This window comes from Schistocerca gregaria, chromosome 11 (assembly GCF_023897955.1).
Source record: "Schistocerca gregaria isolate iqSchGreg1 chromosome 11, iqSchGreg1.2, whole genome shotgun sequence".
NCBI classification, from domain to species: Eukaryota; Metazoa; Arthropoda; class Insecta; order Orthoptera; family Acrididae; genus Schistocerca; species Schistocerca gregaria.
The window spans coordinates 104,962,492-105,083,279 of record NC_064930.1 but is presented as its reverse complement, the minus strand read 5'-3'; the positions used below and the strand labels follow the sequence as shown (position 1 = coordinate 105,083,279).

The following is a 120,788-nucleotide window of genomic DNA, read 5'->3' as shown; positions in this document are numbered from 1 at the left end:
GCAGCATCTTGATAGTCTAACATTTCAAACTAGAGTAAATATCGGACAATATTACTGCACATTTCACTGAACTGTTTAGGAAGAACTTCAGTAACTTCCTACAAAAACTACACAATAACATTGACTATGTTAGAGGCAGCTTATGCGGTCAATGATGTCAAAATTATTGCGCAATATTTATAGATGTGCAGTAATATTGAACGTGTATGGATTATATTGACAACTTGCGCAAAATTGTTGATCATATGAAAAGTTCTGAAATATATTGCGTTTCCTGGAAACATTGTGCATGTTGGGTGTGTCTGGCACTAGTAAAACGTCTAGCTCCATTGACATTTTAAACTGGAAAGTGGAACCGCATGACTAACCACTGTACTCACAGCTGACACGAAATTCTACAATGAAGTGGAAAATGATTTTATATCTGCAGCTATAAAATTCGTGTACTTTCCCTCATTTTGATCCCTCATTTATTCATATGCGCTAAAAATATTAGTGAGTGTGCTAAAATGGCTGACTGCTATTAAGAGAAAAATATGGTGCTAATTATATTTCATTTGTGCTTAAGAACTTTTACCTGATTGAAAGAAAGCGTGGAATTGCTATTTCTGGAACACATGTGTCTGACCGCATTGTAAAACGACTCAAGATTAAACTGTAGTCAACATTTGTTGTCATGTATGTGGTCACATTAATTATGATTGTGCAATAAATATTGAGAAATATACTAAGATATTTAAGCTTTTCTGAGAAAATTAATACAGGACCATACCATACTTTAACATTGGTTATTGCTTTAAATACATTTGTATTTTAAATGTAATTATTACTCTATGCCTGTAAATTGATGTAACATTGTATAACTATTTGTCCAGACCAAGTAAACAACCTTCAAATTTCATAAACACTTCTCTTTTAGTGCTTGGTGTATGACAGAGAACTCTCATATTTTTCTAGGCACCTGTATCACTGGTAAGTCTGACTCATTGACATCTTTATCCCAGAAAAGTTGAAACTACTAAGATTTATTAAGTCTGAAACCGAAAACTAGATCACTATCATATGTAAGGTCACATCTACGAACATGACGTCTTTGTGATAATGACTCATCCAACTATTCTTTTTCTTTTGGAATAAGGTACTTTTTTTAAGTGTATTACAGTAATACATTTAATATTGTAAGTCACTGAGAAGGATGGCCTATAAGAAGCAGTGATCTATTCAATATTAGTTATACAGGGATACTGTTAGCGTACAGTATAGCCTCCACAGCGACTCGTATACAGAAGAAAGTGTAGTTTGCAAGCAGCTGTTTTCCGCTTACAATATGTCCTAATTTATGAATGCTAAAACAACTTTCAATAGCTTACTTGTGCCTACCATCGCAAATTGAGATCTAGCACTTGACTGAGCTACTTATTAACTCTTTCACTGAGTTCGTGATGGTAAATATAAATAGCTTCAGCTTCAGTGCTATTTGAAATGAGAATGTTGTGTAAAAACACAGTTACAGGTATCTATTATGCATTTCTTCCCCACCTTAAATAGGGGGTCATAATCTGGAATAATTTGGAGACAGCTAAGCGAGCTTTCAGAATACAGAAAGAGGCCATTAAAATCATAAAGTATATAAACCTAGAAACTCCTACAAGTCCTTGTTTAAGAGTACAGGTATTCTATCTTTACTATGTATTTATGTTCTGGAGACTCTCGTTTTTAAAACAAAAGGCATGAGCAAAAGGTAGCAGATTATTTAAACAGTGCCGATCATCACCATAATAATGTTTTTGTTGTGATCTTATCTGAATACTGGTTTGCTGCAGCTCTTCACACTACTCTATTCCATGCAAGCGTCTTCATCTCCGAATAAGTACTGCTACCTACATACTTCTGAGCCTGATTACTGTATTCACCTCTTCCATTGAATAAATTATATAAAAAATAACTAAATTCCAGCAGCAAATACAAAGCAACAGACGAAACATAACAAAGAAAGCAAGCGAAATCAGAACAAGCAACTTATACAGTGGTAGGCTAGTATAGCTATTTTCGCAACGGTAAAACACTCGCAGCCAAGTATTCTCTGAAGCCGAATCAAATGAACCGAATGTTTGTCAGTGGCTGTTTCCCTTCATCATTAAAAACGGCAGTCGTTACTCCACTGCACAAAAAAGGTGACAAGTCTTGTCCTAATAATTACCGTCCAATCTCCCTTGTACCCAACATATCAAAAGTAGTGGAATATTACGTACAGCTCCAAATCAGTATTCATCTGTCTGCGAGTAATATTCTTAGTGTCTCTCATGTGGCTTCAGGTTCGGCCTGTCAACGGCAAAAGCAGTTGAAGATGTTGTTTCATGTATATTGTCATCATTCGAATCAGGATTATCAGTTAATGCCACTCTTGTGGACCTCAGCAAGGCATTTGACTCTGTCAGTCACAGGTAGGATACTACTAGAAAAACTGCACTGCTATGGTATTAGAGGCTCAGAACTATCTCTGATCAGATCCTACCCGAGCGACAGAAAACAAATTGTGCATTTTAACAATATGAGGTCAAATGTCTTGGGTATCATGCAGGGTGTACCACAAGGCTCTATGTTTGAACCTTTACTTTTTATAATGTATGTAAATGACTTGCTTAGCACCTTGTTATGTAAATCCACACTCTATGCAGATGATACAACTTTTGTTACAGCAGGGAAAGATTTAGGAAAATTAAACGAGGAAAGTGAGGCTCATCTCAGAGCAGCAATCAAGTGGTTCCAACTCAATAACATGCATATAAATCATGATAAAACTGTAAATATTCTTTTTAGTTTGTGTGTTAAGAGTGATAAGATTGATTGTGTCTCAGCTAACCTACTTTGGATCCATTTTAACTCAAAATTAAGGTGGAAAAGTGATACCGATTATATTTGTACTAAGTTAGCACGTGTGACATATTTGTTAAGTAAACTAAGGTCATGTGTTAGTGGTAAGTTATTACTCAATGCATACTATGCCTTTTTCCACACCCTTTCAACATATGCCACTTTGTTGTGGGGAAACTCACCCGGAGCAAAACAAGTTTTCATTTGGCAAAAGAAGGCAGTCAGATCCATCAATGGAGTCAGAAATAACGACTCTTGTAGACCATATTTCAAAAATCTAAAAATACTAACAGTTGCAGCCCTCTTTATACTAAGTTGTCTCATATACACTAAAGAAAACCAACACAGTCACAAACTACAGCAATTTATCCATCACCATCAAACACGTATAAAACAGCAAATTGACATCCCAGTTGCTAGACTAAAGAAAACTCAAGATGGTTACAGGTACAAGGGAGTAAAGCTATTTAACATATTGCCAACAGAGGCACATAATGTGTCACTGATTGAGTTTAAAAGTGTCACAAAGAAAGGGCTTACAGAAAAAGCTTTTTATACAATAGAAGAGTTTATAATGTGTACTGAAGATGATCTTAAGTACCGGTACTAATATAGTTTCATTTAGATTAAACTTATATATGTAAATATAATGCAAATACCTTGTGCAGCATGAAGGACAAATTTTTGTATCTTATTAGACAATAATGATCTACAATATATTACACAATTTCTGTTAGTTATGTAAACTGTATATGTACACAAATGACCACATCAATTGCATTTTTAATGCCTAAAGATGGCTTATAAAATAACTAAATAAATAAATGATCGCGTCACACCGATTTCCATTCGCGGTATTTCAGCGCAGACATTCGCTGCGCGTCTGTGCTGTGTCGACAATATCCTTGCCACTCTACTTTCGTTGTAGACTCTGAGCATATTTGTATTCGCGGTTTGTTGTTTTGAAAATGGTTTCAGAAGTAAGTGGAATGTGGAGTGCACTGAAATATATAAATCACTGCCAGCGTTGTGAAATGTTAGAGCAGATTATACTTAAACAGAAATATTAACAACGATTTGTTGCTGAACCATCATGGCATGAAAGTAGTTTTTTTTTTTTTTTAATGTTGTTCAACCTTCATTCTGTCAACAAGTTTTCGTGAGGGAATCTTTGAAGTTCCTTTACACCAATTTTCATCCATATTTTTTTTTTTTTTTCCTGCTTTCCAGAAAGTGGAACTGTTGATACAGCAGCAGCGTCTTGCTAAATAATAATAATAATAATAATACACTAACCAGAATCAGTATTGCAGAATATTATTGCACGTTTCGCTTGAGCTATCGAGGGAGAACTTAAGCAGTATTGCACAACATTATTGAAGTACTGTCTACACATAAGTGTTTCCTGGTAGCATACTATTGATATTTTAGTCAACTGATACATCTGGTGCCCTTTTACGTAATCCGACACAGATAAGACTTAAGGAGCTGTTATCTGCAAATGCACTGTCTAGGTTCTGTATTTAAGAGGCTTCTGGTACTCACAGTTCATTAGCTAATGGTGTTCGTAGCGAGTGGCAGGAATTTTTGAAGAAAAATTGTAAGGTTAGTTTTCAATTTTATTCATTATTGTACAGCAGCCACCACAGAGGCGGAAAACGTTCAGGGATGTGCAGTGAATCAGTTTATATGTAAGACATGGAAACTGGGTGATAGTTGCATATAGATCACCCTCGCATTTTTAGTACCTTGTGTGCCATATCCGTATACCAATGAACTAATGATTCCTTAAAGACTCGACCTCCTAAACATAAAACAGCTTCAAACTCTTGAAGCAATAAATGAAAAAAAATAAACTTCCCGGCAAAAAGCAAAAACTGGTTCGAAAAATTTCACTACATCAGTATAAAAACTAACCCATTTTGAGATATTGGCAAAATTAGGTATCGAAATGTACACTGTTATTATCAATGCAGAAAACTATAAGGGTCAGTGCACGTTAAGTGGCCAAAATTTAGGTGAGCTCTTCACTTGACCATATTCAGTTTTGATGATATTTTTGCAAGATGTACACAAAGTAATTTCATTAGCCCTTTCCAAATTATAGCTTCATAAGTACTATGGTTGGGCCACTAGCCACCTTTTTGTGAAGCATAAATTTTTGATATTGTAACTTAAATGAATAAATCATCAACTTTGTTTTATCATTGCCCATGATTTAAGGAACGCCAATTTTTTTTAGTCATGTGCAGCTTGTCAGCGTATCAAGAAACCCAGCAACAAGTGACACCTTGATTGTTCAAATAATAATTTAGTTAACTAAGCTCAAAGTCTACTCAAATGTTTGATTATTCAATTTTAGCTCATCAACAGGCCATACCTCAAAGGGGGGTCACTCTGATTTTTGGCACCATTAAAAAGAGTATATTTTGTTTGATCAGAAAAAGTTGTTTTTATTTTGGAGACCTTGCATTTAAGAATAAATAAACTTATGTTTTCATTAGTTTTAGACCAAATGCATTTGCACAATTTTCTGTTGGTCAGTAGTGGCTTTGCCACTAACAGTCATACTGTTTATGGTTGCCAGGCCATAATGTTTCAGTTATCATTTATTCAGTTGCTGAAATGTGCTGATAACAGCAATTACAGTTGACTCTGGCAAGCTGTACTGTCAGCCCATGCTTGTTGATGATGGAGCTGAAATGACAGAAATAATGAATTTGTCTGGAATCCAACAAACATACTGCTGTCTGGCAAGTAGAATGAATGTGCAGGTCCATTGGGATGCATGAAACTGATTAACACATCATGTTCTTCATCTCAAATGTCAGAGACATTACCAATTCACCATTTTCCAACATAAATTCAGGCATGTATAGGCCTGGTTGTGAGAAACTATTCACTGCCTTTGGCCAATGTTAACCACAAAACAATTTATATAATTGAATACTCTTACTATGCATATTTGGTTTTCATTCAGTGGCACAAACTGATGATTCTCTCATGTTTCTGACCACGCGGTCTAGGGTGCCATGTCACGGTCCACCCGACTCCTGAGTGTGTGTGTGTGTGTGTGTGTGTGTGTGTGTGTGTGTGTGTGTGTGTGTGTGTTCTCCATAGTGTAAGTTAGTTTAAGTTAGATTAAGTAGTATGTAAGCTTAGGGACCAATAGCCTAAGCAGTTTGGTCCTGTAAGATATTACCACAAATCTCATGTTCCTGATAGTGAGCAGTCATTTTTGAACCTTTCTTCTTTCTCAGTTTTTAATGCTTCAGTTTCTTCTTTTGAAACAAAATTAATTGTATTGCACTGATATTCTTTCTGCAGTGTTTAAACAAATCAGTTGGTATCAAAATCTGGTCCTTGCTTGGTCTTTGGAGGCTTGTTCTTGATGTGGAGTACTTTACGGTTCCTCCTACTCAATCATAAGGAGATTTTCCATCATGATTTGTATCAATAAAGTCCCATTCGGCTGAGATTCCAAAGTCATTTTGATGGTTGATGATGTCAGAGATTCAGGATTTTTTTGAAGTTTTTATACTGTGCTGCCGACCCATCACTGAAGTAGATTTTTTTCAAGGTGACACTTTAGATCTTGCATGAACTTCATGAAAAAAGCATGTACAATGATTTTGTCATGCCACAGGCTGTCACTTATGACACAGTAACTAAGGCTATTAATGGCTAAGTTATTTCTGAAGTACACAACACATGGCTGCTTGGCTGTTATCCCAGTGATAACAATGAGCTGAATCTTGGACCAGCCATGTCAGCTGGTTAAAATCCCATGAGCTTTTGACCGAGCTGTTCTTTGCCATTGTCAAGTGATACACTACTGTCGTGTCGCCATGGTCTCGCTGTTATATAGACACACTGCTGGCTGTCACGTCACCGGTTTGCTATTCCTTACTGACTGCTGTAATGTTTTTATCCTGCGTCCGTCATGCTTGCTTGAAACACGCAATAGCCGGATCTCAGGCTTTTCAGATATTTTTATTTCTGCAGCTTCTTTTACAACTCATCCCAAAATCCCTTTGTCCTCATGATTACTGATGTTTTCTCGAATAGAATTAGGTGTCGCTTTTGTGAAGTGTGTTCTGCTGTGGCTGATTTCTCAGGATAGCATAGGCTATCGTGTTCCATCTGGAATTGCTCCACAGTGTGTACTGTTTGCCTGACGCAGCTGACATGGTATTTTACACACTCCGGGTGTTCTAAGCCCTAGTCCCACCACATCTGCATGTGGGTTACTGTAAGCATCACATCAAGAACACAGACAATTTTATCAACCGAATTAAACATCTGCATCGTAGGCGGGGTTATATGATGGTCAATTTTGATGTGATCTCCTTATTTAAGTGTGTTCCTGTCAAAAACTGCATAGATCTCTCCCAGGTATTTGACAATATGATGGCAGGATTGTTTAAGTACACATTGGCATCATCATATTTCCTATGCTGTGGCCAGTATTTCGACCAATTGGACAGTGTTGCAATGGGAAGTCCATTAGCACCATCCACAGCCAACCTTTTTATAGAAAAATTTGAGGACATCGCTTTGGGCATGGCTTCAGATAACCCAAGTTGCTTTTATCCGTACATCTATGATACGTGCATCATCTGGCCCCACGGATGTGAAAAGCTGGGAGAATTCTGGAAACACCTGAATGACATTCATGACCCTATTAGGTGTACGATGGAAGTAGAGATAGATGGTGCATCGTCTTTCCGTGACATCCTCGTTCACCGGATGACCCGATGGACACCTCAACCACAGTGTGTACAGGAAACTTATACACGCAGGGATTCATGTCAGCATGCTATTGGCCACCGCCATCCGGCACAAAAATATGGTGTTCTGAACACTTTCATCCACTGTGCTAAAGTTGTCTCAGCTGCTGAATATCTGTCAACAGAACTAAGCCACCTACAAAAAAATTTTCTGGGAAAATGGATTCGGTTAAGAATGATTTTGAAGTAATAGGTTTAACATCAGAAGAGGCACCATTGTTAGCACTGAATAGGGGATCATGGAGGAATTTTATAAGGGGGGCTATGCCCCAGACTGAACGCTGAAAGGCATAATCAGTCTTAAATGATGATGATGATGAAGGGCTCCAATCATCGCCAGATATCACATGCTATTTCTGGTGGGACAGGAAAAACAGCACTGAAGAAGAAAACAAGAGACTTGTGTTTTTGCCTCTCTGTGGCACAGTGTTGAGGAAGATTGGCCAGCTCCCAATGAGAATCCTGCATGTATTGCTCACATAGGAAGTGTAAGAATAAGATTAGAATAATTACAGCATACATGGAGGGATTCAGTCATTCATCCCACACTCCATATAAGAATAGCACGAGAATAAATCCTAATAACTGGTACAGTGGGATGTATCCTCTGCTATGTGCCTTGTGGTAGTTTGCAGAGTATAGATGTAGATAAATAGACACGACATCTTATCAGTCTTCAGGCCAGCAGCGAAAATACAGCAGCTAATGAGGCCAGTGAAAGATGATCTAGGGCTTGGAATACCTGGAGTGTACAAGATACCTTGTCATTGTGACCACTGTTATGTCGGCAAAACAGTATGCACTGTGGAGCAATGCCAGATGGAACAGGAATGGTGCTTATACCTACGCTATCCTGAATAATTAGCCTTGGCAGAACATGCATAGAAAATTGATACCAAATTCTATTCGACAAAAGATCTGTGATTATGAGGATGAAGAGATTTTGGGATAGGATCATAAAAGAAGCTGTAGAACTAAAAATATGTGAAAACACCATCAACAAGGATGGCAATTTGCAGCTCAGCACAGCCTGGTACCCGGCCATTGCGAGGTTCAACCGGGGGGCAATGGACACGGGACATAAACATTATTACAATCGGCAAGGAAGAGCGCACCAATGATGTCACAGCTAGTAGCATGGCTATATAACAGTGCGGCCATGGTGACACGGCAGTCGTGTACCACTTGACAATGGTTGGGGAGACTGCGGTTAAAAGCTTGTGGGATTTTAACCATCTGCTGCCGCTGGAATCCTGAGAAGATTTCATTAATTTATATGACTATAAGACTGTGCATTGATATGAATGAATAACTTTCAGCAATATCCATCAGTATAATCAGTTCATTTGGGTTGAGGCTTTCCCTTACGCATTTTCGGTGCTTACTTTGATGCTTCACAATATGATGATGAGTGGAAAGCTTGTCATTTTGGAATCAGATTTTCAATAAAATCTTCAGTGATCATCTACTTGGTTTCTAATGTACCATTATCAGTGTGCACCCACTGTTTGAACTCAAGAGTATCAACTGGATCACTGTCTTCAAAACTGATTTCTTAAAACTGTTTCATCAGTTCTTTCCCTGGAAAAATTTCATACTGACAATGCATGCAGTCTTCGGATTCCAAATCGTTCACTGTTAAAGAGATCAGACTCTTGCAATCTTCTTTATTTAGACAGCTTGCAAGCATAGTTTTACATTTTAGTGTATAAACCAAACACAGACTGAAAGGGTTCCTGCAACACCTGCAGTGATGCACCAATTTCACCTCAATTTGGAAAATCCAGTTTCAGGCCCATGCTGATTCTTTTCTCCCTCCAGAGGAAGGTATTTTTCCATCAAAACTTTCTTACAACCTTTTATAATATAGTATACGTACTATGGATCAGAGCGCAGAATGTCAGATCCCTTAATCGAGCAGTTAGTTTAGAAAATTTAAAAAGGGAAATGGATAGGTCAAAGTTAGATATAGTAGGAATTAATGAAGTTCGCTGGCAGGAGGAACAAGACTTTTGGGCAGGCGAATACAGGGTTATAAATACAAAATCAAATAGAGGTAATGCAGGAGTCGGTTTAATAATGAATAAAAAATAGGAGTGCGTATAAGCTACTACAAACAGCATAGTGTACACATTATTGTGGCCAAGATAGACAAAAAAGCCCACACCTACTAGAGTAGTACAGGTTTATATGCCAACTAGCTCTGCAGATGACGAAGTAATTGAAGAAATGTATGATGAAATAAAAGAAATTATTCAGATAGTGAAGGGAGACGAAAGTTTAATAGTCATGGGTGACTGGAATTCAGTAGTAGGAAAAGGGAGAGAAGGAAATGTAGTAGGTGAATATGGATTGAGGCTAAGAAATGAAAGTGGAAGCCGCCTGATAGAATTTTGCACAGAGCACAACTTAATCATAGCTAACACTTGGTTCAAGGATCATAAAAGAAGGTTGTATACATGGAAGAAGCCTGGAGATACTGACAGGTTTAAGATAGATTACGTAATGGTAAGACAGAGATTTAGGAACCAGGTTTTAAATTGTAAGACATTTCCAAGGGCAGATATGGACTCTGATCACAATCTATTGGTTATGAACTGTAGATTAAAATTGAAGAAACAGGAAAAAGGTGGGAATTTAAGGAGATGGGACCTGGATAAACTGAAAGCACCAGAGGTTGTACAGAATTTCAGGCAGAGCATAAGGGAACAATTGGCAGAAATGGGGGAAAGAAATACAGTAGAAGAAGAATGGGTAGCTTTGAGAGATTAAGTAGTGAAGGCAGTAGAGGACCTAGTAGGTAAAAAGACGAGGGATAGCAGAAATCCTAGGGTAAAAGGAGAAATACTGAATTTAATTGATTAAAGGAGAAAATATAAAAATGCACTAAATGAAGCAGGCAAAAAGGAATACAAATGTCTCAAAAATGAGATTGACAGGAAGTGCAAAATGGCTAAGCAGGGATGGCTAGAGGACAAATGTAAGGATGTAGAGACTTATCTCACTAGGGGTAAGATAGATACTGCCTACAGGAAAATTAAAGATACCTTTGGAGAACAGAGAACCACTTGTATGAATATCAAGAGCTCAGATGGAAACCCAGTTCAAAGCAAAGATGAGAAAGCAGGAAGGTGGAGGGAGTATATAGAGGGCCTATACAAGGGCGATGTACTTGAGGACAATATTATGGAAATGGAAGAGGATGTAGGTGAAGATGAAATGAGAGATAAGATACTGCGTGAAGAGTTTGACAGAGCACTGAAAGACCTGAGTCGAAACAAGGCCCCCGGAGTAGACAACATTCCATTAGAACTACTGACGGCCTTGGGAGAGCCAGTCCTGACAAAACTCTACCATCTGGTGAGCAAGATGTATCAGACAGGCGAAATACCCTCAGACTTCAAGAAGAATATAATAATGCCAATCCCAAAGAAAGCAGGTGCTGACAGATGTGAAAATTAACGAACTATCACTTTAATAAGTCACGGATTCAAAATACTAACGCGAATTCTCCACAGACGAATTGAAAAACTGGTAGAAGCTGACCTCGGGGAAGATCAGTTTGGATTCCGTAGAAATGTTGGAACACGTGAGGCAATACTGACCCTACGACTTACCTTAGAAGCTAGATTAAGGGAAGGCAAACCTACATTTCTAGCATTTGTAGACTTAGAGAAAGCTTTTGACAATGTTGACTGGAATACTCTCTTTCAAATTCTCCAGGTGGCAGGGGTAAAGTACAGGGAGCGAGAGGCTATTTACAATTTTTACAGAAAGCAGATGGCAGTTATAAGAGTCGAGGGGCACGGAAGGGAAGCAGTGGTTGGAAAGGGAGTGAGACTGGGGTGTAGCCTCTCCCCGATGTTATTCAATCTGTATATTGAGCAAGCAGTGAAGGAAACAAAAGAAAAATTTGTGGTATGTATTGAAATCCATGGAGAAGAAATACAAACTTTGAGGTTCGCCAATGACATTATAATTCTGGCAGAGACAGCAAAGGACTTGGAAGAGCAGTTGAATGGAATGGACAGTGTCATGAAAGGAGGGTATAAGATGAACATCAACAAAAGCAAAATGAGGATAATGGAATGTAGTCGAATTAAGTCAGGTGATGCTGAGGGAATTAGATTAGGAAATGAGGCACTTAAAGTAGTAAAGGAGTTTTCCTATTTGGGGAGCGAAATAACTGATGATGATCAAAGTAGAGAGGATATCAAATGTAGACTGGTAATGGCAAGGAAAGTGTTTCTGAAGAAGAGAGATTTGTTAACATTGAGTATTGATTTAAGCATCAGGAAGTCGTTTCTGAAAGTATTTGTATGGAGTGTAGCCATGTATGGAAGTGAAACATGGATGATAAATAGTTTGGAGAAGAAGAGAATAGAAGCTTACGAAATGTAGTGCTACAGAAGAATGCTGAAGATTAGATGGGTAGATCATATAACTAATGAGGAGGTATCGAATAGGATTGGGGAGAAGAGAAGTTTGTGGCACAACTTGACTAGAAGAAGGGACGGTTGATAGGACACACTCTGAGGCATCTAGAGATCGCCAATTAAGTATAGGAGTAAGTGTGGAGGGTAAAAATCGTAGAGGGAGACCAAGAGATGAATACACTAAGCAGATTCAGAAGGATGTAGGCTGCAGTAGGTACCGGGAGATGAAGAAGTTTGCACAGGATAGAGTAGCATGGAGAGCTGCATCAAACCAGTCTCAGGACTGAAGACAACAACAACAACAATGATATAATTTATAGGTACATTCAGCGATATACGTGGATATTGTCTGCAAGATATCTTGCGAATAGAATTTGTAAGAAAGAAGTAATGAATTAAAATGTCAGCAGTTTTACTGCATGAACAGCAAAAGTGTAGGAAACGATAAATTTTCCCCTTCACATTTTGTGGGAAGTGTCTGTGAGAAAAAGTTTCATAGAAGTTTGAAATAACATGTGAAACTCATTGGAAGTCACTAAATGTTCTCATTTTCACATGCTAACTGAATATAATCTTGGGTGTTTGGGGAAGGTGAGTTATGGTGCCTCAAAATATATACACAATTGACTTGTGTTCTGGTGCTAAACATTTAACATACAATTATACTTCTTAATAAATGGATTATGATAGCATTTTAAATTTGGAGAGTAATGATATCAAATACAGAAAATTAAATGTTTGTTGCCCAAAATAGCTGTTAGGGCATATCTCCACGTGCAGGTAACTCCCGCAAGTACTTGGTGAGGTCAAACGCAAGTGGAAGTTTGCAGTGTCGTACTTAAGAACCATGGCAGCTGCCATCATTGTTGCATTATTATTGAAGAAAAATCACAACAAGAAGTTAAGAAACAATAAATGTTTCACTGGATAAATTGAACTGATGAGTTGGAAACGGTCATATCCATTTTTCTTTCAGATTACATTTACCAGAGATAACTGATCTTCATATCAGTTTGCATCATTTGGTATAACAGGAGGTTATGTCCAATCAATGGAAGAGCTCATTTGAATGGTATTGGTTTAGAGAAGAGGCCACATCTGTATAAACGGGCATATACAGGGTGTTACAAAAAGGTATGGCCAAACTTTCAGGAAACATTCCTCACACACAAATGAAGAAAATATGTTATGTGGACATGTGTCCAGAAATGCTTAATTTCCATGTTAGAGCTCATTTTAGTTTCGTCAGTTTGTACTGTACTTCCTCGATTCACCACCAGTTGGCCCAATTGAAGGAAGGTAATGTTGACTTTGGTGCCTGTGTTGGCATGCAACTCATTGCTCTACAGTACTAGCATCAAGCACATCAGTACGTAGCATCAACAGGTTAGTGTTCATCACGAATGTGGTTTTGCAGTCAGTGCAGTGTTTACAAAAGGGGAGTTGTCAGATGCCCATTTGATGTATGGATTAGCACGGGGCAATAGCCATGGCGTGGTACGTTTGTATCGAGACAGATTTCCAGAACGGAGGTGTCCTGATAGGAAGACGTTCGAAGCAATTGATCGGCATCTTGGGGAGCACGGAACATTCCAGCCTACGACTCGCGACTGGGGTAGACCTAGAACGACGAGGACACCTGCAATGGATAAGGCAATTCTTCATGCAGTTGACGATAACCCTAATGTCAGCGTCAGAGAAGTTGCTGCTGTACAAGATAACGTTGACCACGTCACTGTATGGAGAGTGCTACGGGAGAACCAGTTGTTTCCGTACCATGTACAGCGTGTGCAGGCACTGTCAGCAGCTGATTGGCCTCCATGGGTACACTTCTGCAAACGGTCTATCCGACAATGTGTCAATCCTCATTTCAGAGCAAATGTTCTCTTTACAGATGAGGCTTCATTCCGACGTGATCAAATTGTAAATTTTCACAATCCACATGTGTGGGCTGATGGGAATCCGCACGCAATTGTGCAATCACGTCATCAACACAGATTTTCTGTGAACGTTTGGGCAGGCATTGTCGGTGATGTCTCGATTAGGCCCCATGTTCTTCCACCTACGCTCAATGGAGCACGTTATCACAATTTCATACAGGATACTCTACCTGTGCTGCTAAAACATGCCTTTACAAGTACGACACAACATGTGGTTCATGCACGATGGAACTTCTGTACACAGTTCAGTCGAAGTGTTCGTACGCTTCTCAACAACAGATTCGGTGACCGATGGATTGGTAGAGACGGACCAATTCCGAGGCCTCCACGCTTTCCTGTGTTTGAAGTCACACTGGTACGTTCTGTTGCTGTGTGTTTCCATTCCATGATTAATGTGATTTGAAGAGAAGTAATAAAATGAGTTCTAACATGGAAAGTAAGTGTTTCCAGACACATGTTCACATAATATATTTTCTTTCTTTGTATGTGAGGAATGTTTCCTGACAGTTTGGCCGTACCTTTTTGTAACACCCTGTATAGGACCTGTTCCAATTAAAAAGAAGACGTTAGACAACATAAACAAAATTCTGCAATAAATACATGACAAGTGGAAACCATTTTATAACATTACCTGCCAGTGGCCAGCGAAGGATGGACAAGATGGAGATAAAGCATACAACGCTTTGCTGTACTTTTTGAATGTGGTTGTATTTTGGGTACATTATGAATAAACTTGTATGTTCATAACACACTCTTTAATTGCTACAATGAATATGAATAATTTAAACTTGCCTAACACAATCCTTTTGCTGCAAGTAGAATGCTAATTGCCTCATAGACATCATCAAGTTCGGAAAGGGGTCATCCCCAGTACATTCAGACTCGATTACTGACTATAGTCTGTGGCTGAAGTGTGTTGTAACTGTGTATATTGTTTCATCCAGGGGCCACTTGCCACGTGGGAACTCGTAAGTCACCGTGCTTAAATCCATTTTGTAGTCACATAGTTTTTTGTCTCTCCTGACAAATTTACTTCCTGGGACATGACCCCTTTTCCTACTCACCAATTCATTTGATACAGAGGTGTACAATTTAAATTCTCAAGAAACACTATTGAATTAACTAAAATCAGAGGACTTCACTCAGTTAAAAACTTTCTGAGAATGTCGTACGTGTCAGTTTCGAGCTACTCTTACCTATTGTACAATCAAATAATCGAAAACAGAATTAAAAGAATATTGAATTAACTAAAATCAGAGGACTTCACTCAGTTAAAAACTTTCTGAGAATGTCGTACGTGTCAGTTTCGAGCTACTCTTACCTATTGTACAATCAAATAATCGAAAACAGAATTAAAAGAATGTGACAAGCTATATCACCAAGAGAGTGCCGTGTTATCATTCTTAGATTTTTTGCAAACCATATTTATTACCTTTGTTATAAATGTAATGCACATCATCAACAATCTGTCTTTCATAACTGAAAGTTAGTGACCCATCACACAATCCTCTTAACAGCCTGTCTCCATTTTCCCCAATCTCAGAGTAGCCTACCCATGTTTCGTGACTCTTGTCCTTTATCTGGTCTTTGCGTCATCTCAGTGGTCTTCCCTACAATCTCTCCTGTTTGACTTTGCCTCAGAAGATCATATTTTCCAAGTTATCCTCCTGTCGTCAAATTAAGTGACCAAAGAACTGTAGGATTCACTGGAAGCAAATACTGGACAGCCTCTTCTCCGCCCAGAGTTCTTGGAAGATTGAGTTGTTGGTCCATTTGTCAATCCATGATATTCTCAGCAACCTCCTATACGCCCACATCTCAAAAGCGTCAGTTCTTTTGCAGTCCACTTCAGTTATTGTTCATGTTTCAGTGCCATAAAGGGAAACTGAAAACACCAGAGATTTCAGCACTCTCAATTTATTACGAATGGTTAGGGTGCAACCTTTCAAAGTCACTGTCAGCTTCAATGTAGCATCCCTACTCATAACAATGCAACTGGTAGTTACATCTGTCAATTATCATGATCTTGGTCTTTCTCTTATTAATTGACAATCCACATTTCTCGCTTTCTCTCTTAACCCGAACCAATAGTTCCATCATTTCCACTTGTGGTTCTGTGAACAGTGTGGCGTCATCAGCAAATCTTAAATTACTGATTTGTCGTCCTCCAGTTTGGATCCCACCAATACAACAATGATGACTTTTTCTCATAACATATTCTCTGTAGATTTTAAATGGTATTTGTGATAGAACACACACCTTCTAACTACTTTATGTGGTTCAAAAGGACTTGAAACAGTTTTATCTAGTCTGATTATTGATTAGATTAGATTAGATTAATACTTGTTCCATAGATCATGAATACGACGCTTCGTAATGATGTGGAACGTGTGAGGTTAATGAAAGATGTCTGTTCAAGATATTACATTACACAAAGTACTGCATGACACTAATGTTTAAGTTAGTTTTTTTTCCCTTCCTTAATTTATATCTAAAAATTCAGCCAATGAGTAGAAGGAGTTGTCATCTAGAATTTCTTTTAATTTATTTTTAAAGGTTGGTTGACTATCTGTCAGGCTTTTGATGCTGTTTGGTAGGTGACCAAAGACTTGTGTGGCAGCATAATTTACCTCTTTCTGTGCCAAAGTCAGATTTAACCCTGCATAGTGAAGGTCATCCTTTCTGCTGGTGTTATAGCTATGCACACTGCTATTACTTTTGAACTGGGTTGGATTATTAACAACAGATTTCGTAAGTGAATATATATACTGTGAGGTTACCGTGATGATCCCTAGATCCTTAAATAGATGTCTGCAGGATGACCGTGGGTGGGCTCCAGCAATTATTCTGATTACACGTTTTTGAGCAATAAATAATTTTCTACTCAACGATGAATTACCCCAGAATATGATACCATACAAAAGCAGTGAATGAAAGTAGGCATAGTAAGCTAATTTACTGAGATTCTTATCACCAAAATTTGAAATAATCCTAATACCATACGTAGCTGAACTCAGACGTTTCAGCATACCATCAATGTGTTGCTTCCAGTTTAACCTCTCATCAATGGACACACCTAAAAGTTTTGAAAATTCTACCTTAGCTACAGGCTTCTGTGCAAAGTCTATATTTATTACTGGAGTTGTGCCATTTACTGTACGGAACTGTACATACTGTGTTTTATCAAAATTTAAATAGAGTCCGTTTGCTGAGAACTACTTAATAATTTTGTGAAAGACATCTTTTACAATTACATCACTTAGTTCTTGGTTTTTGGATGTTATTACTATACTTGTATCATCAGCAAAAAGAACTAACTTTGCATCTTCATCAATGGGGAATGGTAAGTCATTAATGTATATCAAGAACAGTAAAGGACCTAAGACCGAACCCTGTGGGACCCCGTACTTGATAGGCCCCCCCCCCCCCCCCCCCAGTTTGAGGAATCAGCTGTTGTTTTAACATTACATGAACCACTTATTTCAACTTTCTGCATTCTTCCAGTTAAGTATGAATTAAACCATTTGTGCACTGCCCCCCTCAAACCATAATGATTTAGCTTATCTAAAAGAATTCCATACATTTCTATAAGAGTAGAGATTTCTGCTAGTGCACTCCCTAGTTTTTCCATCAAATAGAGACGATAGCCCTGCTGTAGTCCAAGAAACAGAGAACTATTGAGGTACTGAAAAAAAAAAAAATACGAGCTAAACTTTACAGACGTCATTACTGCCTTTCTACTGTCCCTTTTTCTGAAACAAACCAATTGGGACATTCGACAGTAACCAATTACAGTTGCTTTGTCAGAGAAGGTTCAAGGCAGGTTTTTTAAAAACAGAAAGTGGCACTTACCAAGTAATCACCGTAGCTCCCATCAAAATAGTCCTCTTGACTATCTATTCATACTTGCAAACATTTCTGGAGGTCTTGAAAGCAAGCAGCTAAATTTTCAAGTGCGATGCTTGTAAACTCATTTGTACTGACACATTGGATGTCCACAATATCTTCATGAAGCTTTCCGTTCAGTTGCCTTTTTCACTCGCGGAAACAAGAAAAAACTGCAAGGTGAGAGGCCAGGCAAATATAGCACATGTGGGAATGGTAATAACAGAATGTCTGGCCAGATACTAGGTAAGAGATAAAGCAGTATGATGTCTTCTATTGTCATACAGTGAGAACCAGTCCTGAGAATGTCACAAATAATGGCAGCGACGTCAAATTGCTTGCCACAAATGTTTCAAGATTTTGATGTAAAGAGTTCGGTTCACTGTCTGATCTGGAGGATCTTACTGATGGTGAAATAATCTTTTACTATCAAAGAATGCTATCAACATTGTCTATGTTCTCGAAGGAATTTGTTTGAATTTTTTTGAGGCTAGTGATCTGGATCTCGACCATTCAGCACTTTGACGCTTGGTGTGAGGTCTCAGTGGTAGCATGAACCTTGATTGTTGAGAGAAATGAGGGATCATGCCTGGCTCTCTCCAGTAGATCAGCAGAAATTCTGCGTCTTTCCTCTTTCTGTTCGTCTGAGTGTGTGAGGGGTGAGTTTTGCATTAAGTTTCCATTTCCATAAATCTTTGTATAAAATCTTATGACACACATCCCAATTCAAATTAAGTGCTTTTGATATTGCATGCACTGTTATGTGATAGTCTTCATGCAATACCTGCCTTACAGTCTCCACATTTAATTGGTATGTGCTGTAGAACTGAATCTCTGCCTTTTTGTGCCATTCAAAAACATGACTTCTTGAAAGTGCCTCACCTGAATATGCTTGCTCAATCATTGTCCATGTTTCAGTATTGGTTTTCCCAAAGCTTAATGCAGAACTTAATGTTCACTCTTTGCTCACAATTGGCATTCACTGTATCACCATAACTAATTCACCAAGAACCCAAACAGTGTGTTGCTAAGCACGGCCCTACCAGATAGTGAGTTTGCGGAAACATGGTTGAGGTCATTTCAAAAATGCACACGTACCAGGCAACATAAAAACATTTGTTCCATTTCAGTACTCCAAACTCAGAAGAAAAAAGAAAAAAAAAAAAAACTGTTGTGAAATTTTTCTGACATAGGGAGTATATCTATAGTGGTTCTAATGGTATGTTTGTTTCAGTCTAGCTGTCTTTATTCTATTCTTCTTGTTGACACTGACAGTTTTGTAATAGTATTGAACACACAAAATGTTTGCAAGTTTGAGAAAAACTTCCAGCGACTGTCAATTTTGGCAAGTACTAACTTGTGGAAGCTATTTCTGGATGTTGACGGAAGTTGTTAAAGCCATCTTGCCAGGAGTGTTTCCACATTGAAGAACTATAGTTTGATTAAAATTTCTTGATATTTGACACTTCGCATGTTGTAGCTGGTTTCCTCATTGTCACACCTGAGCCATTCGCCTTTGCCAAACTGCCGCAATAAACAGTCAATTCACTTCCAGTTGCTTGTTCGATATTCTTTCTTGATGTGTCTTGATCCCGTATCACAGGTTTGGCACTTTAATTTCGTATTTTATCATATATGATACTGGATACTTCCGCACAAGAAATGGTTCAATGTCACATATGTGGTTATCATAATCACAGAGATCACCTTATATCAGATAAGCTTTGCACGACATTGCTTGAAACCAAGTTTTTGAAGGCTGCAATTCATCATTGCAACTGGGTAATCATGGTCAAAAACAACAACTTGAGTGGTTGGTGGATTAACCCAAGTTGAAGGCTGCAGGTTCAAATCTTGTCAAATGCCGTGAATTTTTTCTTTTTTTAATATTTCTAAATCTAATCAAAACAGTTTGACATTTTTATTCAAATAATTGGTTTCAATGTAATTTATTTATTACTAATTCTTTACCATATCATTTTCATCATCGTATTGACTTTTTTACTTGCTCTCACTTTTCTACCTATCATTATTTTTTCATGTGAAATCTTCCTGTGCAGTCTATAATGTGCAAACAAGTGTCAACAAGGACTGCTCACCGATTAGTAATATGGCAGCTCATGTAGCCAGTGAAAGGATAGTTTTAGGTAACCAATGATAGCACTTTTTTTTTCCACATCACGAAGCTGTGGTTAGGTTAGGACATGAGTTTAAATTCAGGGCTACAAAATGCGTTGTTGCCACACTTCGGTCACTGGTTACTTAAAATTAGCTGTTGACAGAGCATCTCGAATATCTGACATACCTTGAGGTGGCCACTTCTACCACTGCTCTGCATTACACATTCACAGCATTTGAGAAATGGCTTGCCGTCAGATATGACAACGTCATAGAGGCAAGTGACAGATGTCAGCTATGAAGTATTTTTAAACAGATTATAGTAGCTTCTGCAAGGCACTTGTGGAAGTTTACTTGCTATGAACACACATCTGCAACTGTGATTGTGCACCATGAACCGTGAGCTGTGATTGTGCACCATGAACCGTGAGCTGAGTTAACTGGTTAAAAACAGTGTAAGGAAGAAACAGATTGCTATTTACCATAAAGATGACATCTTAGGTTCCAGACAGGCACAGTTGTAAGATACTTACACTTTAGCTTCACCAGAATAAGGGAGAGTAACACACGCTGGCCATTAACACAAACAAGCACACTGAAGTGGTCTTCTACTAGGGAATAGGGAAACAATAGGAAGGACTGGACCCCTTTTGTTATCACTCATTTTATTTAACAATCATATCAACAAATCCTTTTAGAACAACAATATCTTAATCCTGATTACTTTAGGTAATAAGAATAGTTAGTCACAAGAATTTAATGAATCTGTTACCAATGTCTGTTTATGAAACAAAGTCTAAGAAAATATTAAAACCATTGACAATTAATTTGCCTGGTGGCTTAAATTAAGACACACAATATTTCTCACTAGTCTTCGGACACTGAGAACTGATGTTCTCAAAAACATTTTCATAAATAACAACCTGCCAGAGATGCCCCCAATAAATAGCAGGATGAAGTCAATACAAAGGCACTTGTTTCACACTCAAGAGTCAATCAATATTACCAAGGCTTACTAAGGTTTCAAACTTCGGCTCCAAGGCCCAGTAACACAATTAGTCAGTGCAAAGTCTTAGTAAGAGTAGCACAGCAACAACCTTTCACCATTGTATGTTGCTCTTGAGACAAGGTTTAATAAAAATAATAATGATAATAAATACCCTAATAAACATAATTAGCACCAGAATTAATTAGCAAGGATTGACACCAGCTCGCTTGAAGGCAGAACGAAAACTTAACTTGGAGAAGGAAGGCGGCAGTTCGTACAAGACCCACTTCTCGAGCTATGACCTGAAGTCACCTTCTGCTATTCAGGATTTCACAGCCCTGGTACCCATAGGTGGAAAGGTAGCACTTACTCCAAAACACCAGCCAGCTAGCTATAACATTCAACAAGTGCACAGAACAGGTCCACAGGGACAATGTGAACAACCACCAAAAGATATTAAATAACAGGTTAAATTATTCACTAATAAAAGGGCACATTGCCTTTACCCCACTACAAATGAACTACACAGGCAAGGTACAACCAACAGCGCAAATCTTATCAATAACCTTAAGAAGAATTGGCCTCTGTTAGGATATTAAAAAAAACTTACTATTACTAGCAAGGTCAGCGGGCAGTCCAATCTTAGTCACAATTAAATTACTTGAACTCTTATGCGCCACTCTTAAGTGAAAGCCATAATGAGCACATTTCTGAAAATTTCATTATAAGCTTTAATGGGGCTCGCTGCGCTAAGGCTACCAAACACTCAAATGCAGTATATTAGATAAACAGATTAAGGCCTTGCAGCTCATTACGTATTACATCAAATAACAGTTTCCCACGAGCTGGAAGAGGCACGCTCGTGCATTATATTAATATTTAACACCTGTCTTAAACACCATGAACTCTTCATAGGCACACCTTTACTTCCACGGTAACACCTGTGCACTTACAGTTACCATAAGGGAGGTAGCAGCCCTCAACACCTTCACACACATACCCTAAGTACAATCTCACTTAACTTTTCTCTGGACGTCCGATACAGCTCGCGTCAGGTACAGCAAGCGGCAATAAGGCAGCGGACGACCGTTGACAGCCGTGTCCGGAACTATCAGCACACAACCCAAGGCAGCAACAAGCCCCCTCACAGGCGACAGGAAAGGCTCTCCACCAAGCTGCCCCAGACACGTGGTTGGTTCCCGCTCAATTACAAGCACACTCCAGCCTCAGGTAACATCGAACACCAACTGTCACATCCTTGGCGAGAGCCTTCATTTAACTCCTCCGGCCAGGATAAGGCAGCCAAGACTCAGTACACGCCACAAGCAAAGATAAGAGTGCAAAAGCAAGGTACTTGCAAATGCACAGGTGCACCAGCAAAACGCCACGGCTCACGCACCTCACGTGCATAGGACCACCAACTATTGCAGCTCGGACCAGAATGCAGCTCGACATGGAATGGAACCAGCAATCTGAAGGGGCGAGGGAAAGTACGAGGGTTGGTCAAAAAGTAATGCCTTCCATTTTTTTCTACTTAAAAAAATTAAGTTAAGTGAAAAATTTGAATTTGGCGCCATTCCTCAAACCTTCTTCTGCAATCCACTGCAGCAGTAACTTTCTGTGTCAACAGGTGGCAGCACAGCAGAAGTTTGTAAGATGGCCGACATCGATGTTCGTTTGAGACAGCGTTGTGTGATTGAATTCTTGAATGCAGAAGGTGAAACGCCCATACGCATTCATGAAAGACTGAAGAAGGTGTATGGTGTTGTGACAGTGGATGTCAGCACTGTTAGACGATGGGTTCGTCGTTGTAAGGAAGCTGAAGGGCAAACACCGTTGACTGACGAAAAGCGGAGCGGCAGGCCGGTGAGTGCAGTGACTCCACACAACATTCAGCAAGTTGATGACATCATTCGTGGTGACCGTCGGGTGACTGCAGATGAAGTGTGTCGCATTATTTCTCTTAGTAAAGGCAGTGTGATCACGATTATTAAACAATTGGGGTACTCAAAAGTTTGTGCACGGTGGGTTCCAAGAATGTTAACCGATCAGAATAAAGAGGCAAGGAAAACAATAGCCTCCCAACACTTGCAGCGCTTCCATTTGGAGGGAGATGAGTTTCTGAAAAAAAATGTGACTGGGGACGAAACATGGGTGCATTTTTTTGAACCCGAATCAAAGAGGCAGTCAATGGAGTGGCGTCACACAAGCTCGCCGAGGAAGAAAAAATTCAAAACTGTGCGATCGGCAGGGAAAGTTATGGCAACAGTTTTCTGGGATACAGAGGGTGTGATTCTGGTTGATTTTTTGGAGCAGGGATGCACAATAAATTCTGTTCAATACGTCACAACCCTCAAAAAACTTAAAGCACGTCTTCAGCGAGTTCGCCCAACAAAATCAATGGCAGATGTTCTTCTTTTGCATGACAATGCAAGACCACACACCAGTCGTCACACCTCTGACGAGATTGTCAAAATTGGATGGGAAGTTTTGCCTCATCGCCCATACAGCCCTGACCTGGCACCATCAGACTTCCATCTGTTCGGGCCACTAAAAGAAGCTCATCGTGGGATTCATTTTCAAGATGAGGAGGCCGTCAAAACATCCGTGCGTCAATGGCTTAGGAAGCAGAGCTGTGATTTTTACCGTGCTGGGATACATGCCCTTGTTCAAAGATGGACCAAAACTGTAGAGATGGGCGGAGATTACATTGAAAAATGACAAAATGATCCTCAATGTTGTGGTTTTCAACCTATGTAATTGCATTTAAATTTCCTGACAATTAAACGTAGAAAAAAAAATAGGAGGCATTACTTTTTGACTGACCCTCGTAAAAGGGAAGGAACAGCAGTGTACGGTTGGTGGAGGGGGGAGGTGAGAGGGGGAAAGGAGTGCTGTCTGGCAAAGTATGGGGGTACTGGACTGCCAACAGGCGCTGTTCAGGGAGGCTGTGGGGCAGGGAGGTGGAAAAAATGGAATGAAAAAGGAGAGGATCAGGGAAAGACGGGCAGCTACATTGACAGAGGACCGCACTCAAGAATGAGGGAGGAGGTGACAGGACAGAGGCTGTGGTGGCAGTATGCTACTGTAGGTTGAGGCCAGGATAATTTCAGGAGCAGAGAATGTGTTATAAGGATAACTCGCATCTGCACAGTTCAGAAAAGCTGGTAGTGGAGTGGAGGATCCAGATGGCTGAGGTAGCAAAGCGGCCATTGCATTCGAGCATGTTACGTTCAGATGCACAGGATGGTCAACTTGTCTCCTGCCCACAGTTTGGTGTGGCCGTTCATCTGGGTGGACAGCTGGTTCGTAATCATACCGACATAAAAAGTTGTGTAGTGATTGTAGCAGAGCTGGTATACGACGTGGCTGCTTTCATTGGTGGCACGGCCTCTGATGGATCCTGTGGTCCAAGCATTCTGGACCGCCAGTGATAGTCAACTGTCCAGCATCTTATCCTTCAGGGTGCTCTGTGTACTGACTCATTAGTCCTTGCAGAACACATTGGAACAGCACTGGCATCCTCTTCCTATCCTCCTACAATATGTGATCAAAAATATCCAGACACCTGGCTGAAAATGACTTACAAGTTCGTGGTGCACTCCATCAGTAATGCTGGAATTCAGTATGGTGTTAGCCCACCATTAACCTTGATGACAGCTTCCACTCTCACAGTCATATGTTCAATTAGGTGCTGGAAGGTTTCTTGGGGAATAGCAGCCCATTCTTCAAGGAGTGCCTGGCATGAAGTTGGCATTCCAAAATATCCCGAAGGTGTTCTATAGGATTCAAGTCAGGCCTCTGTGCAGGCCAGTCCATTGCAGGGATGTTATTGTTGTGTAACCACTCTGCCACAGGCCGTGCATTATTAACAGGTGCTCAGTCATGTTGAAAGATGCACTCGCCATCCCCAGATTGCTCTTCAACAGTGGGAAGCAAGAAGGTGCTTAAAAGTCAATGTTGGCATGCGCTGTGGCACTGCCATGCAAAATATCAAGGGGTGAAAGCCTCCTCCTTGAAAAACATGACCACATCATAACACCACTGCTTCTGAATTTTACTGTTGGCACTACACATGCTGATAGATGACATTCACTGGACATTTGCTACACCCACACCGTGCCCTCGGATCGTTATATTGTGTACCATGATTCGTTACTCCACACAACATTTTTCCACTATTCAATCGTCCAATGTTTATGCTCCTTACAACAAGTGAGGTGTTGTTTGCATTTACCGGCATGACGTGTGGCCGCTCAACCATGAAATCCAAGTTTTCCCACCTCCCACCTAATTGTCATAGTACTTGCAGTGGATCCTGATGTAGTTTGGAATTCGTGTGTGATGGTCTAGATTGAAGTCTGCCTGTTACACTTTACGACCCTCTTCAACTGTTGGCGGTCTCTGTCAGTCGACAGAGGAGGTCGGCCTATAAACTTTTGTGCTGTATGTGTCCCTTCACGTTTCCACTTCACTATCACATCAGAAACAGTGGACTTAGGGATGTTTAGGAGTGTGGAAATCTCACTTAGAGATGTATGACACAAGTGACACCCTGTCACCTGACCACATTCGTAGTCCGTAGGTTCTGCAGGGCCCCCATTCTGCTCTCTCACGATGTCTAATGGCTACTGAGATCACTGATATGGAGTACGTGGCAGTAGGTGGCAGCACAATTCACCTAATATGAAAAAAGTATGTTTTTGGGGATGTCCGGATACTTTTGATCACATAGTGTATCTTTCTCCGGCAGAAACAACAAGTTGAAGAAACCCCTTTTCAACCCCTTCCAAGCTAAAGCCTAACATGAAACTTCACTGAAAGGGAATTCTTGCAGGCCCTTATATCTTCATATGACTTGGTTTCAGGCCCAGAGTCCATCCATTATCAAATGATCTGTCACTTAGGCACTACCCAGAGACATTTGCTGAGGGTCTTCAACCACATTTGGCTCACGTGTGTCTTCCCCTTGCAGTGGCAAGACAGCATAGTCATCCCCATACTAAGCCCAGGAAGAACCCAACATCTCTCGACAGCTGCCAACACATTAGCCTGGCCAACTTCCTTTGTAAGCTGCTAGAGAGGATGGTTAGCTTCCAATTATGCTCCATGCTCAAATCGCGGGACCTTTTGGCCCCGTATCAGTGTGGTTTCTGGCAAGGTTGATCTACAACTGACCATTTACTCTGATTGGAAACAACAATTCAACAGGCTTTTGCTAACCGCTGACTGCTTGTTGTGGTGTTCTTTGACCTACACGAGACATACCACGCGTCTTGGTGCCGTCACATTTTAGTTACCGTCCATGGCTGGGGCTTTTGCGACGCACTTATGATTTTTTGCACGAGTTTTTATCCGACCAGCTCCATTAGAATTGGCAATTCACTCAGCACCCTTCGGATCCAGAAGAACAATATCCCACAGGGTTCTGTGTGAAGTGTTGCACTCTTCCTCATTGCCATCAGTGGGCTGTGTTGGGCCTCTCGTTACCCCAGTGTTGTTTGTCGACAATTTTTGCATCTGGTGCAGCTCCCCCTCATTGCTCTGCTGAACACCAGCTTCAAGGCACCATACCGTAGTCCAATGCATGGGCCCTTTCCCATGGCTTCCAGTTTTCTCCCTTCAAGATGTTGGTTATGCATTTTTGCGATCGACCCACAGTAAGCCCCTATCCAGAACTTTATTTAGGCAATCAGGACCTAGATGTTGTAGCACAGTCCCTTTTCTTGGGCCTTCTTTTTGCTAAAAAGCTGACATGGCTGCCCCATATTTGCCCCCTGAAGACTACCTTCATGCAGAAGCTCAATGCTCACGGCCTCCTGGCCCACACATCTTGGGGTGCAGATCGGGCTACTCTTCACCATCTTTAGCATGCTCTGGTTTTGTGCTCACTAGATTATGGTTGTCAGGCTTACGGCTCAGTTGCTCCTTCCACTCTGAAAATACCTGATCCTGTTCACCACTGTTGGGTGCATCTGGCTATCAGTGCATTTCGCACCAGTCCTGTCGATTGTCTCCTCACAGAAGTAGGGGTTCCCCCTCTACAAATACGGAGGAGCCAACTCCTGATTTCTTACACAATCGCTGTTTGATGATTCCCTGGCCATCCTGTGTACGCCACCCTCTTTGCAAATGAGGGACATCTACCTCCAGACACCCACCCTTGGTTGTGATTGCAGGTTGGAGTGCATCTCACTCCCCCCTGTCGGGATCTCCATCCCCTTTCACTGGAATGTGCCTCCATGTATTTCCTCTCACATTCCCCTTGGATGGTGCCTAGACCACAGATTGGGACCAACCATTCCAGAATCACAAGGCCTCTGTTGCCTCTATGATCTTCTAGTGTCTGTCTTTCAGATAGGACAATGGAAAAATGACTACATGACTCCATACGAGCCCTAATTCCTCGTATCTTATTTTTGTGGTCCTTAACACACAATGTATATTGGAGGCAACAGGATCGTTCTGCAGTCAGCTTCAAGTGCCAGTTTTCTAAATTTTCTCAATAGTGTCCCTCAAAAAGAACATTGCCTTCCCTCCAGAGAGTCCCATTTCAGTTCCAAAAGTGTCTCTGTAACACTTGCATGTTGTTTGAAGCTAACAGTAACATATACACTTCTGGCCATTAAAATTGCAAACACCACGAAGATAATGTGCTACAGACGTGAAATTTAACTGACTGGAAGAAGATGCTGTGATATGCAAATGATTAGCTTTTCAGAGCATTCACACAAGGTTGGCGCCGGTGGCAACACCTACAACGTGCTGACATGAGGAAAGTTTCCAACCGACTTCTCATACACAAACAGCAGTTGACCGGCGTTGCCTGGTGAAAAATTGTTGTGATGCCTCGTGTAAGGAGGAGAAATGTGTACCATCACGTTTCTGACTTTGAAAAAGGTCAGATTGTAGCCTATCGCGATTGCGGTTTATGCCTATCGCAACATTGCTGCTCGCGTTAGTCGAGATCCAATGACTGTTAGCAGAATATGGAATCGATGGGTTCAGGAGGGTAATACAGAACGCCATGCTGGATCCCAACGGCCTCGTATCACTAGCAGTCGAGATGATAGGCATCTTATCCCCATGGCTGTAACGGATCGTGCAGCCACGTCTCGATCCCTGAGTCAACAGATGGGGACGTTTGCAAGACAACAACCATCTGCACGAACAGTTCGACAACGTTTGCAGCAGCATGGACTATCAGCTCGGAGACCGTGGCTGCGGTTACCCTTGATGCTGCATCACATACAGGAGTGCCTGCAATGGTGTACTCAATGACGAACCTGGGTGCACAAATGGCAAAATGTCATTTTTTCGGATGAATCCAGGTTCTGCTTACAGCATCTTGATGAGCGTATCCATGTTTGGCGAGATTGCGGTGAACGCACATTGGAATTCGTCATCGCCATACTGGCGTATCACTCAGCATGATGGTATGGGTTACACGTCTCAGTCACATCTTGGTCGCATTGACGGCACTTTGAACAGTATCAAGGCCATTATTATGGCCAGAGGTGGTTGTTCTGGGTACTGATTTCTCAGGAACAATGTACCCAAATTGCGTGAAAATGTTATCATGTGTCAGTTCTAGTATAATATATTTGTCCAATGAATACCCGTTTATCATCTGCATTTCTTCTTGGTGTTGCAATTTTAAAGGCCAGTAGTGTATAATAGCCCACCTCTGAATTGCTTTGATGTCTTTCTTTAATCTGACCTTTACAGATCACAAGACTTGAGCAGTACTTAAGCCTTTGTCTCACTAATGTCCTATATGTGGTCTCCTTTGCAGATAAACCACACTTTCTGGAATTCTCCAAATGAACCAAAGTCTACCATTCGTCTTTCCACTCACGAACCTCACATGCCCATTCCATTTCGTACCGATTACATTATACACATATATTTAAACTGTGTACCCTATACATTCAGATAATTTATAGAAAGAGTGGAAACTGGTATGTGTTATTTACTTTCCTCTTACAGTACTATATATCCCCAATTTCTTGGTTTATGTTAGATGGGAGCTTGTTGAAGTCTTCCCACTAGAGTACACAATTCCAGTTTGAACTCTGGATAAAAAGGCAAATTCTAAATGAAAATTATTTTTGTATCTTGTATTCTAACAGTGGATATTGCAGTGCAGTTGAAAGAGACTTTTATTATCAGCAACAAAATGTATTAAATACCTCTGCAAGATGTACGGATATCTGCTTCACACAATGTCCTTAATGCTCACTTGTGCTGAATAAAGTTTTTATTTACTTTTGCGTACTGTCCCAGGAGATAATTCCATAGAACAGCAAGTGAAAATATACAAAAACACTGAAACATTTATTTTTTATTTTGAACCGAGAAGCCAAATACAGATTTTCTTAGCGTTAGCTTTAAAAATGCTTTCATAATGAAATATTTTCATTAAAATTTTCATCTCCCGAAACACTGAGACTCATATCTTTTTATTTCCAGCTGAGAAGACAAATACGAATTTTCAATGATGTAGCATTAAAAATGCTTGAGTAGCTCTTTGATAATGATTTATTCAAAAAAAATTGTTCATCCATTATTTAACCCCCTCTGTGGTTGAATTTCCAAAAATGCTGAAGCACACATTTTTATTTTTGACTGCGAAACCAAATACCAATTCCTGTAGTTCTAGTTTCAAAGTTGCCTTCATGCTCTATTTCACCCCCTTAGGGGTGGAATTTTGAACTACCCTGTACTAAATAATGCCTGTAGTAAAATTTCAGGTTTCCATTCATAGTGGTTTATGCTGGGTGATGATCGCCCCCTTAGGAATGAATTCCCAGAAACCCTGAAACACTTGTTTTTTTCTTTCAAACTGAGAATTCAAATACCAATATTCATAAATGTAGCTTTAAAATGCTTTAGTAGTTCTTTAATAATGGTTTTTTGTTTCAAAAATACTTTCACCCATTATTTCATCACCAAGAGGGTTAAATTTCCAAAAATGCTGAAACATATTTCATTATTTCAGATGAGATACCAAATACCAATTTTTGTATTTCTAGCTTCAAAATTTCATTAATAACAAGCTATTTTTAAAAAACCTTTTATCTGCATTTTATGCTATTAGGGATGGAATTAAAAAAATCCCTTCTTAAATGAGATGTACAGTATAAGTTTAACACTGTCTCCAGATTTCAAGTTTCTACCCTTAGCGTTTTGGGCTGGATGGTGATGAGTCAAACAGTCCAGACGTTGTCTTTTATATAAAAGAGGCAAGACTACACTCTTGTCTTTAGGTAAACACATTGGGAGATGCTTCTAATGGAGTAACATGCTGAATTGAGCTTCATGTTTAGTTTATCCATATGTTTACTCCATGTTAATCTGTTATTCAGTGGGGCCTTAAGGAAATTCAGACTCTGCACTTCATTCAGTATATGACCATTAATATCTGCTTCTATTACCTACAGGTCATTATTACTGGTTTGAAATAATACAATATGAGTCTCTGTGAGACTTAGACTTGACCCTTAAACTCGAAAGGTGACTTTTCTGTAAAATATACTACATAGCGTGGTCAACGGGACTCCTATGCTTAAACTGAAATTTAAGTTGCAAATCACTTGAACATTTTCACAATTATTTAAGTGTTTTTCAATACTCCTTGTTGATTTTATTGCGCTAAATAAAGCCTGCAGAATTTTGCTTTTTATCACACAAAATCACATACTTTTGTATAGATATTTAAATAGTACACAACAACAAACTATCAGAGAACTGAGTTTTACATTCTGAAAAAATATTTTACATCCTGAAAATACATATAATATCTCTGTAGCCAGTAAATTTTCATTCAGAACTAGAATTCCAGGGTTTGTTGCTCAATGCTGGGATCTACATTTTTCTTTACCACCACTCATAACACATTTGATTCTAACTATCACTTTTGTAAATAAAACAGAAATAAACTTCCACATGGGAAGTCTGCTTGTGTCTGTGTATGTGCGGATGGATATGTGTGTGTGTGTGTGTGTGTGTGTGTGCGAGTGTACACCTGTCCTTTTTTTCCCCTAAGGGAAGTCTTTCCGCTCCCGGGATTGGAATGACTCCTTACCCTCTCCCTTAAAACCCACATCCTTTCATTTTTCCCTCTCCCTCCCTCTTTCCTGACGAAGCAACTGCCAGTTGCGAAAGCTCGTAGTTCTGTGTGTGTGTTTGTGTGTTTTGTTCATGTGCCTGTCTGCCGGCGCTTTCCCGCTTGGTAAGTCTTGGAATCTTTGTTTTTAATATAACTATCACTTTTTTTTTTATTTTTTTTTGGAGGGGGGGTCGGCAGAAAGTCGTCTATCACCACTATCCTGAAGTTCTTCTGAATGATCCTCTTGTTTGCTAGCAGAACTGGGTATTGCGAAATTGTCGTCTCTTTTACCTCTTTTTTAATTTATACCACCTACATTTTCCTCTATTCACCACCTAACAGTTTCAACAAGCTTAACATCATTAAAGTAGACACATTCTTTGACTGCATTTTGTACTATTCTGCAGAAAACAGGTATTTAGCTCACGAGGTGCAGTCTAGGAGACACCGACGTGTGTAAACAACAAAAAAATAAGACTGTAATGCAATTGACAGTTCAGAATTGTACATTTGGCAGTTTAAGGAGGATGGAGTGGGTATTGAAACATTCCGCCAGAATTGACCTCAGAGAGTGAGTTTGAAAACTCTCTTGCAGTCTGAGAGACCACACCTTGTGAGTTACGAGTCACAATGTTAGCTGTGAAAAAAATGTAGACCTGTTCAGTTACCATGTGAGCTGTGTCTGCTGAGATTCAGCTTGGACCCTTGATTAGTATTCTTACGTCATCAGTAGACACTGCAAGTTCTGAACGGTGCTTTAAAGTCAAGCAAAAGTATAGTACATCAGCTCAGCAATTGCATTTCACCAAGTTGAACAGAATATCAGAAACTGTTGGTCACTTTAATCATGTTGTGGTAATTGTACATTACTGATGTGAATGAACCAGTCCATTTAAAAAGTGCACATACTTAGTTACCTTTACCATGAGTCCTGATTTTGGTTTTGCAAACCATTCCACTCAAATGACCTCCTGAGTCCAGAATTCTAAAAACGTCCCCTAGGCTGTGGCTAAGCCATGTCTCCGCAATATCCTTTCTTCCAGGAGTGCTAGTTCTGCCAGCTAAGCAGGAGAGCTTCTGTTAAGTTTGGAAGGTAGGAGACGAGGTACTGGTGGAATTAAAGCTGTGAGGATGGGTCGTGAGTTGTGCTTTGGTAGCTCAGTTGGTACAGCACTTGCCTGCAAAAGGCAAAGGTCCCGAGTTCGAGTCTCAGTCTGGCACACAGTTTTAATCTGCCAGATAGTTTTAGACCTCCTGAGTGTTTGTACTTGTTCTCTTCTCTGTGGTATTTGTCGTTCAATGTTATTTATCATTTTGAAGGAGGTATTTATAGCATTGTTTAAAAAAAAAATCTTCATTTTTGTTAGACATCCTACCTACGTATGTTGTGGCAGTAAACTTTATTTTCTCTGTGGATCTGGAGGGTATTAAGTGTTGTACCTTTTCATAATTTTATTGTATTCAGAGTCAACTATTTTTGGATCATACTCATTGTTAAAGGCAACATCTGATAAGAGTGCAAAGTTTCTTCATTATCTCTGACTTCTCTTTAGAAACAATAGTTCTTTAAGTTCAGTGACCAATAGACAAGGAGTTATTTCTTCTGCCTCCATGACGAGTTCAGAACACGAGAAGGCATATTACAGGAATACTAAAAGAGTGAATTTCTGCTTGTGAATCTTCTCTTTGTACTCTACTGAAAAGCTTCCAGACTCTCAAGAATCTGCACCCGTATCTATACCCTGCAGTGAAGTGCATAATGATGGGTACTTCTGACAGTACAACTTAAGACTTTTTCCCGTTCCAGTCATGTATGGATTGTGGAAAGAATGACTCCTTCAGAGCCACGGTGCATGCTGTAATGAATCTAATCTTGTCCTCACAGTCCCTACCAGAGTAATATGTAGAGGGCTGAAATATATTTGTAGCTTCACCATTTATAGCTGGTTCACAGAATTTACTAAGCACACTTTCACAGTAAATTTTACATCTACGTTCATATGTCTGTCTTTTCACATTTTTCAACATTCTGGTGATGGTGGTCTTGGGTGTTGAACAAAACTGTGACTATTTGTGCTGCCCTTCTTTGTTGTTTAGTCATATTTGATATGGATCACATGCACTTGAGTAAAATTCTAAGGTGGCAAACACAAGCAATTTGTGAACAATCTGTTTCATAGAATGTGTCCAATTCCCCTGTTTCTTGCCAATGAGCCAAAGTCTGGTATCTGCCTCACCTACAACTGAACTTGTGTATGTGTTCCATGTTATATCACTGTGAACTACTACACCCAGGTGCTTGTATGAGTTGCTGATTCCAGATATGACTCACTGATGTTATAATCAAAGAATACTATATTTTTCACATTATTTAGTGAACAGCTTGATATTTCTGAGAGTTTAAAGCAAGTTTCCAATGTTTGCACCAGTTTGAAATCCTGCCAATATCTGGATGAATATTTGTACATCTTTCATAAAACAGTAGTTCCTTATGGATAGCTGTATCATGTGTGAAACTCTGAGGTTACTATTAATATTGTGTGCAGGGGCATTAATATAGAACACAAACAGCAAGGGTCCCAACACACTTTCCTGGGGCACATTTGAAGTTACTTTTACATCTGCAATACTCTCCATCTGAGATAACACGCTGTGCCCTCACTGCCAATAAAGCCTCGATCCAGTCACAAATTTCATTCGATATCCCCCCCTTTTTTTTTGGGGGGGTGGGGGGGTGGGGCGGGGGGTGGTCATCAGTCTTCTGACTGGTTTGATGCGGCCTGCCACAAATTCCACTCCTGTGCTAACCTTTTCATCTCAGAGTAGCTCAGAGTAGCATTTGCAACCTACATCCTCAATTATTTGCTGGATGTATTCCAATTTCTGTCTTCCTCTACAGTTTTTGCCCTCAACAGCTCCCTCTAGTACCCTGGAAGTCATTCCCTCATGTCTTAACAGATGTCCTATCATCCTGTCCCTTCTCCTTATCAGTGTTTTCCACATGTTCCTTTCTTCCCCAGTTCTGCACAGAACCTCCTCATTCCTTACCTTATCAGTCCACCTAATTTTCAACATTCGTTTGTAGCACCACATCTCAAATGCTTCGATTCTCTTCTGTTCCGGTTTTCCCACAGTCCATGTTTCACTACCATACAATGCTGTACCCCAGACGTACATTCTCACAAATTTCTTCCTCAAATTAAGGCTGGTATTTGATATTAGTAGACTTCTCATGGCCAGGAGTGCCCTTTTTACCATTGCTAGTCTGCTTTTGATGTCCTCCTTGCTCCATCCATCGCTCATTATTTTACTGCCTAAGTAGCAGAATTCCTTAACTTCATCTACTTTTTGACCACCGATCTTGATATTAAGTTTCTCACTGTTTTCATTTCTGTTACTTATCATTGCCTTCATCTTTCTTTGATTTACTCTCAGTCTGTGCTCATTAAATTGTTCATTCCATTCAGCAGATCAAGTAATTCTTCTTCACTTTCACTCAGGATAGCAATGTCATAAGCAAATCATATCATTGATATCCTTTCATCTTGAGTTTTAATTCCACTCCTGAACCTTTCTTTTATTTCCATCATTGCTTCCTTGATGTACAGATTGAACAGTAGGGGCAAAAGACTGCATTCTTGCCTTACACCTTTTTCAATAAGAGCACTTTGTTCTTGGTCATCCACTCTTATTATTACCTTTTGGGTGTTGTACATATTGTATATGACCCATCTCTTCCTATAGCTTACCCCTATTTTTCTCAGAATTTCAAATATCTTGCATCATTTTACACTGTTGAACACTTTTTCCAGGTCGACAAATCCTATGAATATTTCTTGATTTTTCTTTAGTCTTCTGTCCTTTATTAACCACAATGTCAGAATTGCCTTTACCATTCCTAAAGCCAAACTGACCATCATCTAGTGCATTTCCATTTTTTCTGTATTATGCTTGTCACCAGCTTGGATGATGAGCTGTGAAGGTGATTGTGCAATAATTCTAGCACTTGTCAACTCTTGCCGTCTTCTGAATTGTGTAGATAAAGTTTTTTCAAAAGTCAGATGGTATGTCGCCAGACTCATACATTCTACACACCAATGTGAATAGTCGTTTTTTTGCCGCTTCCCCTAATGATTTTAGAAATTCTGATGGAATGTTATCTCTCCCTTCTGCCTTATTTGACCGTAAGTCCTCCAAAGCTCTTTTAAATTCCGATTCTAATACTGGATCCCCTATCTCTTCTAAATCGACCCCTGTTTCTTCTTCTATCACATCAGACAAATCTTCACCCTCATAGAGGCTTTCAGTGTATTCTTTCCACCTATCTGCTCTCTCCTCTGCATTTAACAGTGGAATTCCCACTGCACTCTTAATGTTACCACCGTTGCTTTTAATGTCACCAAAGGTTGTTTTGACTTTCCTGACTGTCCTTCCGACAGTTGTAATTTTCTTAAGAAACGTTGGTGTGGTACCGACTTAATGCTCTTTGGAGATCAAGAAATACTATATCCACACACAGTGGTGGCCGGATCCAGAGAGCTCTGTGTCAATTGCGAGAGTGGTGTGACGTTGCCAGGGTTGCTTTAACTCTACACGATACAGAGAAGGAAAGACATTTGTGTGAATATATTGAAATATTACTAGTATAAATACATTAAAATAATTAATTGTCACTCAGCTGTATAAGACAGCAGTGTTATTGTCAATATTTGTAATCACAGTATGGGAGCACCAACAAGTCTCTCTTGTCTTTTGTAGAAACACCAGAGCACAAGATCCTGCTAGAAATGCTGCCCCCGACTTACGTTCCGGGTTTCCACGATGAGGCAGCCGTGAGGGCGATGCGCTATAATGACCTCGGCACGACAGGTCTCAAGGTGTCCCATCTGGGATTTGGTGGCGCCGCACTGGGGTGTTTTGGGTGAGTGGTGCTGGTGAAATGTGATTTTTTGTGTAGGAGATATGACATAATTTGCAGTGAAACCTTTTTATATTACTAACGCAAAATTCTACAAAAGAATATAATTCTTTTCTTCAATGTTTGAAATTGTCATTTATGAATTAATTAATTCACTCATTATGTATTGTCAATCCCACCATGAAGGATAGTCTTTGGGGATATGGATCAAGTCAACAAATTCACTGCAGGCTTAAAGACGAGCTATTAACCTACAAGACAGAAATTTCTAAAGGGCTCCATACGTAAGCAACAGATTGCAGCGATCTGTCACGTGGACAACAGATCGCTTTGTAGATCACACGTGCGGGAAAATTGCAGTGAGCGGTCGCTCGTTTGGGGGCCATTAAGCTTGCGTATTCTGTGAGATGAAATATTACTCACACAAAATTTTGCTGTTTTTATCCTGTACCTGAAATACTGTCAGCTTGTTTAACACATATAAGCATCAGCTGACTTGGGTTCTTTGATAAATGAGCTGCTCGGGGGACACAATGGTAAGCGCAATCGTCGTGTATTTTGCAGTAGATGGCTAATGACACCCCCTGTGGGATGCACAATGCAGTAAACTTACTAGTAGTTCCAAATTCACTCAACAGATGTCAGGGAGGAGCTTAATTGTAAGCGCCACTGTCCGTCTCTTGCGGAAACATAATGGTAAGTGACAGAGAGAATGGCGGCAAGTAAAAACATCTCTGAGATTATGGCAACAGTGAACATGGCAGAAGACGAGAAATATACGTCCAATGATACTAATATCTTCGAGAGGGATCCAGAATACATTCCTAATGATTCAGATGACTCAGAGGTATGTTATTTTGCAAATATACTGTCTTTAGGACGTTTCACGAACATAATGGTAAGTGCATGTACATACCATTATGTTCCTGAAGTACAATTGAAAATTACATTCGCCGACAAGTACAAGATGTGTACACTCCAGATCAGTGGTGCGAGATCATCAAGAAGTCAACTTGTATATAATATGAAATGAGAGGTTTTCTATCAAATACGGCACTCTAAAGAAGCATTTGTCTTCAGAAAGAAGACAGTTGATGACTGAGCTGTCATCCTAATGAAAATATGTAGGTGGAAGGTGACCTCCGGATATCCATCATCTTTATTCATCAGCGAGACATTTTGTCATGACATTTGGCATGAAATAAGATTCAGGAAATGTGGAAGGCAAGGACCAGTTCCTACGCTTTGACTTAAATACAATGGGCCAAGGCTTATTGAAAAGAAGAAAGTTGCTGACGTCCTGTCGCTCCTAAATTGCATACCTCCTGTCCACAATGGATTTTCCCTGTCACTGAAGCTAACAGTTTTGGATGAAAAAGACATTAGTAATGAGAGTGATGAATGATTTTGCAGTTTCAGTAAAGTGTTGAAGACTTACTGTAAAATTTAATATGTAATGTTCTAGCACTATGTGTTATTAATGGTGTTTGGTAATGTAATAATTTTTGTATATTTCATTAGTTTTAGTTAGTTCTGAGTTTCATTTATGTCTGTATAGTAGAAGATAAATGTTAGAATCACTACAGAATAAAAGGACTGTTCAAAAAAAAATTATTCAGATTTGCAGATTAATTGAAAGTTTAGACGCACTGTATCTCGAAACTGTGATTTTGGTGCTTACCATTTTGTTCCCCCAAGCAGCTCAAATGTGTAAGCATCATAAGCATTATTTCAGACTATCTACATACTCCTCTGATTTATTGCCAATGGAAAGAAACAATTCAAACAACAAGCAAATGTGCATATTTTGCAAAGCAGAAAAAGTGGCAATGAGAACACTGAAACAATGGTAAAACATCAAAGCAAAATATAATCTGACATTATTCATATCAAAAAATAGCTCTCTTCAGAAATATTAACAATATCCATTGTAAAACAAAAACCTCAATAAACATGTGTTATCATACAGCAGTTCAAACAGTATCAAAAACTCTTCAGACTCTGAATTGAAAAGTGAGCATGTCAATTAAGTGTAAGAATAGTTTTTCAGGCCAGCAGATGGTCTGCTGTTCATGTAAATAGTATGAGTATCTGATCCTGCCAGTCAGTCCCAGAACATTTGCACTGTATTTGACAATTGGCAGTAGTTTTGAGATTGCTTGCTGGTATGAATTGGTCACTTGTGCCATTGTGTTCTGAAATTCCATAAGATTTTCTGATCATCACATCTTGCAAATATCAAGCATTTGTGTTTCATTTACTCATTTATACATATACTACTTCCTCGAGAGTGTTCCTTCTATAATGTCCCAGTACTGCATGTTTGAAGAATCAGTAAGGTTTTAGCTAAAGGAAAGCTATTGTAGGAATTGTCCGTGTAAGTATGATGGCCAGCATGCAGTTTCTCCAACAACATATGCACAATGATCTTTTCAGCATGAGACTTTCCCCTCATCTCATCAAGCACTCCTGTGTACATAGTGCAGTTATTTACAAAACCATTCAGATTGCTTAACATTTACATTTTGATGCCATATTTATGCATTTTATTTTGTATATATTGCCTAAAAGACAATCTCTCCCTCCAAAGAATCATCAATTCATCTAAAGATAGGTCTTTCCCTGGGTAATATACTTGACACATTTTATTGTTAAAATAGTTTAGTGGGTAGGTCATTTTTTATATAATCAGTAATACAGTTTTGAGTGTCCTGTCTGTGGATTTGTAGCAAAATGTAATAAGTATAAGATGATCATATATCTGTCTCTGCTCATGATCATCACTATTCCTTTATTTTGAAACCAAGGATCTTTCTTCCAGTAATTGTGTAATTGAGAGGTTTTCATGTAATCCATATGTAATGAAATACCTAAAAAGACAAGTACTTTTGTACACTAACAGGTACCTAGTGCTGCCCTTTGTGTTGTAATTGAGAAACACACTCACAGCATTGTCATTTGTTTCATCAACTATATGCTGAAGGGTAGTTTCTGTAAGCAATAGCCTAAAAAATCCATAGGTCCATTGGTAGTCGGATGACATGGTAAACATTGCCTGTTTTGTAAATGGGTGATATTGCATGTTGTGTACTTCATCATGACATATGTCTTCTGATTTTGTAACATCTGCCAGTGTGGATTCTTCACCATCTATATTTTCGTCACCACCACCACCATCATCATCATCATTATCATTATCATCATCATCATCCATATGTTCTGAACCCACACTCTTACAAAATGCATTTGAATGCTCTGTCTCCACATCACTAAGGTAGGTTTCTGTATCCTTGATATTCGAACTATCTTCCTCCAATTTCTTATCTTCAAATTCAATTACATTGTTTAAAATACACATTGTATTAAAGTAGTACTGTACTGAAAACTTTCAGTTTTCCTTAGGACAGTATAAGAACTAAGAAAGTTCAAAATTTGTGCAAAATTGCTCTGTAAAAAATTGTCTTTAAATTTCTTAGCTAAACTTGAAATTTCAACATCTAAAGCTTCAGATCCTTTCATGAAGTTTTCTGTAATCATTCTTTATTGATCTATGAGCACTTTCATTTCTTTTGTTGCAATTTAAACACTTCTTTCTGCTTCAAACATATCTTCTAAGTTTTGGAGTAAAACTTCTTGTTAACAGAGGAGCCTCTTTCAAATGCAGCATTTCCATGAAACATACATAACATCTATAAAAACTTGGTGAAGTCATGTTTCGCACTTAGCAATAAATTCATCAGAAAATGATCAAGTTCATCCTTCTTAGGATTGAATTGTTCTAGTTGTTTTTCTGAATACTCAGAAAATTTAAAATATTCGCTCTTCAGTATGTCAGCTGTTGATGGAGTCATATGTGTTTTTGACACAAATTCTTCCAATGCATTGTCAGTCAAGAATTTCTCAGAATGGAGCCCTCTATAACTTAGGGTGATAAACATGTACTGCCTACAATGTTTAATTTCAAAGGAGTCTTCTCAGTAATTTGTAGATGTAGACTTTGCAAAGTACCTGTGCATACGTTTATGAAATAAGGACATCACTTTCTGTGTTTTCTTTCTAGCAGCAATGGCACCAATTACAATATCTGCATAATGACTTGTTTCTTAATCATATGCTTCAGAAACATCAATAGCAAGTAAAATTTGGTAGATGTCGTTGCCATTCCCATAACAGTTTTCTTTATGAACTGAGATACAGCGCTATACATTAAACTGGAAAAATCTCTCTACAAAAAGGGATAGAGAAGAGTCAGTTGGCAGATACATAGTTAAAATGTCCTCAGGTTCATTTGATACTGATACAGGAAACTCATGTTTTGCACAGTTGTGTTCTAAAAGACACTTAAATTTTTCAATGTTTCTAGTCTCTGGAGGTCTTTTATGTACTTCAGAAACATACTTCTTCACATGCAGAATAAGCTCAAGTGCTCTTTTCATGACTTCAGTATTTCCAACATATCTAAAAGAAAAAAAATGAGAGGAAACTTAGGAAACCCAGTGATGTCTGAGCAGGTTACACTGCTTGAAAGAGTATCTGTCATAAAGTACCAGATTACCCTAGAAATTCATGAGCATTCCACTAACTTTTAATACGAGCTATTTTCAAAGCCGTATTCCCCACATGAAGTGAAGAAGTGTCACAGTAAAAAACTTGTGGTTGATTATCTTCTTACTTTTACAAATCAAACTATTTATAACATTCACCAAGTGGCGGCAGGAGAACACACATATAAACACATTTAAAATACCTTTATATGTGAGTTTTCCTGCTGCTGCTGCTGCTAGGTGAGAGGATTTTTCATCTATTCAGTTACACTATATTCTCAAAAATTGATTTTTTTAAAATATACTTATAGCATTCATTTTACCCCCAGTACATTAATAGTGTTGTGCTATTTTTATTGTGTAATACACTAAAATCTCACGTGGCTTGCAGAAAACTAACTTAAACAGCAAATACAACTACAAGGTCCTTCAAAACCCTCCATGTTCTGAGTGGTACCTCCTGGGGAATGGACAGAGGGGTCCTCCTCCGCCTCTATCACACCTTGGAATTGGACTATGGAAGCATAGTTTACTACTCTGCACGGCCGTCTATTGTTCGGCATCTAGACTCTGTCCACCACTGTGGATTGCATTTAGTGTCTGGAGCTTTTTACACCAGCCCTGTGGGGAACCTTTATACTGAGACTGCTGAACCTCCTGTCCAATCAGCGAGCTGTCCTTCTGAGTTGTTATGCTAGTCATCTGTTTCCCATGCCTGCTCACCTGACTCATGCCTTTTTTTTTCAACACTTCCTTGAATTTAGGGTATGCAGCCCAGTCTACCTCTCTACTACCATCAGGATTCCACTTTCACCAACTGCTATGGTCCCTTTCATTCCAATTTCCTAAAACATTCTTGACAAATGGGACTACAACGCCACCTTGGCTTCATCCCCGGACCTGCCTTCTCTGTGACCTTTGTCAGCTTCTCAAGGATAGTACCCCCCCCCCCCCCCCCCCAATAGTTTGTCGGGCATTTGCTGCTCTATGCAGACAAATGGAGGATGCCACATTTATTTACATTGATGGTTCCGAGACCATCTTTGATGTCAGGAGTGCCTATATTGTTGGTGCCATCCCTACTAGATTTTTGGCTTCCGAACCAGTGTTCAGTTTTTACCTCGGAGCTTTATGCTGTTCTCCAAGCTGTCCAATACATCCATCGCCATCAGCAGATACAGTATATTATACACTCGGATTAACTCAGCACTCTTCTCAACCTCAACCTCCAAGCTCTTTACCCCATCCACCCTCCGGTCCACCAGATTCAGGACTGCCTCCACATGCTCCACTTGGAGGGGGGGGGGGGGGAAAGGGCATCTCAGTGGCATTCCTCTGGATCCCAGAGAACTTAGGTATCCACAGAATTGAGGCAGCCAATATAGCAGCAAATGTTCCTATCTCTCTTTCTTGGCTCGCTGTTCGCATGGTTTCCTTTGCCGATCTACGTAGCATTTTATGTTGTCATGTTGGTCTTTTATGGCACACACATTGGTCTGCACTTCCTGATAATAAATTATAGGACTTAAAACTTCTTCCCTGTGCTAGGAGCTCCACCTCCCAGCCTCGTCATCGGGAGGAGGTAATTTTAACTAGACTCTGGATTGAGCACTGTCTTTTTAGCCATCGACATCTTTTAAGTAGCAATCCTCCCCTTCTTCAATAGCAATTTTCTAAGATTTCCTTCCATTTTTAGTTTCCCTCCTTCTCGAGTTTTGCTCACATTGTGCTGATTTTGTTTTCGGTTTTTTACCCTTCACTAAGCCACAGAATGGGCACTTATGACAGAAGCAGTTTCATGCCCCCTCCCCCCCCCCCCCCCAAAAAAAAGGAAAGAAAGAAAGAAAAGATGGTAGGGGACCACATATTGATAAAGCGTGGGTAACTTTTTGGTTAGTGAGAAACTGATTTTACTCTGATAATCCATAACATCTTTCATAAGAGGTTAGAAGTACAGTAGTTTCATATTAATTATGAAAAGCCTTTAAAAAAGACGCTGATTAATGAGATTTAAATACAAGAAGGGGTGAACAGAATTACAGAAACAGTTATTCCGATCCTTCTCTAGTGACACACTAGATGGCATCATTATCTTTACACCTCATTTTGGCTAGGCGTATGGATCTCATGTAGCTCTGAATTAACAAAGCAACACTTCCAAATTTCCCTCTCTACACCTGACCCTCAAGCTTCCAAATGTCGATAGCAGAGGCTGTGCTAACCTGGCTTGCACAGATGGACATCCCAATCCCATCCCCTACAGATAACAAAGACTTCATTAGAGTTCTGGGAAATCACTCACTCTCTCACCCACTCGCGCACGCACACACACACACACACACACACACACACACACACACACACACACACACACACACACACACCATTAATTTTTCATTATTGTCATGAGTATTTGTTCACTTTCATGACTTCTTATTGCACACTTCTGAAGGATAAATACTTTCCTTACCTTTGCTACAATGAATCAGAAGATTATATCATAGGGCAGAAATGAGTGTAAGTACACAAAAGTGTGCTAGAAAACTTGTATACAAGTCAACACAGCGAGAGAGATTCCTAAGTGCAAAGCAGGCATAACTGAGTTTTTTTGCATAAGTTAATCACGTGCTGAGGCAGCCGTAGTTTATTATCCATCCGGATGTGCAGGAACTTCAGACATGGTCCAGTGTGTGACCATTGATCTCTATTTCTGCTACCTGTAGGACAGTTGTTCGAACTGCATAATATGAGATTTTGCAAGTTTGGGGGTCATGGTATGGGCTGTGCACCAATTGTAATCCTGTTCCATTATTCTCCTGGATGTGTGTGGTGTGGGCGTGTTTGAACCTTTTATGAATATACTTTTCTCATCAGCAAATATGACAGTTTTTGAAGAGTCTTCCAATGTCCCAGGCAAATAATTTATGTAGACCTAGAACTGTTACTCACTCTGAGTCTAATCTTATTCCTATTCTGTCACTTGATAATGTGCACCTTTGTTTTCTGTTACTAGTAATTGACTCCATTGATTCAACGGGAGACCTTTAATTTCATGCCATTTCTTTTCCCTTAAGAGTTCCATGTTAGTTTTTCTTTCTGTCCAGCATTTTCCACTATATCCACATTTGAGGAGCTTCAAGTCTATTTCTTTTCAATTTACCTTTCCACAGAGCAGTGACTCCATATGAATGAACTACATATCTATACATAATTTAAAGTCCCCCCCCCCCCCCCCCCCCTGTATTTTTCTGTTTGTGTGTGAAGCCTAATCTCAGGAATTACTGAAGGACTTTTGATATGGTTCTAATTAAGCGACTGACTCACAAGGAAGGATTGTGTATATAATTTGTCACCTCTATGCCAGACAAGTCGTCTGGTTCTAGATGTTTAGTGCTACTTCTATGAAGTGCGGTCAGATATGTGTTTTAAAAAGAAAAAAAAAATAAATATTAATTGATAAAACATTTTATTCATTGAATGAATTTTGCAAGATAGACATATAGACTATTTTTACACATATATTTACATTGACTATACAACTTGCAGTAATCCTTTTAGTATGCTTTTTCGCTTTGCATTTGTTTTTATTGTGGTTTCTTGCTTTGGTTTTAACTGCAATGGCTTACATAAATTAAATGTATTTTCCCTGACAGCACTTGTCAATGTTCTATGCTGTTTATGTGATGCACATACAAGGTTTGATGTAATACACATACAAAATAAACGATAAGTGTGACATATACTGAGCTCTAGCTGCAGCACATTATATGATGTGTTTCTGGAGGAATATTAAATATTTTAAAAGGTTGTAGCATAGACTACTTTGAATAAAATGTTCCATATAACATGTGTCCAGTTAATGTAGGTTAGAGAAATCCAGCTGCTAGAATGTAACCTACATAAAAACATACAGAAAGTGTTAAGCAAAGGCTAATTAGTAATTCCAGAGGTGATTTTCATAAATTTCACCTCCCACTTCAATGTACATTTGAATTCTCTTGACGTCACTGTGTACAGCTCTTCTGAACTTATCTTACTTTCTTTTATGAGGGGAACTCTATTAGTAATCCATATGATCAGTGTGTATTTTGTGTTCACTGTATGACTGTGGTCTTCACTTTTCAGCTGTCCCACAGGCAAAAATCAAAAGGGCTAAAGGTCCGGAAACCATGATGGCCAAGAAATGTGACCATATCTGCCAATCCATCTTCGGGCGAGTGTCAAGGTCGATAGAACACACCCATCCTTGGAGCCAAGGAACCTTTTCCAATAAATATGGAAGCCTAAGCTAGCTGTGTGAAATTCCTAGGAATGCAACTAGATAAAATTCTATCATGGGGGTCACACATACAGTACCTTGCAAATAAATTAAATAGCCTAACATATACAATGAGAATATTGTACAATGCTACCAGTATGGGCCTAAGAAAAGTAGTATATCACAGCTACTTTGAGTCAGTAATAAGGTATAGAACTGTATTTTGGGGTAACTCAAACCATATGTGTCGAATACTAAAACTTCAGAAAACCATCATTAAAAATATGCACAACATAGGGCGAAAAAAAATCCTATCGCCCATTCCTAAAAAATCAGATTATACTAAGTGTTCCCTCACTACACATATATGAGCTGATTATCTTTGTACATACACTCCTGGACATTGAAATACGAACACCGTGATTTCATTGTCCCAGGAAGGGGAAACTTTATTGACACATTCCTGGGGTCAGATACATCACATGATCACACTGACAGAACCACAGGCACATAGACACAGGCAACAGAGCATGCACAATGTCGGCACTAGTACAGTGTATATCCACCTTTCGCAGCAATGCAGGCTGCTATTCTTCCATGGAGACGATCGTAGAGATGCTGGATGTAGTCCTGTGGAACGGCTTGCCATGCCATTTCCACCTGGCGCCTCAGTTGGACCAGCATTCGTGCTGGACGTGCAGACCGCGTGATACGACGCTTCATCCAGTCCCAAACATGCTCAATGGGGGACAGATCCAGAGATCTTGCTGGCCAGGGTAGTTGACTTACACCTTCTAGAGCACGTTTGGTGGCACGGGATACATGCGGACGTGCATTGTCCTGTTGGAACAGCAAGTTCCCTTGCCGGTCTAGGAATGGTAGAACGATGGGTTCGATGACGGTTTGGATGTACTGTGCACTATTCAGTGTCCCCTCGACGATCACCAGAGGTGTACGGCCAGTGTGCCTCGGTTGTATGCAGTCCTGACTGTGGCGCTCACCTGCACGACGCCAAACACGCATACGACCATCATTGGCACCAAGGCAGAAGCGACTCTCATCGCTGAAGATGACACGTCTCCATTCGTCCCTCCATTCACGCCTGTCGCGACACCACTGGAGGCGGGCTGCACGATGTTGGGGCATGAGCGGAATACGGCCTAACGGTGTGCGGGACTGTAGCCCGGCTTCATGGAGACGGTTGCAAATGGTCCTCGCCGATACCCCAGGAACAACAGTGTCCCTAATTTGTTGGGAAGTGGCGGTGCGGTCCGCTATGGCACTGCGTAGGATCCTACGGTCTTGGCGTGCATCCTAGTGTCGTCGCGGTCCGGTCCCAGGTCGAGGGGCACATGCACCTTCCGCTGACCACTGGCGACAACATCGATGTACTGTGGAGACCTCACGCCCCACGTGTTGAGTAATTCGGCGGTACGTCCACCCGGCCTCCCGCATGCCCACTATACGCCCTCGCTCAAAGTCCGTCAACTGCACATACGGTTCACGCCCACGCTGTCGCGGCATGCTACCAGTGTTAAAGACTGCAATGGAGCTCCGTATGCCACGGCAATCTGGCTGACACTGACGGCGGCGGTGCACAAATGCTGTACAACTAGCGCCATTCGACGGCCAGCACCGCGGTTCCTGGTGTGTCCGCTGTGCCGTGCATGTGATCATTGCTTGTACAGCCCTTTCGCAGTGTCCGGAGCAAGTATGGTGGGTCTGACACACCGGTGTCAATGTGTTCTTTTTTCCATTTCCAGGAGTGTAGTAACCCTGATTTATTTGTAGGAAATCAACATGATAACAACACCAGAAATGAAAATAATTTTATGCTGCCCACCCACCATTTAAACTTTATGCTCAAACTCCACATAATATGGCTGTGAACATTTATAATAAAGTGAAAGGAAGAGAATTGCTCAGCATAAATTTAGAAACACTGAAAAAATCCTTATATGAGAAACTAGTGCAGAAATGTTACTATTCAGTAAAAGAATTCATAAATGACAACCTGAAAATTTGAGCAGAAGAGAGCAAGTATTTAGGACTGTTAATCGTACAAGTTAGTTACTTTTGAAGAAAAATTATTAATTGCTTAATTAAATAATTATTCAGTGCTGTATATTATATTATTGGTTTTATAAGGAAAACTGTAAACCAGTTTTTGTGTTTTGGCAAGTCTCCTGTACTTTTTAAGTCAATGGCTTGAAAATGTATGTTATGAGACAACAAACTACTACTTCTACTTCTACAAGAATGTCTTGATAGTGCCAACACAACAGGCCCAACCAACTGATTGTCTACCACAAAGCACCATGCAAGTACAGAATAGAGTACGTGTAAATGTGTGTGCATGAAGGCATCATGTGGGTTTTTGTCAGACCCTGATGTGAGTCAAGTGCAATAGGCACAGTTCTCTCTGAAGTCATACAATTTGTAATACAGTATGCAATATAATGCAGAAGTGAGTCACATCTGCAGACTGCATAGTACATAATGGAAGCAACTTAATTGGTTTCTCTGTAATGACTGTGATACAACAACAATAAGTATTTCTATTGTACTACCCGGCTCAACACAGAGTGCTGGTTTGCTCCACACAGCATGGGGAGTGAAATTTCAAGTTATCTGATTTTTCTAAAAAAAAAAGGCAAGGCTTTGTCTGTTTCTGTAGTTAGTTTCTCAGTAAATCTTTTACTTTTCATGCTAAAAAAATAAAAACCACTGTTTTGAGAGTCATGTGCATCTCTGCTATGCAGTCTTCCCCATTCGATTTTGAGGAAACTATTTGGTAAAAAGAAATGATAGCCACACATCACAGCTTGACAATTAATTGGTTTTGTTTTAGTTATTTCTGTAGTTATTGTGATATTTCAAAGTAAAGTACAGCACTGCAGTTAACCAGTATTAATGGGATTACTTGGTGATTTGCAGGTAGCCAATTGTCAACTTTCATCTCCTTGTTGGAAGTGTTGAATGCATTGTAAATAATGATGAAGGCCATGCATACATAATTTCTGCAATATTCTTGTATGTGGAACTCCAGTATGTGTAGAAACTCTGGATGTGCTTGTTGAAGGTCTATGTTCTACTTCATCCACACAAAGTTCATTTGGATGTTTATATGAGATATGACTGCTAGGAACTGCACCAGTCACACACAGTTTGGTGGAAACTTGAGACACAGTCTCAAATCTGGTACCCTGCAGTTTGGGAGTCGTCTTTCATATTCTTTACAATCAGCAGCAGCAGTGTTCTCATTACAAAACCCATATACAAATACCAAGTCAGCCTAATCAAACAATGGAAATTCCATGTTTGAATGTAACATGTGGTTTCAGTTGTCCGAGACTGCAGTCTCTCTCTCTCTCTCTCTCTCTCTCTCTCTCTCTCTCTCTCTCTCTCTCTCTCTCTCTCTCGCACGTGTGTGTGTGTGTGTGTGTGTGTCTATTGCTGACAAAGGCCTTAATTTAATTGTGAGAGTCTTTTTGTTGTGCCTATCAACCCAATCAGCATTTATTAATATGTAGAGCATGTTTAAATGATACAGTAGAATTCACCAACAAATCACAATCACAATTAAAAATTTAAGTTACGTAAATTCAAGCACAATTCCACAACTTGAATTTCAGATAAAAATACTGTAAAAGTAAATAAATGAAGCCATAGCAACTGGAGTACCAACAGGTAAAATGAACCATCAAATATACTCTCCTGGTGAAGTTAGTACATTACCTGATTATCAGTTGCAGCCTGAATATGCCACAAAAACAAACTGGTTGAACAACTGTACATTCTCTTTCAAAACCTGCCATACAAACTAACTTCTCAACCAGCAAATCAACATCTAAACGATCTTAGATTTCAGTGGTCCCTTATACAAACAAGTAACCATTACAAATAGGCAATTCTCTATCATAATTTTAACCTGTCTTGATTTAAAAATTCATAACCTCTTACAAATGACAATATATTTTCCATACACAAATAACATATCTGAAGTAATGAGTTTTACTAAATAAAAACACCTTCTTATACAAAATTTTGTAAAATTTAGATGTAAATAATCATCATTGAAATATGTAATTTCCAGTTTTAGTAATTCACTATTTTGATTACCTACATTTACAGATGTTTCAGTGCCAAAGTTTTAGTGATTCATACAAAGAAATATCTTTGAAATTGTGTTAAAGGTTGTATGTTCAAAATGTGTACATTTTGAATGAGTGACTACAGAATTTTACCATGTTCTCCCAAGGCTTCTGTGTATCTTCTACAAAAATTGCAGCACATAAACAAATTTATGTCTCCCAGATTTGAAATATTGAACTGATTGAACAGAAATATTTGTACACACCATTCTAGTTTGTACAAAATTGTAACTCTTTGTAAGAAATGAGATGATGAACTTTGTTCTTTAGAGTTAATTACTTTAGTTCAAATGGTATTACGTAATGATTAATATGTGTAACAGAAAGAAATGCAATAGTGAATACACATCAGCATAATAAAAAGTAGTGTATTGCATAATTCGCTGGATGTGTGCATTATCTACGTTAACATACTGAAAGCTTTATATCAATGTAATTAGGTAGAGCTGTATTTCTTGATTTCCGAAAAGCATTTGACACAGTACCACGCCAACGCTTATTGTCAAAAATACAATCATCTGGGATATCAAGTGAAATTTGTGACAGGATTGAGAACTTTTTAGTAAGGAGAATCCAACATGTTATCTTGGATGTAGAGTCATTGTCAGATGTAGAAGTAACTTTTGGGCATGCCTGAGGGAGGTGTGAAGGAACCCTTGCTGTTTGTGTTGTATATTAATGAGCTTGCAGACAACATTAATAGTAAAATGAGGCTTTTTGCAGATGATGCAGTTATCTATAATGAAGTACTATCTGAGAGAAGCTGCATAAATATTTGGTCAGATTTTAATAAGATCTCAAAGAAGTGCAAAGATTGGCAACTTGCTTTAAATGTTCATAAATGTAAAATTTTGTGCTTCATAAAATGTAAAAACGTAGTATTCTATGGCTATAATTTGGTGATGTGAAATGGACTTATCACATAGGCTCAATTGTAATAAAGCAGGTGATACACTTTGGTTTATTGGTAAAACAGGTGGGGGGGGGGGGGACAATCAATCTAAAAAAGGAGATTTCTTACAAATCACTTGTGCGATCAGTTCTAGAATATTGCTCAAGTGTGTGGGATCCAAACCAGATAGGCCTACTGGAGATATTGAGCGTATACAGAGAAGGGCAGCACAAATGTTCACAGGTTTGTTTAATCCATGGAAGAGTGTCAAAGAGATACATAAGGAACTGAACTGGTAGTCTCTTGAAGATAGACGTAAACTATGCCAAAGAAGACTACTAACAAAGTTTCAAGAACCGGCTTTGAATGGTGCCTCTAGGAATGTACTACAATCCTCCATGTATCACTCAGATAGCGGTTATGGGGATAAGATTGGAACAATTACTGCACACAAATAGGCACTCAGTGGATGATTATTCCCACAATCCATATGTGAATGGAACAGGAAGAAACGCTAATAACTCGTACAATGGGATGTACCCTCTGCCACACATCTCACAGTGGTTTGTAGAGTGTAGTGTGGATGTAGTAGATATATGAATTGGTACTGAGTATTCCAGTAAGCAGTTGTCCCAATAAGCCAATTACACCTAAACCAGCTGTACCTCTGCAGCCAATGAAAATTGAATATTTGCTTCCACTGTTTTTTCCCCAAAATTTGAGGCTTTAATGAAGCAAATTGATTACATATGTATCATTCAGAGTATTTTCCATCACTGGCCACTACTTTCTCCCACCTTTTGTGCAGTGTACAAATCCTGCATCAAAAAAATTGTTCGTCTTTTGAAGCAATCCACGAATCGATCCAATTTGTGACTTCTTCATGAGATCAGAAGTGTTGGTCAGCCAGGCAATGCGTCATTGATGTAAACAGGTGATACTCGGAGGGAGCAATGTTTGGAGAATACAGAGTGTGTTTCCAAGTACGTTTTGACATCTTTTGCAATGTGAAGTCGAGTGCTGCCATGCTGCAAAATCACTTTATCGTGCCTCTCGCTGTATTGCGGCCATTTGTCTTTTAATGCTCTGCTCAAAACGCATTAATTTTGTTTGATAATGAGCACCTGCGATCGGTTCAGTCTGTTGTAACACCTCGTAGTACATGACACTGAGCTGATCCCACCAAATGCAGAGCAAGATCTTGGAGCCATGAAAATTCGGTTAGGCTGTCGACGTGGAAGCATCACCTGGATATCCCCGTGATTTTTTGCGTTTAGGGTTATCATAGTGAACCCATTTTTCATCCCTGGTCACAATGCAATGCAGAAATCCCTTCCATTTTTGCCTCTGAAGCAACCATTCACAAACACACAAACACTGTTCAACGTCTTTTGGTTTCAGCTCACACTGGACCCAAGTTCCTTCTTTATGAATCATGCCCATAGCCTTGAGATGTTTCGAAGTGGCTCACTGTCATGACACATTCTGTCACTAATAGTGTCCTTACCATATGTACTTGACAACATTCAATGAGACTCAGCCGCTGTTTTCTTCATATTGAAACGAAACAGTAACACCTCCTGCAAATGACAAGAATTAGGCTTGCAAACTGACATTTTCAATCGAGAACAACATTGTGATGCAGACACAAATTGACTAATGTTTGAATGAGGTTATGTTGACTGAGGTCCAAGCTAACTGCCTGACATCTGCGATCTGTTTCTTTCGACCACTGTTTACCACTGTCGCCACCAATCGGCAAACGGTGGAAGCAAAGATATATACCTTGCACATTATATGGAATGTTTCACTCGAATTAATCTATACTACTGCACCTAAAATATTTACTATTCTTTCTGCAATAATAGAATAGGTCAGGATATTCCCAAACATAGTAATGCACAGAGATGGGACAACTCACCTGTAACTGATGAAACCTACGCTGTTGCAGAGACTTCCCCGAGGAAGAGGGGATCGCGGCAGTGCGGGAGGCAATCCGGCAGGGCATCAACTACATTGACACAGCGCCCTTGTACGGCCTCGGCAGGTCTGAAGAAGTTATCGGCAAGGTGAGGTTGAGCTGCGCAGGCTTAATCACTTAATCCTCTTGCCGAGGATGGTAGCTCTTATTGTCGCTTTCCTGTTTGTGAATTATGTTTGGTTTTTAAAAATTGTACTGTCTGAAAAAACAGATTTTTTCTTTTCTTATTCTTTACTTAAACACGTTTTGACACTTGTGTGTCATCATTGACACCACCACCCCCAGTTGCTTAAGCCTTGTTTGCACTGAACCAAATGAACATTCACAGAGTCGGAGTTCACTATCATTTGATTGTGCCTGTAATGATTATTTACACCAAGGAGAAGACAGAGAATGGCCTTAGCGTTATTCCGTAATGCTACACTTGTCAGCTGGCACCTTTCACTGGCTTCCCATAACAGTTGATGAGGATATTTAGATGCAAAACACTAATTAAGATGATCAAAATAACCTAAGGAGACGGCCGGTGGGGCCAAGTGATGCTAGGTGCTTCAGTCTGTAACCACGCGACCGCTACGGCTGCAGGTTCGAATCCTGCCTCGGGCATGGATGTGTGTGATGTCCTTGGATTAGTTAGGTTTAAGTAGTTCTAAGTTCTAGGGGACTGATCGCCTCAAATGTTAAGTTCCATAGTGCTCAGAGCCATTTGAACCATTTTTAACACAAGGAAAGGCTAGCATTTTCTCTCTGGTTATTAGCCACTGGAAATCTTTACATTAGTAACTGTTTCACAATTCATTAGCTGACACTTCTCAGATAGTTCCTGATGTATGCAATTACAGCGTGTGAAGCACTTCAAGGATTTTGTTAAAGTATATATAAGGAAGATAATGTCAACAAAATATGATTGATGAAATGTGAGATATGTGTACTATGTGTCACATAGATTACCTGTAAAATCTGCCATGTATTTTTGTTAGAGGGCGAGTTGCATCACTGCCAAAAGCCAATTTTTATTTATTGGGTTATTACATCAAAACCATCAAAAATATCAGTGAGATATCAGACATATGATACGATACTGCGTGAAGAGTTTGACAGAGCACTGAAAGACCTGAGTCGAAACAAGGCCCCGGGAGTAGACAACATTCCATTAAAACTACTGACAGCCTTGGGAGAGCCAATCCTGACAAAACTCTATCATCTGGTGAGCAAGATGTATGAGCCAGGCGAAATACCCTCAGACTTCAAGAAGAATATAATAATTCCAATCCCAAAGAAATCAGGTGTTGTCAGATGTGAAAATTACCGAACAATCAGTTTAATAAGTCACAGCTGCAAAATACTAATGCGAATTATTTACAGATGAATGGAAAAACTGGTAGAAGCTGACCTCGGGGAAGATCAGTTTGGATTCCGTATAAATTTTGGAACACGTGAGGAAATACTGACCTTATGACTTATCTTACAAGCAAGATTAAGGAAAGGCAAACCTACGTTTCTAGCATTTGTAGACTTGGAGAAAGCTTTTGACAATGTTGACTGGAATACTCTCTTTCAAATTCTGAAGGTGGCAGGGGTAAAATACAGGGAGCGAAAGGCTATTTGCAATTTGTACAGAAACCAGATGGCAGTTATAAGAGTCGATGGGCATGAAAGGGAAGCAGTGGTTGGGAAGGGAGTGAGACAGGGTTGTAGCCTCTCCCCGATGTTATTCAATCTGTAAATTGACCAAACAGTAAAGGAAACAAAAGTAAAATTTGGAGTAGGTATTAAAATCCAGGGAGAAGAAATAAAAACTTTGAGGTTCGCCGATGACATTGTAATTCTGTCAGAGATGGCAAAGGTCTCGGAAGAGCAGTTGAAAGGAATGGACAGTGTCTTGAAAGGAGGGTATAAGATGAACATCAACAAAAGCAAAACAAGGATAATGGAATGTAGTCGAATTAAGTTGGGTGATGTTGAGGGAATTAGATTAGGAAATGAGACCCTTAAAGTAGTAAAGGCGTTGTGCTATTTGGGGAGCAAAATAACTGATGATGATCGAAGTAGAGAGGATATAAAATGTAGACTGGCAATGGCAAGGAAAGCGTTTATGAAGAAGAGAAATTTGTTAACATCAGGTATAGATTTAAGTGTCAGGAAGTTGTTTCTGAAAGTATTTGTATGGAGTGTAGCCATGTATGGAAGTGAAACGTGGACAATAAATAGTTCAGACAAGAAGAGAATAGAAGCTTTTGAAATCTGGTGCTACAGAAGAATGTTGAAGATTAGGTGGGTAGATCACGTAAGTAATGAGGAGGTATTGAATAGGATTGGGGAGAAGAGAAGTTTGTGGTACAACTTGATTAGAAGAAGGGATCTGTTGGTAGAACATGTTCTGAGGCATCAAGGGATCACCAATTTAGCATTGGAGGACAGTGTGGAGGGTAAAAATTGTAGAGGGAGACCAAGAGATGAATACAGTAAGCAGATTCAGAAGGATGTAGGTACTGGGAGATGAAGCAGCTTGCACAGGATAGAGTAGCATGGAGAGCTGCAGCAAACCAGTCTCAGGACTGAAGACCGAAACAACAACAACAACATCAGGCATGTGATTGTGACTACTGTCAACATCACAATGAGAATGATTAAGTTTTTGAGTATTTTTAATTTTAGGCAAAATAATACATACATATTCGTACTTGCTTACTTTTAAGGAAATTTATCGTGCTGTTCCTGTTTATTGAAATGAAGTACAAAACGTGGACCTATACACTCCATTCCCACTTGGAAGCATCTAATGATTTTATTGTACCTCTCAAATCCCCAGTTGGACCTTTTGTGCTTCGGCAGTTTTCTGCCAATCTTATTTTTTCATCAATATAATTTGTGCCGTGGATCTCTTGCACTCCCACATTCTTCTATCACTAGCATTACACATTACATTTTCTGCAGACCACACCATCACTTACAGTACACCTTTTGTGTGCAAAACAACAGAGAAATGATTACTTTACTGCTTGGTCAATGCTGAGGGGATGCAAACTTCTATTGTGTTTCACTGAAAGACCAACACCACTGCAACACGAGTGAACACCAGTGAATGCAAACCGTATTTGACCTGTAACACTACCGACCTGACTTGGTTACCTCTTAAGTCTTGTAGACCTCCTCCTACTGCTAAGCTCCCGTTGATTATTTTGTATTTTAAGCAGTTATTAAATAATGGTACACAAAGCTGTCAAAAATAAATTTCATTCGCTTCTCATATTTTTGATACTAAACACTAAAGATCAGCTTTCAACTAGTAACTGTGTCAGTTACAGGGTGTTCAAAAAGTCTCTCCGCAGTGCCGTATTATTGTTAGCTGCCCGTGCCGTATGATTGTTCGCCTACCTGGGTTACTTCCTTTCAAGTGGACTCTCCCAACATTCCACTGTTTCGTTTATCTCAGCCAGCATCAGTAGTATTGTTGGTGTGTGTGGTTACGTTTTGACATGAACGTTTAAGTTTAGTTCATTTGTTTCATTTTTGTCAGTGTTAAAATGCTAACCATTGAATAATGTGTGTTTTTAGTTGAACAAGTGTTCAAAGGTGGTGGTAAATACACAGGTTCAGTTCATCAAACATTTAATTCAGTTGTCCCAGAGATAACACACACACATCATGATAGTGTGCGAGATTTGATTAACAAATTTCGAAGTATGGGTTCAGTGACAGATGCACCGAGACGTGGTCATTTAACATTTTCTCTGATGATAATCTACTTGATATTACTGATAAAATGTCCATGAGTCCGAACAAGTCAGTAAGAAAACTTTTCCAGGAAATCTATGTTAGTGTCGGAATGGTCCACACAGCTGTAAGAAAGAAATTAGAACTTTTCCCATACGAACTGACTGTTGTCCAAAAACTTAAAAATACTAATCATGACAAGAAACTGCATTATTGTCAATGGTTCAAAAATTTTGTTCAACAAAATGGAAGGGATATTCTTAATGAAACGTTTTTCACTGATGAGGCATGGTTTCATTTATCTGGATACATGAACTCGCAAGATTTTCGTATGTGGAGTACTGCAAATCCATTGTGTATTCATGACGGACCACTTCATTCTGTGAAAATAGGAGTTTGAATTACAGTTTCTAGATGTCAGATTGTTGGTCCCATATTTTTCAATGAAACAATAAACACACAATGGTACTGCAGTGAGTTTCATTTCGGTATATTCACTGTGGCATACGGCACATGGGCTAACAATCATACAGCACTGCGGAGAGACTTTTTGAACACCCCGTATAATAGCATGGGTCAGCAACTCATAAAGCCTGTGGTTATCTAACAAATATTCACAAGTGGTAATGCAGACAGCTAACTTGGCAACTCTGTTCCTTCAGTGCTGGATGACAAACGAATGGTACTGACTGAAGTGGAACTGACAATGAAGTTCACATACGGACAACTGCACGAGGGCTGAGTGACACATACTTCTATACACTTTAACTGCTCAACCATGATTGGCTGTGCCTGTATAAAGATAAGCATTGTAGAGTCATTACAAAATGGTAAAATACCCGGTAATTACTTCTTCAATAATAACATAAAAGGCAGGAAATGTAAGTAATATGTATGCACATTACACAGTGAAGTATAAGGGCCATTCAAAAAGAAACGAGCTGGAGGCATAATTACAGAAAACAGTACGTGTATGTTAGAGGTATTGACTCTGGCTGTTGAGACACTTGAGTGAGTGAGAGAGAACTGTGCAAGGAAATCTAGCAAAAACAAAAGTGCATAGTGTAATATCACTCTTCTACTGCAAAGTTCACGTAACTTCACCTAGAAACTCAATTTTAACACTGTTTATCTCCACAGGGAGGAAATGTACAATTGCTGGCAGAAGTCTGATAAACTTTGCAGATTAAAACTGACTGAGTCTGCAATGTGTATCATCAGTTTTGTTAAATTTCATCACACACTTGTGCCTCAAAAATGATAGGGCATCTACTTGTCGGTATATGAGCAGTTATAAAAAAAAATTACAAGGTTGCATTCCGATAAGTTCTTTGAACACCACAGCAAATATTCAGCTGGCAAAGCTGTAAAAGAATTGGTCAGCCAGTGTTCCTAATGTTTGTCCACTGTTACCTGTTCTGCAGGCCCTGAAGGGCATCCCTCGGAAGGCGTACTACATCGCCACCAAGGTCGCGCGCTACTCCATGGAAGACCCACGCACCATCTTCGACTTCTCTGCACAGAAGACCAGGGAGAGCTTTGCCAGGAGCCTCGAGCTGCTGCAGCTGGACTACGTAGATGTCATACAGGTGATCAGTCTCCTCCGAAGTTACAGTCAGAAATGGTGAAAGGGGCGGTTAGGTGCCTACCTGTTTTTTGGAACAGAGAGAAATCATTTTATTTTATAGGCAATGTTGGTGTTATTTTTTGTCACTTTTTGTGTATTTTCCAATGGCCTGGTTTTGAAGAACTACTGTATGTTCTTTATGTCATTGTTTTTCATTGCTATGCTAAAGCGAAAAATATAGTTACCATTTACATTATGCTTATTGGCATTGTACTTATCACATTAGAAGATAAACAAACATTTACATTATACCTATTATTATATTAAATTAATGGGATCGAACAAGGTGATGCAGTGGTTAGCACACAGAACTTGCATTTGAGGGGACAACAGTTCAAATTCCAATCCAACCATCAAAATTTACATCTTCCAGGATTTCACTAAATTACTCGAGGCAAATGTCAGAATGTCAAGCTTCTGCTCCATCTCTAATGAACTCACTATTGATAGACTGTAAGACTCACATCACTAAAATTTTCTGAAAAGAAAGCATTGTCATAACACAAAGCTCAATGAGTGACTGTTCAATTTATCCATCAATGCTTGACTAGTGTTAAAGCAGCTTCTCAAAATCTGTGCTCTTATTAATGAGAAAGACAAATTGCCTTAAACACAACAGAAGGCATTTGTTGATGTTGACCTTCATCGCTGGCGTGGCAGATTCCATTTCCCTCTAATTCTGAAGGGATTTGTATCCTGGTTTCGTCGCCAAAAATTCATTTTCCCCTATTAATGGAGCCATCTTAAAAGTTGGCATACAAGTTACAGGCTTTTCTGCCAACACCACATTTCCCAAAACTTTTGCACAACAAATTGTACTAAAAAAGTGAATGTAAAGCTTAAGGGATGTATTTGCTCGTTTTTGGAATTTATTCTTGTGTTGTACAGAGATACACATTTTAATTGATGTATTGATTTAAGATATCTAAAAAACATGGCATTTATGGCAAGATTTATGGTGCAAAAGGATAAAAAATGTGACATTATAGAATAAAAATGTTACCAGAGTAGCGTTCATTGGAAGTAGAGTACATTCGTGTGATATCATATTCTTATGTGGACAATGAACAGTCATTTTAAAGTCATGCACAAACCTCAGCCATAAACCAAAAATTCAGTATCCAATTTCAACATAAAATAACTAATGAGTAATAATACCAGGAATCTGTCACCCTTTCATTTTGAACGTTTTTATTCGTAATTTTGTAAATATAGTGAAACCCCTATTTTACATTTTCGTGCTGTCAAGACTTAAAAAATGCAAAACCAAGGAAAATGCAGAATCCAGGAAAACGTTAAACACCCCAAAATACCAGCAAAAATATATCTTAGGTTGCAAAATTTGTGTGTGTGTGTTTGTGTGTATTTTATTGTCTCCTATCAACTTTTTTTTTAGAGGGAAACATTCCATGTGGGAAAATTATATCTAAAAACAAAGATGAAGTAAGTTACCAAACGAAAGCGTTGGTATGTTGATAGACACACAAACAAACACACAAAATTCAAGCTTTCGCAACCCATGGTTGCTGCATCAGGAAAGAACGAAGGAGAGGGAAAGACAATGTGGGTTTTAAGGGAGAGAGTAAGGAGTCATTCCAATCCCGGAAGTGGAAAGACTTACTTTAGGGGGAAAAAAGGAACAGGTATACACTCACACACACATATACAGACACAAGCAGACGTCTGGTCAATGGTGGCCGAGAAACTGGCTCGTCACAATACACCAGTCACTACTCTTGATGAACTGTGGTGTTGAAGGTGCATGGACAACTGTACCTGTATACGCCATCCCAGCTCTGTTCGACTCAATGCCCAGGCGTATCAAGGCTGTTATTACGGCCAGAGGTGGTTGTTCTGGGTACTGATTTCTCAGGATCTATGCACCCAAATTGCGTGAAAATGTAATCACATGTCAGTTCTAGTATAATATATTTGTCCAATGAATACCCGTTTATAATCTCCATTTCTTCTTGGTGTAGCAATTTTAATGGCCAGTAGTGTATTTTGCCTACATTCAGCAACAACAACAATAAGAGAAACTTTATGTCAATGCAGTTTGTAGGAAGGACAGCATATCCTGTATGCCTATTCTACTCAACAATATTTAAAAGGACTAACCTACTGTACTAAATGTACCCGTACATAAGAAAACAGTGTTGCAATTACTGTTCTGGTAACTTACATTCCCCACAGATAAGTAGCATTTCTACCTTCTCTTAGTTGGTGTACATTCTACTCACACAACCCTTCAACTGACAATGGTTGACAGAATGATTGGTGTGCATTCTTCTTATGTTTACATTTGTCCTCTGTCAACATCAGAACGTGTATGTGTTCCATTAATTCGGAAATGAATTACCGAAAAAAAAAAAAATACAATGTGGGATTTAAAAAAGTCATACCACTGTTCATATCTTTGTAAAAAACAAACCTACAATGAAGACAATCAGCCTGATTGATATCCCCCAGATGGCTAAGGAATGTTTGCTTGAATGCTTGAGACATTTTGTAATTTGCATCTGGACACACAGTTATTTAGGGTGGTCAAGATAAATGGGACACCATGTATATAAACACATAAACAATTTTCAGAAATTTGTTATTGTAGATAAAATTTATTATAAGAAAATTATGGAAAACATCATGTTGGTGGCTAAAAAATTTTCATACTTGGTTGTTTACATATTACATCTTGCATGCGATGAAAGTACCCCACTTCAAGGTAATGGTGTAGAGAAGATGTATTGAAACCCATATTCTTAGTACTGTTATTATAACTTAATGACAGTTAACGACATATTGATGATGAAGCCTTCTCAGGACCAAATAAGTAAAGCATGTATGCATTGAACTGTACCATAGAAATATAGGGGATTGAGACACCAACTAAACAGGTCAATGTTAGGTCCTACTCTTCCCAAATTTTTTTTATCCACCGTCACATTTTCTAAAAGAATATTGGACTTCTTATTAACTATTACACTGGCATGGGTGTGGATACAAATCCTGCTACACCATTCCCTAGGTGCTGAGATCATGTAGACACGTGCCACTTGGGTTTTCCTACAATGTTACGAATGTCTGCATGCGTCCTGAGTTGCCAACCTCTCATTGCTGCAGACATGTTACTTCCATATCTCGGGGTGAATAAAAATGTTTTGAGTATGTATCACACAACATATTTGCCTCACTGTGTGCTATCGTTTTCTGAAAACCTTGTTTTAGTATCTCGAATCGTTTTAAATATGATGATTCTTATGAGCACAGGATTCGTGATGCCCAAGGACGTGAATAGGTGCATCTCACATGACCATTTGTCTGATATAAAACTCAACAATTTGAAATGACATCAAATACTGTTCTGCTCTCAATTTGAAATACAATTTCAATATATTATCTACATTTTATTCACATCAAGGTCTGAGCTCAATCAATCATATTCAATGTGTTTTCACCTCTGCAAACTCTTTAAAATTTTGTGCAATGTTTTACTTAATTTGACACAGTGTGGTAAGCGTGACAGATAACAAAAAGAAATTTATTCATTTATTTGGACTGTAAGGTGTGCCAAAATCAAATTTTTTCACATCATAGTTTTCGAAAAATCAGATGACGAGTATTTCGTATTGGTTGGAATGTCGTCTCATAGCTTAGGCATCACCATTTGGTGAGCAGTGCAACCAGAAAAAAATTTGCCCTCAGCGTGGAATGCAGAGAGCATGTCTATAGCAGCAAAAGCATAATTTTAATAGAAATTTATTCTGTAATATTGGTTATTATGTACACATATGGCTCACTCTCTTAGCAGTGAGTTTGTTACTTAATGTAAACATGGCAGGGAATATGGACCAGTGAACTACAAGATTGTTTCTGCAACACTATCTGATTCCATTGCAATTCAGTATTTATTTATTCATCCAAAAATCACAGTCACAGCACAAGAGCCAAAATTTCATGGCAGCACCACTGTTTAACCATGCAGCCTCATAAATGCCACAGATTACACACACATAAAATGTTAAACATCTCAGGTTTCAAACTGAAAACGTGAAAACATTCAGCTCTAGTAAACTTAACATACACAGCGTTAAAGATATTTCTAAACAAGTCTTTTAGAAAGCATTGTTGTGATAAAGTGTCTGCAAAATACTGGGTGATCAAAAGGTCAATATAAATTTGAAAACTGAATAAATCACGGAATAATGTAGATAGAGAGGTACAAATTGATACATGCGTGGAATGACATGGGGTTTTATTACAACCAAAAAAATACAAAAGTTCAAAAAATGTCCAACAGATGGCGCTTCATCTGACCAGAATAGCAATAATTAGCATCACAAAGTAAGACAAAGCAAAGATGATGTTCTTTACAGGAAATGCTCAATATGTCTACCATCATTCCTCAACAATAGCTGTAGTCGAGGAATAATGTTGTGAACAGCACTGTAAAGCATGTCTGGAGTTATGGTGAGACATTGGCATCGGATGTTGTCTTTCAGCATCCTTAGATATGTCAGTCGATCACGATACACTTGCAACTTCAGTTAACCCCAAAGCCAATAATCGCACGGACTGAGGTCTGCGGACCTGGGAGGCCAAGCATGACGAAAGTGGCGGCTGAGCACACGATCATCACCAAACGACGCGGGCAAGAGATCTTTCACGTGTCTAGAAATATGGTTTGTTTTGTTATAATAAAACCCCATGTCATTCCAAGCATGTGTGTTAATTTTTTACCTCTCTATCTACATTATTCTGTGGTTTATTAAGTTTTCAGATTTATACTGACTTTTTGATCACCCAGTATGTTACTGGCGGGTAAATATGCTACCTATAGAACTTCTCTTGGAGTCAGCTTTTAACCTTTTGTTATTGCCCAGCCTCCTCCTCTCCTCAGAAATTTTTGTTTTGTTGTCATACTAATCTGTAACATTGCTCTAGGCCTAGGTTAGTCCCAACTGATAAATGTGGCTGTGTTCCCCAGTGTGGAAATCATGAGTGGCACCTGAACTAAAGTCATGTTACACTTCACTTGCAGATTCTGAAAGTGTGCTGAAATCAGTTGGGTGTATACATTGAACAACTTCTGTACATGTAAAAAATGAAAGTTACTTAACATGCTATATACTCGGCCAGTCTCATTTATTTTACAGGCTTCCTTCTATTAAGACTTTAGCAAATAATATGCACAGATACATATAAGTGAAGTAGCAATGGGTTTACAATTATATCAAACATTACAAAATTAATTCTGCACATTTTTATATAAAAGAATTAACTTTATGTCAATTGAAGATGGATGAAAGCCCTAAATGCATTTTGACATAAACAGAATTGTAAATGTAGGTGATTGCTGTATTTCGTAAAGTAATATAATTTACAGCCGCAGAACTCAAAAACCAGTAAAATGGATAAATTAAGTAAACGTTACCAGTTTTCTGTTCTCTTTTTATTTGCTCACATGTGAGATCACGTGCCACAACACCATTATGTTCCGTGACAGAGCCAATATTTTGTAGTGGTAGGTACTGTTGACCCCAGAAAGCTAATACAACTGATTTTCCCACAGGGAATTTTGGAATTGCACCACTTAGCTGTGGCTCTAAAAAGGGCTTGTACATAGATGTTTCTGGTGTTAAAGGATCAGCCATCATTTCTCGATGCCCAGAGTACTCCCAACTGTGACTCGTTTTGTGTATCACAGTAGTAACACTGAGGGAGCAGAATTGGTGGTGTTCTGTGGCTTACCCACCCACACGTGATAGGTACAAATTGAATTAAATGTATTGTTCAGAAAATCGTACAAGGAAGCAGCAGCAGTTCTGGAACTTTGTGTGAGGCACGGAAGTGTGCTGAGACTGACAAACATTTTCAACTGTCACAATATGAGTGTTTATGGTGCCAGAATGAATTTTTACTTGACAGTAGACTGTGAGTGAGGTTAGGAAGGTGGGAGTAAAGCTGTGAAAAATGAAGCACACATTTATATACCCCATCAGCTGCTCTATAAATTTTGTTGGAATGTGCTGTCTCAGGCTGTCAGTACTCACTGAGCTTGCTATAAGTGAAGTTGCACAGTAAAACTGCAATGCAGTAGCCCACAGGAAAGTGCAATGTATATTTCACCAGCACAGTTCCAAAATTTTTACAGCAGTTGCAGTATGAAAGTAATGAGAGTAACTTGCACAGGTCTTGCAAGAAGTATATATGCCTACTTCTCAGTGGTAGTACAGATGTGTCCAATTATCAGAAATGTGTTACTGACAGACAATGCAAATAGAGATGTCTGTCTATTTAAGGGTACGTAAGGCAGCTATGTTTAATACATTTGAATCCAAGATGCTAAAATAGATATTTGTCCAGTGCCAAAGGATGTCCACATATACCAGAACTATGAGGTGTGTATGGAAAGGAAGTAACATTTTGGGAAAAAAAAACACATAAAAACATTTTGTGTATGTAGACTGAAATGGTGAGTGAAAATTTGTACCAAGGCCGGGAGTCAAACCCGGGTCTCCTGTTTACTAGGCAGATGCACTAGCCACTAAGCTACCTTGGCACAGTGATTCACACAAACAGAATTGCCAAGACCGAGACTCGAACTCGGGACCTTTGCCTTTCGTGGGCAAGTGCTCTACCAACTGAGCTACCCAAGGACAACTTACGCCCCGTCCTCACAGCTCTAATTCCGACAGTACCTCATCTCCTACCTTCCAAACTTCACAGAAGCTTTCCTGCGAACCTTGGTAGCTCAGTTGGTAGAGCACTTGCTCGCGAAAGGCAAAGGTTCGAGTCTCAGTCCGGCACACAGTTTTAATCTGCCAGGAACTTTCATATCAGCGCACACTCCACAGTAGAGTGAAAATTTCATTCTAGAAACAACCCCCTGGCTGTGGCTAAGCCCTGTCTCCGCAATATCCTTTCTTTCAGGAGTGCCGATTCTGCAAGGTCCGCAGGAGAGCTTCTGTGAAATTTGGAAGGTAGGAGACGAGGTACTGGCAGAAGTAAAGCTGTGAGGATGGGGCATGAGGTGTGCTTGGGGAGCTCAGTTGGTACAGCTCTTGTTCACGAAAGACAAAGGTCCCGAGTTCGAGTATCGGTCCGGCACACAGTTTTAATTTGCCAGGAAGTTTCATATCAGCACACACTCCGCTGTAGAGTGAGAATTTTATTCTAGAATTGCCAAGGCTCTCCATGTTCTGGAATAGCATCTCAGCACTGGATGTAACTGGGGACCCAGCCAGAAACCCATGTGCAAATGAAATGATACAATTTCAGATATTTTACTGGTCACATAGAGATATGATTTAATGTATGAATTGGACCAAGGAGGGAGGCATGCCAAGATAATCCGTGCTGTTGTGTGAACCAGTGTGCCAAGGTGGCTTAGTGGCTAATGCACCTGCCTAATGAGTACGAGGCCCGAATTCGATTTCTGGCCTTGGTACAAATTTTCAGTTGCCATTTCAGTCTAGATGCGTAAAATCATATCTGTATGAGACCAGTAAAGTCTCTGAAATTCTGTCATTACATTAAAACATTTTTATTTTTCAAACCAGAATTTATTTTTACAAGAATTTTTTTCTACATAATTACCATCATTGTTCAGACATTTGTCATAGTGGGAAACCAACCTTTCTGTCTCCCCTTCATAGAAAGACACCAACAGTAAAGAAGCCACTGCTGACAATGTTTCTAGCACCATCATCGCTATCAGAGCGTCTTCTTGAAAATCACACTTCAAGTTCAATTGGCAGTCAGATGGCGCGAGATTGGGTTGTATGATGGGTGATTGAATTGCTCCTAACCGAATTGCTGAATAAGATTTTGAGTTGGGGGGGGGGGGGCATGCATTGTAATGAAGCAGCACAAACTGAGCATTCCACACCTTTTCATTTTAAATTGTACATCAAAGTTTTCTCGGTGTCTCACAGTATTGTACCACAGATTAGATTAGATTAGATTAATACTTGTTCCATAGATCATGAATACGACACTTCTTAATGATGTGGAACGTGTCAGGTTAAAGAAAGATGTCTGTACAAGATATTACATTACACAAAATATTGCATGACACTAATGTTTAAGTTATTGCTTTTTTTCCTTACTTTATATCTAAAAATTCAGCCAGTGAGTAGAAGGAGTTGTCATCTAGAAATTCTTTTAATTTATTTTTAAATGTTGGTTGACTGTCTGTCAGGCTTTTGATGCTGTTTGGTAGGTGACCAAAGACTTTTGTGGCAGCATAATTTACCCCCTTCTGTGCCAACGTCAGATTTAACCCTGCATAGTGAAGATCATCCTTTCTCCTGGTGTTATAGCTATGCACACTGCTATTACTTTTGAACTGGGCTGGATTATTAACAACAGATTTCGTAAGTGAATATATATACTGTGAGGTTACTGAGAGGATCCCTAGATCCTTAAATAGATGTCTGTAAGATGACCGTGGGTGGGCCTCAGCAATTATTCTGATTACACGTTTTTGAGCAATGAATACTTTTCTACTCAACGATGAATTACCCCAGAATATGATGCCATACGAAAGCAGTGAATGAAAGTAGGCATAGTAAGCTAATTTTCTGAGATTCTTCTCACCAAAATTTGAAATAACCCTAATAGCATACGTAGCCGAACTCAGACTTTTCAGCAGCACATCAATGTGTTGCTTCCAGTTTAACCTCTCATCAATGGACACACCTAAAAATTTTGAAAATTCTACCTTAGCTACAGACTTCTGTTCAAAGTCTGTATTTATTACTGGAGTTGTGCCATTTACTGTACGGAACTGTATATACTGTGTTTTATCAAAATTTAAAGAGAGTCCGCTTGCTGAGAACCTCTTAATAATTTTGTGAAAAACACATTGATGGTTTCACCTCTGAGAAGGAACAGACTGCCCTGCCTGTCTCAGTACACAGTGCACCTGATTTTCGTGCTGACAGAGTTGTTTTGAAGTTTTGGTTTTTGAGGGATCGTGAGTGCCTCCACTGCGTCAACTGTTGTTTTCATTCTGGAGCAACGTGACAAATCTATGTTTCATTACTGGTGACAATTCTGTTTAAGAATTCACCTCCCTCATCACTGTATCAGGTAAGCCCTGCCAAATCGCTTCATTTGGTGGACACCTGTAAGAATTTTCGGAGCAAAATGGGAAGACAATTTGCTAAAATTTATGCAGTTTATGAGAATCTCGTGCAAAACAATTTTTGAAATTTTTGGGAACTCATTACAAAGCATTCGTATCGTGAACACCTCTTTTCACACAAACCCTTATTGGCAACAGAAGGCTGCCCACTCCGTGCATCATTGAATTGTCTCACCCAATTTCTCAACATTCCATTAGTAATTAAGTTTCACCATAAATCTACACAAATTGACAATAAATTTCAGCCGGCTTAACATTCTTTGCATTCAGAACGTGTATTACAGAACACACTTCACAGTCAGAGGGCTCGGAGATTGTCTTAAACCTTTTGAACTAACAAATGTAAATGCAACACGACCCAGCTGCAGTGCAGTCAGTGGAAAGACTGTGGATCAGAGAGATGAGGGGGAATGTGCAGAACTGCGAGCCTCGCAGTACCTTTGACTTCAGTGGGTAAGTGAGTAATTTTTCCCCTCTCGACATTTCCAGGTGCACGACTTGGATCTCGCTAACAAGCCGGACCTAGTTATCCGGGAGACTCTTCCGGTGCTGCAGGAGTTTGTGGCGGCAGGCAAGGCGAGGTTCATCGGCATCACAGGGTACCATCCAGAGGCCCTCCGGGAGATTATCGAGAAGAGCACCAGTGTGAAGGTGGACACGGTGCTGTCGTTCGCCAGAGACACTCTCCTAGATGACACACTCCAGCGGCACATGCCATTCTTCAAGGTATGTCCACCAGTCAGTTTTGATTCGGGGTGCTTAACTTCACCCTCTGACTGTTGACAAGTTAACATACATATTCTACCAATCACTAAGTGTTGCTGTCAAGTTTGAGTACGGCCCCCAAGTTTTCCTTCTAAGCTAGTGACTAGTTCACTCGGGCCTCTTCAACAACTCCTGAGTACTAATGGCAATTATAGATGTGTCACCACTCAGGTACCTCAGTCAGGGTGTATACGACCCGGGGCAACTGGGAGATCCGGGAAAAACACGGGAATTTTTTCATCCGGGAAAAACCCAGGAATTGCTTAAAATTCTGGTAATTTTTCATTGTTTTCATTTTCAGTTAAATTTTTGTGATTTTTGACTATTAAGAACCAATATTCCAACTGAGGATGTTCCTGTATCCCGCTACTGCAGAATAATACTGCAGCAACAAAACATGAACAAGAGAAGAAAATGAAAATAAAACTTAAGTTGCAAAGGAAATGCGCCATATACAACAAAAAAACACAGTGCACATACAAGCGTCTGCCAACAGCACAGTGTGTCGAAGGCTTAGGAAGACTATGCAATGCTTCATTACAACAAATTGCCTCCGATGAGCGCGACGTGACAACGGTCATTTGAGCAGTTGCGGGCAGGCTCTTGCGCATGCGCAGTTTAGTCGCGTATGCGTAGTACCTTCTCCCACTTCTGGTTACCGAAGTGTGGCTGGGCGCCACTACCTAATATTGTCCCGGTTCAGGAATATAGTAGTAGTAGTAGTAGTAGTAGTAGAGGGGTTTTGGGCGCGCGACAGCAAGGTCTTCAGCACCTGTTCAGTAACATAGTGAGATGGGTGTCAAGAAAAATCCCAGAACAGGAATATAAAACGAAACAGAAAACATGGGTAATAATCATTAAAAAACATGTGCCCTCCCACACCAAAGCGTGGGATGAAGCAGAGCGTCAGCAGTAAAACATGGACAACACAGGAAGAAAATGATAGAGGGAGCTAAAACAATGTAGCAGATGGAAGTGGCTAGCTGACCACAAACAAAAAAGGGGAGGAGTCAGCCACTCTGCAATACACTAAAACCTTCAGCCTAAAAGTTTAGGCCAGAGTCCAGACACATCGCAAAACTTAAAAACCCTAGGCACACACGTCTCATCATTAGCTAAGACAGAAGGCAGATCCCCATCAACTTGTGCTTCTGCCCGCACATCACGGTATAAAATGCAGTCTGTTAAAATGTGCCGGACAGAGACGTGCACACCACAAGCGTCACAAAACGAAGGATCCTCCCGCCGTAATAAAAAGCCGTGTGTGAGAGGACAGTGCCCGATCCGAAGACATGTAAGGGCCACCTCCTCCCGCCTGAGCAACCGGCAGGAGGAACGCCACGGCCGAGTGGTTGACTTTATCGACCGCAGTTTATTGGCTGTCACTGCCAACCATTCGTCCTCCCACAACTGCATGCACTTCCTGTGGAGTGCAGCGATGACTGACTGCAAGGGAATAGGACACTGGACCACGTCCTGCTCTCTGCAGGCCTCCTTGGCAACCCGATCGGCCTGTTCATTGCCCCATATAGTAAATATACTAAATCTGGGGCTGATGCACAGAGCAGTCAGAGTTGTGGTGGGGATGTGAATTCTCTCCATGTGACCAGTCTTTACATTCATTGATTTTGTTGTTTCGTCTTCGTCATGTTAAATGATGATGAAGCTGATTTTTGTCGCCGGGAGCTATCAAATGAATTAAAATACGTTCGCTTAGTGACTGAAGGCAAAAATATGTTATTACTTTTGGATTTTATTTCCACTTTTCTGACAGTCTAGCATTAATCGCCTTGCAGAACAATGAATTATTTTTGTAGGTTCGCTAAAGAGATTTGACTTTTATTAATCTTTTCTGCTGAGGCAGTCAGTCTATTTGGGACGAAGAGTTTAATTTCACACTCTTGGCTGATTTCAAATGTTTGCTGCATTTCAAGTCCATGTATGGCATTATACCATAATAAAGAACCAAACATGAGATAATGCAGTACTGGTACTCCATGAAAATTTACATCCGAATATGGACATATGAATGTGCACTTTAAGCCGAATTATCCATTTTAGTGTGGTTCGCAAAATTCTGGTGCTCTTGAAGTATCCTCTGATGTCTTGTTTCTTTTATGACATAATATAAGATCTTTTAATGTTTTACACGTACGAACATATAGGCTTCCTGCGTCATCGTAGCTGTGCAAGCGTGGTGTCACCTGTTATCTGACACTCTCTGGCAACTGCTGAAACGAACCTATTTCTAACAGGTCGCAGGAAAATATTGTAAATATTGTGAATGGTGGTTTGAAGTGTTACATTCAAAGCAAATTTCCTTATGCACAAGATGAACTGTGTGCGAGAATGTACGATGAATTTCTTAAATCACAAAGTGTTTGACTCTCATTTAAAAATCAACTTTTTGAGGACGACCATTTGGAAGAATTTTGAGCCCAGACCAGACATTTACGTTGTTATTAAACATTTTACTGACACATTTGTGTGATATATCTTAGTTTAAACAATGAACTTTTCTTATTTGTGTTTCCACGCTACTGAAGAGTGATCTTGCAATTGGTTGACTACATCATGTGTCCTATGCTGTCATCAGCTGGCAAGATCAAGTGACATGAGCTATGACTGGCTTACAAAAGCGCATCGCAAACTCGATTTCAATGCTTTGGAAAGTGACATGCGGCATTTGATGGAATTCAAATTCATACCTTTGTAATACGAAAAAAATAGCCCCCTCCCGGGAATTTCGTTTTCTGAAGTGTCGGGCAATTCTATGTTGGTATATAAAACCATAAACATTCAAAGGATTGATGAGTTTTACAGTGCTGAGGAAGAGTATATTGTCACTTAACACGGTTAAAGTGTATTTTCACCCGGGAGAACGTGTATTTTTTACCAGGAAATCCGGGAAAAATCCGGGATTTTTTTTTTTTTTCTTTGTCCACATATACACCCTGCTCGGTGCTGTTGGTGAATCCAAGCTTAGGCTGAGGAGTTCCTTCCCATATCTCAGTAGGTTTTCACAGTCCTGGCCTCTAAGTTGTATTGGGATACCTTGCAGTGCTCTCATTTTGTCGAATTTGACATCACTTTACATCTTACCGTTCACAACGATTGACATCACAGCATTTTTTAATCTATCTACGAAGAGAATGACAGGATGTCATAGTTGAAAGTGTATTTCTTAGAGATCAACAGTATCCAGATACCCCCAAAAACATACATTTTTCATATTAGGTGCATTTTGCTGCCACCTACTGCCAGGTACTCCATATCAGTCACCTCAGTAGTCATTAGGCATCATGAGAGAGCAAAATGGGGCACTCTTGTGGGACTCACGGATTTCGAACATCGTCAGGTGATCGGGTGTCAGTTGTGTCATACGTCTGTGAGCAAGATTTCCACACTCTGAAACATCCCTAGGTCCACTGTTTCCGATGTTATAGTGAAGTGCATATCTGAAGGGACACGTACAGCACAAAAGTGTACAGGTCGACCTCATCTGTTGACTAACAGAGACTGTCGACAGTTGAAGAGGATCGTAACGTGTAGTAGGTAGACATCTATCCAGACCTTCAAACAGGAATTGCAAACTGCATCAGGATCCACTGCAAGTACTATGACAGTTAGGCGGGAGATGAGAAAACTTAAATTTCATGATCGAGTGGCTGCTCGTAAGCCACACATCGTGCTGGTAAATGCCAAACAACGTCTTGCTTGGCGGAAGGAGCATAAATATTGGATTATTAAACAGTGAGAAAAACGTTTGTGGAGTGATGAATCATGGTACACAATGTGGCAATCCAATGGCAGGGTTGTGGGTATGGTGAATGCCAGTGTGTGTAGTGGCAGCAGTAGAATTTGGAGGCGATGGTGTTATGGTGTGGTTGTGTTTTTCATGGAGGGGGCTTGAACCCCTTGTTGTTTTGCGTGGCACTATCACAGCACAGGTCTACATTGATGTTTTAAGCACCTTCTTGCTTCCCACTGTTGAAGAGCAATTCAGGGATGGCAACTGCATCTTTCAACACAATCAAGCAGTTGTTCATAATGCACAGCCTGTGGCGGAATGGTTACACGACAATGACATCCGTGCAATGGACTGGCCTGCACAGAGTGCTCGCCTAAATTCTACGGTACACCTTAAGGATGTTTCGGAATGCCGACTTCGAGCCAGGCCTTACCGACCGACATCGATACCTCTCCTCAGTGCAGCCCATGGGCTGCCATTCCTCAAGAAACCTTCCAGCACCTGATTGAACGTAAGCCTGTGAGAGTGGAAACTTTCATCAAAGCTAAGGGTAGGCCATTTGGAATTCCAGCTTTACCAATGGAGGGTGCCACGAACTTGTAAGTCATCACATAGTATTTTCAGGAACAGCAACAGTGAGGACAAATTGTATGATGTCAGTGTTAGTGTTAACCTCTCCACAGATACTGAAAGAAACATTACAAGCCATCTGTGTCAGCAGGTGAAACACTGCAGTTTTATGCTTCAACAAGAGAAGTAATTGATAGTTCTTCCAAATCTGAAAATTATAGTAACTTTCAAATTGGTTTATCAAAATCGAACTAGAGACTATTGAAGGAAAAGTCATATTTACATTTATGCGAACTTGTTGGAACTATAAATTTGCACAAAAACTCAAAGTCAGAAATGTAATTTTTAACCTTCTTTCTTGTTTTTCTATACTCCTTCATCTTCTCTCCAGGTTTTCTTTCCATTCTTCTATTCATATGGTCCACATTTCTTATTCCGTCTGTCACGAAATCCTTCTAAATTTAGTATTTTATTCTGAAAAAGTTTTTTCTCTCATTTCTAATTCTTTGATGATACTTCTTTCTAGTTCTTTTCACAACTCTGTAATCCATAGTACTATCATTTTCTTTTTCCTGAAATATGAGAATGTTCATTTTGTTTGTCTGTTTTCATTCATCTGGTAGAGGTGTCTAAGGAAGATTGATTATTGACATTGGTGGAACTTCTGATATTTTCCCCATATTTTAGTTTATCTCCTCATTACTTCTCATTTTGCAGCCATCTGTAGTTTGTGTTGCACCCATTTGTTTTCTAATAATCCATTTTTGAGTGTTCTGTTCTGTCCAGCATGTACTTCATTGTTAAGGCTACATGAAATTAGCAAATAAACTTGGAAAATTCAGCATTTTGAAATTTGAATTTAGCATTTATGTTTTTCAGTCTACTTACACATCAAAATGAGCAAGCTATAACATGAATTAACAAAATGTTACACCATAAAGGTTAATCAAAAGCATGCAATTCCAGTGCCACCATATCTTTCTGGTGAAAATATTTACAAAAAAAATGTGGCTGTTCTTGTATTTTAGAAAATTTTGCTCAATAATTACAAAACATAAAGAGGAAGAACACGGCAGATGACATAAGAAACAGCCATTCCACAATTCATGTGACAAATGTATGTTTGCCGCTTCCCTAAAAACGTTTTTATGTTTAATGCAAGGATGCTGTATTTGTATCTGGACAAGGAATGTAGCAAATAAAAATGAAGCAAAGAAACCTCTAAGTCAAAAACACTACTTCTTCCACATGCAACAAAGCAGGGAAACTTAATGTATGTAGTCATCTGCAGATGATGATTTCCTATCTATCTATCTTGACTTTGATGTTTATTTCTTGTCTCACTTTTATTTATTGATTATTCTATCAAGATATAAGTAAAAGACCGTTGGTTTAGTGTTCACTTTTCAATGACGATGTATCTTGTTTTATCTACTCTGTGTTAACTTGGTAGTGCATAAATACGTGTGCGTTGGGCAGGTTAGCAGAGCATCATACAAGTATTTGCAATTTTTGCTCTTTTGTCATATTTATGTGATTATCTCACATTTGATCATGGATATATTAAAAAAGGACATCTCTAGCACCTGTGTATTGAGATAATTTAGCATTTAAGTAGTAAATTCACTGAAATATACTAATTTTAATAAATTTCACTGAAATATACTAATTTTAATAAATTTCACTGAAATATACTAATTTAAAAAATTTTGCTGAAATATAGCAATTTCACATTTTATCACACTTCAAAATTGATCAGAAACATGTTGCACTACACCCAGGTAGCACTGGAGCTACCATTTTTTACACTTTCAAAACATTTTGCATTGATAGCGTATATGAATTTTACGTAGCTCTATTCATTGTTAAGCATTCACACGGGTATAAAAATTGTCGTCTTACCACTGTACAGTGTTTTATTTTTTTTGTATATGTATGGATGGATATGTGTGTGTGTGTGTGTGTGTGTGTGTGTGTGTGTGTGTGTGTGTGTGTGGGCGCGCGCGAGTATATACCTATCCTTTTTCCCCCTAAGGTAAGTCTTTCCGCTCCCAGGATTGAAATGACTCCTTACCCTCTCCCTTAAAACCCACATCCTTTCATCTTTCCCTCTCCTTCCCTCTTTCCTGAAGAAGCAACCGTTGGTTGTGAAAGCTAGTAATTTTGTGTGTGTGTTTGTGTGTTATTTTATTGTGCCTGTCTACCAGCGCTTTCTCGCTTGGTAAGTCTTGGAATCTTTGTTTTTAATATATTTTTCCCATGTGGAAGTTTCTTTCTATTTTATTTACATCATTGATATAATTTTTTTGTCAGACTATATGCTCGTTCCATTTTATTATGTTTGACATCAGTCTAGTCCATACTGCTATGTAGTTCCTCCCAGGTATTTAAATTTACTATCTATCTATTTTACCTATTCATGTTTCTATGTATTTTTGAGTGTTTGTTCTTACAGCTGAAATTTTGAGACCAGTTTTATTCGTTATTTTTTTTCCAGAAGATCTATTTGCATAACTGCTTCTGTCAGATTTTCTGAAGGTATTGCAAACTGCCAGCAAAAGCCAGGCAGTGCACTGTAAATTCCATTTGTTTTCTATTCTGGAATTATTGGTTCAATTTCGGGATTTTTTTTTTTTTTTTTTTTTTTTTTTTTTTTTTTTGGTTACAAATTCCAGATCAAAATTTTTTTTTCTAAAACACGGTTAAACAGTTACAGTGATAAATTGTCCTCCTTGTCTAACACCAGTTTTTATTTCACTTGATTAAGATACTTCTCTCTTAGATTTAACTTTAGATTGCACAATGAAGATTATCATATTTGTTAAATTTCGTAAAATATCTTCACTAATTTTGCCAAATTCTATTATGATTTAACCATTGTTCTTGTGGCTACTAACTCATATGCTTTGTTGAAATCAGCAAATGTTATTATAGGTTAGCTGGTTAACATTCTGTGGCAAATTAGTGATTTTAAGTCAAAAATCTCTTGTGTGCAGGATTTTGCTTTTCAAAATGAATGTGATGTTCACCCAGTCGTTTGTCTTATGTTTCTTCAACTCTGTTCAGGTGAATTTTTGATAATATTTTGTATGCCAATGGCGGAAGTGACACTCCTTTGTAATTGTTGATTTTTTGCTTATGTTGCTTTTTCTGTGTGGGTGGACTAGTGCTATTTTCCACTTTTCTGGAACCTTTTTCATTTTCCAAAAGTTCTTAAAAAGCAAGTGTACATCAATACATCTTTAGTTCTGACCATTTCAGTTATTCTATTGTAACGAGTCTTCACCACTATATTTGCTCATTTCAAATGTTTTGGTGCCTTCATGAATTTATAGCTCTGTTGGTGGGAAATCTTCAATATTCTCTGGTATTGCTGGAAATTCTAATTTAACTGTTTGAACAGGGCAGCTTTAACAGCCTGACAAAAAAGTTTCTCTTATTTCACCATTTTTTAATTGTTGTTTAATCCTATTTTGTCATTTTCATTTTCATTTTCGAAACAGAAACTTGGTGCTAGGTACTCTTTAAGCAAATGTTTAAAAATTTGGTAAAATTTTCTGGTTATTATTTTGGCGGAATTTTCTAGAATTTCTATGAGATAAAATTTTTTCAAGATTCTTTTGATTTTCTGGATTATTTTTTATGTTTATTTTCTTTGTTGTCTGAATTGTTCAGGGTGTTGTTCCTTTTTAAAGATCTTAATTTTTTTCTATTTTTGAGCTCCTTGTTCTAGTGCTTCTTGGCACTCCTTGTTGCACCATGCCTTCTTTCTATTTTTAACCAAACCTAATGTTTTCTCTGTGACATTAGTAATATGTACCTGGAGTTCATGCCAAACTCCTGTTTTAGCTGTCTTATTTTCTTTTCTAAAATTTCTGTTGTAATGTTGGCCCTACTGGAGTTGTATTTGATAGATTTCTGGGTCTTCTTTTTCATTTTGATGGTAGAAATCTTGTTTCAACCTTTAGAGAGGTAATGATCTGAATCAAACTGCCCATTTCTCATTACTTTATCAGTCAAAATTTCTTTAAATGCGAACATTTTTAGGTTAGGCTTTACCGTGACTGTTACTGACATTAAATGAAACAACAACTTCACTGTTACCAGTCACCTTTTTATTCATTTCCGCGACACGTTTCGAAGGTTTAAACCTCCATCATCGGGTGGATTTACATTAGTAAGTATTACATTTGTCTGTGTGTGTTGTGGTACGATTTTTGGAGGAACTTGTGGCACTGCCTTCAGTGGTCACAGGTTCCTTTTGCTGTCGTAACACATCACATGTGTACTGCCACATTTGTAAAACAAGTGCCACAAGTTCCTCCAAAAATCATAACACAACACACACACACACACACACACACACACACACACACACACACACACACACACACAAATGTAATACTTACTAATGTAAATCCACCCGATGATGGAGGTTTAAACCTTCGAAACGCGTCTTGTAAATAAATAAAACAGTGACTGGCAACAGTGAACTTGTTGTTTCATTTAAAGTCAAAATCTTCTTGATATTCCTTTTAGATCTGGGTATTCTGAAGAAATAGTTTCAATTCCTTCTGTTTTCCAGTCTGAGAATGAGAATTTACATTTAATGTTACAATGTAGTACTTCTATTTCAACTTACAACTTAAAAGGTATTTTAGGACATTCCATTTTTTCTTTACCACAAATGTTTGGATTCCCCAAGAATTCAAGGTACCATTGCATTACAGGATGTAATGCTGAATTCCCCCTCAGAGTTACCACATGAGGTAGTGTAATTATCCACTATGAAAACTTTCCAGTTTGAAATTTGAAGTTATAAATTGCAGAGAGCAGGAAGTCCAGGATGATCCCTGAACTCCCAGAATAAGACCAAGTTGTTAGCCAGAAATTCTACTGTTTCAGCCACCTCTAACATGTGGAACAGTCATGCCAGCTGTACATTTTAGTCTTGACAACAAGCAAAATTTTATTTATTTATTTATTTATTTATTTATTTATTTAGGGCTGTCAGGTACCTAGACAATTGACCTTAATGCATTTCTGGAAGCCTTTTTTGCAGCCAAAAAATATTGCATTCTCTCTGTGGCCACTTGCCTTCTCTCCTCTGTGTTGCCACATTTTTGCTTTTGCTCATTGTGGACATAATTAAATTCAGCAACCAGTGATCTGTCATCATCAGTTTTCTGCAATATTAGCAACTCCTTTGCTTCTCCATTTTCTGTGATCCATTCTTTCCTTCTTAAGGCTGCTGTATGTTGTACCATCGATCATGTCATCCAGTATCTGAAATATCTTCCTTCCTCACTTCCTTTTTCCATCTACATAACCTTCTAAATCTGTTTTTATCAGTCTGTCATTGTTTCTTAATATTTGCCCCATCCAATTTCTTTTTCCTCTTTTTATTACATCTAGTAACTGTCTTTTCTCTCCCACTCTTCTCAGTACCTCTTCATTTTTTACTCCGTCCATCCAACTTATTCTTTCTATCCTCTGCCATGTCCACATCTCAAAAGCCTCTAGCCTTTCTCTGTCTGTCTTTCTCAAAGTCCATGTTTCAGTGCCATACAGAAGAACACTCCACACAATACTTTTTATGAGTTTCTTCCTGAGTTCTCTGCCCAGACTGCACCAGAAAATTCTCCTTTTCTTATAAAATGCCTCTTTTGCCATTGCTATTCTTGTTTTTTAATTTCTGTGGTGCACTTCCAGTCGGTGTCTATCCTGCTTCCAAGATACTCTAAAATTTTTGCACCTGTTCTAGTGTTTCTCCATTCAGTATAATTTTTATTTCCTCCTACTGCCAATACTTTTGTTTCCTTTGTGTTAATTTTCATTCCATAATTTTTTTCCGTTAGCTTCAATGGTGTCCACCAAATCCTGTAATTCTTTTTCTCCTGTGGCTAGAAGGACCATGTCATCAGCAAACCTCCGCTTCCTCCAATTTCTACTCCTTTGTCATCTAATGAGAATTGGTCAATCATATTTTCCAAGTAGAGGTTGAAAAGACAGCATCCTTGTCTTACTCCTTTTCCTAGTCCGATCCAGTTTGTACATTCTCCTCTCACTTTTACTAAGGCTTTTTGATTGAGATATAATGAGTTAAAAATTCTTCTGGTTTTCCAGCCCACTCTCTTTTCCCACATTATAGTCGCCAGCTTGTCCCAAACGGCTTTTCTAGATCAATGAAGCACACAAATATAGGTCTCTTCCTTTTTCAATAAACCTTTCTCCCAAGATTCATAGGAGCCCTATTGCATCTCTGGTGCCCGTGTTTTGTCTAAAGCCAAACTGATCCCCATGAAGATTCTCCTCCATTACTTTTTCAAATCTCTTATTAATTATTCTTAACATCACTTTGGCTGCATGTGAAATGAGGCTGATTGTCCTGTTCTCACCACTTTTTTTTTTTTTTTTAATGGAATCGTTACTGTTGTCATAAAGTCCTCAGGCCATTCACCACTGTCATAGTGATCTGTACTGGGAACAATTAGAGGTGTCATCCTGATTCAGTCCAGTGCTCTTGAGGTCCTTCTTTACCTCCTCCAACGTTTATCAGGGACTGTCTCTCTGTTTCTCGATAGGATCAACAGGTCATTGGCAAATGCGAGACAGATGACCGTTACACTGTTCTCTGAGCGTCCAATGTGAACTTTGTTCAGTAACTCTTTCCCAATTTGTTTTCCCACTTTCCGGCTACATTATCTAATACACACTTGAAGAGAACAGGGCAGTACATCACCCTGTCAGATGCCAGTTTTTATTAAGAACTATTTGCAAGATACTCCCATTAATTTTGATTGTTTAAGTTTCTTTGTACTCCATCGTCAAGCCATCCGACCGGCGTATCATCCTCAGAGGAGGATGCGGATAGGAGGGGCGTGGGGCCAGCACACCGCTCTCCGGGTCGTTATGATGGTATTCTTGACCGAAGCCGCTACCATTCGGCCTAGTAGCTCCTCAATTGGCATCACGAGGCTAAGTGCACCCCAAAAAATAGCAACAGCACATGGCGGCCTGGATGGTCACCTATCCAAGTGCCGACCATGCCTGACAGTGCTTAACTTTGGTGATCTCACGGGAACCAGTGTTTCCACTGCGGCAAGGCTGTTGCTCAAGTTTCTTTGTAAATTTTTTAATTTTAAGTTCTGAATTATATGGTCCTCCGCTTAGTTATATTTTGTTATTAATCACATTTTTCTCTTTCTTTGTGGCACTCTGTATGAGCAGATAAGCACCAGTCTTAATTTGTTGTTAAAGTGCGCGTCATTTATGTTGGCGGCCGAGTTTAGGTTTGTTCTGTGCATCTGACCTCACAAAACACAGACAGCCACTGAACAGAGAACGACGTTGCCAGATCTTTACTGTAGTGCAGAGCATGGACGAGTGTCTTCAGTTTTAGAAACATTCAGTCATCAATAAAGTAATAGAACAAAAGCAATGTCTTGATAGCAGACTTTCTTTTATAGAATGTTTGGAAAAAGCATTCTTTATACCAACTGCTTCATATTCTATTAATTAATTAAACCAAACAAGCAATAAGACTCCTAATTTTGGTGATAACAAGGAAAGGTGTTTGTATCAATCTCACGAAGTGCTTTTTCGCTATAAAGAACAGCGGTAATTGTTTATTTCCTATTGTACTTCGACGAAGTGTGAGTAATTCATAGCCATACCAACAGTGTTTGCCAGTATTTTGCGTGACGTCTTATACTTCTTAAGGAGTTCTATAGACAGACGAGTTGTGTTAGCGTAATGGTGAAGGTGTTGGGCTTCGATGCCGAAGTTTATGAGTTCAAACCTTGTGCGATGATTAATATTTTCTTTATTTTAAAAACAATATTGAAGTGCTATACTTCACGAATTTTATTCGTTTGAATGCAATTTTTTGAAATTTCTAGTGCTTTGTCTCTTCATTAACCCTTTTGCTGCTGCAGACACGTGCTCCCCGCATTCAGCGCTGTGCACAGTTTTGTCATCATTGCACTGCTCGCCTGTGCAGACACACGGTGTTCCCACTGCTTTGACACACTTATCATTCGATTTCACAAAAACTATTAGGCCCAAAAATTTGATTTTTACACGTCTTCTTGACTGATACCTTCCCCCCATAAATGACTTAATTTTGTTTCGATGTTCGACACAGTTATTATGCAGCATTAAATGTAGTAAACCATTGCACGAAATTTTGAAGAGTTTTCAGAGGTAAAAGTCCATAGCGTATATTTTCCGTATGGTCGATTTGAGTTTGCCACAATGTTGAGAATGAAATGTGGACAAGATACGTAAATTTCATACAAAATTTACTGTATAACAATATCTCTTTTAATTTAAGTACCACATAGGTGTCGTATGTAATATTGGGAAATATTCTGTCTTTCGCGACTGTAATAAGTTTTATTTACACCGGGCACGTTTGGCTTTATTTAAATGGTTTACTATATTTAGTGCTGCATAATAACTGTGTTGAACATTGAAACAAAATTAAGCCATTTATGGGGGGAAGGTATCAGTCAAGAAAATGTGTAAAAATATAATTTTTGGGCCAAATAGTTTTTGTGGAATCGAATGATAAGAGTGTCAAAACAGTCGGAACACGATGTGTCTGCACAGGCGAGCAGTGCAGTGACAAAATCGCGCACGGAGCGGAATGCAGGGAGCACGTCTTTGTAGCAGTGAAAGGGTTAATGCGGCCATGGTGGCTTTATTTCACGAACTGCGCGCTCCCCCCTAAACGTAAGCTTGCAAACTATGCTATACTATGCTATAGTATGGCGCTGCTTCTCTTGGCGCGTGCGCCGTGTGCAACTGGCAACGCAGCAATCTCCCGCAATTGGGCGGGCATGCTCGAGCCGCCAAGATAAAAGAATTGAACTATAGTGTCTATTGTGTCTGTGTATGTGCGGATGGATATGTGTGTGTGTGTGCGCGCGAGTGTACACCTGTCCTTTTTTTCCCCTAAGGGAAGTCTTTCCGCTCCCGGGATTGGAATGACTCCTTACCCTCTCCCTTAAAACCCACATCCTTTCTTTTTTCCCTCTCCTTCCCTCTTTCCTGACGAAGCAACTGCCAGTTGCGAAAGCTCGTAATTCTGTGTGTGTGTGTTTGTGTGTTTTGTTCATGTGCCTGTCTGCCGGCACTTTCCCGCTTGGTAAGTCTTGGAATCTTTGTTTTGAACTATAGTATAGTTTAGAGAAGTTGCCGGCAGTGGACACTTCTGCCTATTAATGTCCGCCTCGACACATTCCACATCCCTGAAGGCTTTCCTTCTTGATGGGATTTATGGAATGCAGTATGTAAGTGAATGAAGTGGCATGGTTTAATCCCTTGTGCAGGAGAAGGGCGTGGGCGTGATCTGTGCAGCGGGTGTGGCGATGGGTCTCCTGAGCAACAGAGGTCCAGCGCCGTGGCACCCGGCACCCCAGGAGCTGAAGGAGGCCTGCCGGGCAGTAGGCAACTACTGCAAGGTGGGTGTGAAGAAGCCAGCATGAAAGTGATACACAAGTTACTGGCAGGGTAGAGAAGTGCGCAGGGTAAAAGGTACAAGGTTTACAGTAAAAGGTGCATGATGCAGAGTGAGAGGGGGCAGGATGTAGTGTAAGAGGTGCAGGTTGAGGGGAGCAGAGTAAAGGGTGATCGGAAAAGGCTGATGGTAAAAGGTACAGAGTAATTAGTAAAAGGTTCAGAGTAAGAGTTGCAGGGTGGAAGATAAGACATACAGGGCTTAGAGGTGAAAGGTACAAGGTGCAGGGTGCAGAGTAAGAGCTCAAAGTATTTGTGCACTAGGATTCGAGAGTAGTGCCTGTTTGTTTAAACACTTGAAACTTGTTATACACTCCTGGAAATTGAAATAAGAACACCGTGAATTCATTGTCCCAGGAAGGGGAAACTTTATTGACACATTCCTGGGGTCAGATACATCACATGATCACACTGACAGAACCACAGGCACATAGACACAGGCAACAGAGCATGCAAAATGTCGCCACTAGTACAGTGTATATCCACCTTTCGCAGCAATGCAGGCTGCTATTCTCCCATGGAGACGATCGTAGAGATGCTGGATGTAGTCCTGTGGAACGGCTTGCCATGCCATTTCCACCTGGCACCTCAGTTGGACCAGCGTTCGTGCTGGACGTGCACACCGCGTGAGACGACACTTCATCCAGTCCCAAACATGCTCAATGGGGGACAGATCCGGAGATCTTGCTAGCCAGGGTAGTTGACTTACACCTTCTAGAGCACGTTGGGTGGCACGGGATACATGCGGACGTGCATTGTCCTGTTGGAACAGCAAGTTCCCTTGCCGGTCTAGGAATGGTAGAACGATGGGTTTGATGACGGTTTGGATTTACCGTGCACTATTCAGTGTCCCCTCGACGATCACCAGAGGTGTACGGACAGTGTAGGAGATCGCTCCCCACACCATGATGCCGGGTGTTGGCCCTGTGTGCCTCGGTCGTATGCAGTCCTGATTGTGGCGCTCACCTGCACGGCGCCAAACATGCATACGACCATCACTGGCACCAAGGCAGAAGCGACTCTCATCGCTGAAGACGACACGTCTCCATTCGTCTCTCCATTCACGCCTGTCGCGACACCACTGGAGGCGGGCTGCACGATGTTGGGGCGTGAGCGGAAGACGGCCTAACGGTGTGCGGGACCGTAGCCCAGCTTCATGGAGACGGTTGCGAATGGTCCTCGCCGATACCCCACGAGCAACAGTGTCCCTAATTTGCTGGTAAGTGGCGGTGGGGTCCCCTACGGCACTGCGTAGGATCCTACAGTCTTGGCGTGCATCCGTGCGTTGCTGCGTCCGGTCCCAGGTCGACGGGCACGTGCACCTTCCGCCGACCACTGGCGACAACATCGATGTACTGTGGAGACCTCACGCCCCACGTGTTGAGCAATTCAGCGGTACGTCCACCCGGCCTCCCGCATGCCCACAATACGCCCTCGCTCAAAGTCCGTCAACTGCACATACGGTTCACGTCCACGCTGTCGCGGCATGCTACCAGTGTTAAAGACTGCGATGGAGATCCGTATGCCACGGCAAACTGGCTGACACTGACGGAGGGGGTGCACAAATGCTGCGCAGCTAGCGCCATTCGACGGCCAACACCGCGGTTCCTAGTGTGTCCGCTGTGCCATGCGTGTGATCACTGCTTGTACAGCCCTCTCGCAGTGTCCGGAGCAAGTATGGTGGGTCTGACACACCTGTGTCAATGTGTTCTTTTTTCCATTTCCAGGAGTGTATAATCTAAATAAAGCTATCATAGATAATATGACAGAGAGTAAGTCTTACAACAAGATCTTATAAAGCTGGCTCTCTTAGTCTTTCTTTCTTAAATACCAAGGTGAGCCTCCTTACATCAGTTTTGTAAATCAGTGCAACACACTTCTCAAAAAAGAGCAAAGGAATTGAAGGACTGTGTGGTGTCTGTTCGTTCAGACATGTCTGAAAGAACAGACACAATTTTGATCCAGCAGCCATTGTGAATTAAGACGCAAAGGAATTACATATGTTGGCTGTGAATGGGCACAAATTTTCAACACTCCCCATTGATTTCAATCAATGCCCGCTCACAGACAACATCTGTAACTCCTTTACATCATAATCCATAATGGCTACTGCATCAAAATTGTGTTTGTTCTTTCCGACTTGTCCAAAAGAACAGACACCTTGTATATATCTAAAAAAACTTTCCAAACAATGTCATGTAGAAAAATGTAAAACATTTCAAGCTCCTTGTTAACAGAATTACCACTGGCTGAATGTGCAGTGTTCTAATTTACAAGTTGCAAAGTCAGAAGTGTGAGACATCTTGAAAGCATTTTTATTTATCTATTTTTATTTGAACTTCATATTTATTATTCATTTTAAATATTAATTGATAAATATCAATCACAATTTTTAATAAGAATAACATTTTATTTTTATTCACTAATGGCACAATAATTCAAGTACACATATTAGTAATAAATTAAAATTCAGTACAAAAATGTTAATATAACAGACAATGGAAACTCCAGGTAAGAATATCAACAATGTAGGAAAAAACAGGTAGCTACATACTGTAAAGAAAACATGTCAAGCTGCAGACGGGCACAGTTAAGACACTCACATATAGCTTTTACCACAACCTTCATCAGTAAAAGACACACACACACACACAGCATCTCAGGCTTGAATGCATGGGGTGGGAAAGGGGAAGGGATAGTATTTTACCCTCCCAACTTTGCACAAAAACAACTCTCCCATGCTTTATCTCTCCAGTCACCTGCCACCCCCCAAAGTCCCAATGTCCAGCCATAGACGAGCATTTCCCTCATGACTCAGTACCACCCAGGACTGGAGCAGCTGAATCACATTCTCCACCAGGGTTTTGACTACCTCTCGCTGTGCCCTGAAACGAAAAATGTTCTACCCACTATTCTTCCTACCCCTCTCACAGTGGTATTCCACCACCCACTGAACCTACACAATGTCCTCATCCCTGCTTCCAATCACTTGCCTCATGACTCATACCCCTGTAGTAGACCCAGATGCAAAACCTGTCCCATACATCCTCCCACCACCACCACCACCACCACCTTCTCCAGTCCGGTCACATGTATCACCTATCCCATTAAAAGCAGAGCTAACTTTGAAAGCAGTCATACGATCTACAAGCTAAGCAGCAACCACTGTGCTGTATTCTACACAGGACAAGCTGTATGTCCGTGCAAATGGCCACTGACAAACTGTGGCCAACAAAGAGCTGGACCACCCCATTGCTGAGCATTCTGCCCAACACGATGTTCTTCATTTCAGTGACTACTCCACAGCCTGTGCTATCTGGATCCTTCCCCAAAGACCAGCTTTTCTGAATGGCACAGGTGGGGCTCTCCCTGCATTATGTCATATGCTCCCATAACCCTCCTGCCCTCAACCTTCATTAGGCATTGTTCTTACCCATCTTGTCCCTTCCCTGTTCCCATTCCAGCTCTACGCAGTTCTCTGTTCTGCCATCGCACCATCAGTCCTCTTACTTTCCTCCTTCTCCACTACCCACATCCCACCCTCTGTCTGACTTCCGAACTGCATCTAGCTGCCCTACCCTCTCTCATCTCATCCCTGTATGTCCCACAAGCAGCACTCCATCCCCCACCCCTACACTGCTTTCCTCCCCCTGCCCTCTCTGGCCTCCTCCTTATCCCCACCACCCAGTTGCCTCTCCCATCATGCACTGCTGCTTGCAGTCTGTCTTCATCTGTCAGAGACTGTGATCATGTGTGTGTCTAATTTTGATGAACGTCTTGTTGCCTGAAAGGTCGCTTTCCTACAGTCTTTTTGTTGTGCCTATCTGGAACTCAGCCTCTCCATTACATGGTGAGTAGCAACTATCCTTTTTACATTACTGGCCATTAAAATTGCTACACAAAGAAGAAATGCAAATGATCAACGGGTATTCATTGGACAAATATATTATACTAGAACTGACATGTGATTTCATTTGCACGCAATTTTGGGTGGATAGATCCTGAGAAAACAGTACCCATAGATCCTGAGAAGTCAGTACCCAGAACAACCACCTCTGGCCGTCATAATGCCCTTGACACACCTGGGCATTGAGTCAAACAGAGCTTGGATGGCATGTACAGGTACAGCTGCCCATGCAGCCTCAACATGATATCACAGTTCATCAAGAGTAGTGACTGGCGTTTTGTGGCGAGCCAGTTGCTCGGCCACCACTGACCAGATGTTTTCAATTGGTGAGAGATCTGGAGAATGTGCTGCCAGGGCAGCAGTTGAACATTTTCTGTATCCAGAAAGGGCCGTACGGGACCTGCAACAAGCGGTCGTGCATTATCCTGCTGAAATGTAGGGCTTCGCAGGGATCGAATGAAGGGTAGAGCCACGGGCCATAACACATCTGAAATGTAACGTCCACTGTTCAAAGTGCCGTCAATGCGAACAAGAGGTGACCGAGACGTGTAACAAATGGCACCCCATACCATCACGCTGGGTGATACGCCAGTACGGCGATGACGAATACCCGCTTTCAATGTTGACTCAGGGATCGAGACGTGGCTGCACGATCTGTTACAGCCATGTGGATAAGGTGCCTGTCATCTCAACTGCTAGTGATACGAGGCCATTGGGATCCAGCAAGGTGTTCCGTATTACCCTCCTGAACACACCGATTCCATATTCTGCTAACAGTCATTGAATCTCGACCAAGGCGAGCAGCAATGTCGCGATATGATAAACTGCAATCACTATAGGCTACAATCCGACCTTTATCAAAGTCGGAAACGTGACGGTACGCATTTCTCCTGCTTACACGAAGCATCACAACAACGTTTCACCAGGCTACGCTGGTCAAATGCTGTTTGTGTATCAGAAATCGGTTGGAAACTTTCCTCATGTCAGCACGTTGTAGGTGTCGCCATCAGCGCCAACCTTGTGTGAATGCTCTGAAAAGCTAATCATTTGTATATCTCAGCATCTTCTTCCTGTCAGTAGCACGTCATCTTCGTGGTGTAGCAATTTTAATGGCTACTAGTGTATACTATTGTTTCACTCCATCCTGGAATTTATAGTGGTAGATACCTATCCCAATAATGTATGTGCTTTGACAACCAATGTGAAATACTCACTTGCCAGTAAAACATTTAAGCTCTGACATGGGAAGCAGGGGGGCTAAACCTTCTCAAAATAAAATATCAATACCCTCAAGAAGCAGGGTGTCAAGATTGACCAGTTGAAAAACTGATGTGTTAAAAGTACATTTACCTACAGCGAAAAGGACAAAATAAGAAGACAAGTAAAAATAAAAGCCCCAGATAGCAACACTCAAAGCCCACGGTTAAGAAAACTCATCTCATACAAGGAAGCATCAGACAGCAACCCTCCAACCGCCTCACTCTGCGGAGCCACACCACTCGTGTGTGTCACGAGGGCAGTAACATCACCGTACACATAGCAGGGAAGTTACAAAAATTTTCGTGCACATCCAAATATCGAAGGAATGGTTGAGGCCTGTTTTACACAGCATAACCATATAAACTATAAAATACTTCAGTGTGAAAATTGTTAAAACCAAATAGACCAGACGCAAGGACATATAAAACAAGCCCAGGACGAATAACCGAGCAGTCAAACTGTGACATTATGTCCTCAAAAGGCCAGCAAAGTTTAACAGTGTACTGCAATGTCTTAACCCCACCTGAGTGTTAAGGGTGTGTTGGGGCTATAGCTTCAGATTCTGCATAATTTCAGTCCATTCCAGAATTTATAAGGTCCAGCACTTTATTTCTTTGTGTAGGTCTTTTAAATTATTAGCTATACCTGTTATGGAGTGGCCAGCATATTAACTGTACTGATTATGAAAAGCAAAATCCTAAAGTTAGTAACCAAAAGTGTCAGTTTCCTACTCTAAATCGTACAAAAATCTACATCTGCATCTACATCCATACTTCGCAAGCCACCTGACAGTTTGTGGCGGAGGGTACTTTGAGTATCTCTATCAGTTCTCCCTTCTATTCCAGTCTCGTATTGTTCGTGGAAAGAAAGATTGTTGGTATGCTTCTGTGTGGGCTCCAATCTCTCTGATTTTATCCTCATTTTCTCTTCTCGAGATATACGTAGGAGGGAGCAATATACTGTTTGACTCCTCGGTGAAGGTATGTTCTCGAAACTTCAACAAAAGCCTGTACCGAGCTACTGAGTGTCTCTCCTGCAGAGTCTTCTACTGAAGTTTATCTATCATCTCCGTAATGCTTTTGCAATTACTAAATGATCCTGTAACGAAGCACACTGCTCTCCGTTAGATCTTCTCTATCTCTTCTATCAACCCTATCTGGTACGGATCCCACACTGGTGAGCAATATTCAAGCAGTGGGCAAACAAGTGTACTGTAACCTACTTCCTTTGTTTTCGGATTGCATTGCCCAAGGATTCTTCCAATGAATCTCAGTCTGGCATCAGCTTTACCGACAATCAACTTTATATGATCATTCCAGTTTAAATCACTCCTAATGCCTACTCCCAGATAATTCTCGGAAGTAACTGCTTCCAGTTGCTGACCAGCTATATTGTAGCTAAATGATAAAGGATCTTTCTTTCTGTGTATTCACAGCACATTACACTAGTCTACATTGAGATTCATTTGCCATTCCCTGCACCATGTGTCAATTCGTTGCAGATCCTCCTGCATTTCAGTACAATTTTCCATTGTTACAACTTCTTGATGCTAAAAACTGAAAAGACACGCCATAGATTTGAGAAATACATATGTATCAGGTCCACGTGTAGGTCAATCTGTATATTGAGCAAGCAGTGAAGGAAACAAAAGAAAAGTTCGGAGTAGGTATTAAAATCCACGGAGAAGAAATAAAAACTTTGAGGTTCGCTGATGACATCGTAATTCTGTCAGAGACAGCAATGGACTTGTAAGAGCAGTTGAATGGAATGGACAGTGTCTTGAAAGGAGGATATAAGATGAAAATCAACAAAAGCAAAACGAAGATAATGGAATGTAGTCGAATTAAGTCGGGTGATGCTGTGGGAATCAGATTAGGAAATGAGTAAAGGACTTTTGCTATTTGGGGAGCAAAATAACTGATGATGGTCGAAGTAGAGAGGATATAAAATGTAGACTGGCAATGGCAAGGAAAGCGTTTCTGAAGAAGAGAAATTTGTTAACATCGAGTATAGATTTATGTATCAGGAAGTCGTTTCTGAAAGTATTTGTATGGAGTGTAGCCATGTATGGAAGTGAAACATGGACGATAATTAGTTTGGACAAGAAGAGAATAGAAGCTTTCGAAATGTGGTGCTGCAGAAGAATGCTGAAGATAAGATGGATAGATCATGTAACTAATGAGGAGGTATTGAATAGGATTGGGGAGAAGAGGTGTTTGTGGCACAACTTGACCAGAAGAAGGGATCGGTTGGTAGGACATGTTCTGAGGCATCAAGGGATCACCAATTTAGTACTGGAGGGCAGCGTGGAGGGTAAAAATCGTAGCAGGAGACCAAGAGATGAATACACTACACAGGTTAGGAAGGATGTAGGTTGCAGCAGGTACTGGGAGATGAAGAGGCTTGCACAGGATAGAGTAGCATGGAGAGCTGCAACAAAACAGTCTCATGTACTCAAGACCACAACAACACAACAACAACAACAACAACAACAACAGGTCCTGCACTAAATTTAGGATTGAATACACTATTCTGAAATGACTGAGGCAATTCTGTTTCTTGACACAGGAGAAGGGAGTGGAGCTCGCGCGGCTGGCGGTGCACCATGCCCTGACGCGCGAGGGGCAGGCGACACACCTCGTCGGCGTCAACAGTGTGCGAGAACTGCAGTCCAACCTGCAGATCCTGCGCGACGGGCTGACTCCCGCAGAGAAAGAGGTTCTGCGTGACATCCAGGAGAAGTAAGCCATGTTCACTCATGTTCTGCATTTCTTCCTAGTCTTACTGGGCTGGCCCATTGAAGTCCAAATGTTGTTTTCTGGCTTCACAAAACACACCTCCCATCAGGCTGTCATTATAGTCTTTTCTCATTTTTTTGAAATTCAGCAGAGAACTTCCGCAGTCCACCTGTCACCCCGTCGCCCAGCTACGTTTCTTGGAATCGCCCTTACAATCAGAGTTAACAGCTTCAAGTTCACTCTCTTCACTGAAACACTTGCTTGTTCTGTCTGCCCCAGTAACTCTCAATATGCACATCTTCGTTGCTGCTGAGCAACCCCAATTTTTAGCAATAGTTATTGCATTTTATATGAGACATACTATACTGATTTTCAGACCAACTTTCAAAGTTGCTATGTTTATATTTTGCAGGCCTAGCTTGAGTGTAGTAGCATCCTGCTTCACACAGTCACATCTTTTACATATCTGTGTATATCACTGCAAAGCGATATGATATGAAACAAATGTATAAGGATTATATTAGAGATGGCGAATGGTTGACATCGGTTTATTGGGAGAATTCTAGGAAAGTGTGATTCACCTGTAAAGGAGACTACCTATAGGATGCTAGTGCAACCTATAGTTGAGTACTGTTCGAGTGTTTGGGATTCATACCAGATTTGATTAAAGGAAGACATCAAAACAATTCAGAGATGGGCTACCACATTTTTTACTGGTAGGGTTGAACAACAAGCAAGTGTTACGGACACACTTTGGGAACTCAAATCGAAATCCCAGGAGGGAAGGCAACATTCTTTTTGAGGAACACTATTGAGAAATTTTTGAGAGTTGGAATTTGAAGGTGACTTCAGAATCATTCTACTGCCTCTAACATACATTTCACATTAGGACCACGAAGATAAGATACGAGAAATTATGGCTCTTACAGAGGCATATAGATGGTCATTTTTCCCCTCACAGGGAAGCAGAGTACTCTCTGCCATGTATCTTATGTTGGATTGCGGAGTATCTATGTAGTTGTAGCTTGGGTCACAACTTTGTGTTAAGGAGACCTCACCCTAGCATAGGTCAGGCCGTGATTTTCTCAATGTGTGAATCATACATTGCTAAAAAACTGGACTGATTTCACATGAGAACATTGTATGGATGTCTTGCTATTTGTCCCTTGATTAGTGCTGCCTTCTGTTGTCAGTTTATAGAATTATTTCGAAAGATTTCAGTTTCAAGAATTATTTCGTAAGAAACGTAAGCGAACATAACAGCTGCTGTCGCAAATGGCAATCTATCTCATTCAGAGAATGAAAGAATTCCTTGGCACGAATTCATTGTACCAAGGCAGGGATTTGAACCTGGACCTCCCACTTGCATGGTAGATGTGTTAATCATATATGCCACCTTGACACAGTGGTCAGTGAAAACTGCACATACTACTGAAGGATACCTCCCCCCTCAGTCCAAATACCCATTTGCCGCACATTACCAAAGCAGCGTCCCCTAGCCCTTTTTACATGTTTTGCTTCTCGCATAATGTGAAGTCCTGCACAGTGTCGGGTGAAGAGTGATCTGCACTGAGTGATCAAATCAGAATTTGGATTAAGGGGGGAAGCATGCTTGGATAGTCTGTGCAGTTGTGTCTAACCACGGCACCAAGTGGCATAGATGGTTAACGCATCTGCCTAGTAAGCAGAAGACCCGGGTTCGAATCCCAGCCTAGGTTCAAATGTTCGTTGCCTGAATGTGGTAGAGATCAGAAATTATGGACATATACATCACTTCCGTTGAGTGAGCAAGAAGGTTTGAAAGTTCAAAAGGAACAAATTGCTCAAAAGCTCATCTTGTATCTTTTTTCTTGGGAGGATACTTACACTTTCTGTTATCATTATTTTAAAATTTGTAATCTATCAAAGAAATAAAGTAAATATGAAAAATAAATCTTTTAGCATGTATTGCGCTTGAAGATACATCAATCAAATATGTAACTCTTTAAGTAACAGCATAAATGGCCAGATTCATATGGTCTGTCCAAAATTACTTTAGGATTGACAATTCGGCAAGAGCATGCAGAAATGCAGGATAAAGTTGCCACCCACGTAATCTTACATTCCATCCAGCTCGCACAATTAGGCAAATTATTCACTTCATAAATATAGAAACTATGTCAATGTACTCCAGAAGAGGAACACTATGTTTTGATTTTTGTTTTATCTGTGTAACAACAAATTATTAGAAGATATACGGATGGTTTACAAAAATGCATTTTCACACAACATTACCACATTTTCGACATGCGAGAAACCTTTTTCTTATTGAAGTTATGTGATTGAAATCTTAAAAATGGTACAAATGGCTCTGAGCACTATGGGACTTAACTTCTGAGGTCATCAGTCCCCTAGGACTTAGAACTACTTAAACCTAACTAACCTAAGGACATCACACACATCAATGCCCGAGGGAGGATTTGAACCTGCAACCGTAGCGGTCGCGCGGTTCCAGACTGAAGCTCCTAGAACCACTTGGCCACACCAGCCGGCAATGAGTTCTTAAGACTACATCATATTTTCATATGTTTGAATCCACAACTCTGTCACAGGTCCCTAATGCAAGATAATTTGAGTTAAATATGACGCACAATGGTTCACTCGTGTGTCAACTACTAATCAGGCGCCTGTACAATTTCGACAAGAGAAACAGATCGCCATAACACTACAAAAAATAAGATCAAGTGTGTTTATCATAGTGAGAAAATGTACTTTAAATAGGCCAGCCTCTCTTGTTTAGAAAGAACAAAAGCGGTGTAAATAATAGGGCCTTTTTATTACAGCAGTTATATTGTGAACGTAATATTTGTTTTGTGTGATACTGAAGGGATTCCTGAGATGACCTTCCTTCGGAATTAGGTGCTATTAAGGCTCTCTTATTAAAATGTCGAAACTTACGACAATATAATTTTCTTATGTAGGTACTTACAGGTGTTAACTGCACACTTCAAACATGCAGCTCAATCCAGCTGTGCTCCATTTGCTACAGAAAAAGTCCACTTACATCATTCTCATTGCTATGAAGTGTCAGTAACATTATCACTAGCACCGTTGTCATTTAATGAAATTATCATCTCCTCTACTGAATTTTCCAAAAGAGCTTCATACTGCTATGTTCTTTCCATGATGCTCTCTGTTTTTGACGGCTTTCATTCAGTCTTCAGATATACCTTCCCAACAGCTTCTCTTGTGATTCTTTTGACTGCAGAGGGTAAATTTGTTGGTATTCCCTGCAACATAACATGTAATTTGAACCCATATTAACTCCATTGGCTTTAAATGGCAGTGGTAATGTGACAGCCTAATGACTGTATGCCCATGCTTTTCTGCCAATTCATCAATATCATTTAGATGGAGTTGTGGCTTATTGAGAGATATTTTTTCCATAAACTCTACCTTTTTAAGATAATTACTTACATTGACATTATGATGCTGAAGCCTATCAATAATTTCCTCCTTTCAGTTTGCCATGGTACATGCATTATCAACAACAAATGAATGGCAAGGAGCATTACCTAGAACAAATGTTGATGGTTTTTCAAGATTTGATATTAGTGAATCTTTGAACCATGTTTTAAATGTAATGTGGTTCGTTTTTTAATGATAATCTCATTTTCTTTTGCTTTGAAAAGTAGGAGACTGGCAGAAAACCTTACAAGGTATCTTCATGAAGAAGAATAAGCCTGCTCCCTTGCCTAAAGCCATTGCCTTTGTTCCTTTAGCTGTGTCATTATGAGCAGTCCTGCTTGACAGTTTGACCAGTATTGACCATTATTTGTTGATATTTATGCTATGGGTGTCCCTTTAAAGTTGGCATTGCCATGCAACTATATCTTCCATCTCCATCAACAGCCTATGGCCACAGAAATGTCCATAGTGAAAGCCTAGGTTGTGTAAAAAGAATCAGGACTTTTTCAAGGTCACACATACTTGTACAAAGAGTTGGATGTTCCTTCCTGTGATAATAATAAAAAACATGATGAGAATTGCTTCCTCTGCAAATGAATCGATATTGGTAATCTGCTTATCCGTAAGACATATTTTCCCAGGGGTGTTAAGTTATGAGTTCTGTCAATTACTTTGTCAATGGAGAGCAGTGGACCACCATTCAGTTTTTTATTCTCAAGGTATGCATGTAACATGCAAACCATTTCTCCCGACTGTGCTCATATGGCAATTCCCTGGCCAAAAAAGCAGCATCAATGATGAACATCCTCCTGGCGTCCTTGAGTACCACACAATGAATAACAGTAACAACAAGTAACGGTAACAACCAGGGCCATTTTTTCCACAAGGCAACACAGGCAGTCACCAGGGGTGGCAAAATTTTAAAGGTCAGGAAAGGCAGTCAAAATTAATTTCAAATCAGACAGCGAAAAGATTGAGCAAATGAGGAGAAAAATGAAAAATAGGAAAAATTAAAGCACCTAATTCTTTTCAAGAGCATATGGAACAGTTACGAAGTAAGTCTTCACTTACTTTTATGAAAGTAAACACATTACCTCTACCTACCTCAAAACTAAAGTAGTTGCTACTGTGCCACAGGGGCTGCTAATAAAAGTTGTAAAATTCTCAATAGGAAGTACAAACAATACACCATTTATCTGTTTAACTGCAGAAAATTGATGCTGAAAAAGCTGTGATTTATTTGTCATTCTAAAAATATTTCAGTTAAAACACAAATGAAATAACATCACAAATACCAGATGACCTAGTTTGAAGCTTCAGCATGTTTTCCATCAGTATAACATGATTTCTAAATTCAAGAACAAATTTATTCACACCAGAAAATAATTTCACATCTTTATTAGTCCATTTTCTTGCAGTTAAATAAAATAAATAATTGATTCAAAATTTGGTTGCACTGGTGTATTCAGTTTAGTTCTAGTGTAAAATGTTTGGCACATTCTTCCTATTTTAGTTATTTTGGGAAATGTCAAAACCTGAGGACAAAAAATGAGAAACAGAGGACATTTGTTGTCCTCAATCGGTTTTAAAGGTATAGAGGACAAAGAATGAAAATTGAGGACTTTCCCCAGAAAATGAGGACATCTGATCATTTTAGTTTAATAATGAAAAGTATAATAGGAGATTTGCATTGTTGTGCCGTTGGCTGTTGGAGGTGGTTGTAGGGGGCATATTGGGGAGACTGTTGGTAGGAAAAAAGAGGGGGATATCATTTTTCAATTCTTGCCTAGGGTGGCAAAACACCTAGCAGTGGCCTTGGTGACAACAAATAACAGTAATAAAAAAATAAAAGAATAACTCCTACAACCATAAAAATTGGTGCAATGATTACACAGGACAGCAAGCTGACTGCAACTGAAGCTCATTGCAAGCAGGAACTATTGTGATGGTCGGGTGAAGATTTGGCAACTATGGGGGTTTGATGCGTCTGCAGGTTGCATGATATTGGTGGAATGTGGCATTTACCTGTCTTGTGGGCTCCCTCCCCCACCACGTCCGTCCTCGCTGCAAATCCTGAAATAGTTTTGGACAGACAATAGGACCCATATTATTCTCAGAACAAAATGTATTTACATCAGGTTGTTCATGCACAGACAATGTGTTTGTAAATAAAAACATCATGAAAAAACATAGAGAATTCAACACAGAAAATCTTATTGCCAATATCAACCTTGAGAAGGCTTTTGATTGTGTGAACCATTATAGCCTAAGGAAGATTACATCTGAATGTGGATATCCTTATCACCTAATAGTGAAATAGTGAAAAATCTTCACAAAACTACGTGCATTATAATAGACACAGGTAGGTTTTGATAAGAAGAAACAAATATTAACCAAGGTTTTAGACAAGGGTATGGACTATCACCTACCCTTTTTAATAATTACGTTGACTTCTTTCTTGGCAAATGGAAATGGAAAGTAAACAAAGTAATTAAGATAACAAATGAGGAATACCTGAATGTACTTTAGTTTGATGACATAGTTATTATTCAGAAGAATGAAGATTACCTCCAAAGATCAGTGTACAAGCTGAACAAAATGTGCAAGAAGTACAACTTTAAACCTTCTAGCAACAAAATAAAAATAATGACATTCTCAGGAAAATATCCCGTCAGATAAAAAATTGCTTTGGGTAACTCAGTTTTAGAAAAAGTGCCTCAAATCCCTTATTTACCCTGTGCTATAAGTTTTTATTTGGGTCTGATATTGAAAGAAAATACACAAGTTCCAAGCTGTGTGTGGTACCATCATGAAATTCTGTCAACTAATGGCAGTTATTGGGTTAATCTGTAGAAACAAAAGCTGGGTTACCATAGAAAAAAAATCGAACAGCGGATGAGGTTCCTAAGGTCTACACAAGAAGAGATATGATTAGAAACAAAAAACATTAGAACAAAAGTAAATAATTTCACCATGAATAAAAAAATCCAAAAATATCATGAAGACTGGTGACAACACCTCATGAGAATGCCTGTCACAGAATTACTTAGAAGATCCTGAACTATAAGCTATATGGGAAAAGAGATATTGGAAGACCTAGAAAAAGATGGGAAACTTAAATGCTGGGGTGGTTCCCCTTAAAAGGGCCCGGCAGATTCCTTCCTGCACACATACCCTAAATAAGCAATAGGTGCCTCACTAACAACTTCATTGATAATTGAAAAGCAGTGAAGATGATGTAATGTTATATACAGGAAGCTTGTTTAAATGTGAAATTGATAGCAGTGGGATAGGAGTATTCCTCATTATGTGTATATCAAAGAGATTGGCAAATGGGAAATGGTGGTGGTGTGTTTGTCACAGTAGATGAGAAACTCATAGCCATCGAGATAGAAATTGAAGCTGAATGTGAGGTTGATTGGGTAAGACTCATTATCAGAAGTGCATGTAAAAAGATAATTGGAACCGTCTATTACCCACCAGACACATCTCCTGACGTAAATCAAAATTTCAAAGAAAAGCTCAGTTTACTTTTAATCAGTTTACTTGAATGCAAGTTTCTGTCATACTGCAATCATTGGTGCAGACTTGAATCATCCAACAAACAACTGGAGAAATTAGTTATTTTAGTGGTGTGCATGATAAGACATCCTGTGAAACATTACTAAACGCCTTTTCTGAAAACTACGTAAAACAGATATTTTTGAACCATACTTATGATGTATTGGATCTAATGGAAAGAAATAGACCTGATCTCTTTGAGGATATCCACATTGAAACTGGTATTAGTGACCATGACATGGTTGTGACAACAATGATTAACAAAGTGCAAACGACAACTAAAACAAATAGAAAGATATAGACATTAAGTGAGCACTCCATCTTCATGCCCCAAGTGGCCCATCAGGACCACCCGAGTGCCGTGTTATCCTCAGCTGAGGAACGCGGACAGGAGTGGCGTGTGGTCAGCACACCACTCTCCCAGTCGTTATGATGGTTTTCTTTGACTGGGGCCGCTACTATTCAGTCGAGTAGCTACTCAATTGGCATCACGAGGCTGAGTGCACCCCGAAAAATGGCAACAACACATGGTGCCCAGATGGTCACCCATCCAAGTGCTGGCCATGCCCGACAGCACTTAACTTCGGTGACCTGACGGGAACTGTCATATCCGCTGTGGCAAGGCCATTGCCTAGACATTAAGTGAACTAGGTGAAAAGTCAACAGTGTTGTATCTCAGCAAAGAACTTGAAACTTCGAGCACACAGCAGGAGCATCTACAGGAACAATGGTTCAAGTTGAAAAGAATGATTGACCATGCACTGGATAGGTATGTGGCCAGTCAAACAGTTCATCATAAAAGGGGCCCTCTGTGGTATACAACCGCTCAAAGAAACTTCTGAAGAAACAGAAATTACAGCATAATAGCTGTAAAACAAAGCATAGGGCTATAGATAGAGAGATGTTGAATGAAATGTGTTTGGCTGTCGAGGGAGCAATGTGGGATGCCTTCAATGACTACCATAGCAGAATATTGTCAAATGATCTTTCACAGAACTCAAAGAAACTCTGGTTGTATGTAAAGGCTGTTCGTGGCACCAGAGTTAGTGTCCAGTCCGTACCGAATGAGACAGGAACTGAAACTGAGGGTAGCAGAGCACAAGCTAAAATGCTTGACTCCTTTTTTAGGCATTCCTTTACAAAAGCAAACTCAGGAGAAGTGCCCCAATTTAATCCCCATGCCACTGAAAAGATGAATGAAATAAATATTACTGTCAGTGGTGTTGAGAAACAGCTGAAATAGTAAAAACAGAACAAAGCTCCAGGCTCCAGTGGAATCCCTGTCAGATCTATACTGAATTTGTGGCTCTTCTAGCTACAATCTGTTGTAGATCCCTCAAACAAATAACTGTAGCCAGTTCTTGGGAAAGGCCCAGGTCACACTTACAGGAAGGGTAGTAGAAATGATCCACAAAACTACTGTCCAATATTGTTAACATTGATTTGTTGCAGAATCCCAGATATACAGAGTGTTACAAAAAGTTACGGCCAAACTGTCAGGAAACATTCCTCACACACAAATAAAGAAAAGATGTTACGTGGACATGTGTCCAGAAATGCTTAATTTCCATGTTAGAGCTCATTTTAGTTTCGTCAGTATGTACTGTACTTCCTCGATCCACCACCAGTTGGCCCAATTGAAGGAGGGTAAAGTTGACTTCGATGCTTGTGTTGACATGCGACTCATTGCTCTACAGTACTAGCATCAAGCACATCAATACGTAGCATCAACAGGTTAGTGTTCATCAAGAACGTGGTTTTGCAGTCAGCGCAATGTTTACAAATGCGGAGTTGGCAGATGCCCATTTGATACGTGGATTAGCACAGGGCAATAGCAGTGGCGCAGTACATTTGTATGAAAACAGATTTCCAGAACGAATGTGTCCCGACAGGAAGACATTCGAAGCAATTGATCGGCGTCTTAGGGAACACGGAACATTTCAGCCTACGACTCGCGACTGGGGAAGACCTAGAACGATGAGGACACCTGCAATGAACGAGGCAATTCTTCGTACAATTGATGATAACCCTAATGTCAGCTTCAGAGAAGTTGCTGCTGTACAAGGTAACGTTGACCACGTCACTGTATGGAGAGTGCTACGGGAGAACCAGTTGTTTCCGTACCGTGTACAGCGTGTGCAGGCACTATCACCAGCTGATTGGCCTCCACGGGTACACTTCTGCGAATGGGGCAGACATTGTTTCTACCTGTGCTGCTAGAACATGTGCCTTTACAAGTATGACACAACATGTGGTTCATGCACGATGGAGCTGCTGCACATTTCAGTCGAAGTGTTCATACGCTTCTCAACAACAGATTCGGTGACCGATGGATTGGTAGAGGTGGACCAATTCCGTGGCCTCCATGTTCTCCAGACCTCAACCCTCTCGACTTTCATTTATGGGGGCATTTGAAAGCTCTTGTCTACGCAACCCCGGCACCAAATGTAGAGACTCTTCGTGCTCATATTGTGGATGGCTGTGATACAATACACCATTCTCTAGGGCTGCAGCGCATCAGGGATTCCGTGCGACGGAGGGTGGATGCATATATCCTCGCCAACGGAGGACATTTTGAACATTTCCTGTAACAAAGTGTTTGAAGTCACGCTGGTACGTTCTGTTGCTGTGTGTTTCCATTTCATGATTAATGTGATTTGAAGAGAAGTAATAAAATGAGCTCTAACATGGAAAGTAAGCGTTTCCGGACACATGTCCACATAACATATTTTCTTTCTTTGTGTGTGAGGAATGTTTCCTGAAAGTTTGGCTGTACCTTTTTGTAACACCCTGTATTCTGAGCTCAAGCACAATGAGGTATCTTGAACAGAATGGCCTCCTCCATGCCATCCAGCATGTATTACTAATACATCAGTCATGTGAGACCCAACTCATACTTTTCTCACGTGATTTACTGATGGCTTTGGATCAAGGCAGTCAGGTAGATGCAGTATTTCCTGATTTCTGAAAACTGTTTGACTCAGTAACACCCCTATGCTTTCATCACAAGTATGATCATAAGAGGTACCAAGTGAAATTTGTAACAGGGTTGAAGACTGTGGTATCTCGGATGGAGAGTCACCATCAGACAGAGAAGTAACTTTAGGTGTGCCCCAGGGAAGTGTGTCAGGACCCTTGCTGTTGATGATGTGCAGACAATATTAATAGTGACATCAGGCTTTTTGCAGATGATGCAGTTTTCTATAATGCAGTACTATTTGAAAGAAGATGCATAAATATTCGCCTAGATCTTGATAAAATTTCAGAATGGTGGAAATATTTGCAGCTTACTTTAAATGTTTAGAAATGTGAAGTTGAGCACTCCACAAAACACTGTGACTATAATATCAAGACACTGTTGGAATCAGCCAATTCTTACAAATACCCGGGTGTGACACTTCATAAGGATGTGAAATGGAATTATCATTTAGGCTCAGTGGTGAGTAAATCAGTTGGTAGACTTTGGTTTATTGATAGAATACAGGGGAAGTGCACTACGTCTACTAAGGAGATTTCTAACAAATCGCTCATGTGACCAGTTATAGAATATTGCTCAAGTGTGTTGGACCTATACCAAATAGGACTAAAGTGCGCGTCATTTATGACAGCGGCCGAGTTTAGGTTCGTTCTGCGCATCTGACGTCACAAGACACAGTCAGCCAATGAACTGAGAACAACGTTGACGGAGCTCGACTGCAGTGCAGAGCATGGACGAGTGTCTTCAGTTTTAGAAACGTTCAGTCATAAATAAAGTAATTGAACAGAAGCAATGTCTTGATAGCAGACTTTCTGTTTGGAAAAAGCATTCTTTATACTAATTGCTACATATTCTATTTATTAATTAAACCAAACAAGCTATAAGCCTCCTAATTCAGGCGATAGCAAGGGAAGGTGTTTGTATCATTCTCACAAACCGCTTTTTCGCAATAAAGAACAGCGGTAACTGTTTATTTCCTATCCTACTTCGACAAAGTGTGAGTAATTCATAGCCATACCAACAGTGTTTGTCGGTATTTTGCTTGATATTTTAGGGTCCTCCAGAAACTCTGTTTCATGACGAGCTACGTTAGCATAACGGGTACGATGTTTGGCTGCCACGCATAAGGTTCTGAGTTCAAACCTCGACCAGCACTTAATATTTTCTTTATTTACTTATTTCTTATTTCATGAATTTTATTCATTTGAATGTAATTTTTTGAATATTTCTAGTGCTTTATCTCTTCATTATAATCATAATAAGTTTTCGGTTTTTCTAATTTTGTCCTCCAATGTTTCTTTTCACAGCAATCAAAAACAATGAAAAGGCACAGATACAATATTCATGTTATCTGTTTTGTTTGTGTATCTTCTTTTCCGCAGTCGCTGTTTTACTATTCATATTGAGACATATTCTTTTGCGACAGTATTAAAAGTATTATTTAGAGCAGAATTTCGGCTCATACGTTGCTGAGCTACTTGTCTGACGCAATTCCTTGCTTCGCTGCTTTGGTAACATCATATTAAATGTTTTTGTCGACTGATCTATGTCTTGGCAAGTATTTGCTGTCCGTTGTGACAAACACAAATTGTTTGCGCACTGCGCCTCACTGTCAATATATTTTAGTTTCTATGTTTTCTTACGTCCACAATTCAGTTTTGTGTACTTCGCCAACTTTGTTTTAATCAGAATGTTTTAGAAAAAAGCGAAATGGCTCTGGTATAAATAAAACTTTTAGTACAGCCGCGAAAGATGGGATATTTCTCAATATCTGGTACTTAAATTAAATGAGATATTGTTATACATTAAATTTTATATGAAATTTAGGTATCTTGTCCACATTTCATTCTCAACATTGTGGCAACTAAAATCGACCATACGGAAAGTATACGCTATGGACTTTTACCTCTGCAAACTTTTCAAAATTTTGCACAATTGTTTACTAATTTAAAGCTGCACAATAACTGCGTTGAACATCGAAACAAAATTAATTCATTTATGGGGGGGAAGGTATCAGTCAAGAAGATGTGTAAAAATCTAATTTTTGGGCCAAATAGTTTTTGTGAAATCGAATGATAAGTGTGTCAAAGCAGTCAGAACACAATGTGCCTGCACAGGAGCAATGCAGTGACGACAAAATTGTGCAGAGCGCGGAATGCGGGGAACACGTCTCTGTAGCAGCGAAAGGGTTAATGCGGCCGTGGTGGCTTTACTTCATACACTGCGCGCTCCCCCCTAAAAGTAAGTTTGTGAACTATACTGTACTATGGCGCTGCTTCTCTTAGCGTGTACGTCGTTTGCAACTGGCAACGCAGCAATCTCCCGCGTCTTGGCGGGCATGCACGAGCCGCCAAGATAAAAGAATTGAACTATAACAGGGGATATTGAATGTATACAGCGAAAGGGAGCAGGAATGGTCATAAGTTCATTTGATCTGTGAGAGAGTGTCACAGAGATAGTGAAGAAATTGAACTGAAAGACTCTTGAAGATAGACGAAAACTATCCTGAGACAGCCTACTAACAAAGTTTCAGGAACTGGCTTTAAATGATGACTGCAACCCCCTATATAATTGCTCACATTGTGAGGGTAAGATTATAATAATTACAGCATTCACAGAGGCTCTCAATCAGCTATTCTTCCCATGCTCCGTACATGAATGGAAGAGGAAGAAACCCTAATAACTGGTAAAGTGGGACATACCCTCTGCCTTGCATTTCACGGTGATTTGTAGAGTATAGATGCAGCTGTAGACATTGAGCAAACTCATCCCCTTTTCTTCTGCAGGTTCTTTGCGAAGATACCAGTGCGCCACTGGGAAGGCGTGGAGCAGCCAAAGCTGATGGAGGCGTGGCGGAAGTTGGGGATGCTCTGAGCTGCCATCACTGTATAATTCATTTCCATTCAGTCGTGTACATGAATTCATAAATACATCATTTACAAGAATAGTAAAGAATCCAAAATAAATAAAGAAATATTATTCTGATTTCCTGTATTTATAATTCCTGCTTCCTGATCTGAAGATTGTTGTACTCATTCCTGTCAGCGTGTCATCATTATGTTATGTGCCCTCTTATCCAAACTAACTGAAGCCTTCAGTACCATTTTTTCCAACTGTCAACTTTTGACCTAACACAGGGCAAGAGGTATGCTACAAATCAGTGTCACCACAACCTACATTCAAAAAAACTGTCATTCACTTCCATTTTCCACATGTACCACATCACACAGCACATTATCATTATGTCATGTGGAGGCGCTAACATCTGGGATCAGTAGGTCTAAGGCTTTCGACACTGCACCACACAAGGGGCCTGTAGTGAAATTGCTTGCTTAAGGAATATCGTCTCAATTGTGAGGCTGGATTCATGATTTCCTGTCAGAGAGGTCACAGTTCATAGTAACGAACGGAAAGTAATCAAGTGAAACAAAAGTGATTTCTGGCATTCCCCAAGGAAGTGTTGTGGGCTTTCTGCTATTTTTTTTATCAATCCTCTTATGTTGTTGTTGTTGCTGTTGTTGCCCCCGTCTCCCCTCTCCACCTTTTCTTTTCGAGAACGTAACACTTTTGTACCAATTGTAACTTTTATGAAATTGTAAATGCTCACTGCACATGGATCATTAAAGATATATTTCAATAAATAACAAGTTTATTTACAATGCGGAACTCGCTATTTTTATTGACTTTTTATGAATATCCACCCAATATGCACAATGCATATATGGCAACGAGGCTGTGTGCTGGGACCCTACGATTAAACTTGTCCAAAATCTCACCGGTTACCTTACACCAAAGCTTTTTAGCTATTTTATCTCCACACAGGGTGTGCCTTAGACCAATATCAGATGGTGAAAGTGAGGTTATGAGACACCATCTGTGATACAGAAAGTCAGAATACAGTATCAGAACTAAGGAACTAGCAATGTTAAAGTTTATTAATGACAAAAGCAAAACTCATACTGGATGTTCTCAGTGAAGGCCACATGTTAAAGCCTCCGCACAGCTGGAAATTGAAAGAATAGGGAAAGTGTCATCTGAACGTTTCATAATGTCATCATCTGTTTGGTCAAACATACAAATGTGCCAAACAATATTTTGGAGACAATACATACCACCTTTTACATTACCCTCTGCCACCACCTCTCTCCTTTCCAGGTGCAAAAAAATGTCGTGAAAAGTATATTCTTCTCCAGACTGACTCTTTCACCATTGAAAAACCTAAAATTGTTTAACCTATTTATGCTTTTTGTTGATGCATAATGTAAGCTCTACATTTGTCCAGCCACATATTGCAAAATTTAAATTATATTCCAACCTGAAGTTTTCATTGTTTTATTTTTTGATTTCACACTTGTCGGTGAAATGTCAGTCTTTCTGTAACCTTCGCAGTGCGTCACGAAGCAAAGCAAACAATACAGTAAAATTTAAGGGGGCAAAAACATGAGTGAATGTAGGGAGATTAGGTTAACAGGGTGCATACGACCCGGGACAACCGGCAGATCCGGGAAAAACCCGGGAATTTTTTCATCCAGGAGAAAACCGGGAAAAACCTGGGAATTGTTTGGAATTACAGGAATTTTTCATTGTTTTAGTTTTCAGTTAAATTTTTGTGATTTTGACTGGTAAGAACCAATAATCTAACAAAGGATATTTCTGTATCCCGCTACTGCAGAACAATACTGCAACAATAAAACATGAACGAGAGAAAAAAAAGACTTAAAATTTGAGATGCAAATGGAATGCAACATATACTACAACAAAACAGTGCTTATACAAGCGTCTGCCAACAGCAAAGTGTGTCAAAGGCTTTAGGAAGACTATGCAATGTATTGTAACAACAAATTGCCTCCGATGAGCATAGCATGACAACTGTTCAAATTATATTCATTTGAGCAGTTGTGGGTGGGCTTTTGTGCACACACAGTTGAGTTGCGCGGGCGCCACTACTTAATATTGCCCCGGTTTGGAAATTAGTAAATCTGGGGCTGATGCACAGAGCAGTCTGAGTTGTGGTGGGGAGGTGGGTTGTTTCCACGTGACCTGTGTTTATGTTCAGTGATTTTGTTGTTTCCTCTTCGTTTATTACTCTCACGTTAAATAAGAACAAAACGCATTTTTGTGGCCTGGAGCTATCAAATGAATTAAAATACATACACGTAATTACGGAAGGATAAAATATGTTATTAGTTTTAGATTTTATTTCCACCTTTCTGACAGTCAAACATTAATCGCCTTACAGAACAATGAAGTTATTTTAACTGGTTTGCTAAAGAGATTTATCTTTTATTAATCATTTCTGTTAAGGCAGTCCATTTATTTGAAACAAAATGTTTAATTTCACACTACTGGCTAGTTTCAACTGTTTGCTGCATTTCAAGTGCACCTATGGCATTATGCCATAATAAAGAACCAAACATTAGCTAATACAGTACTGGTACTCCAAGAAAATTTACGTATGAATGTACATTTTAAGCCGAATAATGACTTTTAGTATGGTTCACAAAATTCTGACACCCTTGAAGTATCCTCTGATGTCTTGTTTATTTTATGACATAATGTAAAATCTTTTAATGTTTTACACGTACGAACATATGGGTTTCCTGCGTCATCGTAGCTGCGCAAGCACGGTGACGTTTGTTATCTGGCGTGACGTTTGTTATCTGGCGCTCTCTTGCAACTGCTGAAACGAACCTATTTCTAACAGGTCACGGGAAAATACTGCGAATGGTGGTTTGAAAAGCATTACATTCAAAGCAGATTTCCTTTTACGTAAGATGAGCTATGTGTGAGAATGTACAATGAATTTCTTAAATCACAAAGCATTTGACTCTCATTTAAAAATCAACTCTATGAGGACGACCGTTCAGAGCAATTTCGAGCCTAGAAGATCAGACATTAACTTCATTATTAAAAATTTTACTGGCATTTGTGTTATGTATCTTAACGTGTGACAAGCGCAAAAAAGATCAACATTATATGTGGAAGCTTAGCTTCTATTCCAGCTTATTAATCTTTGAGGCCAATATTATATGTGAATGCTATGTATACTAATTTAAACCACTAACTTCTCTTATTTGTGTGTTTGTGCTACTTAAGAGTGATCTTGCAATTGGCTGACTACATTACGTGTCCTATGCTGTCATTAGCGTGAGAGATCACGTGACATGAGCTATGAGTGGCTTACAAAAGCACATTGCAAACTCGATTTCAATGCTTCGGGAAGTGACATGCAATGTTTAATGGAATTCGAATTTATACCCTCGCAATACGGAAATATGTGGAGTACATGTTGCTGCACGTCAAAAGTCTTTCAAAACATGTTTTTCCCCCCTGAGTTTCGTTTTTTTAAAGTGCTAGGAAATTCTACTCCGGTATATAAAACCGTAAACATTCAGAGGATTGATGAGTTTTACAGTGCCGAATAAGAGTATACTGTCACTTAACACGGAAAAAGTTTATTTTCGCAGGGAGAAAGTGTATTTTTAACCGGGAAATCTGGGAATTTTTTTTCCTTGGCCACTTATACACCCTGGATAATATGAAATGTTAGCAAGCAATGCTGCTTCCCCATCCAATGTCAACACTTTCTTTCTGAGAACACTTTACTTGTTTCCTTCCATTTTGTCCCATTCCATTCTGTTGAGGAACTAGTTTTAATCATGAGTACAAGATTAGTATAAATAACTGAAGCTGTTTCACATATTTGCTTTAGCTATCTTATTTGACATATTGTCACAGGGCTTGGCAAACACTTAGAAAAACTCAGGAACCCTTGCTGATTCTGCAGATATGTACATCTACATCCATACTCCGCAAGCCACCTGACGGTGTGTGGCGGAGGGTACCCTGAGTGCCTCTATTGGTTCTCCCTTCTATTCCAGTCTCGTATTGTACGTGGAAAGAAGGATTGTCGGTATGCTTCTGTGTGGACTCTAATCTCTCTGATTTTATCCTCATGGTCTCTTCGTGAGATATACGTAGGAGGGATCAATATACTACTTGACTCTTCGGTGAAGGTATGTTCTCGAAACTTTAACAAAAGCCTGTACCGAGCTACTGAGCGTCTCTCCTGCAGAGTCTTCCACTGGAGTTTATCTATCATCTCCGTAACGCTTTCGCGATTACTAAATGATCCTGTAACGAAGCGTGCTGCTCTCCGTTGGATCTTCTCTATCTCTTCTATCAACCCTATCTGGTGCGGATCCCACACTGGTGAGCAGTATTCAAGCAGTGGGCGAACAAGCGTACTGTAACCTACTTCCTTTGTTGTTGGATTGCATTTCCTTAGGATTCTTCCAATGAATCTCACTCTGGCATCTGCTTTACCGACGATCAACTTTATACGATCAGTCCATTTTAAATCACTCCTAATGCGTACTCCTAGATATTTATGGAATTAACTGCTTCCAGTTGCTGACCTGCTATTTTGTAGCTAAATGATAAGGGATCTATCTTTCTATGTATTCGCATCACATTACACTTGTCTACATTTAGATTCAATTGCCATTCCGTGCACCATGCGTCAATTCGCTGCAGATCCTCCTGCATTTCAGTACAATTTTCCATTGTTGCAACGTCTCAATACACCACAGCATCATCTGCAAAAAGCCTCAGTGAACTTCTGATGTCATCCACCAGGTCATTTATGTATATTGTGAATAGCAACGGTCCTATGACACTCCCCTGTGGCACACCTGAAATCACTCTTACTTCGCAAGACTTCTCTCCATCGCTGCGTTCTGTTATCTAGGAGCACCTCAATCCAATCACGCAATTGATCTGATAGTCCGTATGCTCTTACTTTTTTCATTAAACGACTGTGGGGAACTGTGTCAAACGCCTTGCGGATGTCAAGAAACACGGCATCTACCTGGGAACCCGTGTCTAAGGCCCTCTGAGTCTCGTGGACGAATAGTGCGAGCTGGGTTTCACACGACCGTCTTTTTCGAAACCCATGCTGATTCCTACAGAGTAGATTTCTAGTCTCCAGAAAAGACATTATACTCGAACATAATACGTGTTCCAAAATTCTACAACTGATCGACGTTAGAGATATAGATCTATAGTTCTCCACATCTGTTCGACGTCCCTTCATGTTCTTCCCTTTTTTGGCACAGCAAGTTTTTATAGATTTGTGATGCACACTTACAGTTCTGGTAGGTTTGTCGGTAAAGCATGCGTAAACACCGAGTCTTTCACATAACCCCACACAAAAAAAATTACATGGGTTATGTGGGGAGAGGTGGAGGCTCTGACATGGTTTGCTGATCATCAACCCCACCATGACCAGTCCATCGGTTTCTCAAAAGGGATGGAGCACCATTCTGCTGGTAGATGACACTATAAACTGCAGAATACACATAACACATTAACTTTTGCTGAATCTCAAATGTCTTGCACCATAGCGTGTGGATCCTCTGGCCCCGAGCTTTAAAGATTGTGCTGCTCCACTGTACCTTTCACAAAAAACACTGCTTCATCACTAAATATGAGTTTTTCACAAAGCCCATCCTCTTCCATAAGCTGTTGAAACTGTGCCAAAACTTTGAAACATCTGACTTTGTTATTGGGAGCCAGGACTTGAGCAATTGCAAGCAGTGAGGCTTCAGCTTCAGTAATTTCCTTAAAATCTTCCAAACAATTGGCTGTGGTATTTTCAGCACTCTGCATATTCTGTTCTTTGACTTATATGGGCTACATGTGAAACTTGCCAGCACAAGGTGAGCCATTATTCACTCACTGCAGGTTGACCAATCAATTCCTCTTGCAGAGGCATCCAGAAGCTTTAAACTGTGCATATCATTGTCAAATGGAGTTAGTAGCCGATAGGCCTCTGTAGAACTGTGTTCTGTAGTGTTATCGCACTGTTACGGCAGACTGATGTAAATGCGTTTCAAACACAACATACGCTTTCTCAGTACCTGTTGCCATCTTGCCTAACTGCTCACTGTTTCGCTCTCATGGCAGAAATGTGAAGTGGTTGCAACAATACAAAAGTTTTGTGTTTTCATATATGAACAATATGCCAATTAATGTTCACTACTGGCTATTAAAATTGCTACACCAAGAAGAAATGCAGATGATAAACAGGTATTCATTGGACAAATATATTCTACTAGAACTGACGTGATTACATTTTCACGCAATTTGGGTGCATCGATCCTGAGAAATCAGTACCACCTCTGGCTGTAATAACGGCCTCGATACGCCTGGGCATTGAGTCAATCAGAGCTTGGGTGGCATGTACAGGTACAACTGCCCATGCAGCTTCAACACGATACCACAGTTCATCAAGAGTAGTGACTGGCGTATTGTGGCGAGCCAGTTGCTCAGCCGCCATTGACCAGACGTTTCCAGTTGGTGAGAGATCTACATCTACATCTACATTTATACTCCGCAAACCATCCAACGGTGTGTGGCGGAGGGCACTTTACGTGCCACTGTCATTACCTCTCTGTCCTGTTCCAGTCTCGTATGGTACGCAGGAAGAACGACTGTCTGAAAGCCTCCGTGCGCGCTCGAATCTCTCTAATTTTACATTCGTGATCTCCTCGGGAGGTATAAGTAGGGGGAAGCAATATATTTGATACCTCATCCAGAAACACACCCTCTCAAAACCTGGCAAGCAAGCTACACCGTGATGCAGAGCGCCTCTCTTGCAGAGTTTGCCACTTGAGTTTGCTAAACACCTCCGTAACACTATCACGGTTACCAAATAACCATGTGACGAAACGCGCCGCTCTTCTTTGGATCTTCTCTATCTCCTCCGTCAACCCGATCTGGTACGGATCCCACACTGATGAGCAATACTCAAGTATAGTTCGAACGAGTGTCTTGTAAGCCACCTCCTTTGTTGATGGACTACAGTTTCTAAGGACTCTCCTAATGAATCTCAACCTGGTACCCGCCTTACCAACAATTAATTTTATATGATCATTCCACTTCAAATCATTCCACACGTATACTCCCAGATATTTTACAGAAGTAACTGCTACCAGTGTTTGTTCTGCTATCATATAATCATACAATAAAGGATCCTTCTTTCTATGTATTCGCAATACATTACATTTGTCTATGTTAAGCGTCAGTTGCCACTCCCTGAACCAAGTGCCTATCCACTGCAGATCTTCCTGAATTTCGCTACAATTTTCTAATGCTGCAACTTCTCTGTATACTACAGCATCATCCGCGAAAAGCCGCATGGAACCTCCGACACTACCTACTAGGTCATTTATATATATTGTGAAAAGCAATGGTCCCATAACACTGCCCTGTGGCACACCAGAGGTTACTTTAACATCTCTCCATTGATAACAACATGCTGTGTTCTGTTTAATAAAAACTCTTCAATCCAGTCACACAGCTGGTCTGATATTCCGTAGGCTCTTACTTTGTTTATCAGGCGACAGTGCGGAGCTGTATCGAACGCCTTCTGGAAGTCAAGAAAAATAGCATCTACCTGGGAGCCTGTATCTAATATTTTCTGGGTCTCATGCACAAATAAAGCGAGTTGGGTCTCACACAATCGCTGCTTCCGGAATCCATGTTGATTCCTACAGAGTAGATTCTGGGTTTCCAAAAACGACATGATACTCGAGCAAAAAACATGTTCTAGAATTCTACAACAGATCGACATCAGAGATATAGGTCTATAGTTTTGCCCATCTGCTCGACGACCCTTCTTGAAGACTGGGACTACCTGTGCTCTTTTCCAATCATTTGGAACCTTCCATTCCTGTAGAGACTTGCGGTACACGGCTGTTAGAAGGGGGGCAAGTTTTTTCGCGTACTCTGTGTAGAATCAAATTGGTATTCCGTCAGGTCCAGTGGACTTTCCTCTGTTGAGTGATTCCAGTTGCTTTTCTATTCCTTGGACACTTATTTCGATGTCCGCCATTTTTTCGTTTGTGCGAGGATTTAGAGAAGGAACTGCAGTGCGGTCTTCCTCTGTGAAACAGCTTTGGAAAAAGGAATTTAGTATTTCAGCTTTATGCGTGTCATCCTCTGTTTCAATGCCATCATCATCCCGGAGTGTCTGGATATGCTGTTTCGAGCCACTTACTGATTTAACGTAAGACCAGAACTTCCCAGAATTTTCTGTCAAGTCGGTACATAGAATTTTACTTCCTAATTCACTGAACGCTTCATGCATAGCCCTCCTTAAGCTAACTTTGACATCGTTTAGCTTCTGTTTGTCTGAGAGATTTTGGCTGAGTTTAAACTTGGAGTGAAGCTCTCTTTGCTTTCGCAGTAGTTTCCTAACTTTATTGTTGTACCAAGGTGGGTTTTTCCCGTCCCTCACAGTTTTACTCAGCACGTACCTGTCTAAAACGCATTTTACAATTGCCTTGAACTTTTTCCATAAACACTCAACATTGTCAGTGTTGAAACAGAAATTTTCGCTTTGATCTGTTAGGTAGTCTGAAATCTGCCTTCTATTACTCTTGCTAAACAGATAAGCCTTCCTCCCTTTTTTTTATATTCCTATTAACTTCCTTATTCAGGGATGATGCAACGGCCTTATGATCACTGATTCCCTGTTCTGCACATACAGAGTCGAAAAGTTCGGGTCTGTTTGTTATCAGTAGGTCCAAGATGTTATCTCCACGAGTCTGTTCTCTGTTTAATTGCTCGAGGTAATTTTCGGATAGTGCACTCAGTATAATGTCACTCGATGCTCTGTCCCTACCACCTGTCCTAAACATCTGAGTGTCCCAGTCTATATCTGATAAATTGAAATCTCCACCTAAGACTATAACATGCTGAGAAAATTTATGTGAAATGTATTCCAAATTTTCTCTCAGTTGTTCTGCCACTAATGCTGCTGAGTCGAGAGGTCGGTAAAAGGAGCCAATTATTAACCTAGTTCGGTTGTTGAGATCTAGAGAATGTGCAGCCCAGGGCAGCAATCGAACATTTTCTGTATCCAGAAAGGCCCGTACAGGACCTGCAACATGCGGTCGTGCATAATCCTGCTGAAATGGAGGGTTACGCAGGGATTGAATGAAGGGTAGAACCAGGGGTCTTAACACATCTGAAATGTAATGTCCACTGTTCAAAGTGCCGTCAATGCGAACAAGAGGTGACTGAGACATGCAACCAATGGCACTCCATACCATCATGACGGGCGATACGTCAGTATGGCAACGACAAATACACACTTCCAATGTGCATTCACTGCGATGTCGCCAAACATGGATATGACAATCGTGATGCTGTAAACAGAACCCAGATTCATGCAAAAAAATGACGTTTTGCCATTTGTGCACCCAGGTTCGTCATCGAGTACACCATTGCAGGCGCTCCTGTCTGTGATGCAGTGTCAAGGGCAAGCGCAGCCACAGTCTCCGAGCAGATAGTCTATGTTGCTGCAAACGTCGTCGAACTTTCTGAGGTCATCAGTCCCCTAGAACATAGAACTACTTAAACCTAACTAACCTAAGGACATCACATACATCCACGCCCAAGGGAGGATTCGAACTTGTGACCGTAGCAGTCGCGCAGTTCCGGACGGAACACCTAGAACCGCTTGGCCAACGCTTCCGGCCAACAGCAGCAAAAATGGAGTGCAATTGATCATGAGTTGCATGCTATTTATTTTGCAATTAAACATTTGTGGTCATCCATCGAATGGAGACATTTTGGAATTTTTACTGATCGCAAGCCTCTGGTGGCCATTTTTCAGTGAGAGTCTGATCCTAGGTTGCCGTGTGAATACAGGCAGGTTGGTATATTGCACAGTTAGCAAATGGTGTGTGCCACATAGCAGGGAAAGACAACCTGGTTGCAGATTGCCTGTCTCATCACTTTGCCAGTTTAAACTCTATTCATTGGGCGGAGATAAGTGTTAAAACAATAGGAGGATCCTGTTTTGCACAGCCTCGTACAGGAGCAGTGAATTGTATTGCATCTCAGGTGTATGCTAGACAGTATTTGATGTGACACAGCAAGAAGGAAACAGTGACCCTACATACTAGAACAATATCATCAGGAGGTTTTAGGAATGCTGCATAACTTAGAACACCTGTGAGCCCGAGTGATAGCCAAGTTACTTGTACGGCCGGGATTGCAGAAAGATTGTCACATATGGCCATATATGGGCCTGACATGCCAGCATAATAAGATTGGTAGCCGCATCTTTGAGCTTGTCGCACACTTCCCAGTGCTGTAAACCAAATTTTCGCAAATACATTTGGACACTGTAGGGCCGTTACCGTACACTGCTAGACAATGTTATTTGCTAACGACCATCGATTGTTTTAAGCCCCCTTTACATGTCTAGCTTTCTTGTCTCAGTTGACGTCTCAAGACAAGCTCATCTACTGCGGCACCCCTGACGTTCTATTCCCATGTCTGTTTTGAGTGGTCATTTTTGTTTACACCGCAGCACCAAAATTGGTGTAGTGGGAGCTGCCCAGAGTTTGGTATGTGGATGGTGAAAGTGAGTTTGTGAGTGACTATCATCTTATGAAAAAATCGAAATATATTAACAAAATGCAGGAACAATCAGTGTCAACAGGGTTTCTTAATGACCAAAGCAAAATTCATAGTGGAAGTTCCTGTCAATGGTCGTGTGGTAAATTCTATACACTCCTGAGAACTGAAAGAATAGGAAAAGCGTCATCCAAAGATTTCAGAACATATTCATGTATTTGAGAAAATTTGTACCTGCAAGCACATCAGGCAATATGTAGAGTGCAGTAAATAGTGCCTTTTTGCTTTATCCTTTTTATCTCATTTTCTTGCTAAGTGCCAAATAACAATGAAAATTATTTTTCTCATCCAATAAATCTGACTTCTTCATGTTGAAATAATTTCCATAAAAAAACATGTTTATCTGTTTACATTCTTATTTTTGCATAATATGGTTTTTTTTTCTCTGTGAACTTCTTGATTTCAGATACTTCATCTCTCTTGTAGGAGAACACTAGTACAAAAAAATACGAGGACCTTGTGCACTTTTCAGTGTGCCACAAAAACAAAACAAATAGCATAATTAAGATTAAGAAGACACAGAAGCACAACATGAATTTCTATAATAGCAGTGAGCTCATCCAGAATGGGTTATAACTTCTGATGTTGAAAGATGCTGCCATAATCACTTGTTTTTGTGCATGTGCTACATGCTGCATACTTTGAAACTTAGAGTTCCACCCTCGCCACAATCTACAGTCATTGATGTCGTAGACAAACTCGCATCACGGTTGGTTGCTAATGTACGCACAAGTATGAAAGGCACACACACTTCAAATAGTCAGAAAGTCATTCATGTAAAATGGGGTTTACCAGGCCCCCAGAGGTCACAGTGATACAAGATATATCTGCTGATTTGTTTGCGAAAGCATTGCTGCATGTTTCGTTCTCCAGGTCTGGGGTACAAGAGAAAACTACAGATTGTGGGGAAATGATGTGCAAGCCAACTTTCCAATGGGCTTCTCCTACTGTGCAGTTGTAACCACATTTGCAATACAACCTACCATCCAGCAAGTAATAGAATAGTAGAGTGAATCCAGTAAGAAACTTCTAAACCATTGTTTACATTGTCGCAAGTAGGCCTAATTTTTTGTACATGTATTTTCATTGTTTTCCGGCAACTTAATTGTCTTTCTGTCACTAAAATCGATTTGTACCATGAGTGTAAAGTGCCTGACATGCCGTAGAATCGTTAGCTCCGGGGTCTGGTGTGATGGATGTAGTAACTTTTTTCATTGGGGAGATTGTAGTGGCGTGGGAATTGGGAAAATGAGCGAGACTCATCAGTGGTTCTGTAGGCTATGCAGTAGAGATAGAAAGATTGTGGAACAGGAGGGGAAAATTGCTGCCCTTCAGGCTGAGTTAGATGAGGCTAGACGAGAACTGTGCAGGTTAAGGGGGGAGAAGGGTAAACAGGGGTGGGAAGCGGCAACAGGCATGAGGAACAGGCCAAGAAATTTTTCTGACAGCTTTGTTATTAATGTGCAAAATAGGTTCGACCTGTTGCCTCAGTCGGAAACTGATGAGCCTCTCACAGAAGTAGATGTTGACAGGGCTCAACAAGCTTTCAGCAGCAAATTGAATAAGAAGGTAGGGAAGTGTGCAAAGAGAAAGAAAGTCTTGTTGCTAGGTAGTTCGCATGCTAGGGGTGTGGGCCAACTTCTGCAGGATGAATTAGGGTTGGATTACCAGGTCACAAGTTTTTTCAAACCTAGTGCTGAACTTGGGCAGGTTACAGAGGATTTAGGTTCACTATGTAAAGGTTTTACTAAGGAAGACACCGTGGTCATTGTGGGTGGGCCGGGCAACAGTATTGACAGAGATCCGGGGTACAGCATAAAGTGTGACCTGGCAAAGATTGCATCGGCATCGAATCATACCAGTGTTGGGTTTGTGTCGGTTCTGGAGCGCCACGACCGACCTCATTTGACCTCTTCTGTCAGGAGAGTTAATTTGGAGTTGGAACGGCTACTTGGATCTGGTGCAGGGTCACACATTGGTGTGGTTCCTGTTGATTCACTCTGTAGGTGGGACTATACTAGACATGGCCTACACCTCAACAGGAAAGGGAAGGGTAAACTGGCTGGGCTGATAGCAGGAAATTTAAAGGGGGAGGAACTACATCTCATGGTGGAAACTCTTTTTTAGTGTAAGATCAGTGTCCAGTGGGAAACTCAGCCAGGCAAGTACTAAAGATGTTAAAAAAGTTCAAGATACTCACAAAAGTAAAGTGAAAAATAATGTTAGTATATTTCATCAAAATATTGGGGGATTGAAGAATAAAAGTACTAAAGATGTTAAAAAAGTTCAAGATACTCACAAAATTAAAGTGAAAAATACTGTTAGTATATTTCATTAAAATATTGGGGGATTGAAGAATAAAATTGATGAGCTTCTGCTTTGTTTAGAAGATATAGAAACCAAGAATGTAATAGATATACTATGCCTGTCTGAGCATCACATTGTCACTGATATGCAAAAGGTTAGCATCAATGGGTACAAATTAGCTGCACATGTAAGTAGAGATTATATGATGAGAGGAGGAGTTGCCATATATGTCAAAAGCTTCCACAGTGCAAAAAATTTAGAAACTAAAAAATTTTGTGTAGAGCAACATATGGAAGCATGTGCCACTGAACTTAAACTAAATGATGGCATTTTCATAATTGTAACAGTGTATAGGTCCCCCTCAGGGAATTTCCAGCTATTTCTAGAAAACTTGGATGCTTTGTTGTGCTATCTGTCAGACAGGGGGAAGCAAATTATCATTTGTGGGGATTTCAACGTTGATTCCCTGAAAGGGTGTAATAGGAAGAATGACCTTTTAGTATTACTCAGTCCTTTCAATTTGAGCTCCGTCATTGATTTTCCTACTCGGATAACAAAGAACAGCAGGACATTGATAGATAACTTTTTTATAGACCAAGATAAGTTTAAGGACATAAATGCTTATCCTGTCTTTCAGATCATGGTGCACAGCTAGTTACAGTGCATGGCATAGCTCCATGCAGTATATCAAATCAGAATTTCAAAGCAGTGCATTCAATTAACAATATAAATACGGCAAACTTTAGGGAAAGACTAACGGAGCTAGACTGGGATGAAGTGTATATGGAACCCGATGCAAACTTGAAATATAACTTATTTCACGATACATTTTTAAGGGTATTTGAAAATTGTTTTCCCAAGAAAACAGTGAAACATAATTCCAAGAAAACATACAAAAAACCTTGGCTAACTAAAGGAATAAGAATATCTTGCAACCGTAAAAGAGAACTGTATCTAACAGCAAGAGGGAGTACTGACCCCGAAATTGTTCAATATTATAAAAACTATTGTGCAGTACTAAGAAAAGTTATTAAAAAGTCCAGAAGCATGTGTATCATGTCTGAGATCAGTAACTCTGAAAATAAAATTAAAGCAATTTGGAATATTATTGAAAGGGAAACAGGGCAACCAAGAGCACAGGAAGACTTTAGTGCCATAAAACTGAATGACAAGTGTACTAACAAACAATCTGAAATTGGAAATATTTTCAATAATCATTTTTTAAATGTTGTGGAGAAAGTAGGATCTAGATCTTCACTAGATGAGGCAAGGCTTCTAATAGAAGAGGCCATACCGGTGCAGTTTGAAACAACTGTATTTCCACGAACCTCTCCCTCTGAAATCAGTAAAATAATAAACTCACTGAAAAGTAAAAGCTCTTACGGAATTGATGGAATTTCCAGCAAGATACTTAAAGCTTGTTCCCCACAGGTAAGTAGGATTCTCAGCCATGTATGTAATACCTCTTTGGAGCAGGGTGTTTTCCCCGATAGACTGAAATATGCCATTGTAAAACCATTCCATAAAAAGGGGGATACGTCAGATGTCAACAACTATTGCCCAATCTCTCTTCTGACGGCCCTATCAAAAATTTTTGAGAAAGTAATGTATTCAAGAGTAGCCTCCCATATATGTAAAAATAAAGTACTAACAAAATGTCAGTTTGGTTTTCATAAAGGCTTTTCAACAGGAAATGCTATATACGCTTTCACTGATCAAATATTAAATGCTCTGAATAACCGGACATCACCCACTGGTATTTTTTGTGATCTCTCAAAGGCCTTTGACTGTGTAAATCATGGAATTCTTTTAGATAAGCTAAATCATTATGGTTTGAGGGGGTCAGTGCACAAATGGTTTAATTCATACTTAACTGGAAGAATGTAGAAAGTTGAAATAAGTGGTTCATGTAATGTTAAAACAACATCTGATTCCTCAAACTGGGGGGAGCTATCAAGTACGGGGTCCCACAGGGTTCAGTCTTAGGTCCTTTACTGTTCTTGATATACATTAATGACTTACCATTCCACATTGATGAAGATGCAAAGTTAGTTCTTTTTACTGGTGATACAAGTATAGTAATAACACCCAAAAACCAAGAACTAAGTGATGTAATTGTAAATGATGTTTTTCACAAAATTATTAAGTGGTTCTCAGCAAACAGACTCTCTTTACATTTTGATAAAACACAGTATATACAGTTCCATACAGTAAATGGCACAACTCCATTAATAAATATAGACTTTGAACAGAAGTCTGTAGCTAAGGTAGAATTTTCAAAATTTTTAGGTGTGTCCATTGATGAGAGGCTAAACTGGATGCAACACATTGATGGTCTGCTGAAACGTCTGAGTTCAGCTACGTATGCTATTAGGGTTATTGCAAATTTTGGTGACAAGAATCTCAGTAAATTACCTTACTGTGCCTACTTTCATTCACTGCTTTCGTATGGTATCATATTCTGGGGTAATTCATCATTGAGTAGAAAGGTACTCATTGCTCAAAAACGTGTAATCAGAATAATTGCTGGAGCCCACCCACGGTCACCCTGCAGAGATCTATTTAAGGATCTAGGGATCCTCACAGTAACCTCACAGTATGTATATTCACTTATGAAATTTGTTGTTAATAATCCAACCTAGTTCAAAAGTAATAGCAGTGTGCATAGCTATAACACCAGGAGGAAGGATGATCTTCACTGTTATTGTTGTTGTGGCCTTCAGTCCTGAGACTGGTTTGATGCAGCTCTCCATGCTACTCTGTCCTGTGCAAGCTTCTTCATCTCCCAGTACCTACTGCAGCCTACATCCTTCTGAATCTGCTTAGTGTATTCATCTCTTGGTTTCCCTCTACGATTTTTACCCTCCACGCTGCCCTCCAATGCTAAATTTGTGATCCCTTGATGCTTCAGAACATGTCCTACCAACCAATCACTTCTTCTAGTCAAGTTGTGCCACAAACTCCTCTTCTACCCAATTCTATTCAATACCTCCTCATCAGTTATGTGATCTATCCACCTTATCTTCAGCATTCTCCTATAACACCACATTTCGAAAGCTTCTATTCTCTTCTTGTCCAAACTATTTATCGTCCATGTTTCACTTCCATACATGGCTACACTCCATACAAATACTTTCAGAAACAGCTTCCTGATACATAAATCTATACTCGATGTTAACAAATTTCTCTTCTTCAGAAACACTTTCCTTGCCATTGCCAGTCTACATTTTATATCCTCTCTACTTCGACCATCATTAGTTATTTTACTTCCTAAATAGCAAAACTCCTTTACTACTTTGTCTCTCATTTCCTAATCTAATTCCCTCAGCATCACCCGATTTAATTTGACTACATTCCATTATCCTCATTTTGCTTTTGTTGATGTTCATCTTATATCCTCCTTTCAAGACACTGTCCATTCCGTTCAACTGCTCTTCCAGGTCCTTTGCTGTCTCTGACAGAATTACAATGTCATCGGCGAACCTCAAAGTTATTATTTCTTCTCCATGAATTTTAATACCTACTCCAAATTTTTCTTTTGTTTCCTTTACTGCTTGCTCAATATACAGATTGAATAACATCGGGGAAAGGCTACAACCCTGTCTCACTCTTTTCCCAAACACTGCTTCCCTTTCATGCCCCTCCATTCGTATGACTGCCATCTGCTTTCTGTACAAATTGTAAATAGCCTTTCGCTCCCTGTATTTTACCCCTGCCACCTTCAGAATTTGAAAGAGAGTATTCCAGTCGACATGGTCAAAAGCTTTCTCCAAGTCTACAAATGCTAGAAACGTAGGTTTCCCTTTTCTTAATCTTTCCTCTAAGATAAGTCGTAAGGTCAGTATTGCCTCACGTGTTCCAACATTTCTACAGAATCCAAACTGATCCTCCCCGAGGTCCTCAACTACCAGTTTTTTCATTTGTCTGTAAGGAATTCGCGTTAGTATTTTGCAGCTGTGACTTATTAAACTGATAGTTCGGTAATTTTCACATCTGTCAGCACCTGATTTCTTTGGGATTGGAATTATTATATTCTTCTTGAAGTCTGAGGGTATTTCGCCTGTCTCATACATCTTGCTCACCAAGTGGTAGAGTTTTGCCATGACTGGCTCTCCCAAGGCCGTCAGTAGTTCCAATGGAATGTTGTCTACTCCGGGGGCCTTGTTTCGACTCCTGCCACCAAACTTCACTAATTCCCACTATATCTAACTTTAACCTATCCATTTCCCTTTTTAGATTTTCTAACCTACCTGCCCGATTAAGGGATCTGACATTCCATGCTCCGATCTGTAGAACGCCAGTTTTCTTTCTCCTGATAACGACGTCCTCCTGAGTAGTCCCCTCCTGGAGATCCTAATGGGGGACTATTTTACCTCCGGAATATTTTACCCAAGAGGATGCCATCATCATTTATTCATACAGTAAAGCTGCATGTCCTCTGGAAAAATTACAGCTGTAGTTTCCCCTTGCTTTCAGCCGTTCGCAGTACCAGCACAGCAAGGCCGTTTTGGTTAATGTTGCAAGGCCAGATCAGTCAATCATCCAGACTGTTGCCCCTGCAACTACTGAAAAGGCTGCTGCCCCTCTTCAGGAACCACATGTTTGTCTGGCCTCTCAACAGATACCCCTCCGTTGTGGTTGCACCTACGGTACGGCCATCTGTATTGCTGAGGCACGCAAGCCTCCCCACCAACGGCAAGGTCCATGGTTCATGCAGGGGGGGGGGGGTTGCAGGGTTAAATAAATCTGACTTTGGCACAGAAAGGGGTAAATTATGCTGCCACAAAAGTCTTTGGTCACCTACCAAACAGCATCAAAAGCCTGACAGATAGCCAACTATCATTTAAAAATAAATTAATAGAATTTCTAGATGACAACTCCTTCTACTCATTGGCTGAACTTTTAGATATAAGTTAACAGAAAAAAGCAATAACTTAAACATTAGTGTCATGCAATATTTTGTGTAATGTAATATCTTGTACAGACATCTTTTATTAACCTGACACATTCCACATTATTACGAAGTGTCGTATTCATTATCTATGGAACAAGTATTAGTCTAATCTAATCTAATCCACTGCTCACCAGCACAAATTGTCTACAGTGGGCAGTTGAGGATTCTCAAACAGTACGTAAGTATGGGTGGGACCAGCATCCTATACCTGGTCTCCTTTATAGATGAAAAACACTTTTGTAGAATTCTACCACTAAACTGAAGTCGACCATTCGCCTTTCCTAACACAGTCCTCAGATGCTCATTCCATTACGTATCACTTTGCAACGTTATGTCCAGATATTTGAATGACATAACTATATCAAGAAGGACACTAATAATTCTAGAATTCTGCAGACAGTTTCAAGCTAGTTTTCTAAATCTTCTCAATTGTGTTCCTCAAAAATAATGTCACATTCCCTCCAGGAATTCCCATATCAGTTCCCGAAGCATCTGCATTACACTTACGTGTTATTGGAACCTACCAGTAAGAAATCTAGCAGCCCACCTCTGAATTGCTTTGATGTCTTCTTTTAATCTGACTTGGTACATATCCCAAACACTCAACCAGTACTTAAGAGTAGGTCGGACCACCCTTTACAGATGAAGCACATTTTCGTAGAATTCTCCCGTGAAACTTAAGTCCAGCATTTGCCTTTCCTACCACAGTCCTCACACGCTCATTCCATTTCATATTGCTTTGCAATGTTGCAGTCAGATATTTAAATGATGGGACTGTGTCTAGCACAGCACTAATAATGCTGTATCTGAAACATTACTGGTTTGCTTTTTGTACTCATCCACATTAACTTAAAGTCTTTCTATGTTTAGAGCTAGAAATTTTGTCTAAGTCATCTTGTGTCCTCCTACAGCCACTCAAGTTTTGACACCTTACTGTACACCACAGCATCATCAGCAAAAACATCCACACATTGCTGCACACACTGTATGCCAAATCATTTATATATGTAGAGAATAATAGTACTCCTATCACATTTTTCTGGGGCACTACTGACAATACCCCTTTCTCTGATGAACAGTCACCACTGAGGAAAACATACTGGTTTCTATCACTTATGAAGTCTTCAAACCAGTTACTTAATCTCTGTGTTGTG

At 39.9% G+C, this 120,788-nt stretch overlaps 1 protein-coding gene and 2 pseudogenes across 1 annotated transcript; 1 reads left to right on the top strand and 2 right to left on the bottom strand.

Moving 5' to 3' along the window:
* The first annotated feature begins 4,181 nt into the window (after window positions 1-4,181).
* On the top strand, window positions 4,182-101,864 carry LOC126295441 (uncharacterized). Its single transcript, XM_049987939.1, has 8 exons — window positions 4,182-4,479; window positions 35,901-36,063; window positions 51,860-51,977; window positions 57,031-57,195; window positions 66,871-67,107; window positions 80,803-80,934; window positions 88,725-88,897; window positions 101,666-101,864. The coding sequence occupies exons 2-8, from the start codon at window positions 35,930-35,932 to the stop codon at window positions 101,751-101,753; spliced, it is 1,047 nt and encodes a 348-aa protein (XP_049843896.1). The 5' UTR covers window positions 4,182-4,479; window positions 35,901-35,929; the 3' UTR covers window positions 101,754-101,864.
* LOC126295577 (5S ribosomal RNA) lies at window positions 78,465-78,582 on the bottom strand (annotated as a pseudogene).
* Window positions 96,418-96,534, bottom strand: LOC126295582 (5S ribosomal RNA; annotated as a pseudogene).
* Window positions 101,865-120,788: the final 18,924 nt, after the last annotated feature.

Coding starts and splice junctions, on each gene's coding strand:
- LOC126295441 (XM_049987939.1), top strand. CDS start 35,930: ATGCTGCCCCCGACTTACGTTCCGGGTTTCCACGATGAGGCAGCCGTG. Junction 51,978..57,030: donor CTGAAGAAGTTATCGGCAAG/GTGAGGTTGAGC, acceptor CCTGTTCTGCAG/GCCCTGAAGGGCATCCCTCG. Junction 88,898..101,665: donor CTGCGTGACATCCAGGAGAA/GTAAGCCATGTT, acceptor TTTCTTCTGCAG/GTTCTTTGCGAAGATACCAG.